A 144,179-nucleotide genomic window follows, 5' to 3' on the forward strand; every position below is an offset into this window, starting at 1 on the left:
TTGCAAAAAAATCTGAAAAAGAGTTTTTGCTTTTTCATTATGGGATATTGTGTGCAGATTGTTGAGGATAAAAAAAAATACATTTTAGAATAAGGCTGTAACGTAACAAAATGTGGAAAAAGTCAAGGGGTATCAATACCTACCGAAGGCACCCCATACCCTGTTAAATAGACCAACTGATTTTCTGTATTCACCTACTCAACCGTTAGAGACTTATTATGGACAGAGCACCATGTCATCTACAGGGGACTGATAGTCAGTGCCAGCACAGTTAATACATATTGATCCCTCCAAATCATTACATATTAATCTTAAAATAATAGACATTTAATAAGTGTGAAGTAACAAAGTGAATGGTAATTGGCTTTCAGATAGCACTCTAATAATGCAATGTCTTAGTAATTTGAATACGTAAATGTTTCAATACAAGGTCTTGTTAAAGTTGCGTCAATTTAATCTGGTATCGGAACAAAATAGTCAGCACATAGTAACTTCTGATTTCTTTGTACTTTAATTAATGCAAACCCTTGAAGGGTAAATAGCTGGTTCGTATATACGGGCTCCCTGTAACACCTCGCAGGGCAAAACAGAGAACTGAAATGACATCATAAGTTCTTCCTTAAATACTTCTTGACAGACGTAGTTCCCTCTCCCTGAGGGCCTGTCATAGTAGAGGCTTGGGTGTGGTTTAGACTTACTCCAGCCTATCGTTGGCGTGCAGGCTGGTCCCAGCCTCTAGACGCATCTTTGTTGCCAGGCATAGTTGTCTTCTAGCTTATCTTCGTGTGTGTACCCGAGAGTCAGACACCCAAGGACAGTGCCTGTTTTTATGCTACAGCTATCTTCCATTCTACCAGCCCCTCCCGTACACCTGTCCTTGAGCGGCCCCACAACCAGGCATTGTGTGTGTGTGTCACAAGTCTACTCAGCCTACACTCCTACTAGCCAGCAACCCTCCAGTTAGTCATGTCTATTATATGTTGCTCAATCTATGTTAATACAATATAAACCTCTTAGTGCATTACAATCCGTTCATACTTAGGCCTACATCTACTGTAAATGGTAATGCATCACATCTAATAAGTGAAATAAAACCCAACAATCCCCCTTTTCACACCTGATAGGTGTGAATACATAAGTTCTTAAAATTTCAGGGAAATTTTGAGATTCCCCCTTTTGACACCCCCTAGGGTGTCACTCAACACAATTGTAAATTACCAATTTAAGGATTAAATGATTAGTTAAAAACCCTCACGTCCTTCCGACTACACCTAACCTGTACTAGGTTGACTACCAGTCACCCAGGAACTTCAAACCTTCACATAAGGAAAGACAAATAGTACACAGGATAAATTCAGAACATATTATTTAAAAAACGTATAAAAAGAAGACCTTTTTGCGACAGTGGCTACACCTAACATGTATGGGACAGACTTTTTGTCCCAATACTTAAAACCTTCACATCCACCTGCCACTACATTACATATGAGTACATTTTAGACAAACTTTATTCGACCACTTCCTCAACAGTAAACCAAGGATCGTCCTCAGACAGACCCGTCTTTTGCCCAGAGGTTGATTCAGTATCCACTGGGGTCACTTCCATCAGACATCATTCCGGTTGCTCTGACAACTTCTGTAAGATATTTTCTCAAGCAAGGGATTATACAGGCAACACAACACAACAATAATAAGAACACAAGCACTAGGGTCAGGAATCCAGTAACCACCATAGATGTGTACTTACCAAAAATGATGGTTAGCCAATTCCCCTCGTCTACCCCCGCTACACCCTTCATTTCAGCAGATAGCTTGTCAAGTCCCAGTAGGGCTTTGGTAATGCTACCATCAGGGCTAGTGTTATTAGGGATAAAAGTACAGCATTGTTCACCAAACGTTTTATACACCCACCATTATTAGCCAATATCATATCCAACTCCTATCTATTTTGTCTAGCGGTTCTAGTGGTAGCCTCTAGTTGCTCAGCCATACCTGTCAGTGCAGTGCGAGTATAGTTAACAAATCTCTGTTACACACACATCAGTAAAGAACTCAACCCAGCTTTAGGCGGCTGTATTTTTCCCACAGTACACATACATTCCTTATCAACCTTGCCTCCTGTCTTCTATCTCCTGCCCACTAGCCGTTCCCAGGCCGTTGTTACTCTCCCTAACTTAGGGAGGCTTCTTCTCCTGTTCCCTTCCCAAGGTCGTCTTATCAACTCTGCCCTGCTCATTCTGGTAACAGTGTCTTACTCACACAGTATTGGAATATAGTTTTTAACCCATTATTATAGCCTTATTTTGAATACATTTCAACAGGTTATAAGGTTTCTGAGTGAAATCTTTTAGTCAAACCTTTCATTACATCCACCCGATTGGCTAAATATTTCACATACATTATAACACATCTATTTTTATTGGATTCAGCAATTTCACACAAAATCAAACTAATTCAGGAAACTCTAAAGATGGTCTCATCTAACATGGGCTCCTCATAATTGAATGAATCCTCCACCAGGCTCGGCAGTAGGTATTTGTCGTCCCACTGATCTGAACTTTGACTCCGTCCGTATCTCACCATCTGCTGCGTCATCGATCTCTCGAGAGTCCTGGTGATTAAACCTCTCACACATGGGACGAGACAACATCCACACAATACAAACACACTCATACAGGTGAAAGCAGCCCATAATACAGTTCTTGCAACACTTTTCCATTTCCCAAACATGAGCTGTGTTATCAGGAATGTACGTACAGCAATGAACCTAATCATTCTACCTACACCATCCTCTTTTGCCAGTAACATATCGTGAGTCAGTCTATTTTACCAGGTCATGAGGGAGGTGGCGGATAATTGGTCAGAGAACCTCTTTACTGCATCCCCGGTTTCATTCATGAATCTCTGTTGATTATAAAAGATGTCATTAATCCAATCCACATTTTCATTTATTGTCAACTACCAAAATAATGTAGTGTTAAAGCCTTCACATATTTGATTCATAGCTTTGTATTCATCTGGAACTTCCCTGAGGATGCCAATAGCATCCTCAGGGATGCTATTGCCACTCCCATCCTGATCAAAACTCCTCCTGTGCCTACTTTAGCCTCCTATAACTGGCCTCTGATGACTAACTCGACTTGGTTGGACCTATAACCCCAGGGCGCAAGTTCCTAACCACCCTTTGTGGTCATTTCTGTCGTATGCGTCCTTTGCTGGTACTAGCCCACCCTTCATCAGTTATAGGTTCTGTGAGGTTAAACATTTTCTATTCATCTTTCAAACCTAAGTCAGTCACATTAACGATTACGTTCAGCCATTAAAATCATCTTAGTTCTCGGTGCCATTCTTGTATCTATAACACTGGTGCTCATCAGGAATTTAGGTGAACCGAGGTGGGTTGGCTGAGTACTTCAATCTGGCCAACCCCAATTCCTGTACAGTTGTCTGCTTCCCCAGGAAATTGTTTAATGTTTACCTTAAATTCTACATCTCGATCTTCTTTGGTTCCTTATTCTGTATGTCACTCATCAGTGTATTATATAGTTTATCCTCTACTTCTTCTCAATGACAACGGTATCCTATGATTAGTACCGGAAGGTGGTGGATCTGAATGTTTCAGAAAGATTAGACTATGATGCAGCTCAGAGTCTCTACTCTTCCCAAAAACCGCCAACCCGCTCCTGCCCTTAGTCGATCTGCTAGGTACCACCCCATACTCACACCTCTAGGAGCACACACAGTGATGAACGGTCGGGATAGGAAATCTTCGTAAAGGAGGTAACCCCCGGACCCTGTTGGTACTCGGTTCTTCTCCTAACTCTGTGTGTGATCAGCAGTGGATATGTGTACATACCTTCTTGCAGTGGATAACGTGGACCCAAGTTACTCTCTCAGCTTTTCTAATGGCAAAGGCAATGGTTTAACAGAACCTGCTATGGGCCCTCCCAACAGGACTGCTTCCAGTTTTTTCTCCTCAGGGACTGGATCCACACCCAGTCTCCTGGTTGGATTGAGTGAATCACCTTCTCCTGTAATTCACCTGTTGGACACAAAATCTTGGACATACGGGTTTGGTTAACAGTCTTCTCATGTGCTCTGCTAGTATTTCTTCAACTTCTATGTCTACCTGTTCTGGTATCTCTATTCTCCCTAACTCTGGCATTCTATAGGCTCTACCTGATTAGCTAAAATGTCATCCATCATTTAAAGAGATAGATCCCAGTAAATCAACACTAGGGATAATATCTTGACCTGTCACGTTGACTTGGACTGGAGGATAGGTGGAATCAAGTGCAGGAGACAGAGGTGCTGGAGGTGAGTGTTTTTTAATGATCCTACTCACACACACGCCGAAAAGCACAGGGTGCTATACAAAGTTCCAGTAATTGGTTAACTGCGCCCGTACAGCACAAACAAAATACACTTTCTAAGGCAAGGAGCGCAGCCCGGTAAATCCTTCCACAAAAAAACAAACTATCGATCACACAACGTGAACAATAAACAATCCCGCACAAAATCCCAACTGAAAACACACATTAAATAAGTCCCCACTAATGACATACACAAAACAGGTGCGGAACAGACAGACAAAACTAAACGACACCGATCGGTGGCAGCTAATAGGCCGGCGACGACGACCGCCGAGCGCCGCCCGACCGAGGAGGGGCGCCACTTTCGTTGGATCCTGTGACATGACCTCATTTTTTAGTTACCATAATCATGTCCACCAAGTAAGTTGGGAACGCTTCTACCCATTTGCTATACTTATCTGTTATTGTTAAACACCCCTTCTTCCCCTCAATTTGGAATAGTTCAATAAGTCCATTTCCAAATGTTGGAATGGATATTCTACAACAAACAATTTGTTTAAGTAATTATCCTAACCTGTTCTATCGCCTGCTCTACCATACTCCCCCTATTTATAACATGGATCAAGCCATGTATCAGTTTTGCTGCATATCTAGACAGTGTCTTTGGTAAGGTTAGTAAATTATCCTTATGTCAGCCCTTTTCTTGTAGGATTGCCCCCTTTCATTTTCCACATGTCCAATTCTCCCTGGGGCATTCATCCTTAGCTATTCTGTAATAATTCTCTGTCAAGTGTTTTATCTTCTTTAAGATTTATCTGTGCTGTTTTGTATGGTTTTAAATGTCTATGTGCTTGTCTGTGTAAATAGTAACTTTTCTCTCCTTTCTTATTTCACCGGTTCTAGTCAATGCTACTATTTCGGCCTACTGTGCAGAATAGTGTCTGGGCAATGGTTCAGTGTCTAACACCTGAAACCAACTAAGCTTTCATTGTCCTTTTAGTTAGGGTAACAATTACTTTCAACAAAATGATCATATCTCCTCCTAGCGAATTTACCAAAAATAAACTTAAAATCAAAACTAAAATACATGCCTGCCAACGGAGCTGATAGTCTCTCCATGAATTAATATCCTAGAGCTAAGTGAACCAAATTCTCTGTCTATCTACTCCTGCTGGCCCCCCTCCTTTCTTCCTGCTACTCCCCAACCCTCAAGGTTTCAGCAGTGCAGGAGAGGATCTCTCCGTCTGCTGTCTTATTCCATAGCTACTTAAATTTATCTCGATACCCACAATGATTCTAGATTACCTACAGATGTCATATATTCCTGTCCTGTTGGCTTAGAATATATCCTAATGCTTGACATAAGTCTACCATTATTAAACTTACTCACAACAAAATATAATACTATTATATCAATTCCACAGCCTTGTTGTGTTAAATCTCTTACACTGCTTTCAACCACAGCTGACTTCCTAAGGGAAAATAAACGTATCTAGATCATGTAAAAAATAAAAAAATACCCTAATTATCAAACGATATTCACCTACCATAATCAGATCATAATGATTCATCTGAACTTCTCCACAAAGAAAAATTATTGTACCCTTATCGTCATTCTATCTTCTCATTGGTTCAAATTATCAATTGTGTCTAAGAACTTTAACTCCATCATAATTATCAGTTCTACAAATTTCCTTAAAGTCAGTATCACAAATGATCTTAAATTCACCATTCAAATGGCTTTTCATTGCGGCTGATCAGACCACAAAAGGAAAAGTCACCAGAGGGGTCAAAAGTCATACCACCCTTTCAGAACCGTGTTTCTTACTACTTTAGATAAATGAAGGCTAAGAACTTTATCCACATTTTTGTATCTCAAGTTCCCAGAACATTCCCTATCAAAAGAATTTCACGTGTTTAATTAAAACTCAGAAAACAAAACTTCAACGATTCCATGGGTGTATAACTTCTAAGATTCCATATGTGTGTATACCCCTTTAAGATATCCTGTCCCTAGGAATTTGAAATGCTCCTCTTTCCAGAAAATACAACCACTTGGTCAGCATTTCATCCTACTACACCGATTCAAAAACCCAAATGTTGACTACAAACAAAACCTAATAATAACTCCCCTGTACTTCCTCAAATCATTAATCATTCGTTTTAAACTTCCTCGATGGTTCTGTGTACTTTAATTGAACATACACTACCTTTGGATAAAATATTTTACTTCCAATCTATGAAACCCCATATTTTAACGTACTGTTTGACTAATTTGACCCAAGATTGCTTAAAACCTTAAAACCCCTTCAGTCTGTCTGCAAACCGGCCCATTCTGTTTGCTAGGAATACCCTGCCGTTATACACAACTATGTTTAATGTGCATTGTCCCTGTAAAAATAAAATTAACTCCACCTGTAATTTACTTTAATAACTTAATATTTTTCCATGCAATGTTCAATTCACTGGTATTACTAAACAATCAATACCACGAATCAATAACCAGAATTTATCACATCACAAAATGCTTCCTTCCAGCCAAACATAGCCCAGCGCTCACACCCCACTCTCCTCTTTTCACCCGTAGGGAAAAACATTACCTCTTTTCAAACAGCGTTTTGCCTTACCTCTATCGCAAGATTAAAACCAATGTTACAACTGTATCTCTCTTTCGGCTTCACACTTATGAAATGTCTATGACCTTAAATGTAACATGTAAATCGCCAAATTTATAAAATACTTAATACAACTCCCTTCAAACCTATCCGCACATTATAATTCATTAGATTTCGGTAACTGTCTCTTCAATTTAAACTAAACAAGCAATCAAAACGTTCGGTTTATATCTTAAACAACCACTAACAACCGTATGGTTCCAGTCAAAACATAACAATAATTAAATTTTAGTCCCATGGTGCATGGGCTGGGATCCGAACTCAGGCCTCCCGCATGGCAGGCGAGAATTCTACCACTGAACCACAATGTTATGGAACTGATTGATACTCCTCGCAAATAACCCTATTTATCAATGTCTGTAGTCGTAAAATTAGGCACGTACTATCGATACAATTTCCAGAATATAGCCCTAATGTAAATGTCTAAGCCTTTCTCCTGCGACCGTTGACTCTGCCTCTCTCTCCTTCTACGCTTGCCTTCTGCGGGCTCCAGACAGCCACACCCTGGCTATGTCTAACCCTCGACATGCTGTTTCCCTGTCTTGTCCCCACATACCTTATGCATCATTCTTACCATTAGTCCCAACTTTTCCACATCCAAACTTCCATCAAATTCATACTTCCTTCTCCACATTGGACCGAAATAAATATTTATTTTATAACATTTAACTCCATGTATCGCTCATCTCCCGTTAGTCCTGCACCTCCTTTAAGGTGTTTGTTTGTTACATTACTATCGTAGTTATTCTGCTCCTTTTCCCACTCTAGAATTTTTAGAAGCAGTATTCGTATGAATCTTAAATTATATTTTATTCTGTGTTTTTTTTTATTATTTTTTTTTAAAACTCTGATCCAATTACAATCTGTGTGTACTTGCTATTGATCTCTATGTGTGTGCTGTATTTTCCTTTGTCCATGTCCTACTGGTAATTTCCTCTAGGATCCCAGAATAATTTCTTTCATGATTTTTGATAGATCCATTAGGTCTCACATGTATATGGCTTTTGACCCTCTTATCCATCTCACACACAATTATCCTCTTACCCCTGTGGAAACTTCCCAATGTGTCTGTGTTGCAATATCATTTATTCTACACCTAATTTGGACATAATTTTATCTTCAAACTTCTATTATACTATCATTCTCTTGCCTTTACATTCCTAATTTACTATTCCTCTTTTATCTCGCCTACAACCTCACCTCCTTTCCTAAGAATTACTCCGCCGAACCTAGTCGTACCCTCGTAGTCACGAACCTCGTCGGTCATCCAGTATTCTTATCTAAAATTTTCCGATCCTAGTCGAACCCTCGTAGTTACGGACCTCGCCGGTGTAATTCTTCGAACCTAGCCGTACCCTCGTAGTTACGGACCTCGCCGATAGCAATTACTAATTCAATTATTCCCTATATCCTCGAACCTAGCCGTACCCTCGTAGTTACGGACCTCGCCGAGAGATTTCTGTATTTTCCCTGAACCTAACCGCACCTTTATATTTACGGATCTCGCCAGTGGACCAATACTCAAAGTTACAAGGTAATAACAACACATTCACCATGGGTTTGCATGTCACAATAATGACTCTATAATATTTCTTATCTACTCATAATAATTCATAATTTGGTTCACTTACATCGAACAGGTGCTTCACAAAATTAATTTGGATAAAGCCAATATGAAGAACTTTAGTTATTATAACAATAGGTGTCTGCTTACCTGTTTTTAGTTGTCCGGACTCTTTGTGAAACACACAGTTTTCCGAGAGCGAAGTCCAATTGGCTGATCAATACTCAGCGAAGTCGTCCCTCTACCAGAACATCGGGGTTACCATGTTAAAGTTGCGTCAATTTAATCTGGTATCGGAACAAAATAGTCAGCACATAGTAACTTCTGATTTCTTTGTACTTTAATTAATGCAAACCCTTGAAGGGTAAATAGGTGGTTCGTATATACGGGCTCCCTGTAACACCTCGCAGGGCAAAACAGAGAACTGAAATGACATCATAAGTTCTTCCTTAAATACTTCTTGACAGACGTAGTTCCCTCTCCCTGAGGGCCTGTCATAGTAGAGGCTTGGGTGTGGTTTAGACTTACTTCAGCCTATCGTTGGCGTGCAGGCTGGTCCCAGCCTCTAGACGCATCTTTGTTGCCAGGCATAGTTGTCTTCTAGCTTATCTTCGTGTGTGTACCTGAGAGTCAGACACCCAAGGACAGTGCCTGTTTTTATGCTACAGCTATCTTCCATTCTACCAGCCCCTCCCGTACACCTGTCCTTGAGCGGCCCCACAACCAGGCATTGTGTGTGTGTGTCACGAGTCTACTCAGCCTACACTCCTACTAGCCAGCAACCCTCCAGTTAGTCATGTCTATTATATGTTGCTCAATCTATGTTACTACAATATAAACCTCTTAGTGCATTACAATCCGTTCATACTTAGGCCTACATCTACTGTAAATAGTAATGCATCACATCTAATAAGTGAAATAAAACCCAACAGTCTCATGACGAACACAGGGATTGAGCATTGGGACTGATATTAAATGAGGCCGCCATCTTGTGTTTGGGTCAGTGATAAGCTTCCTATGGAACAACAGATGGATGGGACAACACACTGAACTCAAACAGGCTGTGGGGAAATTTGGGACAAAGGTATGAATTATTAATAAGACACGTTTTTGACAATGTATTACTCAATTCTACGGTTTGGGTAGCACCAGTGATTTAAGTAAGAATGCAATGTCATCTAAAACAATCTGTTTCCATTACATTGAACTGTGTCCAGTTGTTTGTTTTTAATCCTACGATTTTTACCACACACATGCCAGCACCCACACAAAACCCACCTGTTAATGAATATTTGTTAGTGGTTAATACTCTGATTTATTGTGTGAGGTCTTTTTATTTTAGTTTTAATGGGTTTTTCACAGGTCAGAAAGGATGCAACTTAAAGGGTACACAAATTACATTTTCTGAAGTTTCTATTGTCAGAGTTTTGGTTGCACACATGTAAATTCTCTTGATAAGAAATGTAATGAAAAATCCAATGTAAACCTGATACACAAAATGTTTGAAATATCATTAAATAATGTCTGACGTACAGGGAAATAAACAAACTCACTTAATAGGGCTGACTGACTTCTGACCTCTGTTCTGACTTTCTGGTGAGGCCTGATCACCCTCACTAGAAAGACTAGAGACATTTGGTGAGATTTAAATGGGCTATGTAAACACTAATAATTAGAAGTTTATAAGTTATCAATAGTGCTATGTGTGATTCGGACCACGAGAAGGACAGAGAGAGAGCGCTGCCCCTGAATGAGGGACACCTGTCTCTAGTTTATTTTACCATTACCTTATGGGATACAATTAAGTTAAGGTGGAGTCGTCAAGGGCTGTAATTCTAATTTTATTTGTTATTTTGATTTAACCTCTTACATCTAGACGTTCCGCTAGCGGAACACCTGCTCCAATATCCAATGATGGGCGTGGCGCGAAATACAAATTCCTCTAAAATCCGAAAACTTCCATTTTTCAAACATATGACTATTTTACAGCATTTTAAAGACAAGACTTTCATTAATCTAACCACACTGTCCGATTTCAAAAAGGCTTTACAACGAAAGCAAAACATTAGATTATGTCAGCAGAGTACCCAGCCAGAAATAATCAGACACCCATTTTTCAAGCTAGCATATAATGTCACAAAAAACAAAACCACAGCTAAATGCAGCACTAACCTTTGATGATCTTCATCAGATGACAACCCTAGGACATTATGTTATACAATGCATGCATGTTTTGTTCAATCAAGTTCATATTTATATCAAAAACCAGCTTTTTTACATTAGCATGTGACGTTCAGAACTAGCATACCCCCCGCAAACATCCGGTGAATTTACTAAATTACTCACGATAAACGTTCACAAAAAACATAACAATTATTTTAAGAATTATAGATACAGAACTCCTCTATGCACTCGATATGTCCGATTTTAAAATAGCTTTTCGGTGAAAGCACATTTTGCAATATTCTCAGTAGATAGCCCAGCCATCACGGCTAGCCATTTAGACACCGACCAAGTTTAGCCCTGATCAAACTCCGATTTACTATTACAAAAGTTTCATTACCTTTGTTGTCTTCGTCAGAATGCACTCCCAGGACTGCTACTTCAATAACAAATGTTGGTTTGGTCCAAAATAATCCATCGTTATATCCAAATTGCGCCGTTTTGTTCGTGCGTTCCAAGACACTATCCGAAATGGTAAATCAGCGAGCATGGCGCAATTCGTGACAAAAGATTTCTAAATATTCCATTACCGTACTTCGAAGCATGTCAACCGCTGTTTAAAATCCATTTTTATGCAATTTTTCTCGTAAAAAAGCGATAATATTCCGACCGGGAATCTCTGTTTAGCTAAACAGAGGAAAGAAAACAAAGCTTTCGGTCGACGCGGGCACGTGCCTGAGTCTCACAGTACTGTAACCAGCCACTACCCAAACGTGCTACTTTGTTTCAGCCAGAGCCTGCAAAGCCACGATTCAGCATTTTGCCGCCTTCTGAGAGTCCATGTGAGCCGTAGAAAGTGTCACGTAAGAGCAGAGATCCCCTGTAATAGATAGAGATAATCAACAAGGCCAAGAAATGGTCAGACGGGTACTTCCTGTACAGAATCTTCTCAGGTTTTGGCCTGCCAAATGAGTTCTGTTATACTCACAGACACCATTCAAACAGTTTTAGAAACTTTGGAGTGTTTTCTATCCAAAGCTAATAATTATATGCATATTCTAGTTTCTGGGCAGGAGTACTAATCAGATTAAATCGGGTACGTTTTTTATCCGTCCATTGAAAATACTGTCCCCTAGCCATAACAGGTTAACAGGCAGTGATGTTTTTTTGCATGCATGAATCTCAATGTGAGTCATGTGTCCAAAGGGGAATTACCAGTCCCTGGGGCCCTTTGGTAAATATGCAAATTGATTTTGTTCACATGCCTGCCTATAAAAGGAATACATGTGTTGGTAGTGGTTGACAGTTACTCCAAATGGATTGAAGTTTTCCCCACCTCAAGTGATATATGTGTATTGCTGTTGTTTTGTTTGCTTTGTTTTTGTCTCGCTTCAATAACAAATCTCACCAGATTGGGTCTGCTGGATGGCTGGGATTTCTCCCTAAGGATTAGCCCTCTAACTCCCTGACCCCGTAACTCTGCAGTGAGATCGTCAAGATGATAGGGGAGTATAAGCCAATATGGAGAAGGGGGGGAAAAATGGTTTCAACTGTGTGTTGTTATTGACATTTGTTCTGGAAATCTGTATTAAGAATATTGGTAGTAGCAATAATTTGTCATACAGTGAATAATTTGTATGGATTTCCTGAATCAGAAATGCCCTAAACTAAACTGTTGTTCTGGTCTGTCCTCTCTCGAGGTTATGGCGAAGGTGACCACAGATGGTATCTAGATGCATGGAAGGGATCATTTGGCCGAGAACAGTGTGAACCTCACCCCCTCTAACCGGCTGAAGTAATGACGTTCACTATGGTCCTTCACCACTTCTACCGTGAGACCTGAGTCCGAGCCAACAACCTGTACACAGCATCCAGTCAAAGCTATCAACTGCCTTTTCTCTCATGAGTGCGACATGAGTCCACGTGGAGTGAGCATGGAGAGAGATCCCGTCCAAACTTCTCTCATGCTGCTGGTGTACTGGTAGGACATAATGGTTTGTAAAGGACATTATCAAGGGCCATCCACTTTGAACATGTTGAACATTGAACATTGGGAGGACGAACCGAAACACTCTCTGAAGAAGAACATGAAGAAACACCAGAAGAATGAGGGCCGGGAGGGAGGGGGATGGTCAACCGTGCCCGTAATTAATAGGCTTATCCAAAATTGTTTATTTGGGGTATGAGGTTGATTGTGGAGGTCTGCACACTGCAAAATGTATAGTACTTTAGACTAGAAATGCATTGAGATACCGATCTGTCATTAACATGCCACTCCCGACAAAAGCTCCAGCTGAAATGTCATTGCCAGAATCCATAAATGAAATGTGTAATGAAACATGTGTAACTGTGAAGCAAAGGTCTTAACATTTTACTGCAATGGTTTTACAAGTATAACCCAGAATAATTGTACAACCCCGCCATGTTTTATATTTCAAGTTTACCCTCATTGATCGAGACAGGTGGGTGTCCACCCCAAAGTGTCGCATGTCATGATGACAGACCTGTCTAGATCAATGAGAGAAGACTTGAAAAAGACAAGATGGTGGCATACATATTGTTGTATTACTTCATGGAGCAGAAAAAGTATTCATTTTTAATAATTGAGTATTTTCTCAATTCAAACTGACCCCCTGCAACTGGACAGACATTTTATGAGACTCCTGTTTCCACAAATCAAGGACGAAGACAGCATCGCTAAGGTTGGTTGAAGATTCTCTTTGCTACACCAAACAGTACCTGTCCTGTAAGTCCCAGTAATGGTTAAATCACATTATCTGGTTTAACAATCTGTAGCTAAGAGAACTGGTGATCAGCAGATGATGGGAGAGGTAGTCATGTTGAAATTGTCATTCCCAAAGAAACATACAGTATGATCAGTGAAGTAAAGTTCAGAGAATTATTTATTTAACTAGGCAAGTCAGTTAAGAACAAATTCTTATTTACAATGATGGCCTGACACAGCCTACGCGCCGCCCTATGGGACTCCCAATCGTGGCCGGATGTGATGCAGCCTGGATTCTAACCAGGTAGTGCAGTGACGCCTCTTGCACTGAGATGAAGTGTCTTAGACCACTGCGTCACTTGGGAGCCATACTTGTACAGCTGTGGGAGGCGTGTTGTCATGATCAAACTGCCATTCAGCTCCTCTTGAGTCATCTTCTGCTTGAAATCCAGCATAATGTCCAATCCATCGAGAGGGATACAGCTCTGCTACAATGACACACACTGGCAAAGGAATTCTGTTTCTCTCCATCTAGAATCCACTCCAGGAAGAAGCCCAGGCACCACTCGAATTGTCTATAAGTAAAAAACAAATAAATTATACTCTATTGTACAGTGTGAACAACATTTAAACTATGCCAGCATAACATCAACATTAGGGTAGACTAGTTGAACATGCATACATCTGCACAGAGATTACATTTAGAACTGTATCTAGCCTAATATAAATAAATATGGCATAACCCTCAACCTTTGCACAATGACCAGACCGTGCAAATGTACCCAGGTAGGTAGGCAGACTGTATCTAGCTACAGCCATGTCTATCAGACATACTTAGGCAAATATTTTTTATAGTAAAACCAGCTTATCGGTTTGAGATTTACAACAGTAAATGGTTGCATTATTGTTTTTCCTCACTGTTAGCTAGTAAACTTAACTAGCCAATAATTATTTACATCTGTTTGGAATCCTATCTTGCAACATGCCTATCATTTTGTGAGATTGGTTAGGATTATGACCGTGGATGCTTTACAATGTCAACCCTTGTCAATAATGTTACATGGCTAGCTAGTAAAATTATTTACATTGGTGATGTTACATGTTTGCTAACAAGTTACAAATGCGAGGCATGGCGCATAACAAGTAGGCAGGCGCTAGACTAACTTGCAAGCCAACTCCTGTCATGACGTGCTAATGTTTTCTGGTAAAACTAGCTTTCGGTGGCTGGTTGTAACGCTGTAGCTTTCTGTTAAGTAGCCATATCTACGACTAAAAAGAGAAGAGGTTTAACAGTCAAGATAAAATAGATATCCGATTGTAAAACATATATTTTGTCATAAATATGGCTATATGTAGTTGTTTAGCTAGCTAGACTAGCTAATTTAGCTAACTACCTACCTAAATTAGCATACAGAAAAAGCATTTCATTCCCCCCCATCCATCTTAACACAGTAGTATGTTAGCCAGCAATACAAAATTGGGTTTCAGTAGATAAACTAAAGTTAGCTAGCTGGATTGCAGGAAAAATAACTTACTTAGCTAGACACCATGTTTGTCTTCTGCCCTCTTCGTACTGGCATCGGCTGTAACTGAGCTTCTAGCTAAATCCAACTCTTTGTTTCGAATCCTCTTTGCTAGAGCCTGTTGAAACATGTATGGTTGAATGTCACCATGTAGCTAATAGAACATTAAAAAATGCTCCATTAGCGAATTTGTGTTGATGAGAGGAATCACTTAAAGCCATCCCAGTCTGGTTAGTTCTTTCAGTTTTCCCCAAAGGATTGTGTTAGTGTCCACCTCCCTTTCAAAAAAGCCTGCCTTGGGGAGGGATGGGGCCAGAGCACGAAGTACTGCCACACACGAGTTGTAGTCTTTCAGAGACTGGAAAAAAATTCTCAGTTTGTAAATTTAGCAATTCATCCGCATAGGGTGTATCTCCTGGGCAATTATGTCATCTCACTGACTTAGAAATGCCTCAGACATGATGAAAACAAGCCCAGATTCCCCCAGGATGAATTTCTCCTTTTAAATCTCAGCCAGTCACACTTCATATTCGATGTAGGCGATCAGATGGTAGCTTGCTAACTGCACAGAGGCAATGCACACAACACTAAATACTTCATCTAAGCTAGCTAACCTGTAGCTAGTATAAACATAATGAAATCACAATGGATTTGTTTCTATTAAACAACTACCTGTGTAGTGTTCTTAGCAGGCTAGCTATGTTGTGCTAACGTTAACTAGCTAGATAAACATTTGGCTATGGGCTGGCACTGGTAGTATGGGGTTATGGAGAGTGAATTCAATTGTTTCTTCGTCATCTTGCTACTGTTGGGTTGTGTCAATTCGAATCTGGTATTGGAATAAAATAGTCAGTACAGAGTAACTACTAATTTCTTTGTACTTTAATTAATGCAAACTCTTGAATGGTAAATATGATGTTCGTATATACGGGCTCACTGAAACACCACGCAGGGCAGACAGAGAACTAACTATTCAACCACAAATTTCAACCACAAGTTTCAACCACATAGTTCCGCTCCTTGCTGGGCCTGTCAGAGTAGAGGCTGGGTGTGGTTTAAACTTACTCCAGCCTATCGTTGGCGTGCAGGCTGGTCCCAGCCTCCTGGCTCATCACATGTTGCCAGGCGTTGGATCTTATCTTCTTAGTGTATACTCAAGAGTCAGCAACCACTCAATTTCCAGTGATTGACTTATTCAGTTGTTTCTCCACTCTATCTGTTCTTCACATGCTCCCCTTGTGATGGGTTTCACAACCTCCTATCACTAAGTCAGCTGCTTACACCTTGATACACAATGTTCTCTTTGTCTACCCATTATGCTGTCCTGTTTAAGTTCTGATATATTATAACCATAATTATAGTTGCACATTCAATATCTGCAGAAGCATAAAACCGAAAAATAACCCCACACTACTTAGCAAAAAATAAAAGCAACATGTAAAGTCTTGGTCCCATGTTTAATGAGCTGAAATAAAAGATCCCTGAAATGTTCCATACTCACAAAAAGCTTATTTCTCTCACATTTATTTACATCCTTGTCAGTGAGTGTTTCTCCTTTGTCAAGATAATCCATCCACCTGACAGGTGTGGCATATCAACAAGCTGATTAAACAGCATGATCATTACACAGGTTCACCTTGTCCTGGGGACAACATTCCAAAGCCCACAATCAACACCCTGATCAACTCAATGCGAAAGGAGATGCCGCGCTGCATGAGACAAATGGTGGTCGCACCAGATACTGACTGGTTTTCTGATCCACACCCCTACTTTTCTTTTAAGGCATCTTTAACCAACAGATGCATCTCTGTTTTCCCAGTCAAGTGAAATCCATAGATTAGGGCCTAATTTATTTATTTAAATTGACTGATTTCCTTTTATGAACTATAACTCAGTAAAATCTTTGAAATTGTTGCATATTGCGTTTATATTTTCGTTCAGTAACGGATTTCCTTATATAAACTAACTCAGTAAAATCTGTAATTTTTTCGTTTATATTTTTGTTCAGTGTAGTTTTCACCCCATCCAGTAGGGGGGAGCAATACACAATTGTTGCATGTACTCCGCCGCAAAATCCCTCCGAAGAAGAAGTTCCGACATTTTTTTTATCACGCTTCTGTTAGACAGCTAACTGCTATTTGAATAATTGGCGTAAATGTAATGTACATCTGCATGGGAATGAACCACCGGGTGTCGAGTATTGTGACTTAGTTGGTAAACTGCTTGTCCGCGGTAGAGTGTAGCAACTGCAACGAACGTCGTCAGCTAGCGTAAGAGCCATATTAACCGTTTCGAAACTTGTCTTTGGCCATGACATATTTACAGCTGGCTAACTTAGTTAGCTACTGTATGCATGTTGCTCTCGTACGTTGCTGGCTATGCTAAATTGAATAGTATTTGTGATTCTTGGATAACTACTAGTTAGCTTGCGTACGGTACGGTTTTGGAAGCATAAGGACCTTATTTCATATCAGTGAGAAATAATGTTCATAAACAAAGTTAAATTGATACACATGTTTTATAGGTTAGGGTTCCCACACGGCCATATTTTCATGTTACAGCGCTTGTTTACCCAGACGGAGTACATATTTTGATGCGATATGAAAGTATTGCGGTGTATGTTTCTAGAACCGTACCACAATTGAGAATCGTTTCACGTTTAGCTGGAGTATTTGGCGCAGGGATGGTCAATTCCAGTCCTCGAGGGCCTGATTAGTGTCACACTTTTGGCCCAGCCCCAGCTAACACATTTGACTCCAATAATCAACATATGATTTTCAGTTTAGAATGCAATTTGTTTAATCGGCTGTGTTTACTAGGGGGAAAGGTGTGACGCCACTCCAGCCCCAGAGGACTGGAGTTGCACATCCCTGATTTGGCTGTTTTGGCATCCAGAGCCATCTCACCTTTATTTAAACAACATGTCTGGTCCTTGGACTATATGGAGTAATGCTAGGCTCCTTTCGTCCGTTATTGGTCTAGCTACTACTGTAGCAAGCTATTATGCCATGTTTTTCTTCTGTTACAGGATGTTGTTCATACTAGCTAATCAGGCTGAATTCTGATGCCAATATCTGAAAATGGATAGAGATTTACTGAGGCAGACTTTGTCTCACCATGGACAAAGCCTGTTTACCCATCTCAAATGTGAACAAAGTGAAAATCCAGATTTCAAAGCTATTGAACTGGACTTGTCTAAGGCCAGCTATCAAAGGTAATTTTAAATGAACAGTACAGTGATTTAGCTAATGGAACACCCAAGTTGGCAACACTGTTAATGGCAAATTTCCAGAAAATGTGCACATGATCATTAATATACATGTTTTACAGAAAATATGGAGGGGAGGACAATGCTTTAGTGGAGCAGTTCATTGCTAGAAAAGCAGACATCCTATTTGCACCATCATGGAAATCCAGTGCAACAGTGGAGGATGTGTTGGAGGAAGGAGAAGGTAGTTGTTACTGTCAAATTCAGAGGTAAATTAACATTTTGTACTGAGTTTGGCCTAATATCCTTTTCCTAGAGCCCTACGCCATCATGCCCCCTCTGGAGCAGTTCATGGTGGTGTCATTTGAGGAGCGGAGGAATCTGTTGTACAGGGACATGGAGCGAGGGGACATTGTGATAGGCAGGATCAACTCCATCAGGGATTTTGGCTTCTTTGTAACACTCATCTGCATGGCAGGTGGACTAGAGAGAGACATAGAGGATCTGGAGCTCACGGTAAGGCTTGTGGCTTTGGCCTGGTGGTCAGTGTTTTTTTTTATTGAAGAAATAGGAGCACATGGTAACCTCGTTCTCTGCTTTCTTTCTCTCCTCAGGCCCTGTGTCCCCTTAGAGATGTACCTTCCAATGGCAATCATGACGATCCGCTATCGTACTATCAGATTAACGATTTAATAAGAGGTGAATGCACACTGCACTAGCGAACTGTGTTGTAAATGTAAACATGCTCACAATGCAGTTTTGTGATAAGTCAACACACTGACCCATATACCATGTGCTGTGCCCTAGCTGGAGTGAAGGATATTGACCGATACCATGAGAAGATAACCATTTCACTTCAGCCCTCCTCCCGCGCCCCAAACCTGATGAGCCTAAAGCTCGGAGTGTTTAGTAGAGATGATCTTCCACTTCAATACAGGTAAGACGGACATATTCTAGTTGGCAGAAAACATATGGTAAAAAATAGTTTCGCTTGAACTTAGGCTGTCTTTGCTCATTGTACTGTTTTACCCAGTCGCAGTGTGAGGGTTGCCAACGACAACACTGAAACCTATGAGAGGGTTTTAGAGGATACTATTGGATACTCCAACCCATCTAATGTGGAGTATCTCCTGGGGAAGATTGGGATCAGTGACACACAGCCTCCCTCACTCATGAGAGGGCTACAGAGGTGAGAAGACAAACTTGTTGTTTTGTCACTCTTCAGCAGACACGCTTGCCAGAAAATGATATGCCTAGCCCCCTTTTATCAGCACTTGACTGTATTTTGGGACTCTCCTTTACAGCAAACATTTCCTTGAGGAGGACTTTGCAACAATTATCCGAAAGAAGCAGTCTGCGTCCTGGGCTCTTAAATGGTATGGCTGACATTTTAACTCCCATTGCATATTGGAGAAAAACTGAGTAGCCGGTGACTAGATCTGTGCTAACCTATTTACAGAATGCATGAACTGCTCCTGATCGTGCTTTGTTTTTGTCAATATACGTTATGTCTGGGTTACAGTGTGAGGGTTGGTGTGGACCACTTCAAGTCTGGTCGCCACGTCGAAGCAATGAATGAATATAATAAGGCCTTAAATATTGACACTAACAATGTGGAAGCCCTTGTGGCACGTGGTGCACTGTGAGTATCCATCTAATTTTATTGATAATGTTGTCCATTTAACAGCGTAGTAGTCGGCACACCCAGCCTACACTCTGCTTGTTATTTCTGTTTAAACACAGGTTTTTAAAATGTTTTTCATTCTAACATAAAATGTAGTTGTCTTACATGCAGTTAATATAAACCTGCCAGTTGACTTCTCCCAGGTATGCCAACAAAGGGAGTTTGCTGAAGGCAATAACAGACTTTGAGCTGGCATTGGAAAGCTGCCCAACCCACAGAAATGCTAAGAAATACCTATGCCAGACCCTGGTGGAGCGAGGTGGCCAGTAAGTAGGAATGTTTTCCCTCTTCCTTTATTATCCTGTGTTTCTAAGTGACAACCACTTCTCTAAAATACTTGTTTCCTTCTGTTAGACTGGAGGAGGAAGAGAAGTTAGTTACAGCTGAGGGCCTCTACAGAAAAGCTCTGGCCTTAGAAGACTCCTTCCCGGATGCCAAGGAAGCATTGAGGAAAATAGAGCTACTTATCCAGGTGAGCTGGTACATTCCATGGGTTATGCCAACTATTCCACTTCTCTCCCATTTAAGAAGCTATGCTTCGATTGGAAAGTCTGTTTCTGACTGTTTTAACACCCTCATATAACTGATACTTTATCTGTTTACTTGACATATTCGAACATGAACATTTGAAAAGGGGCCAGTTAAAAGTTCAGTCATTTTTGTGTGTTTGGCGTAACACACAAGGAGCCTTGTAATACTGATGAAGTGTTTTGTTGTGTGTGTGTGTCTGCAATCTGGGACCCTTCCCTTTGACTCTACCCGACTGCCTTGATTGTCGCTTGTCTATTGGTGGAACAAACAACCTTACAACTGGAATGAAAATGGTTGGTACGCTGGACCTGGTCTCAATGCGGTAAATGTAAACTTTTTTTGTTCACCTGGAAAAATTGCCATTTGTTCTCTACCTGTAATTATGATTTCTGGATCATGCCATGGTAAACTTGTCTGTATGTGCCGTTTTTCACATTCCTGGTTTCCTCCCATGTTTGAATTCTTGAAATATGGTGCAATTTTACTATGAAAACTGACTGCTTTAAAGAAATCCCTCAAACTGAGAGAAGAGGCAGCAGCAAAGGAAGCAGAAAAAGCTAAGAATGTGGAGACGAGTGCAGAAAAATTGCGTAAGATCTTAAAAGAAGAAAAAAGGTAAATCCATACCATCCAACGTCAGGAAGGTAAACTGTCAGCTCATCGGTTGCCTTGTAAAACAAAATGCATACACGTAATTTAATTTGGCAAAATATCAATCATCGTTTAAGTTGGTCACCAATATCACCTAGTTTTGATTGTGTAGCTACATAGTTTCTTTGCTATAACTCCCTCTAGAATGAAAAAGAAACGGAAGATATCTTCCTCTTCATCAACGTCATTGTCTTCCACCTCTTCGTCCGACCACTCCTCCTCCTCATGGCGCAGGACGTCAAAGAAAAAGAAGAGCAAACACAGACGGTCATCTCGAGGGGAGAAACGCAAGCGGAGGGTTTCATCCAGGGACAACAGAAGTGTGTCTGAGGAATGGTACCCTGCCCCACCCAACACCACCACCACCTCCTTCCTGGATCAGAAATGTAGCTTGGTCAGGCTGTTTGAGGGGCCAGAGAGGACGGAAGAGCATAGTCAGCCCCACAGCAAAGGCAGGCACCGCTCACATCACTCTTTATCATTAGTGTCCACAGATGCTCCGGACAACAGCAGAGGTAGGTTTGAAGATGACCCTGTTGACGGCTCTCCTCAGCAAGCTGAGAGCAGCAAGGGGAAAGGTGTCTGTGATGACAAGACCAGTGATGAGGAGGTGAATGAGAGGGAAGCCTACAGGGGGCATTGGAAGAGCCAGGGCCAGGAGGATCAAAGTATCCCACAAGAAGTTCTCAGCTCATTGGAGAAAGCCAAACTCAGAAGAATGTCCTCATCTGCCAGCTCAGAGCATTCCTGCAAATCTGACCGGTACGCCAACGACCTCACGTCACAGTCCCACATATTCAGTCACAGACGATCATATAGTGGTAGGTATGGTAGCACAGAACAAGGAGATGAGAAAAATAAGGCCACCCGAAGGTCTGATGGCAGGGATAACAGTGCAAAATTGACTGATGCCTCTCTGAATGGTAAGGGATCTGCAGGAGGAAATAAAGCGCTGTCAACTAATCTCCTAGATATCTTCAGCCAAATAGCTCAGTTTGAGAAGGAGAAATGCTTCAAGCCGAAAAAGTGAATTCAGCTTTTCCGAGATGCTTTAACCATCTTATTTCATAACTATGAACAAATTAACTATTGCTATTGTAGTGTTGGGCAAATTTCTATTGTCCAATGCTGTCAATTTTGCATTGGTGATATCAAAAAATGTGCTCTGAAATGTTTACTGTTTTTGTGATAAGTACACTGCCTTAATATCATATCAGATTGTATTTTCTGTGAAAGGACATGTTTTTTTACATGCCCGAAAGCAAATGAAAGTCCTGTTAATATATCTGCTGTCGGCATGCAGTTTGGAAATGATTTTGCTTCAGTTAAAGGTAGACTCAGTGAAATTACGTTGTTAGGCGCAGCACCGCAGATATTGCGATAGTCTACATTTTAACTAATTTTCCTCCTAAGTACAATAAACTCTAAGTATCAGGAAACTCATAAATTAGATATATTGAGCATTTTTTTAATTCTATTTGCTGGTAGTAGATTGGAAGATGTCATTCAATGACTGAAATATCAAATTTCAATATGAATCTTTTTCAATAAATCGGCTGTGAACTTTGCCCAAAATGTCCAAGCCTGATTTGTTTGGTTTAAGCATTAATGTGGTTATTTTGTGTAAATCCAACTTCGAACCAGATATTTGCTTATAAGAATGTGTGCTAATGCTGTTCTATAGACCCTTTTTCAGTACATGACACACTGACGTAATGCACAGATGTGCGCAACTCTTGGTGGCAGTAAGAAAGCCATCACTGTCTGTGCCCATTCAACAGCCTAGATTTATGTTTTTATTACTTCTAAACAAAATAACTTTTGGGTTCTCATACCCTTACTGTGTTTTTATTCTTGCTTAAACAGTGGCTATGATTATATTTGGTTGTGATCTTTGCAAAATCATTTTGGATGCAGCAGTTTGTTAGCTAGAATGCTAACACTCATTGATTCCAGTTGTAGCAAAAGCTAGCCAAAGAGCCATTTTACTGGTTAAAGTGCTTTTTTTAAAGTAAAATGCAGTTGATTTGCGAGGACACAAACATATTAAGCAGGACGTTCACATGAACCTTAATCCAATGATAATACAAAAGTTGTGTGAAATGCACTCATAAAATACATGTAAATAGAGATTTGTTTTTGCTGACGTTCTCCCTTGGTCTTCCACCAACTTGTGTGCATCGCACTTGTGCGGCATGTTTGCAAATGCAGAAAGGGATCTATAGCTTTGTATGGATCTTACTGTTACATTTCTTGTATCTCACTTCAGTGTTGAGACACTAACTTAAACCCAATGGCATATTGGTACTCTAATTTATGTAAAATTGAATGATTTAATAACTGGACACAGCATCCTTGCAAAGAGCACAACTTTCATGTCAACAGCCAAAGTGGCTTATTTACAGCTTAACTTCAACGTCTTCAATCACTATACTGCACATCAGTTAGACATGTTTTTAGTTCATCTTGTTACAAGGGATTACTCACTAATTCACAGGCACAGCTATTTAGTCCGTCAAATCTAGCGCTCTTAAATGTACTAATGTCTTAATAAACTGATCCCTTTTAACTCTAATCATGTTATGCACTGTTTACTCTGTGGTGGTCATGTCTTTCCATTTTTATTTTGCCTTAAGTGCACTCCTTTACTGGAATCACATATGTATGCAGTGTGCTATTAATCCTACATTTAAAACCTTTCATCTCACATGACCATTTGCATGTTTTTACCTGATGATTTTATGAAATACAGATGTATACTGAACAAAAATATAAATGCAACATGTGGAGTGTTGGTCTTGTTTCATGAGCTGAAATAAAAGATCCCAGAAATGTTCCATATGCACAAAAAGCTTATTTCTCTCAAATGTATTGTTTGCATCCCTGTTAGTGAGCATTTCTCCTTTTCCAAGATAATCCATCCACCTGACAGGTGTGGCATATCATGAAGCTGATTTAACAGCATAATCATTACAAAGGTGCATCTTGTCCTGGGAACAATAAAAGGCCCCTCTAAAATGTGCAGTTTTGTCACACAACACAATGCAACAGATGTCTCAAGTTTTGAGGGAGCGTGCAATTGTTATGCTGACTGCAGGAATGTCCACCAGAGCTTTTGCAAGATGATTGAATGTTAATTTCTCTACCATAAACCGACTTCAACGTTGTTTTGGGGAATTTGGCGGTACATACAACCGGCCTCACAACCGCAGACCACATGTTACCATGCTAGCCCAGGACCTCCACGTCTGACTTCTTCACCTACGGTATCGTCTGAGACCAGCCACCCGGACAGCTGATGAAATTGTGGGTTTTCACAACCAAAGAATTTCTGCACAAACTGTCAGAAACCGTCTCGGGGAAGCTCATCTGCGTGCTCGTCGTCCTCACCAGGGTCTTGACCTGACTGCAGTTTGGCGTCGTAACCAACATCACTGAGCAAATGCTCACCTTCGATGGCCCCTGGCAAGCTGGAGAAGTGTGCTCTTCATGGATGAATCCTGGTTTCAACTGTACCGGGCGTGTATCGTGTCATGTGGGCGAGCGGTTTGCTGATGTAAATGTTGTCAACAGAGTGCCTCGTGGTGGGGTTATGAAATGGTCAGGCACACGCTACGGATAAAGAACACAATTGCATTTTATTGATGGCAATTTGAATACAAAGAGAGACCTTCATAAGATCCTGAGGCCCATTGTGCCATTCATTTGCCGCCATCACTTCATGTTTCTGCATGATAATGCATGGCCCCATGTCGCAAGGGTCTGTACACAATTCCTGGAAGCTGAAAATGTCCCAGTTCTTCCATGACCTGCATTCTCACCAGACATGTCACCCATTGAGCATGTTTGGAATGCTCTGGATCGACGTGTATGACCCCGTGTTCAAGTTCCCGCCAATATCCAGCAACTTTGCTCATTGAAGAGGAGTGGGACAACATTCCACAGGCCACAATCAACAGCCTGATCAACTCTATATGAAGTAGATTTCTCTCGCTGCATGATGCAAATGATGGTCACACCAGATACTGACTGGTTTTCTGATCCACACCCCTACTTTTTTTAAAGGTATTTTTATTTTACCTTTTTATTAAACTAGGCAAGTCAGTTAAGACGGCCTACCCCGGCCAGACCCTAACACGGACGACGCTGGGCCAATTGTGCACCGCCCTATGGGACTCCCAATCATGGCCAGTTGTGATACAGCCTGGAATTGAACCAGGTTCTGTAGTGACACCTCTTGCACTGAGATGCAGTGCCTTAGATTGCTGCACCACTCCGGAGCCCCAACAGATGCGTATCTGTAGTCCCAGTCATGTGAAATCCATAGATTAGGACCTAATAAATTAATTTCAATTGACTGATTTCCTTATATGAACTGTAACACAGTAAAATCTTTGAAATTGTTGCATGTTGTTTATATTTTTGTTCAGTGTAATATGACCCAGTGGCGAACTCAACTGAAAACATGCACTTTTGATACTTTCCACTGGAGGGCAGTACAACACTAACTCTGCACACAGTTTTTTTAAGTACTGTGTGGCCAATTATAAATATAGTGAAAAAACGATGTAGTCTGCCCGATTTTATTTTTGCATAAATTTCCCTCTGTCCTCCACAGTTATGACATTTATATTTACTTCACGCTACACTTGTCTAACCTTAATAGCAAAAATAGATTGAAAATTAGATTTTATGAGAGTATGTGTCTTCTAGTGATGACAAAGGTAAGCTTTTCTCCATCTCAATTCATCAGAGAACGTAATATTTTAACCACTTAATTCACTTAACAAATGTTATCTGAAAACACAGTCACATCGGGGTCTTATAAAGTCATAATAATCATTAACCTTTTGACAGCAGTAGCCTTGATTGTACACTGTCAACTCATTCTCTGGGTCCCACAATGGCAATATTGCATTCTAAGCAAAGAGATTGAGGTAGGGGAAGACATCATAGTGTGAGGAGTGGGCATTGTGCCAATCAATGGGCTATGTTGAAATTAAAATGAAATTCCACCTAGCACTCCATTGTTCCAGTCTCAGTGGGGGTTAGGTAAAAGCATGTCTCTCTAGCGGCATTTAAGATGCTAGAGATGTGCATGCACAGCCTATTTCATAGACTAGACGTAACATAGTAAGTGTAAATCCGGGACACTCAAATTAGTATGATATGTTACGTTTGGTATGGCTACATAAGACCAGGTTTCTTAAGGCAAAAACGAAAGGAGGTTGGATGGGTGGGCGTCAGTGGGAAGGTAAAAGCATATCTCTCTAGCGGCTGGTGCAGTTTATGAAGAGGGAGGACGATTTTTTTTCATGTGCATGGCCTTATTTCTATTACAGCATATTGGATGACTGTCATTCATATTCCATTTACCCTATTCAACGTAACATCGATAGGTTTAGGCTACTACATGATACTTGAATTTTCCCTATGTCTATGAATGAAAATTTACAACGTAGTAGGTTTGCACACTCTTGCCTTCATCTAGCTGATCTAGTGTGTAATCATTAGTCCAACAGTTGCAAACAAGGTTCTATTGGCCAAATTCAGGTATGTTTATCCCCGTTTCGTTCCGTTTGCTTCCGTTTTAAGAAATGTTTTTCAAAGAATCGGCTAAATGAATACACCCCTGGGCACGTGTAAACAGTTCACTTTCATAGAAGCCAAGTTGTATTCCTTCATTTGTGGACTTCCTTCGTTTGTGGACCTTTCCAAGCCAAACCATATCATAACCGCCACACACAGCCTACTATGTTGTCACCATATTAGCTAAAGTTACGTCATAGTCAACATAGCTAATAGAACTAACGTGTTAGTAAACCCGCTACAATCATGCAGTAACGTTATGGTGTATAGTCAGTAAGCAGTTTAGCAGTTACACCGGCAGGCCCCGGTGGCAATAAATTAGTCAAACCAAAAGCTTACCTCGACTTGGAAGAGTACCACTGTTGTGTTGGATATAGTCAGCTAGCTAACATAGCATTCCTCTGTTTGAGCAGGGTGTTTGAGTAGGCAAAATTAGCTAGCTGCATTTGCTAGATAAGTGAAACTGAAACGGGGAAAAAATTACTCTCTCTCTCTTGCTTTTCCTTCATTTTTGATTCAATGAATTTGTTCAAAACTGTTCAACCATTGTCTTTCTCTCTCTTTGAATCAACTACTCAGCACATTTTATGCACTGCAGTGCTAGCTAGCTGTAGCTTGTGCTTTCAGTACTAGATTAATTCTCTGATCCTTTGATTGGGTGGACAACATGTCAGTTCATGCTGCAAAAGCTCTGACAGGTTGGAGGACGTCCTTCGGAAGTTGTTATAATTACTGTGTAAGTCTATGAAAGGGGGTGAGAACCATGAGCTTCCTAGGTTTTGTATTGAAGTCAATGTACCCAGAGGAGGATGAAGCTAGCTGTCCTCTGGCAACACCATGGTGCTACCGTACAGAGTGCTGTTGAGGCTACTGTAAATCTTCATTGCAAAACAGTGTTTTAATCAATTATTTGGTGACATGCAAATATATGTAGTATAGTTTTAATCTAAAAAGGATGATTTTTACTGAAGAGGATGGTCCTCCCCTTCCTCTTCTGAGGAGCCTCCACTGGTGGGTTTATAATGCGAACGTCGAGCAACCGAAAGGTTGCGTTTTTCCAATCTCATCACGGACAACTTTAACATTCTAGCTAATTAGCGACTTTGCAACTACTTACTACTTTTTAGCTACTTTGTAACTACTTAGCATATTAGCTAACCATATTAGCATATTAGCTAACCTTACCCTTTAAACTAACTCCTAACCTTAATACTAGCCTAGCTAACGTTAGCCACAACAAATTTGAAATTCGTAACATCATACGTTTTGCAAATTCGTAATGTGTCATACGAAATGGTTGATGGACATCCACAAATTAATACATACAATACGAAACAATCTCATACTAAATGGAGTGCACGGCTGGGCCGCTCATTAGGCAGGATTAGGCGGCCGCCTATGGCACCAGATTGACGAGAGCAGCATTTTCTGATTTTAAACTGACCAAGACCACCAACAACAACACATAAAACCTCACATAATTATGCCCAAAACAATGACAATTTCTCTCAACCAGTGGCATATGGGCTTTTTAGTTGAGCGCTGATGCCGCCCTTCGATAAGAAGTGCCCACTTTGTCAAAGGCTGGTGCGCAAAATATTTAGCGTGTCCATTCCCAGCACACCTCTCCAGGGTGCTGTTGGAGAGACGCATCTCTGCAGTGCTCCACCAACGTTGCGTCAAAAAAAATAACATAAATCATGTCGCAGATATAGGATATGGTAGAAAGAGTATGTGGCCTTTTCTGTAGCCTACAGGCTGGAAATAAAAGGTATGACAATGTAATGAGACTGACACTTTTTACATCATGCAGGTTTCTCAGATCAAATAGCCTAACCTAAATGGCGCTCAATAAAATAAAAATGCTCTGTCATGTTAACAAACAACATATCCAAAGAATATATGGAATGGACAATAACAATATGGAATCGATAATAACAACTGTTGTCCAGGAGTTTCACCCCACTGTCATGATCAGTGGTTTCAAGTTTGTATCCTCAATTTTTGACAGGCTGATCATAGTGAAAAAGAAAATACTTCTGCATTTCCCACTGTGTAAACACATTGCAAATAGGCTTGCGATAACTCCTGGTAAAGTTGGGTAGCTGATATTCAGAGCTTAAATAGCCACATTGATTATTCACAGGAATCAGGACTATTAAATCCAATGCAATGGTCTTTTTTTCACAAATGGTGGGTCTACCACATGTATGCGCATTCATAAAATGTCATTGCAGGCCGACGTGGTAGGCTACACCCCAGTAAGCACGAGCCAACGTCTTTTTTTTTTGTGTTTTACAAACAGTGGGCTACCACATAAATGGGCATTCATAAAATTCAATTTCAGGCAACACTGTAGGTTACACCTCAGTAAGCATGGACTGATGCCGACGCCTTTTGGACGTCTTTTTTTGGTGCAGTTCCGGACCAGCCTTGATTTTTGATCCGGTCTGGAACTGTGTTTGGTTCAGATCATGTCCGGTCTGGACCAGCCTTGATTTGGGCCAAACATAGACATCTATAAATTACTTATTTTCAACTTTCATTCAGAGCCTGATTTCAACATCTGTAAAAAACATAAATAAAAATTAAACGTCTGTAAAATATGTATTTTCATTATCCGGAAATAAGTATTTTCAACTTTCATTCAGAACCGAAAAGAACCTGATTTAAAAAAAAAAAAATAAAAATTCAACGTCTGGAAAATACGTATTTTCTCCGGAATTTTGCTTAATGAGAGTATTCTAGTTTTGCAGAGGGCGGCATTTTCTGGTCTTGCCTATTGCGGCAGAACGGCAAGGACTGGCCCTGATGGAGTGTCTTGGATTTACATTCAGAATAATACAAAACGCTCTGAGACCGGTTTGCAGTATATGCATGACAATGAACTCTGGTTCATCACCCCACAGAAACTCACAAAGACCTTTTCATTGCATCACGTTAGTGAACACATTCATAGGCTCTCTGCTAATGTAGTGCCACGGTCCATGGCGGTAATGCATTGCCCCCACCGCTCTCCAAATGTGTACTGTTCTGCACAGCCGAAGAGTAAAGGCCCATCTTGTCTTGCATCAACTGACAAAAACTAGCAAAGGTTTTTGGGCTAATTAGTTTGATACAGTCAGCTGACGTTTCTTCATTGGGTTTGCATTTACATTTACATTTCAGTCATTTAGCAGACGCTCTTATCCAGAGCGACTTACAGTAGTGAATGCATACATTTCATACATGTTTTTTTTTTTTTTTTTTTTTTTTTCTGTGCTGGCCCCCCGTGGGAATCGAACCCACAACCCTGGTGTTGCAAACACCATGCTCTACCAACTGAGCTACAGGGAAGGCCGAGGTTTGGGCATGCTTATATTTTGCATTTATTCATCGTTCCTCTCAGGTCATTTGATTTACTAAACATTTTTCTCTGTTTCCCTTGGGAATAAACAGGTTAAGCCTTTTTGTCTGAAGGACCTTAAGTCCTTGGATGAGTCTAAGGCCTTTTCTCATTTGGGTAAAAGTCCGCCCTTATGAAAAAAGTGCCGTATAACCGCATTACACTGCAGTTAGAGTGCAATATAACTGCGGTATGCTGCAAATACTGCGTCCAAAAACCACTTTTTGTATAACTGAATAACTGCAGTATAACTGAAGTTCAACTGCAGTTATTCTGCAATTACTGCATTCAAAATACCACAGTCGACTGCAAACTTTTTTTGTAAGGGCGTTCGCCACCCTCTCTAAGCTGTGACCCGGAAACTAATAAGGTGTCGAGATGTCAATTCATTAATAGGCAAACGGAAGAGTGTCCACCCCTTGTTAACTATCCTCGATGAAAGGTGGCTATGTGTCTCCTACCTGAGTCCTTTGCCGAAGAGTTTTGTATAACACTTCATTTCACGGGCTCCTTATTACAGTGTAATTACATATGTAATTATGCTGTAATATGTATTGAAATTCATTGTAAAAATACATATATATATATATATGTGTGTGTATATGTGTGTGTAACTAACAACATGTAACTGGTGGCAGTCTGTAATTGCAGAAGTGTGACAATGAATGCTTTTTACCATGTGTGTTACAAATGTTTAAGTTTCCAATAGCATCCCAAACATACTTTAGGTCACGTAGTGTATGTGGACACCTGCTTGTCGACGATCTCATTCTAAAATCATGGGCATTACTATGGCGTTGGTCCCCCCTTTGTTGCTGTTACAGCCTCTACTCTTCTGGGAAGGCTTTCCACTATATGTTGGAACATTGCTGCAGGGACTTGCTTCCATTCAACCACGAGCATTAGTGAGGTCGGGCACTGATGTTGTGCGATTAGGCCTGGCTCACAGATTATCTGGTCTGATGAAACCACGATTGAACTCTGGCCCGAATGACAAGCGTCACGACTGGAGGAAACCTGGCACCATCCCTATGGTGAAGACTCGAGGCTGTATTGGCTGCCAAAGGTGCTTCAACAAATTACTGATTAAATGGTCTGAATACTTTTGTAAATATATATATATTTTTTAAATACTTTTGCAAAATTTGAAAAACCTGTTTTTGCTGTATCATGGGGTATTGTGTGTAGATTGATGAGGGAAAAATGTAATCAATTTTAGAATAAGGCTGTAACGCAACAAAATGTGGAAAAGTGAAGGGGTCTGAATACTTTCCGAATGCACTGTATGGTGTAGCATTAAGATTTCCCTTCACTGGAACTAAGGGGCCTAGCCTGAACCATGAAAAACAGCCCCAGACCGCTATTCCTCCTCCACCAATCTTTACAGTTGGCACTATGCATTCGGGCAGATAGTGTTCTCCTGGCATCTGCAAAACCCAGATTCATCCGTCGAACTGCCAGATGGTGAAGTGTGGTTCATCACTCCAGAGAACGCGTTTCCATTGCTCCAGAGTCCAATGGCGGCGAGCTTTACATTGCGCATGGCGGTCGATGCTTGGCATTGCATGGTGGTCTTAGGCTTGTGTGCGGCTCCTCGGCCATGGAAACCCATTTCATGAGGCTTCCGACAAGCAGTTATGCTGCTGACATTGTTTCCAGAGGCATTTTGGAACTCGGTAGTGAGCGTTGCCACCGAGGATAGACTTTGTTTACACGTTACGCGCTTCAGCACTCGGTGGTCCTATTCTGTGAGCTTGTGTGGCCTATCACTTTGTAGCTGAGCCATTGTTGCTCCTAGACGTTTCCACTACACAATAACAGCTTGGAAAGGTGGCATCCTATGATGGTGCCACTTGAAAGTGACTGAGCTCTTCAGTAAGACCATTCTACTACCAATGTTTATTTATGGAGATTGCATGGCTGTGTGCTCGATTTTATACACCTGTCAGCAACGGGTGTGGCTGAAATTGCCAAATCCACTAATTTAAATGGGTGTCCACATACTTTTGTATATACTGTATATACACAGTGCATTCTGAAACTTTTTCCACATTTTGTTACATTACAGCCGTATTCAAAAATGTATTAAATCGTTATTTTACTGGGGTGTATGCATGGCTGGAGAGGCCTACAAGCCACAGTGTCTCGCACCCACTGTGAAATTTGGTGGGGGATCGGTGATGATCTAGGGGGGCTTCAGCAAGGCTGAAATCGGGCAGATTTGTCTTTGTGAGGGACGCATGAATCAAGCCACATACAAGGTTGTCCTGGAAGAAAACTTGCTTCCTTCTGCTCTGACAATGTTCCCTAACTCTGAGGATTGGTTTTCCCAGCAGGACGAAACTCCATGCCACACAGCCAGGTAAATCAATGTGTGGATGGAGGACCACCAGATCAAGACCCTGTCATGGCCAGCCCAATCTCCAGACCTGAACCCCATTGAAAACCTCTGGAATGTGATCAAGAGGAAGATGGATGGTCACAAGCCATCAAACAAAGCCGAGCAGCTTGAATTGTTGCGCCAGGAGTGGCATAAAGTCACCCAACATCAATATGAAAGACTGGTGGAGAGCATGCCAAGACGCATGAAAGCTGTGATTGAAAATCTGGGTTATTCCACCAAATATTGATTTCTGAACTCTTCCTAAGTTAAAACATTAGTATTGTGTTGTTTAAAAATGAAAATGAACTTTTTTATTTTCTTGCATTATTGACCAGTTTTCATTTTCTGCAAATAAATGCTCTAAATTACTATTTTTATTTGGAATTTGGGAGAAATGTTGTCAGTAGTTTATAGAATAAAACAAAAATGCTCATTTTACCCAAAGACATACCTATAAATAGTAAAACCAGAGAAACTGATCATTTTTCTGTGTACTACTGTGCACAGCAAAAGTGAACAGTTAAGAGGCGACCCCTGGATGCAAAGAAGTTGCAAAGAAAAATACATATTTCAGACTGGCCAATAAAAAGAAAAGATTAAGATGGGGTGAAGAACACAGACACTGGCCAGCATCCCGGAATCACCTCGTCACTGTTGACTATTTTTCCAACTTAATTGAGGAAAATAAGAACAATCCAAAATTTTTGATACTGTCGCAAAGCTAACTAAAAAGAAGCATTCCCCAAGAGAGGATGGCTTTCACTTCAGCAGTGATAAATTCATGAACTTCTTTGAGGAAAAGATCATGATCAATAGAAAGCAAATTATGGACTCCTCTTTAAATCTGCGTATTCATCCAAAGCTCAGTTGTCCTGAGTCAGCACAACTCTGATAGGACCTTTGATCAAGGGAGACACTCAAGTTTTTTAGTACTATATCTCTTGACACATTGATGAAAATAATCATGGCCTCTAAACCTTCAAGCTGCATACTGGACCCTATTCCAACTAAACTACTGAAAGAGCTGCTTCCTGTGCTTGGCCCTCCTATGTTGAACATAATAAATGGCTCTCTATCCAATCTTTGTGGGTTATACTTGGCCTTGTCTTAGGATAATAGGTTGGTGATTGAAGATATCCCTCTAGTGGTGTGGGGGCTGTGCTTTGGCAAAGTGGGTGGGGTTATATCCTGCCTGTTTGGCCCTGTCCGGGGGTATCGTCAGACGGGGCCACAGTGTCTCCCAACCCCTCCTGTCTCAGCCTCCAGTATTTATGCTGCAGTAGTTTGTGTCGGGTGGTCTAGGGTCAGTCTGTTATATCTGGAGTATTTCTCCTGTCTAATCCGGTGTCCTGTGTGAATTTAAGTATGCTCTCTAATTCTCTCTCTTTCTCTCTTTCCTTCTATCTTTCTCTCTCTTGGAGGACCTGAGCCCTAGGACCATGCCTCAGGACTACCTGGCCTGATGACTCCTTGCTGTCCCCAGTCCACCTGGCTGTGCTGCTGCTTCAGTTTCAACTGTTCTGCCTGCGGCTATGGAACCCTAACCTGTTCACAGGATGTACTACCTGTCCCAGACCTGCTGTTTTCAATTCTCTAGAGACAGCAGGAGCGGTAGAGATACTCTGAATGATCGGCTATGAAAAGCCAACTGACATTTACTCCTGAGGTGCTGACCTGTTGCACCCTCGACAAGCAGTGTGATTATTATTATTATTTGACCCTGCTGGTCATCGATGAACATTTGAACATCTTGGCCATGTTCTGTTATAATCAACACCCAGCACAGCCAGAAGAGTACTGGCCACCCCTCATAGCCTGGTTCCGCTCTAGGTTTCTTCCTAGGTTCTGGCCTTTCTAGGGAGTTTTTCCTAGCCACCGTGCTTCTACACCTGCATTGCTTGCTGTTTGTGGTTTTAGGCTGGGTTTCTGTACAGCACTTTGTGACATCAGCTGATGTAAGAAGGGCTTTATAAATACATTTGATTGATTGATTGATTGATTGACGTTGAGACTAGTGTTTTGCGGGTACTATTTAATGAAGCTGCTAGTTGAGGATTTGTGAGGTGTCTATCTCAAACTATACACTAATGTACTTGTCTTCTTGCTCAGTTGTGCACCGGGGCCACCCACTCATCTTTCTACTCTGGTTAGAGCCAGTTGGTGCTGTTCTGTGAAGGGAGTAGTACACAGCGTTGTACGAGATCGTCAGTTTCTTGGAAATTTCTCGCATGGAATAACCTTCATTTCTCAGAACAAGAATAGACTGACGAGTTTCAGAAGAAAGGGCTTTGTTTCTTGCCATTTTGAGCCTGTAATCGAACCCACAAATGCTGATGCTCCAGATGCTCAACTAGTCTGAAGAGGGCCAGTTTTACTGCTTCTTTAATCCGAACAACAGTTTTCAGCTGTGCTAACATATTTGAAAAGGTTTTTTAATGATCAATTAGCCTTTTAAAATAAACTTGGACTAGCTAACATAATGTGCCATTGGAACACAGTAGTGATGGTTGCTGATAATGGGCCTCTGTACGCCTATGTAGATATTACATAAAAAATCAGCCGTTTCCAGCTACAATAGTAATTTACAACATTAACAATGTATTGTATTTCTGATCAAGTTGATGTTATTTTAATGGACAAAAAATTTGCTTCTCTTTCAAAAACAAGGACATTTCTAAGTTACCCCAAACTTTTGAACGGTAGTGTATATATATATATATATATATTTTTTTTTATTATTAACCCATCCACCACCCCCCTTCTTCGGAGGACAGATATTTTCTTCTTTTTTTTACAGCTTTTCTGCTACATATACATACATTTTAAATATGCATTATACATATACATTTTACATACACATTTTACAGAGCGCAGATATTTGTCATGTGATCAGTCTGCCATTTTGAAAATATTTTGGAAAACATGGCATAGGTTTTTGAGCTGAAGTGAGAAAATCAACTCCCGTTTTGGAGTGAAATGTTGGCCATTCACGTCTGAAATGTTTCCGCACTACAGTATTTGATCATGATACGTTAACACATACATACTGTGCTCAATAACTGATGAAAATATCCACACTGGGGTGTAGGCTAATCAATTAACCCATGCTAATCGAAACCCATGCTAAATCAATGGGACAAACAAGCTAATTTGCTAGCTAGCCATGTACATTTTAACCTTTCATTTTTCGTTTTGGTATTTTATACTAGCTGGCTAGCTGAATGAATACCATTTACACTTTCTAGCTTAGAATTGTGAAGTAAAAAGTTTGCTAAATCTGATTATGTCTGCGTTGACTGGCAGTAGGTTGAGTGAATGCCCAGGGCAGGGGCAACACCTCATTGTTGCTTGTTTGCTGATAAATTCCAGTACAACAATCAACAGGCAACAACATTTATTTTATTCATTTAACTAGGCAAGTCAGTTAAAAACAAATTCTTATTTACAATGACGGCCTACCCCAGCCAAACCTAGACGACGCTGGGCCAAATGTTCGCCGCCCTATGGGACTCCCAATCACGGCCAGATATGATACAGTCTGGATTCGAACTAGGGACTGTAGTGACACCTCTTGCACTGAGATGCAGTGCCTTAGACCGCCACTCAGGAGCCCAACGTGCTGATTAAATAAATAGGGAAATTGAGTTTTAAGTTACTGTATTATGCCCTATTATTCATATCCATGTTACTCATTGCAGATCATTACCCCACTCCGTTGCCAGCAACATTGCTCGGCAATATTGCCTGACAAATTGCTAACCTTAACCTAATTGTCCTAACCTGTTATGTTAATTATCTTAACCTGCTGCGTAAATTCTTCTAACCTGCTTCGAAGTCACTTCTGACACTGGCGTCATTAAGTCAAACCATGACGTGTGAGTGGAGGAGTCTCATTCCATGCAAGCACATTTTCGTCCATGTTCCCTCTCCTCACTGCCTCTCCTCGATTACCTTTGACCTTTTTCAAAAGAAGGTTAGAGAGGGTGGAGGAGAGAAATCAGCAAATCCAATTAAGAAAAGGCCTCAGTGATGACACTAGGCTCTGGCTTAAGGGCAGACCTGACTGCTTTTGATGAAACTGCAGATTTTTGCTTTTGAGAATCAGTCATTCCTTTTCTTTGACTCATAGATCGAAAAACCAGAGGTCCTTTTCAAAACGGGGCTTCCATTTCTATGAAGTCATTTTTTCATGGGGCAATCAGACAGTTGAACATGCAGAGATGACACGTTTTAAATTAATGTCCAAAAAAAAGTATTTCAGTTTAAAATAAAAGTATTACATTGAATTCCTAGAGCATGACAATATGGATGGGGTTGAAAATGAAAAGTAAATGGAAGTGCCTTTAAGTTCTTGGATAATTATGAATTGAAAGCTTTTTAACCCCAGCATATCTACCCCCATGCAATTGTTCAATCAAACCCGCACTCCAACAGGCCTTCACTGCATAGGCCTTTAACTGTAAGGAAATGTACAGCTCGTACCACCCAATGTTAACTTGACCATAGAGGAGTTTTTCTAAAATAATCATATTTCAATGCAATGCTTGTAAAAGCACTCTGAATCTGACCCCATTCCAACACTTATTATTTTTCTAACAAGTTGTTGTTATCCTCTGCAGAGCTACAAGCGTTCCAGGTTCCATTTCAGATTGATATCGTTCAACCATTGAGCTTTTGCTATTGGCTCTTGCAACAACAGAGGACACTTTGTACAGCAAAAATAAGTTTGAGTCCAGCGACAAATACATTCTAATACACACATTGAAGAAGTCTGAAAATTCCATTACACTTGTGATCGTAAAACGATTTAGGTCAATTTAGTAAACACAGGGTCACAGCTCCTACAACAAAATAGAAATGCAGAGATGAGTGGAGGATTTTCAGGAGAGCAGAATTTCAGAGAGAAATGCTGACTGTGTTAGCTACAGCCCTGCCTTGGCTAAATCCAGTGGAGATAGGAAGACTTTCTAATTTGCTTTCCCTCTATTTTAATAATGGCTGTTCATAAGTAATTTATGAAAGGCCAACCAGGCACTGGGCAACAGAAAATTTAACTAATTTTATCTGAAAGCAGGTGGATGTCTATGTATTATTAACATGCATAGAATTTGCAGTGCATTATGCTATTTCTCCTAGTGATGGAACGTAACCAAATAATGTATGAGGGGTTTTTGCTTATGCTCAAATGAAATTCATAGATAAAAGTACTGGCCTTTTGCAATTTTCTGCAAACGTAAACTAATTCTGGGAAACTTATTATTACAGGTAGCCTAGTGGTTAGAGCGTTGGACTAGTAATCGAAAGGTTGCAAGATTGAATCCCCGAGCTGACAAGGTAAAAATCTGTTGTTCTGCCCCTGAACAAGGCATTTAACCCACTGTTCCTAGGCTGTCATTGTAAATACGAATTTCTGTACCACACATATACAATTATCTGTAAGGTCCCTCAATAGAGTAGTGAATGTCAAGCACAGATTCAACCACAAAGACCAGGGAGGTTTTTCAATGCCTAGCAAAGAGGGAAACAAAAGGTAGATCTGTAAAAAAAAAAAAAAAAAAAAAACAGATGCTGAATATCCTTTTGAGCATGGTGAAGTTATTAATTACACTTTGAATGGTGTATCAATACACCCAGTCACTACAAAGATACAGGCATCCTTCCTAACTCAGTTGGAGGAAGGAAACTGCTCAGGGATTTCACCATGAGGCCAATGGTGATTTTAAAACAGTTACAGAGTTTAATGTTTGTGATATGAGAACTGAGGATGGCTCAACAACATTGTATTTAATCCTCAAAGACTAACCTAAATGACGGCAGAGTGAAAGGATGGAAGCCTGAACAGATTAAAATATTCCAAAACATGCATCCTGTTTGCAACAACTCACTTAAGTAATACTGCAAAAAATGTGGTAAAGAAATAAACTTTTGATCCTGAATACAAAGCATTATGTTTGGGGCAAATCAACACAACACATTACTGAGTACCACGCTTGATATTTTCAAGCATGGCGGTGCTGCATCATGTTATGGGCATTTGTCATCGGCAAGGACTAGGGAGGGTTTTTTAAATAAAAAAACTGAATACAGCTATAAACATGCAAAATTCTAGAGGAATACCTGGTTCAGTCTGCTTTCCAACCGACACTGAGAGAAGAAATCTCCTTTCAGCCGGACAATAACCTAGAACACAAGGCCAAATCTACAATGGAGTTGCTTACCAAGACCACATTGAATGTTCCTGAGTGGCATAGTTACAGTTTTGACTTAAATCTATGGCAAGACTTGAAAATGCTTGAATACGTTTTGTTAAGAATAAAAGCTCTGAGATACCCAAAAAGACACAGCTGTAATCGTCGCCCAAGGGTGCTTCTACAAAGTATTGACTCTGCTGTGAATAGTTATGTGAATGAGATATTTCTGTATTTAATTATCAAGAAATGTGCAAAAATGTCTAGAAATATGTTTTCACTTTGTCATTATTAGTGTTGTGTGTAGTTAGGTCAGAAAATATAAATGTAATACATTTTTAATTCAGGCTGTAACACAACATAATGTGGAATAAGTCAAGGGGTATGAATACTTTCTGAAGGCATTGTATTTCATTGTATTTCATTTTAGTGATTGGATTAGTTATCAACTGTAGCAAAGAGAAGGTCAGTCAATATGGAAAACTCAAGAACTTTGAAAGTTTCTTCAAGTGTAGTCGCAAAAACCATCAAGCGCTGTGATGAAACTGGCTCTCATGAGGACCGCCACAGGAAAGGAAGACCTAGAGTTACCTCTGCTGCAGAGGATAAGTTCAATAGAGTTACCAGCCTCAGAAATTGCAGGCCAAATAAATGCTTCACTGAGTTCAAGTAACAGACACATCTCAACATCAACTGTTCAGAGGAGACTGTGTCAATCAGGCCTTCATGGTCAAATTGCTGCAAAGAATCCACTACTAAAGGACAACAATAAGAAGAAGAGACTTGCTTGTGCCAAGAAACACGAGCAATGGACATTAGATCGGTGGAAATGTGAGATTTTTGGTTCCAAACACTGTGTCTTTGTGAGACGCGGTGTGGGTGAACGGATGATCTCCGCATGTGTATTTCCCACCGCAAAGCATGGAGGAGGAGGTGTTATGGTGTGGGGGTGCTTTGCTGGTGACACTGTGATTTATTTAGAATTCAAGGCACATTTAACCAGCATGGCTACCACAGCATTCTGCAGCGAAACGCCATCCAATCTGGTTTGGGTTTAGTGAGACTATCGTTTGTTTTTCAACAGGACAATGACACAACACACCTCCAGGCGGTGTAAGTGCTATTTTACTAAGGAGAGTGATGGAGTGCTACATCAGATTACCTGGCCTCCACAATCCCTTGACCTCAACCACATTTAGATGGTTTGGGATGAGTCGGACCGCAGAGTGAAGGAAAAGCTTCAACAAGTGCTCAACATATGTGGGAACTCCTTCAAGACTGTTAGAAAAGCATTCCAGGTGAACCTGGTTGAGAGAATGCCAAGAGTGTGCAAAGCTGTCATCAAGACAAAGGGTGGCTATTTGAAGAATCTCAAATATAAAATATATTTTGTTTGTTTAACACTTCTTTGGTTACTAAATGATTCCATATGTGTAATTTCATAGTTTTGATGTCTTCACTATTCTGCAATGTAGAAATTAGTAAAAATAAAGAAATACCCTTGAATTAGTTGTTCTAAAACTTTTGACCTGTAGTGTAATATAAACACAGTCTTGGTGCTCCACAACACCAGAGTAATATTACTGTTGTTGCTTACTGAATCTTGTGTTATGACTGCTTGCACAAAACAATGCACTGAAAAATGCTGCTATTTACTCATTATAAATAAAAGTGCAACCATTACTCAGTCACTCTACCATCCAACCATTTCTAATAATAATAATAATAATATATGCCATTTAGCAGATGTTTTCATCCAAAGCAACTTATAGTCATGCATGCTTCTGTGTTCGGTCTGCTCTCTTAGAGGACATGGTAAGGTTACAGAAGATCATATGATGTGATCTCCTATTCACACCAGTCATTATTCAGATACTAAACCATGATGTTTTTTTCCGTTTGCCCCAGCAAACAGCATACCTAACCTTACCCATAAATATATTTTACATGCATTGTTTAGTCATGTGTTTCAGACTGTCTGCACTGATCCTTGGTAAGGTACTTATGAAACCATTGGTGTTTAAGTATGTTATTTTCTGGCTGGGCACCTCCACTATAGATTCTGGGGTTTCAAAGAGACCTTTGTCCCAGCAAATGGAATGCTAATCCCAATATGATATGTACTGTATGTGTCAACAAAGGAATCCTATAAAGCTGGTAACCCTTTCAAAGAATGACCTTGGTATTTTCTGATAGTATAACATATTAATTTCCTCGTGTCTAAAGTTGCCTTGAGAGACATCATTTGAATATTTTTCAAAGCTTGAATACTTTCCTGGTATGCAGCCACACAGTAGTAATGATGTTAACACTGCTCTATAGATATAAGGTATAAAAGAGGAACTTCCTCAATTGTTACAGTTGATTCATTAATTTCACTATGTGAAGAAAATTGTATGAAGAATATTTCTATGTTCTTGCAGAGTTTTTTGTTGTTGACCCAAACCATTTTCTTATATTAATAGTTAAGTGTCCATCTGTCACTTGGTCATGATTGTAGAACAGTTTTTTGGGGGGGTGGGGGAGAAAAAGCAATAATATAGAATGTATTTGAACCCTGGCCCAAAGTAGATTATAAACATTTATTATGGCTTGTTATCATAATATTCTGTGCAGCATATTGCAAACTTCTGTCAGACAGTTTTAAACATGCTGTTGAAGATCATAGTTAATTCTGCTGATTTATGGTAATGCAGCGGCCATATCACCCACTGCATCAGAAATACTAACAAGCTTAGTATAAGCTTTGGCTGAAATGTTATGAGGTTTGAATTTCTGGAACGACTACGGGCTGTGGAGCAAAATCTCACTTCAGCAGAAATAGAACGATTCCTGTGCTTAAAAATTAGTGCTACTGCATATATTTTTTGCAAGGAAAGGAGGTCTGGTCTTGTGAAAACGCATTGCATGTAGAAATGTTGGGGACCAAACATTTTTCAGAGTAATCAGTTGAGAACTTACTAAATGTATTGTGAAATACTAGGTTCATACTATAAGTAAAAGCTAAAGTTGAGATCATTATTGACTCATCTCTGATTGCAAGATGTTTAACTTTACAAATGCATACATGTTAATTTGATGTATACTCTGCACTTTAAGTCTCACAAAAATCGGGCATATCTGATATAAGCATGTTATGCTTACATCCTCATCATTTTTCTATGATGCATTACAGGCTGAGGAGGTGTGCTTCTCTTGAACATAATAAATCCTGTTTGTGTCCCTGGGTTGCTCTGGGGTCTTACATTAATCTGACAATCCTTGCCCCAATGGCATTTTCTTCATTTAGAAGAGCAAGCTAATGTGTAACATTTAAGACCACAGAGTGAGAGACGGTCTGAATTGGACAAACAGTAAAGGTGTACAGCCTTCACTATTGAACAGCTTTCATGTTATAAATATGTCATTTTTAGGAGTAGAGACTAGAGAGTTGAAGTAGTGGAAGACCAACTGATATCCCAGCTCCAAATGTCAGCTGACAACAAATCAGTGCAACTACACGCTCTTCTTCTCAATAAATAATTAGCATGTTTTTATAAAATAACAACAAAAATCCAGCAGCTGTAACCATTCTGTATTGGATTCCCATTTCATCCCCCAAATCACCCCCCCCCCCCCCCCCCCATTGAATAAGAATTCCGTCCCTCACAGATTTGGCACTTGTGGCAGGTAACTAGAAAAATGAATTTATGTAAACGCTGTGTTATCAAAATTATACATTTGGAGCTGTTAGCATGGCCTACAAAAAGAGACAAAAAGATGAGGACAGTCTCATCTCATTAAAGAAGCAGAAATAGTGGAATTAGCCTGAATCTAATTACAGGCCACACTATCTAATGTAAAAACATGCCTGTTTTTTCATTCTCATTCATTTTGACTAGTAATTCGTTTTGGCCCCAAAAATGCCACCCTTTAATCATTGAAAGGCAGATGTGATTTGCAGTGCAATTTAATCTTGCTTTAATGAAGAACTAATGGACGCATTGCAAATTACTTTTTTTGCTGTTGAACAGGGAGAAAATCTATTTCCTGCTTTTGAAAAGATCAAGAGTATATTTGATAATGGCGAGAGCGGCCCAGACTGTTCTCCTGCATCGAGCCAACAAGCTCTTTTACTCGACTCACAATTCAATAGAAGGGAGGCCACAATTAGCAACAAAGCAGTGAAAATGCATCACTACAGCATAATTGCTCTCCATGGCTCAACCCTCGAGCTACCAACGCCTTGTTAGAGCCAGGGCTAAAGTGTCAGCGTGGAACAATGAACCATGATAAATTACCCTCCCCAAAAAATATGTACTACTAATTTTCAATTATACCTATAATGCATCAAAGATTGGAAGAACATTGGACATGCATTGAGAACAAACCATAATAGATGTTAAGCCCTCTCTGTTTCTCTCACCTCCTGTTGATGATTATGTAACAGGAGAGGAACATCTCAAGAGAGAAAAAAAAAATGCTCATTTTGATCGATAAATGAGAGACTGATGATTTTATATTTATCTCATGGCTGGTGAATTAAGATTGGTGTCAAAATTATGTCTCTGAGTTTATGTTGAATATCTGAGTGGTTATTAATGACCCAAAACTCCTATTAAGATAGGTCACTAATTTATCAGTTGAAAACAAATCTTATATTTCATAGCATTACCAATTTTTCATTAGCCAGATATGGTTTTATACAATGTGGTTTCAAGGAAAGTAGCATGCAGCTATATAAACCACTTATAAGACAGCACTGTTTCAAACAACCATTACTGGAAGATAATATTTTACAAAATATTTTGACCAAATGATTCAAGCAAAAGGGATGTCAAAACTATGAATGGTCAGACATGGGGAACACACTTGTATCTCTATGTGCATGCATTTTACTAAAATGTGAGAGGTTAAAAGCCTAATGGAAGTTGGCTTAACTCCTGGAGACAGCCCTGCTGTATATCTGATTACTGGGCCAGTAATTTTCTTTCTTAAATAAGGAAAGATTTGATAGGATGAATGAAATTTGGCTGTCATATTGCAATGATGGTACGACCGGAGATTATGTATTTCATAATCATTCATCATTTCCACTAGTGTTCAGGCTTAGCATAATGGAATTCGTAAACTGGTTTAAATCTGAAAGTGAGGACAGACTATCAGCTGGGCCCTAAATGGTTATATGGTAATAGCTCTTGAGCCCAGTGGAATATTTTCACAAGCATATGTCTTATTGATTAGATTTTTTTTCTTCTTATAGGGACGGTGTCACAGGGACATATGTGCACCAACATAAATACTCAAATATGTCATAATTCATGTCTGTAACACTTATTTTGTTGGAAAGTTACATGTCTTTATACTATTATGTTCTTCTCACTGCATTTTATTGTGGAAACAAACAGAGGACTCAGAATAACTTGACAAACAAGGTTGTTTTCACAAATAGGATACTCATTGAGGGTTGTTTGCAAATTCTGCAATAATTACAGTGCCTATTCACACCCCTTGACTTTTTCCACATTGTTTTGTTACAGCTTGAATTTAAGATGGATTAAATTGAGATGATTGTGTCACTGGTCTACACACAATACCCCATAATGTCACAGTGGAATTATGTTTTCCAATTGTTTACAAATTAATTAAAAATGAAAAGCTGAATGAAAGTCAATAAGCATCCAACCCCTTTGTTATGGCAAGCCTATATCAGTTCAGGAGTAAAAATGTGCTTAACAAGTCACATAATAAGTTGCATGGACACATCTGTGTGCACTAATAGTGTTTAACATTTTTGAATGACTACCTCATCTCTGTACCCCACACATACAATTATCTGTAAGGTCCCTCAGTCGACCTTTGAATTTCAAACACAAGATTCAACAAAGACCAGGGAGGTTTTCAATGCCTCGCAAAGGGCACCTACTTGTAGATGGGTAAAGAAATATATATATTGTTTTTTCTTTTTCTAAAAGACGTTGAATACCCTTTTGAGCATGGGGAAGTTATTAATTACACTTTGGATGGTGTATCATTACACCCAGTCACTACAAAGTTACAGGCTTCCTTCCTAACTCAGTTGCCGGACAGGAAGGAAAACACTCTGGGATTTCTAAATGAGGCCAATGGTGACTTTAAAACAGTTACAGAGTTTAATGGCTGTGATAGGAGAAAACTGAAGATGGATCAACAACATTGTAGTTACTCCACAGTACTAAACTAATTGAGAGTGAAAAGAAGTAAGCCTGTAGGAAAACCTGGTTCAGTCTGCTTTCCACCAGACACTGGGAGATGAATTCACCTTTCAGCAGACCAATAACCTAAAACACAAGGCCAAATCTACATTGGAGTTGCTTTCCAAGAAGACAGTGAATGTTGAGTGGCTGAGTTACAGTTTTCTATGGCAAGACCTGAAAATTGTTGTTTAGCAATGATCAACCAATTTGACAGCGCTTGAAAAATTTTGAAAATAATAATGGGCAAATGTTGCCCAATCCAGATGTGGTAAGCTCTTGGAAAAAAGGTGCTTCTACAAAGTATTGACTTGGGGGGGTGTTACTACTTATGTAACAGAGATATTCTGTATTTCATTTTCAATCAATTAGAACATGTTTTAAATTTAGGTTGTAACACCGTAACACAACAAAATGTGGAATAAGTCAAGGGGTATGAGTACTTTCTGAAGGCACTGCAATTAAAACATGTCTGGCTATAACTGTAAATATCAAATCAAGTGTTTGTGTATCACTCAATATTTTCTAGGCACTGCAATTAAAACATGTCTGGCTATAACTGTAAATATCAAATCAAGTGTTTGTGTATCACTCAATATTTTCTACAGAATTTATTTTCAGAAAAATGCAGTATGCATTCTCCTGTATTATTTATTTCAGAAACAGTCTGTGTACAATTAGAAGCCAATCAAATACTGTCTGTGTGGAAGGACAATGATGTTCCTGGCGGGTATATGGGAGCAGACTGGTAATAAAAAATATTTTATATCGGCCACTAGATGTCACAAAATAGTTTTAAATAAAAGGATCAGATTCAATACATCCACACTGTGAAACATGCACGATGGAAAAGCACCTTGTTTATGCACTGGGAGGGAAACACTTTCATTCATATAAAGTAGAATAGGCCTATTTGCACAGCAAATTATTGGTGTTTGCATGCTTCAGTTTACTCCACAGATTGATTCACAACAGTCTCAGCCACAACATTGGCCCCAAGCCACGTTTGTATTTTTCTATTTTTTATTTAACCTTTATTTAGCTAGGCAAGTCAGTTCTTATTTACAATGACGGCCTACCAAAAGGCAAAAGGCCTCCTGCGGGGATGGGATTAAAAATATAAAATATATATATAGGACAAAATACACATCCCGACAAGAGAGACACCACAAGACTACATAAAGGGAGACCTAAGACAACAACATAGCATGGTAGCAACACAACATGACATCAACATGGCAGAAACACAACAGGGCAGCAGCACAACATGGTAGCAGCACAAAACATAGTACAAACATTATTGGGCAAGAAGGTAGAGACAACAATACATCACACGAAGCAGCCACAAATGTCAGTAAATGTCAGTAAGAGTGTCCATTTAATCCATGATTGAGTCTTTGAATGAAGAGATGGAGATAAAACTGTCCAGTTTCAGTGTTTTTTTCAGCTCGTTCCAGTTGCTAGCTGCAGTGAACTGAAAAGAGGAGCGACCCAGGGATGTGTGTGCTTTGGGGACCTTTAACAGAATGTGACTGGCAGAACGGGTGTCGTATGTGGAGAATGAGGGCTGCAGTAGGTATCTCAGATAGGGGGAAGTGAGGCCTAAGAGGGTTTTATAAATAAGCATCAACCAGTGGGTCTTGCGACGGGTATAGAGATGACCAGTTTACAGAGGAGTATAGAGTGCAGTGATGTGTCCTATAAGAAGCATTGGTGGCAAATCTGATGGCCGAATGGTAAAGCACATCTAGCCGCTCGAGAACACCCTTACCTGATGATCTATGAATTATGTCACCGTAATCTAGCATGGATAGGATGGTCATCTGAATCAGGCTTAGTTTGGCAGCTGGGGTTAAAGAGGAACGATTACGATACAAGAAACCAAGTCTAGATTTAATCTTAGCATGCAGCTTTGATATATGCTGAGAGAAGGACAGTGTACTGTCTAGCCATACTCCCAAGTACTTGTATGAGGTGACTACCTCAAGCTCTAAACCCTCAGATGTAGTAATCACACCGGTGGGGAGAGGGGCATTCTTCTTACCAAACCACATTTTGGAGGTGTTCAGAACAATGTTAACGGCAGAGAAAACTTGTTGGACACTAAGAAAGCTTTGTTGTAGCGAGTTTAATCCAAAATCCGGGGAGGGGTCAGCTGAGTTTAAAACTGTATCATCTGCATATAAATGGATGAGAGAGCTTCCTACTGCCTGAGTTATATTGTAAAGGTAAATTGAGAAGAGCGTGGGGCCTAGGATTGAGCCTTGGGGTACTCCCTTGGTGACAGGCAGTGGCTGAGACAGCAGATGTTTTAACTTTATACACTGCACTCTTTGAGAGAGATAGTTAGAAAACCAGCCAAAGACCCCTCAAAGACACCAATACTCATTAGCCGGCCCACAAGAATGGAATTGTCTACCGTATCAAAGGCTTTTGCCAAGTCAACAAAAATAGCAACACAACATTGCTTAGAACCAAAGGCAATAGAGACATCATTTAGGACCTTTAAGGTTGCAGTGACACATCCATAACCTGAGCGGAACCAGATTGCATACCAGAGAGAATACTATAGACATCAAGAAAGCCGGTGAGTTGATTACTGACAAATTTTTCCAACACTTTTGATAAACAGGGCAAAATAGAAATTAGCCTATAACAGTTAGGACCAGCTTGATCAACCCCTTTAAATAAAGGATGCACCGTGGCTGCCTTCCAAGCAATGGGAATCTCCCCAGAGAGGAGAGACAGGTTAGAAATGTCAGAGATAGGCTTGGCGACAATAGCGGCAGCAACCTCAAAGAAGAAAGGGTCTAAACCATCAGACTCAGATGTTTTTTGGGGGTCAAGTTTAAGGAGCTCCTTTAGCACTTCGGACTCAGTGACCGCCTGCAGGGAGAAACTTTGTAGCGGGGTAGGGGAAAAAGAGGGAGGAGCATCGGGGCTATTCGCATTAGGAGGGGTGGGAGATGAGGAAATGTTGGATGGGCAAGGAGGCATGGCTGAGTCAAATAGGAATCCTAACTTAATGAAGTGGTGATTAAAGAGCTCAGCCATGTGCTCCTTGTCAGTAACAACCACATCATCAACATTAAGTGACATGGGCAGCTGTAAGAAGGAGGGTTTCTTCTCCAGGTCTTTAAAAGTTTTCCAGAACTTCTTGGGGTTAGACCCACAGAGAGAGAGAACTACTCCTTAAAGTAACTAACTTTGGCCTTCCGGATAGCCTGAGTGCACTTATTTTTCATTTGCCTGAACGAGAGCCAGTTAGCCTGAGTATGCGTGTGCCGAGCCTTTCGCCAAATGGAATTCTTGAGCTGGAGTAACTCTGGCAGATCACGGTCGAACCAGGGGCTGAACCTGTTTTTAATTCTCATTTTCTTTATGGGGGAGTGTCTGTTAATAATACCACAGAAAATATAAAAAAAAGGTCCAAGCTGATTCTATACCAATTTACAGAGACCAAGACAAATACAGATTTAGTGTAAGGGGCCAGGAGAGAGCTTAGGGCAGTTAGGGTACAGGCCGGAGCTGATGGTGGACGTTAACAACCAGCAACAGAGCTATTTGAAAGTTTAATGCTTAAAACCAGCAAATCGATTTTCTTTGTCACCCAATACACACAATACCCCATAATGACAAAGTGAAAAGATGTTTTTAGAAATGTTGGCAAATTTGTTGAAAATGTAATACATAAATAGACTGTATCTCATTTACATACATATTCACACCCCTGAGTCAATACATGTTAGAATCACCTTAGGCAGCTATTACAGCTGTGAGTCATTCTGGGTAAATCTCTAAGAGCTTTGCACACCTGTATTGTACAATATTTGCACATTATTCTTTGGAAAATTCTTCAAGCTCTGTCAAGTTGGTTGTTGATCATTGTTATACAGCCATTTTCAAGTCTTTCCATAGATTTTCAAGCCAATTTAAGTCAAAACTGTAACTAGTCCACGAGGGAACATTCAATATTCTAAAAACATAATTCCATGTTGACATTATGGGGTATTGTGTGTAGGCTAGTGACAAAAATATCAATTTAATACATTGTAAATTCAGGCTGCAACACAACAAAATGTGGAAAAAGTCCAAGGGGTGTACTTTCTTAAGGCACTGTATCAGGAGAATGTGCTATGGCCCAGGAACAATGTTATCCTGCAGTGTGGTTTTGATTGAATTTTAGCACCATTACAACATTTACATCTGATTAAATTGACCATTTATGAGTGACACAAAAACATTTTCATTATTCATCTCGGATTTCTGATTCACAAGTTTAGCCTTTATTCCGGTCAATTGATTGACTACAATTGTCAGCACATCAGGCCATTTCAAAGTTTGGTCCTCATCTTGGTCCTCTGTCTAATGTCATGGATAGCAAAGCTGGTGGATGATACATGGCCATATTTCTAAAATGCACTGGCGCAGGTTATTTACAGTGTGCAAAAATCAATGATAGGCCTTGTTGATTTCCCCATTTTACAATGTAGCTAACCTAAATCATAGAATATATGTTGTGCAACACTGTGAAGTGTCACATTATTTACCCCATGTTTTCATTTAGCTAACTAAATCTGTTAAATGTAGGCCTATGTTATGGACAACAATGTTGTATTCCTGGAGTATGGATTATTTGCACATTGAATTTGGCCTATCAATTTGCAAGTACACTTCTAGACCTGTACCATTTGTAAACTTCTAGAACTCCTCCCCGGCATGCATTGCATGCCCAACATGGATGAACTGACGGTGGAGGTCCGTGGCTCCAACGGAGCATATTATAAGGTAAATCAATTCTTAACATTCATGTAAACTGACCATAATCATGTTTTATAAAACATGACTCACACATCTGTTCCCCAACTATTGTCAATAAACGTAAGCTAGCTACATACACGAAGCTAGATATGTGTTTTCAACATGTCTGACGTTGGTAGTTAGCTAGCTATTACGAAACGTTAGCTAGATACGCTATCTTCATGGCCAAATATTATAGCTATTTGGCCTCTTGTCCTTTTTTGTTGTTGCAACAACGTTTATTCACGTCCTGTTTGTCTTAACGTTACATGATTGCGATATTAGTTTTCTTGGACGAAAACGTTGAGGAATTTTTCTAACTTAATTAACAGCTAGTCAGGCGGGTTGTCTATTGTTAGCATCAACCAGCTAGTTAGGTACTAGCTAGTTAACTTGGCTAGCTGAATAAACGGGTTCGGTTGCTCTTTTGACTTTGCTCGTCTTGAATCAGAATTAGTCTAGTAGGTCATAAAGTTACCCAGATCATCTAAAAGTGTATATGCTAACCATATGTGATAATCATAAAACAATTTAAAAGTAAAACGTTTGTTAAATTCATATTTTAATCATAGCCAGGTCACTGTTTTCATTTGCCCCCCAGTGAAGTCTGAGTAAGGAAACTTACAGCTAGCTGAAATGTTGTGAATAGAGGGACTTGCCTGTTTAAGAACATACATTTGGTGAAAATGTTTGCACTCGTTGTGGATGTTGTTAGTTAGACTATTGCAGGCAGTTGGAAATGTGAACAACACATTATCCTGAAGTTATTCCATGAATGCCCAGTCTTAGGCCCACTGATCTATGTCGTGTCAGCTGCTCTCAGTCCTCAGCTCAGCTGTCGTCAGATTCAGCAGATACTTTAGGCACCAGGTCTATTTTTGTGTTCACTGAATCAAACATCCACATAGTGAAGGGATATCAATGTGCCCTGGTTGAGCTCATGAATTCATGAAACTGATTTGAGTTCTTGACTAGAATATAACCTAGGTAAGCCAACAAGCTACAGTGCTGTGAAAAAGTATTTGCCCCCTTTCTGATTTTTCGATTTTTGCATATCTTTATACTGTATGTAATCAGATCTTCAACCAAAACCTAATATTAGATAAAGGGAACCTGAGTTTACAAATAACACAAATTGATACTTATTTTATTTACTTAATTAACAAAGTTGTGCAACACCCAATTCCCCTGTGTGAAAAAGTAGTTGTCCCCTTACACTCAATAACAGGTTGTGCCACCTTTAGCTGCAATGAATGAAACCAAATGCTTCCTGTAGTTGTTGATCAGTCTCTCACATCGCTGTGGAGGAATTGTGGCCCACTCTTGCATGCGAAACTGCTTTAACTCAGTGACATTTGTGGGTTTTCAAGCATGTACTGCTTGTTTCAAATCCTGACACATCTCAATTGGGATTAGGTCTGAACTTTGACTAGGCCATTCCAATTTGTTGCTTTTTAGCCAATTTAATGTAGACTTGATTGTGTGTTTTGGATCATTGTGTTGTTGCATGACCCAGCTGCGCTTCAGCTCACAGATGGATGGCCTGACATTCTCCAGTAAAATTCTGATACAGAGCAGAATTCATGGTTCCTTTTATTAAGGCAAATCATCCAGGTCCTGAGGCAGTAAAGCATCCCCGAACCATCACACTATCACCACAATGCTTGACCATTGGTATGAGGTTCTTCCTGTGGAATACAGTGTTTGATTTTCACCAGGCATAATGGGACCCATCTCGTCCAAAGAATTTACTGAAGTTTGCCAAGAAGCACCTGGATTATCATCAAGACTCTTGGAAGAATGTTCTATGGACAGATGAGTCAAAAGTATAACTTTTTGGATGGCTGTTTTGGTTCTGAAAAGATCTGAAAACATTCAGTATCAAAATATGCAAAAGTAGATAGAATTAAGAAGGGGGCAAATACTTTTTTGCGGCACTGTATATATAATCTAGGGCTAGGGGAGCACTTTTGAATTTAAAGTACTGCTGTCCTTTCTCTAGGGATTTGTCAAAGATGTCCATGACGATTCACTCGCTATTGCCTTTGAAAACAAGTAAGTGTGGTATTCATCAGTTCTTGTGGGGTTGTAGTTTGTCATATCTATGTTGCAGTGATAGTGGTATTAGTTTGTGCATAACTTTGATACTGATCTAAATGCTTGTTGTTGTTAATGAAGTTGGCAACCAGAGAGACAAGTTCCCTTTAGTGATGTTCGGATGCCACCTCCAGCCGATGGTAAAAAGGACATTGGGGAGGGAGAAGAGGTGGAGGTGAGAACTGTCTCTCTATCTTCATAGAAATGTAACAGACACGGTTTCCTTAGGATGTCTTATTTTTAATTATCTCCCCTTGTTTCTCTCTGTACCAGATCTTCTCCCGGGCCAATGAGCAGGAGCCATGTGGCTGGTGGCTTGCCAAAGTGCGCATGATGAAGGGAGATGTGAGTAGTTAACTGTGGTTACAATTTCACTGGTCCCACAATGTAATTTGAGAGTTGTTTCATCAAGGTGATGTTTATTTCATGTTTGTCTTCTGGTTTCCTCATCCTGATATGTTATGTTTGTCAATTTCATGCAAGTCAATATGTAACCTGTGTTGTGTTTACTATGTAGTTCTATGTGATTGAGTATGCTGCCTGTGACGCCACATACAATGAAATAGTCACATTTGAACGTCTTCGGCCTGTAAATGTCAACAAGGCGGTGTCAAAGAGCTCCTTCTTCAAGTGCACCGTCCCAGTTCCTGACGACCTGAAAGCAGCGTATGTACCTTGTTTAAAAGTAGTTTCTGATTGGGATATAGACTGGTTATTTGTTGGATGTTATTGACATGCATTATAATTCAGAATCTGATTATAGTTCCTTCTACTTCAGGTGCGAAAGTGAACAAGCACATAAAGATTTCAAAAAGGCAGTGGGAGCTTGTCGGATTGTCTACTGTACAGAAACAAGTAGCTTAGTTGTACTGGTAAGTAAGTATGTATACATCTTTCTGACACTCTTTTTTTCAGTTCCAGCAGATTTGAGTATACCAATGAAATAGGGCTGGGAATTGCCAGGGACCTCACTTCATGATATTATCATGATACTTAGGTGCCGATACGATATGTATTGGGATTCTCACAATTCTATATGTATTTCGATACTGTGATTAAAAAAATATATATATTATTGCGATTTGATGCTCCAAACATATTGCTCACTATATAGTTGAAGTCGGAAGTTTACATACACCTTAGCCAAATACATTTCAACTCAGTTTTTCACAATTCCTGACATTTAATCCTAGTAAGAATTCCCTGTCTTGGGTAAGTTAGGATCACCACTTTATTTTAAGAATGTGAAATGTCAGAATAATAGTAGAGAGAATTAATTATTTCAGCTTTATGTCTTTCATCACATTCCCAGTGGGTCAGAAGTTTACATACACTCAACTAGTATTTGGTAGCATAGCCTTTAAATTGTTTAACTTGGGTCAAACGTTTCAGGTAGCCTTCCACAAGCTTCCCACAATAAGTTGGGTGAATTGTGGCCCATTCCTCCTGACAGAGGGTGTGTAACTGAGTCAGGTTTGTAGGCCTCCTTGCTCGCACAAGCTTTTTCAGTTCTGCCCACAAATTTTCTATAGGATTCTGGTCAGGGCTTTGTGATGGCCACTCCAATACCTTGACTTTGTTGTCCTTAAGCTATTTTGCCACAACTTTGGATGTATGTTTGGGTTCATTGTCCATTTGGAAGACCCATTTTTTTTTTCTTTTTTTTTCTCACATTTATTTAACCAGGTAGGCCAGTTGAGAACAAGTTCTCATTTACAACTGCGACCTGGCGAAGATAAAGCAAAGCTGTGCGACAAAAACAACACAGAGTTACACAAACAAACGTACAGTCAATAACAGAAAATAAAAATCTATGTACAGTGTGTGCAAATGTAGGGAGGTAGGCAATAAATAGGCCCTAGAAGCAAAAAATAATTACAATTTAGCATTAATACTGGAGTGATAGATGTGCAGATGATGATGTGCAAGTAGAGATACTGGGGTGCAGGAGGGTAAGTAATAATATGGGGAGGAGATAGTCGGGTGTGCTATTTACAGATTGGCTGTGTACAGGTACAGTGATCGGTAAGCTGCTCTGACAGCTGATGCTTAAAGTTAGAGAGGGAGATATAAGACTCTAGCTTCAGCGATTTTTGCAATTTGTTCCAGTCATTGGCAGCAGAGAACTGGAAGGAAAGGCGGCCAAAGTAAGTGTTGGCTTTGGGATGACCAGTGCAATATACCTGCTGGAGCGCGTGCTACGGGTGGGTGTTAATATGGTGACCAGTGAGCTAAGGCGGGGCTTTACCTAGCAAAGACTTATAGATGACCTGGAGCCAGTGGGTTTGGCGACGGATATGTAGTGAGGGCCAGCCAACGAGAGCATACAGGTCGCCGTGGTGGGCTGTATATGGGGCTTTGGTGATAAAACGGATGGCACTGTGATGAACTACATCCAGTTTGCTGAGTAGAGTGTTGGGGGCTATTTTGTAAATGACATCGCCGAAGTCAAGGATCAGTAGGATTGTCAGTTTTACGAGGGTATGTTTGGCGGCATGAGGGAAAGAGGATTTGTTGCAAAATAGGACGCCGATTCTAGATTAAAATTTGGATTGGAGATGCTGAATGTGAGTCTGGAAGGAGAGTTTACAGTTGTAACCCTCTCACCAGGCTCGAATTTGACTCTCACGATATTAACTTCCGTAGAGTATCTCAACAGCATGGGATGTTAGGTGAGAAGGACATCTCCAATAATAATTCCTTTTATAAACTGTCTAGGGTGATGACAGTAGGGTATTAACTTCAGATAAAATGATTATAGGTTTCTGTTATTGTATCAGTATAGACTATTCCATGCATTAAATTAAATTGAAACAGTAAATTACTCCACCAAGGCAACATACATAAGGTTCAATATGTGTATTATTACATTTTCATAGCACAACATCAAAATAAATAAAAATAATAAACCCCAATGAGTCGTGCACAACCCATGTCCAAATTATTTAAAGCTTGCTTAATAACCCGTTGGCGCGCGATGGAGCTCCAAGAAAAATGACGACACACATAAAGTCCAGAAGCACCTCACGTTGTGGTTACTCACTACTTGTAGATATTCCTTCAGCGAAGTATGGCAGTTCCTTGCAGGTTTCCTCACAAGATCCACAGCAAGCACCGCTATCAATGCAGACAGTACTCCTTAGCCGTAACCGATATCCCATGAGAACTTGTAGATATTCCTTCAGCGAAGTATGGCAGTTCCTTGCAGGTTTCCTCACAAGATCCACAGCAAGCACCGCTATCAATGCAGACAGTACTCCTTAGCCGTAACCGATATCCCATGAGAACATGAACTCGTTAAGCTTTCCCAAGCAATTCTCTCTGTGTTACACGATGCTAGGCTAACCTCAAGGCTGGCAAATACCTCCACGATGAGACGGTAGCTTCAGTCTTTACTAAGTCTTAACAAAATTATAACAAGTCTCTTATAAAATAAAATCGGTATTTCCCTTCATGTCGTAGTAGGTATGGGTTTTTGTTCTAGTTTTGTCGTCTTCTTTTATAATCTTAATGTAAAAGTCCATCCTTTTCTCAACATCTCTCTCCCTCTCTTTTTCCTTTCCCAGACCTCCCGTTAATCAGGTCAACTCCCATTGGCCACAGCTTAACAAGCGACCTTATTGGTCAAAAATTAAAAGTAAACCAACTTATTCACTTATACAGTAAATAAATATTTCTTCAAAAGAAATTCATTAACATTACAATTTAAGAGCAATTCAATCACCTTTTAAATATAATAGCAATTATAACAAATAAACTCAATACTTGGTTTTAATAAGAATAAACTCAATACCTAGTTCAAACAAGGGTATTACACAGTCTAACCAGACACCTAGGTATTTGTAGTTGTCCACATATTCTAGGTCAGAACTGTCCAGAGTAGTGATGCTAGTCGGGTGGGAGGGTGCGGGCAGCAGTCGGTTGAAGAGCATGTACTTAGTTTTACTAGCATTTAAAAGCAGTTGGAGGCCACGGAAGGAGTGTTGTATTGCATTGAAGCTCGTTTGGAGGTTTGTTAGCACAGTGTCCAAAGAATGGCCAGATGTATACAGAATGGTGTCGTCTGCGTAGAGGTGGATCAGAGAATCACCAGCAGCAAGAGCGACATCATTGATATATATACAGAGAAAAGAGTCGGCCTGAGAATTGAACCCTGTGGCACCCCCATAGAGACTGCCAGAGGTCCGGACAACAGGCCCTCCGATTTGACATACTGAAATCCGAGAAGTAGTTGGTGAACCAGGTGAGGCAGTCATTTGAAAAGCCAAGGCTATTGAGTCTGCCGATTTTAAGAATGCGGTGATTGACAGAGTTGAAAGCCTTGGCAAGGTCGATGAAGATGGCTGCACGGTACTGTCTTTTATCGATGGCGGTTATGATATCGTTTAGGACCTTGAGCGTGGCTGAGGTGCACCCATGACCAGCTTGGAAACCAGATTGCATAGTGGAGAAGGTACGGTGGGATTCGAAATGATCGGTGATCTGTTTGTTAACTTGGCTTTAGAAGATTTTAGAAAGGCAGGGCAGGATGGAAATAGGTCTATAAGAGTTTGGGTCTATAGTGTTTCCCCCTTTGAAGAGGGGGATGACCGCGGCAGCTTTCCAATCTTTGGGGATCTCAGACGATATGAAAGAGAGGTTGAATAGGCTAGTAATAGGGGTTGCAACAATTTCGGCGGATCATTTTAGAAAGAGAGGGTCCAGATTGTCTAGCCCAGCTGATTTGTAGGGATCCAGATTTTGCAGTTCTTTCAGAACATCGGCTGTCTGGATTTGGGTGAAGGAGACGCAGGGTTTGGGCAAGTTGATGCAGTTGGTGCTGAGATGTTGGCCAGGGTTGGGGTAGCCAGGTGGAAAGCATGGCCAGCTGTGGAAAAATGCTTATTGAAATTATCGATTATTATAGATTTATTGGTGGTGACAGTGTTTCCTATCCTCAGTGTAGTGGGCAGCTGGGAGGAGGTGCTCTTATTCTCCATGGACATTAGTGTCCCAAAACTTTTTGGTGGTAGTGCTACAAGAAGCAAATTTCTGTTTGAAAAAGCTAGTCTTATCTTTCCTAACTGACTGAGTATATTGGTTCCTGACTTCCCTGAAAAGTTGCAAATCGTGGGGGCTATTCGATGTTAATGCAGAACGCCACAGGATGTTTTTGAGCTGGTCATGGGCAGTCAAGTCTGGGGTGAACCAAGGGCTATATCTGTTCTTAGTTCTACATTTTTTGAATGGGTCATGTTTATTTAACCTCTCTAGGGGGTGTGGGACGCTACCGTCCCACCTGGCCAACATCCAGTGAAATTGTAGAGCGCCAAATTCAAAAACAAATACTCATTATAAAAATTCATGAAACATACAAGTGTTATACATCGGTTTAAAGATTAACTTCTTGTTAATCCAACCACTGTGTCAGATTTCAAAAATACTTTACGGCGAAAGCAAACCATGCAATTATCTGAGAACAGCGCCCAGCAGACAAATCATTACATACAGTAACCAGCCAACAAAAGTCAGAAATGGCGATAAAATTAATCACTTACCTTTGATGATCTTCATATGGTTACACTCACAAGACTCCCAGTTACCCAATAAATGTTTATTTTGTTCGATAAAGTCCCTCTTTATATCCTAAAACCTCAGTTTTGTTCAGTAATCCACTGTCTCAAACAACATCCGGTGAAATTGCAGAGTGTGAAACTCAACAAAACAGAAATTCTCATAATAAACATGCATAAAATAAACAAATGTTATACAGCAGTTTAAAGATACACTTCTTGTTAATCCAACCGCTGTGTCAGATTTCAAAAAGGCTTTACGGCGAAAGTAAACCATGCGATTATCTGAGAACAGCGCCCAGCAGACAATTCATTACAAACAGTAACCAGCCAAGAAGGGGAGTAACAAAAGTCAGAAATAGCGATAAAATGTATCACTTACCTTTGATCTTCATATGCTTGCACCATAGGAGGATTGATTATAAACATCGTTTGACATGTTTCTACTAACTTTTATGGTACTTTTTTGATTTTTCGTCTGCATGCTGTGACCGCGCTTTGTTCCAATGGATTACTGAACAAAACGTACAAACAAAACAGAGGTTTTTGGATATAAAGAGGGAATTTATCGAACAAAACAAACATTTGTGTAACATGGAGTCTAACCATATGAAGATCATCAAAGGTAAGTGATTCATTTTATGGCTATTTCGGACTTGTTACTCGTCTACTTGGCTGGTTACTGTTTGTAATGATTTGTCTGCTGGGCGCTGTTCTCAGGTAATCGCATGGTTTGCATTCGCCGTGAAGTCTTTTTGAAATCTGACACCATGGTTGGATTAACAAGAAGTTAATCTTTAAACCGATGTATAACACTTGTATGTTTCATGAATTCTTATGAGTATTTGTGTTTTTGAATTTGGAGCTCTGCAATTTCACTGAATGTTGGCCAGGTGGGACGGTAGCGTCCCACACCCCCTAGAGAGGTTAAGATGGGGAGGAAAGCACTTTTGAAGAGCAACCAGGCATCCTCTACTGACGGGATGAGGTCAGTATCCTTCCAGGATACCCGGGCCAGGTCGATTAGAAAGGCCTACTCGCTGAAGTGTTTTAGGGAGCGTTTGACAGTGATGAGGGGTGGTCGTTTGACCGCGGACCCTGTGCGCACGCAGGCAATGAGGCAGTGATCGCTGAGATCCTGGTTGAAGACAGCAGAGGTGTATTTAGAGGGCAAGTTGATCAGGATGATATCTGAGAGGGTGTCCATGGTTATGGATTTAGGGCTGTACTTGGTAGGTTCCTTGATGATTTGTGTGAGATTGAGGGCATCTAGCTTAGATTGTAGGACGGCCTGGGTGTTAAGCATGTCCCAGTTTAGGTCACCTAAAAGTACAAACTCTGAAGATAGATGGGGGGGCGATCAATTCCCATATGGTGTCCAGGGCACATCTGGGGGCCGAGGGGGGTCTATAACAAGCGGCAACGGGGACTGACTTGTTTCTGGAAAGGTGGATTTTTAAAAGTAGAAGCTCGAATTGTTTGGGCACAGACCTGGATAGTATGACAGAACTCTACAGGCTATCTCTGCAGAAGATTGCAGCTCCACCCCCTTTGCAGTTCTGTCTTGTCGGAAAATGTTATTGTTAGGGATGGAAACTTCAGGAATTTTGGTGGCCTTCCTAAGCCAAGATTCAGACACGGCTAGGACATCCGGGTTGGCGGAGTGTGCTAAAGCAGTGAATGAAACAAACTTAGGGAGGAGGCTTCTAATGTTAACATGCATGAAACCAATGCTTTTACGGTTACAGAAGTCAACAAATGAGATCGCATGGGGAATGGGAGTGATGCTGGGGGGCTGCAGGGCCTGGGTTAACCTCTACATCACCAGAGGTGCAAAGGAGGAGTAGGATAAGAGTACGGCTAAAGGCTAAAAGAACTGGTTGTCTAGTGCGTTCGGAACAGAGAGTAAAAGGAGCAGGTTTCTGGGCTCAGAAGAATAGATTCAAGGCATGATGTACAGACAAGGGTATGGTAGGATGTGAGTACAGTGGAGGTAAGCCTAGGCATTGAGTGACAATGAGAGAGGTTTTGTCTCTAGAGGCACCATTTAAGCCAGGTGCGGTCACCGCATGTGTGGGGTGGAACATAAGGGCTAGCTAAGGCATATTGAGCAGGGCTGGAGGCTCTACAGTGAAATAAGACAAATTACTAACCAAAACAGCAATAGACAAGGCATATTGACATTAGGGAGATGCATGTGTAGCCGAGTGATCATAGGGTCCAGTGAGTAGCATTTTCCTCCCTCATGATGCCATCTATTTTGTGAAGTGCACCAGTCCCTCCTGCAGCAAAGCACCCCTACAACATGATGCTGCCACCCCCGTGCTTCACGGTTGGGATGGTGTTCTTCGGCTTGCAAGCCTCCCCCTTTTTCCTCCAAACATAACGATGGTCATTATGGCCAAACAGTTCTATTTTTGTTTCATCGGACCAGAGGACATTTCTCCAAAAAGTACGATCTTTGTTCCCATGTGCAGTTGCAAAGCGTAGTCTGGCTTTTTTATGGCTGTTTTGGAGCAGTGGCTTCTTCCTTGCTGAGCGATATATCGATATTGGACTCGTTTTACTGTGGATATAGATACTTTTGTACCTGTTTCCTCCAGCATCTTCACAAGGTCCTTTGCTGTTGTTCTGGGATTGAGTTGCACTTTTCGCAGCAAAGTACGTTCATCTCTAGGAGACAGAACGTCTCCTTCATGAGCGGTATGACGTCTGCGTGGTCCGATGGTGCTTATACTTGCGTACTATTGTTTGTACAGATTAACGTGGTACCTTCAGGTGTTTGGAAATTGCTCCCAAGGATGAACCAGACTTGTGGAGGTCTGCAATTGTTTTTCTGAGGTCTTGGCTATTTCTTTTGATTTTCCCATGATGTCAAGAAAAGAGGCACTGAGTTTGAAGCCTTGAAATACATCCACAGGTACACCTCCAATTGACTCAGGCTAATAGACATCATTTATCAGAAGCTTCTAAAGCCATGACATCATTTTCGGGAATTTTCCAAGCTGTTTAAAGGCACAGTCAACTTAGTGTATGTAAAAGAGTGAACTAATCTGTTTGTAAACAATTATTGGATAAATTACTTGTCATGCACAAGGTAGATGTCGTAACCGACTTGCCAAAACTATAGTTTGTTAACAAGAAATTTGTGGAGTGGTTGAAAACGAGTTTTAATAACTCCAGCCTAAGTGTATGTAAACTTCCGACTTCAACTGTATGTCTGCTGCAGAGGGACAAGAGAGAGACATGAGGAACTAGTTTGGATCAGTTATGGAAATACGTCCTGAAAATAAATTGGGTTCCTACTTAAAAAGAAGATGGAGAACAAGCTATGAAAGAAAAATACTGGAGTTTTGGTGCAGGCACAGCCAACTAGCACAAAAATAATATTGTGATATTGTCAAAACGATACGATATATTGTCCAAAATAATATCCCGATATATAACTATACATTTTTTTCCCTTCCAATTAATGTGCTTTGACCATTTATTTACATTTATATTCTTGTTTCCTTGCAGTCCATAAATGAAGCCACAGTTAAGCGAGTGTCTTTGCTCAGTGACATGCACCTGAGGAGCATTCGTACTAAGCTCATGCTCATGTCCCGAAATGAGGAGGCCACTAAACATCTGGAGGTAAGGGCGATTTTCATTATTGCATCCTGGCATAAAACACATGAATTCATGCGCATGACAGAATTAAATTAGATAAAAGTAAAATGAATGGCATCTGTGAATGTAAGATGTTTCACTCAAAACGATCTCCTCTCAAGAGTACAAAGCAACTGGCGTCTGGTGTCCAAGAGGAGTTTACAGTCAGGGTGGACCTCATGGGCCTTGCCATTGGAAGCCATGGAAGCAACATTCAACAAGCCAGAAAAGTGCCTGGAGTCACTGCTATTGAGCTGGATGAGGGGAGCGGGACGTTCAGAATTTACGGAGAGGTGTGCTAATGCTTTTGCTGCTTCAAGACCTTATGAGTGAACTATAGACATGTACACTACCGTTCAAACGTTTGGAGTCGCTTAGAAATGTCCTTGTTTTTGAAAGAAAAGCAATAATTTTTTGCCCATTTAAAATAACATCAATTTGATGAAAAATAGTGTTGACATTGTTAATGTCGTAAATGACTATTGTAGGTGGAAACAGATTTTTAGACGTGTGTGTGTGTGTGTGTGTGAACTGCTGTCGTGTGTGTGTGTGTGTGTGAACTACAGACGGTGTGTGTGTGTGTGTGTGTGTGTGTGTGAACTACAGACGGTGTGTGTGTGTGTGTGTGTGTGTGTGAACTACAGACGTGTGTGTGTGTGTGTGTGTGTGTGAACTACAGACGTGTGTGTGTGTGAACTACAGACGTGTGTGTGTGTGTGTGAACTACAGACGTGTGTGTGTGTGTGAACTACAGACGTGTGTGTGTGTGAACTACAGACGTGTGTGTGTGTGAACTACAGACGTGTGTGTGTGTGTGAACTACAGACGTGGTGTGTGTGTGAACTACAGACGTGTGTGTGTGGTGAACTACAGACGTGTGTGTGTGTGAACTACAGACGTGTGTGTGTGAACTACAGACGTGTGTGTGTGAACTACAGACGTGTGTGTGTGTGAACTACAGACGTGTGTGTGTGAACTACAGACGTGTGTGTGTGAACTACAGACGTGTGTGTGTGAACTACAGACGTGTGTGTGTGAACTACAGACGTGTGTGTGAGAACTACAGACGTGTGTGTGAGAACTACAGACGTGTGTGTGAACTACAGACGTGTGTGTGAACTACAGACGTGTGTGTGTGAACTACAGACGTGTGTGTGTGAACTACAGACGTGTGTGTGTGTGAACTACAGACGTGTGTGTGTGTGAACTACAGACGTGTGTGTGTGTGTGAACTACAGACGTGTGTGTGTGTGTGTGAACTACAGACGTGTGTGTGAGAACTACAGACGTGTGTGTGAACTACAGACGTGTGTGTGAACTACAGACGTGTGTGTGAACTACAGACGTGTGTGTGAACTACAGACGTGTGTGTGTGAACTACAGACGTGTGTGTGTGTGAACTACAGACGTGTGTGTGTGTGAACTACAGACGTGTGTGTGTGTGAACTACAGACGTGTGTGTGTGTGAACTACAGACGTGTGTGTGTGTGAACTACAGACGTGTGTGTGTGTGAACTACAGACGTGTGTGTGTGTGAACTACAGACGTGTGTGTGTGTGAACTACAGACGTGTGTGTGTGTGAACTACAGACGTGTGTGTGTGTGAACTACAGACGTGTGTGTGTGTGTGTGAACTACAGACGTGTGTGTGAGAACTACAGACGTGTGTGTGAACTACAGACGTGTGTGTGAACTACAGACGTGTGTGTGAACTACAGACGTGTGTGTGAACTACAGACGTGTGTGTGTGAACTACAGACGTGTGTGTGTGTGAACTACAGACGTGTGTGTGTGTGAACTACAGACGTGTGTGTGTGTGAACTACAGACGTGTGTGTGTGTGAACTACAGACGTGTGTGTGTGTGAACTACAGACGTGTGTGTGTGTGAACTACAGACGTGTGTGTGTGTGAACTACAGACGTGTGTGTGTGTGAACTACAGACGTGTGTGTGTGTGAACTACAGACGTGTGTGTGTGTGTGTGTGTGTGTGAACTACAGACGTGTGTGTGTGTGAACTACAGACGTGTGTGTGTGTGTGTGTGTGTGTGAACTACAGACGTGTGTGTGTGTGTGTGTGTGAACTACAGACGTGTGTGAACTACAGACGTGTGTGAACTACAGACGTGTGTGAACTACAGACGTGTGTGTGTGTGAGAACTACAGACGTGTGTGAACTACAGACGTGTGTGTGTGTGTGAACTACAGACGTGTGTGAACTACAGACGTGTGTGTGAACTACTGACGTGTGTGAACTACAGACGTGTGAGTGTGTGTGTGAACTACAGACGTGTGTGTGTGTGTGTGTGTGAACTACAGACGTGTGTGAACTACAGACGTGTGTGTGTGTGTGTGTGTGAACTACAGACGTGTGTGTGTGTGTGTGTGTGAACTACAGACGTGTGTGTGTGTGTGTGTGAACTACAGACGTGTGTGTGTGTGTGTGTGAACTACAGACGTGTGTGTGTGTGTGTGAACTACAGACGGTGTGTGTGTGTGTGTGTGAACTACAGACGTGTGTGTGTGTGGTGTGTGTGAACTACAGACGTGTGTGTGTGTGTGTGAACTACAGACGTGTGTGAACTACAGACGTGTGTGAACTACAGACGTGTGTGTGTGTGAGAACTACAGACGTGTGTGAACTACAGACGTGTGTGTGTGTGTGTGTGAACTACAGACGTGTGTGTGAACTACTGACGTGTGTGAACTACAGACGTGTGAGTGTGTGTGTGAACTACAGACGTGTGTGTGTGTGTGTGTGTGAACTACAGACGTGTGTGTGTGTGTGAACTACAGACGTGTGTGTGTGTGAACTACAGACGTGTGTGTGTGTGAACTACAGACGTGTGTGTGTGTGAACTACAGACGTGTGTGTGTGTGAACTACAGGCGTGTGTGTGTGTGAACTACAGGCGTGTGTGTGTGTGAACTACAGGCGTGTGTGTGTGTGAACTACAGACGTGTGTGTGTGTGAACTACAGACGTGTGTGTGTGTGTGAACTACAGACGTGTGTGTGTGTGTGAACTACAGACGTGTGTGTGTGTGTGAACTACAGACGTGTGTGTGTGTGTGTGAACTACAGACGTGTGTGTGTGTGTGAACTACAGACGTGTGAGTGTGTGTGTGAACTACAGACGTGTGTGAACTACAGACGTGTGTGTGTGTGTGTGAACTACAGACGTGTGTGAACTACAGACGTGTGAGTGTGTGTGTGAACTACAGACGTGTGAGTGTGTGTGTGAACTACAGACGTGTGAGTGAACTGTGGACGCGCGCGCGAGGGAGGGAGTGAACTGTGGACGCGCGCGCGAGGGAGGGAGTGAACTGTGGACGCGCGCGCGGGAGGGAGTGAACTGTGGACGCGCGCGCGGGAGGGAGTGAACTGTGGACGCGCGCGCGGGAGGGAGTGAACTGTGGACGCGCGCGCGGGAGGGAGTGAACTGTGGACGCGCGCGCGGGAGGGAGTGAACTGTGGACGCGCGCGCGGGAGGGAGTGAACTGTGGACGCGCGCGCGCGCGCGAGGGAGGGAGTGAACTGTGGACGCGCGCGCGTGCGAGGGAGGGAGTGAACTGTGGACGCGCGCGCGCGCGCGAGGGAGGGAGTGAACTGTGGACGCGCGCGCGCGCGAGGGAGGGAGTGAACTGTGGACGCGCGCGCGAGGGAGGGAGTGAACTGTGGACGCGCGCGCGAGGGAGGGAGTGAACTGTGGACGCGCGCGCGAGGGAGGGAGTGAACTGTGGACGCGCGCGCGAGGGAGGGAGTGAACTGTGGACGCGCGCGCGAGGGAGGGAGTGAACGCGCGCGCGCGAGGGAGGGAGGGAGTGAACTGTGGACGCGTGTGAGTGAACTGTGGACGCGTGTGAGTGAACTGTGGACGCGAGTGAGTGAGTGAGTGAGTGAGTGAGTGAGTGAACTGAACTGTGGACGCGCGTGTGAGAGTGAACTGTGGACGCGCGTGTGAGAGTGAACTGTGGACGCGCGTGAGTGAACTGTGGACGCGCGTGAGTGAACTGTGGACGCGCGCGCGTGTGTGAGTGAACTGTGGACGCGCGCGCGTGTTAGTGAACTGCGCGCGCGCGTGTGTGAGTGAACTGCGCGCGCGTGTGTGTGTGTGAGTGAACTGTGGACGCGCGCGCGCGTGTGTGTGAGTGAGTGAACTGTGGACGTGTGAGTGAACTGTGGACGCGTGTGTGAGTGACTGAACTGTGGACGCGTTTGTGAGTGAGTGAACTGTGGACGCGTGTGTGAGTGAGTGAGCTGTGGACGCGTTTGTGAGTGAGTGAGCTGTGGACGCGTGTGTGAGTGAGTGAGCTGTGGACGCGTGTGTGAGTGAGTGAGCTGTGGACGCGTGTGTGAGTGAGTGAACTGTGGACGCGTGTGTACTGTGGAGGCGTGTGTGTACTGTGGATGCGTGTGTGTGTGTACTGTGGACGTGTGAGTGAGTGAACTATGGACGCGTGTGTGAGTGAACTGTGGACGCGTGTGTGAGTGAGTGAACTGTGGACGCGTGTGTGAGTGAGTGAACTGTGGACGCGTGTGTGAGTGAGTGAACTGTGGACGCGTGTGTGAGTGAGTGAACTGTGGACGCGTGTGTGAGTGAGTGAACTGTGGACGCGTGTGTGTGTGGTGTGAGAGTGAGTGAGTGAACTGGACGTGTGTGAGTGAGTGAACTGTGGACGTGTGTGTGTGTGTGTGTGTGTGTGTGTGTGAACTACAGACGTGTGTGTGAACTACAGAAGAGTGTGTGTGAACTACAGACGTGTGTGTGTGTGAACTACAGACGTGTGTGTGTGAACTACAGACGTGTGTGTGTGAACTACAGATGTGTGTGTGTGTGTGTGTGTGTGTGTGTGTGAACTACAGACGTGTGTGTGTGTGTGTGTGTGAACTACAGACGTGTGTGTGTGTGTTTGAACTACAGACGTGTGTGTGTGTGTGTGTGAACTACAGACGTGTGTGTGTGTGTTTGAACTACAGACGTGTGTGTGTGTGTGTGAACTACAGACGTGTGTGTGTGTGTGAACTACAGACGTGTGTGTGTGTGTGTGTGTGTGTGTGTGTGAACTACAGACGTGTGTGTGTGTGTGTGTGTGTGTGTGAACTACAGACGTGTGTGTGTGTGAACTACAGACGTGTGTGTGTGTGAACTACAGACGTGTGTGTGTGTGTGTGTGAGTGAGTGAACTGGACGTGTGTGTGGTGTGTGTGTGTGTGTGTGTGTGTGTGTGTGTGTGTGTGTGTGTGTGTGTGAGTGAGTGAACTGGAAGTGTGTGTGTGAGTGAGTGAACTGTGGATGCGTGTGTGAGTGATTGAGTGAACTGTGGATGCGTGTGTGAGTGATTGAGTGAACTGTGGACGCGCGTGCGAGGGAGTGAACTGTGGACGCGCGTGCGAGGGAGTGAACTGTGGACGCGCGTGCGAGGGAGTGAACTGTGGACGCGCGTGCGAGGGAGTGAACTGTGGACGCGCGTGCGAGGGAGTGAACTGTGGACGCGCGTGTGAGTGAACTGTGGACGCGCGTGTGAGTGAGTGAACTGTGGACGCGCGTGTGAGTGAGTGAACTGTGGACGCGCGTGTGAGTGAGTGAACTGTGGACGCGTGTGTGAGTGAGTGAACTGTGGACGCGTGTGTGAGTGAGTGAACTGTGGACGCGTGTGTGAGTGAGTGAACTGTGGAGGCGTGTGTGAGTGAGTGAACTGTTGACGCGTGTGTGTGTGAGTGAGTGAACTGTGGACGCGTGTGTGAGTGAGTGAACTGTGGACGCGTGTGTGAGTGAGTGAACTGTGGACGCGTGTGTGTGTGAGTGAGCTGTGGACGCGTGTGTGAGTGAGTGAGCTGTGGACGCGTGTGTGAGTGAGTGAGCTGTGGACGCGTGTGTGAGTGAGTGAGCTGTGGACGCGTGTGTGAGTGAGTGAGTGAACTGTGGACAGGTGTGTACTGTGGACGCGTGTGTGTGTACTGTGGATGCGTGTGTGAGTGAACTGTGGACGCGTGTGTGAGTGAGTGAACTGTGGACGCGTGTGTGAGTGAGTGAACTGTGGACGCGTGTGTGAGTGAGTGAACTGTGGACGCGTGTGTGAGTGAGTGAACTGTGGACGCGTGTGTGAGTGAGTGAACTTTGGACGCGTGTGTGAGTGAGTGAACTGTGGACGCGTGTGTGTGTGGTGTGAGAGTGAGTGAGTGAACGTGTGTGTGAACTACAGACGTGTGTGTGAACTACAGAAGAGTGTGTGTGAACTACAGTGGTGTGTGTGTGTGAACTACAGACGTGTGTGTGTGTGTGTGTGAACTACAGACGTGTGTGTGTGTGTGTTTGAACTACAGACGTGTGTGTGTGTGTGTGAACTACAGACGTGTGTGAACTACAGACGTGTGTGAACTACAGACGTGTGTGTGTGTGAGAACTACAGACGTGTGTGAACTACAGACGTGTGTGTGTGTGTGTGTGAACTACAGACGTGTGTGAACTACAGACGTGTGTGTGAACTACTGACGTGTGTGAACTACAGACGTGTGAGTGTGTGTGTGAACTACAGACGTGTGTGTGTGTGTGTGTGTGAACTACAGACGTGTGTGTGTGTGTGAACTACAGACGTGTGTGTGTGTGAACTACAGACGTGTGTGTGTGTGAACTACAGACGTGTGTGTGTGTGAACTACAGACGTGTGTGTGTGTGAACTACAGGCGTGTGTGTGTGTGAACTACAGGCGTGTGTGTGTGTGAACTACAGGCGTGTGTGTGTGTGAACTACAGACGTGTGTGTGTGTGAACTACAGACGTGTGTGTGTGTGTGAACTACAGACGTGTGTGTGTGTGTGAACTACAGACGTGTGTGTGTGTGTGAACTACAGACGTGTGTGTGTGTGTGTGAACTACAGACGTGTGTGTGTGTGTGAACTACAGACGTGTGAGTGTGTGTGTGAACTACAGACGTGTGTGAACTACAGACGTGTGTGTGTGTGTGTGAACTACAGACGTGTGTGAACTACAGACGTGTGAGTGTGTGTGTGAACTACAGACGTGTGAGTGTGTGTGTGAACTACAGACGTGTGAGTGAACTGTGGACGCGCGCGCGAGGGAGGGAGTGAACTGTGGACGCGCGCGCGAGGGAGGGAGTGAACTGTGGACGCGCGCGCGGGAGGGAGTGAACTGTGGACGCGCGCGCGGGAGGGAGTGAACTGTGGACGCGCGCGCGGGAGGGAGTGAACTGTGGACGCGCGCGCGGGAGGGAGTGAACTGTGGACGCGCGCGCGGGAGGGAGTGAACTGTGGACGCGCGCGCGGGAGGGAGTGAACTGTGGACGCGCGCGCGCGCGCGAGGGAGGGAGTGAACTGTGGACGCGCGCGCGTGCGAGGGAGGGAGTGAACTGTGGACGCGCGCGCGCGCGCGAGGGAGGGAGTGAACTGTGGACGCGCGCGCGCGCGCGAGGGAGGGAGTGAACTGTGGACGCGCGCGCGCGCGAGGGAGGGAGTGAACTGTGGACGCGCGCGCGAGGGAGGGAGTGAACTGTGGACGCGCGCGCGAGGGAGGGAGTGAACTGTGGACGCGCGCGCGAGGGAGGGAGTGAACTGTGGACGCGCGCGCGAGGGAGGGAGTGAACTGTGGACGCGCGCGCGAGGGAGGGAGTGAACGCGCGCGCGCGAGGGAGGGAGGGAGTGAACTGTGGACGCGTGTGAGTGAACTGTGGACGCGTGTGAGTGAACTGTGGACGCGAGTGAGTGAGTGAGTGAGTGAGTGAGTGAGTGAACTGAACTGTGGACGCGCGTGTGAGAGTGAACTGTGGACGCGCGTGAGTGAACTGTGGACGCGCGTGAGTGAACTGTGGACGCGCGCGCGTGTGTGAGTGAACTGTGGACGCGCGCGCGTGTTAGTGAACTGCGCGCGCGCGTGTGTGAGTGAACTGCGCGCGCGCTCGTGTGTGTGTGAGTGAACTGTGGACGCGCGCGCGCGTGTGTGTGAGTGAGTGAACTGTGGACGTGTGAGTGAACTGTGGACGCGTGTGTGAGTGACTGAACTGTGGACGCGTTTGTGAGTGAGTGAACTGTGGACGCGTGTGTGAGTGAGTGAGCTGTGGACGCGTTTGTGAGTGAGTGAGCTGTGGACGCGTGTGTGAGTGAGTGAGCTGTGGACGCGTGTGTGAGTGAGTGAGCTGTGGACGCGTGTGTGAGTGAGTGAACTGTGGACGCGTGTGTACTGTGGAGGCGTGTGTGTACTGTGGATGCGTGTGTGTGTGTACTGTGGACGTGTGAGTGAGTGAACTATGGACGCGTGTGTGAGTGAACTGTGGACGCGTGTGTGAGTGAGTGAACTGTGGACGCGTGTGTGAGTGAGTGAACTGTGGACGCGTGTGTGAGTGAGTGAACTGTGGACGCGTGTGTGAGTGAGTGAACTGTGGACGCGTGTGTGAGTGAGTGAACTGTGGACGCGTGTGTGTGTGGTGTGAGAGTGAGTGAGTGAACTGGACGTGTGTGAGTGAGTGAACTGTGGACGTGTGTGTGTGTGTGTGTGTGTGTGTGTGTGTGTGTGTGTGAACTACAGACGTGTGTGTGAACTACAGAAGAGTGTGTGTGAACTACAGACGTGTGTGTGTGTGAACTACAGACGTGTGTGTGTGAACTACAGACGTGTGTGTGTGAACTACAGATGTGTGTGTGTGTGTGTGTGTGTGTGTGTGTGAACTACAGACGTGTGTGTGTGTGTGTGTGTGAACTACAGACGTGTGTGTGTGTGTTTGAACTACAGACGTGTGTGTGTGTGTGTGTGAACTACAGACGTGTGTGTGTGTGTTTGAACTACAGACGTGTGTGTGTGTGTGTGAACTACAGACGTGTGTGTGTGTGTGAACTACAGACGTGTGTGTGTGTGTGTGTGTGTGTGTGTGTGTGTGTGAACTACAGACGTGTGTGTGTGTGTGTGTGTGTGTGTGAACTACAGACGTGTGTGTGTGTGAACTACAGACGTGTGTGTGTGTGAACTACAGACGTGTGTGTGTGTGTGTGAGTGAGTGAACTGGACGTGTGTGTGGTGTGTGTGTGTGTGTGTGTGTGTGTGTGTGTGTGTGTGTGTGTGTGTGTGAGTGAGTGAACTGGAAGTGTGTGTGTGAGTGAGTGAACTGTGGATGCGTGTGTGAGTGATTGAGTGAACTGTGGATGCGTGTGTGAGTGATTGAGTGAACTGTGGACGCGCGTGCGAGGGAGTGAACTGTGGACGCGCGTGCGAGGGAGTGAACTGTGGACGCGCGTGCGAGGGAGTGAACTGTGGACGCGCGTGCGAGGGAGTGAACTGTGGACGCGCGTGCGAGGGAGTGAACTGTGGACGCGCGTGTGAGTGAACTGTGGACGCGCGTGTGAGTGAGTGAACTGTGGACGCGCGTGTGAGTGAGTGAACTGTGGACGCGCGTGTGAGTGAGTGAACTGTGGACGCGTGTGTGAGTGAGTGAACTGTGGACGCGTGTGTGAGTGAGTGAACTGTGGACGCGTGTGTGAGTGAGTGAACTGTGGAGGCGTGTGTGAGTGAGTGAACTGTTGACGCGTGTGTGTGTGAGTGAGTGAACTGTGGACGCGTGTGTGAGTGAGTGAACTGTGGACGCGTGTGTGAGTGAGTGAACTGTGGACGCGTGTGTGTGTGAGTGAGCTGTGGACGCGTGTGTGAGTGAGTGAGCTGTGGACGCGTGTGTGAGTGAGTGAGCTGTGGACGCGTGTGTGAGTGAGTGAGCTGTGGACGCGTGTGTGAGTGAGTGAGTGAACTGTGGACGCGTGTGTACTGTGGACGCGTGTGTGTGTACTGTGGATGCGTGTGTGAGTGAACTGTGGACGCGTATGTGAGTGAGTGAACTGTGGACGCGTGTGTGAGTGAGTGAACTGTGGACGCGTGTGTGAGTGAGTGAACTGTGGACGCGTGTGTGAGTGAGTGAACTGTGGACGCGTGTGTGAGTGAGTGAACTTTGGACGCGTGTGTGAGTGAGTGAACTGTGGACGCGTGTGTGTGTGGTGTGAGAGTGAGTGAGTGAACGTGTGTGTGAACTACAGACGTGTGTGTGAACTACAGAAGAGTGTGTGTGAACTACAGTGGTGTGTGTGTGTGAACTACAGACGTGTGTGTGTGTGTGTGTGAACTACAGACGTGTGTGTGTGTGTGTTTGAACTACAGACGTGTGTGTGTGTGTGTGAACTACAGACGTGTGTGTGTGTGAACTACAGACGTGTGTGTGTGTGTGTGTGTGAACTACAGACGTGTGTGTGAACTACAGACGTGTGTGTGTGTGTGTGAACTACAGACGTGTGTGTGTGTGAGTGAGTGAGCTGGACGTGTGTGTGGTGTGTGTGTGTGTGTGTGTGTGTGTGTGTGTGTGTGTGTGTGTGTGTGTGTGTGTGTGTGTGTGTGTGAGTGAGTGAACTGGAAGTGTGTGTGTGAGTGAGTGAACTGGACGTGTGTGTGTGAGTGAACTGTGGATGCGCGTGCGAGGGAGTGAACTGTGGACGCGCGTGCGAGGGAGTGAACTGTGGACGCGCGTGCGAGGGAGTGAACTGTGGACGCGCGTGCGAGGGAGTGAACTGTGGACGCGCGCGCGCGCGTGTGTGTGTGTGTGTGTGTGTGTGTGTGTGTGTGTGTGTGTGTGTGTGTGTGTGTGTGTGAGTGAGTGAACTGTGGACGCGCGCGTGTGTGTGTGAGTGAACTGTGGACGTGTGTGTGTGTGTGTGTGTGTGTGTGTGTGTGTGAGTGAGTGAACTGTGGACGCGTGAGTGAACTGTGGACGTGTGTGTGTGTGGTGTGTGTGTGTGAGAGTGAGTTGGACGCGTGTGTGAGTGGTGTGAGTGAACTGTGGATGCGTGTGTGAGTGAGTGAACTGTGGACGCGTGTGTGAGTGAGTGAACTGTGGACGCGTGTGTGAGTGACTGAACTGTGGACGCGTGTGTGAGTGAGTGAACTGTTGACGCGTGTGTGAGTGAGTGAACTGTGGACGCGTGTGTGAGTGAGTGAACTGTGGACGCGTGTGTGAGTGAGTGAACTGTGGACGCGCGTGTGAGTGAGTGAACTGTGGACGCGCGTGTGAGTGAGTGAGCTGTGGACGCGCGTGTGAGTGAGTGAACTGTGGACGCGCGTGTGAGTGAGTGAGTGAACTGTGGACGCGCGTGTGAGTGAGTGAACTGTGGACGCGCGTGTGTGAGTGAACTGTGGACGCGCGTGTGTGTGAGTGAACTGGACGCGTGTGTGTGAGTGAGTGAACTGGACGTGTGTGTGAGTGAGTGAGTGAACTGGACGTGTGTGTGTGAGTGAACTGTGGACGCGTGAGTGAGTGAGTGAACTGTGGACGCGTGTGTGAGTGAGTGAACTGTGGATCCGTGTGAGTGAGTGAACTGTGGATGCGTGTGAACTGTGGACGCGTGTGTGAGTGAGTGAACTGGACGCGTGTGTGTGAGTGAACTGGACGTGTGAGTGAGTGAGTGAACTGTGGACGTGTGAGTGAACTGTGGACACGTGTGTGAGTGAGCTGTGGACGCGCGTGTGAGTGAGTGAACTGTGGACGCGCGTGTGAGTGAGTGAGTGAACTGTGGACGCGCGTGTGAGTGAGTGAACTGTGGACGCGCGTGTGTGTGAGTGAACTGTGGACGCGCGTGTGTGTGAGTGAACTGTACGCGTGTGTGTGAGTGAGTGAACTGGACGTGTGTGTGTGAGTGAGTGAGTGAACTGGACGTGTGTGTGTGAGTGAACTGTGGACGCGTGAGTGAACTGTGGACGCGTGAGTGAGTGAGTGAACTGTGGACGCGTGTGTGAGTGAGTGAACTGTGGACGCGTGTGTGAGTGAGTGAACTGTGGACGCGTGTGTGAGTGAGTGAACTGTGGATCCGTGTGAGTGAGTGAACTGTGGATGCGTGTGAGTGAGTGAACTGTGGACGCGTGAGTGAGTGAGTGAACTGTGGACGCGTGAGTGAGTGAGTGAGTGAACTGTGGACGCGTGTGTGAGTGAGTGAACTGTGGACGCGTGTGTGAGTGAGTGAACTGTGGACGCGCGTGTGAGTGAGTGAACTGTGGACGCGCGTGTGTGTGAGTGAACTGGACGCGTGTGTGTGAGTGAGTGAACTGGACGTGTGTGTGTGAGTGAACTGTGGACGCGTGAGTGAGTGAGTGAACTGTGGACGCGCGTGTGTGTGAGTGAACTGGACGCGTGTGTGTGAGTGAACTGTGGACGCGTGTGTGTGAGTGAACTGTGGACGCGTGAGTGAGTGAGTGAACTGTGGACGCGTGAGTGAGTGAGTGAACTGTGGACGCGTGTGTGAGTGAGTGAACTGTGGACGCGTGTGTGAGTGAGTGAACTGTGGACGCGTGTGTGAGTGAGTGAACTGTGGATCCGTGTGAGTGAGTGAACTGTGGACGCGTGTGAACTGTGGACGCGTGTGTGAGTGAGTGAACTGGACGCGTGTGTGTGAGTGAACTGGACGTGTGAGTGAGTGAGTGAACTGTGGACGTGTGAGTGAACTGTGGACATGTGTGTGAGTGTGAACTGTGGACGCGTTTGTGAGTGAGTGAACTGTGGACGCGTGTGTGAGTGAGTGAGCTGTGGACGCGTGTGTGAGTGAGTGAGCTGTGGACGCGTGTGTGAGTGAGTGAACTTTGGACGCGTGTGTGAGTGAGTGTACTATGGACGCGTGTGTGTGTACTGTGGACGCGTGTGTGTGTACTGTGGACGCGTGTGTGAGTGAGTGAACTGTGGACGCGCGTGTGAGTGAGTGAACTGTGGATGCGTGTGTGAGTGAGTGAACTGTGGACGCGTGTGTGAGTGAGTGAACTGTGGACGCGTGTGTGAGTGACTGAACTGTGGACGCGTGTGTGAGTGAGTGAACTGTTGACGCGTGTGTGAGTGAGTGAACTGTGGACGCGTGTGTGAGTGAGTGAACTGTGGACGCGTGTGTGAGTGAGTGAACTGTGGACGCGCGTGTGAGTGAGTGAACTGTGGACGCGCGTGTGAGTGAGTGAGCTGTGGACGCGCGTGTGAGTGAGTGAACTGTGGACGCGCGTGTGAGTGAGTGAGTGAACTGTGGACGCGCGTGTGAGTGAGTGAACTGTGGACGCGCGTGTGTGAGTGAACTGTGGACGCGCGTGTGTGTGAGTGAACTGGACGCGTGTGTGTGAGTGAGTGAACTGGACGTGTGTGTGAGTGAGTGAGTGAACTGGACGTGTGTGAGTGAACTGTGGACGCGTGAGTGAGTGAGTGAACTGTGGACGCGTGTGTGAGTGAGTGAACTGTGGATCCGTGTGAGTGAGTGAACTGTGGATGCGTGTGAGTGAACTGTGGACGCGTGTGAACTGTGGACGCGTGTGTGAGTGAGTGAACTGGACGCGTGTGTGTGAGTGAACTGGACGTGTGAGTGAGTGAGTGAACTGTGGACGTGTGAGTGAACTGTGGACACGTGTGTGAGTGAGCTGTGGACGCGCGTGTGAGTGAGTGAACTGTGGACGCGCGTGTGAGTGAGTGAACTGTGGACGTGTGAGTGAGTGAGTGAACTGTGGACGCGCGTGTGAGTGAGTGAACTGTGGACGCGCGTGTGTGTGAGTGAACTGTGGACGCGCGTGTGTGTGAGTGAACTGTACGCGTGTGTGTGAGTGAGTGAACTGGACGGGTGTGTGTGTGAGTGAGTGAGTGAACTGGACGTGTGTGTGTGAGTGAACTGTGGACGCGTGAGTGAACTGTGGACGCGTGAGTGAGTGAGTGAACTGTGGACGCGTGTGTGAGTGAGTGAACTGTGGACGCGTGTGTGAGTGAGTGAACTGTGGACGCGTGTGTGAGTGAGTGAACTGTGGATCCGTGTGAGTGAGTGAACTGTGGATGCGTGTGAGTGAGTGAACTGTGGACGCGTGAGTGAGTGAGTGAACTGTGGACGCGTGTGTGAGTGAGTGAACTGTGGACGCGTGTGTGAGTGAGTGAACTGTGGACGCGTGTGTGAGTGAGTGAACTGTGGACGCGTGTGTGTGTGAGTGAACTGGACGCGTGTGTGTGAGTGAGTGAACTGGACGTGTGTGTGTGAGTGAGTGAGTGAACTGGACGTGTGTGTGTGAGTGAACTGTGGACGCGTGAGTGAGTGAGTGAACTGTGGACGCGTGAGTGAGTGAGTGAACTGTGGACGCGTGTGTGAGTGAGTGAACTGTGGACGCGTGTGTGAGTGAGTGAACTGTGGACGCGTGAGTGAGTGAGTGAACTGTGGACGCGTGTGTGAGTGAGTGAACTGTGGACGCGTGTGTGAGTGAGTGAACTGTGGACGCGCGTGTGAGTGAGTGAACTGTGGACGCGCGTGTGTGTGAGTGAACTGGACGCGTGTGTGTGAGTGAGTGAACTGGACGTGTGTGTGTGAGTGAACTGTGGACGCGTGAGTGAGTGAGTGAACTGTGGACGCGCGTGTGTGTGAGTGAACTGGACGCGTGTGTGTGTGTGAGTGAGTGAACTGGACGTGTGTGTGTGAGTGAGTGAGTGAACTGGACGTGTGTGTGTGAGTGAACTGTGGACGCGTGTGTGTGAGTGAACTGTGGACGCGTGAGTGAGTGAGTGAACTGTGGACGCGTGAGTGAGTGAGTGAACTGTGGACGCGTGTGTGAGTGAGTGAACTGTGGACGCGTGTGTGAGTGAGTGAACTGTGGACGCGTGTGTGAGTGAGTGAACTGTGGATCCGTGTGAGTGAGTGAACTGTGGACGCGTGTGAACTGTGGACGCGTGTGTGAGTGAGTGAACTGGACGCGTGTGTGTGAGTGAACTGGACGTGTGAGTGAGTGAGTGAACTGTGGACGTGTGAGTGAACTGTGGACATGTGTGTGAGTGTGAACTGTGGACGCGTTTGTGAGTGAGTGAACTGTGGACGCGTGTGTGAGTGAGTGAGCTGTGGACGCGTGTGTGAGTGAGTGAGCTGTGGACGCGTGTGTGAGTGAGTGAACTTTGGACGCGTGTGTGAGTGAGTGTACTATGGACGCGTGTGTGTGTACTGTGGACGCGTGTGTGTGTACTGTGGACGCGTGTGTGAGTGAGTGAACTGTGGACGCGCGTGTGAGTGAGAACTGTGGACGCGCGTGTGAGTGAGTGAACTGTGGACGCGCGTGTGAGTGAGTGAACTGTGGACGCGCGTGTGAGTGAGTGAACTGTGGACGCGCGTGTGAGTGAACTGTGGACGCGCGTGTGAGTGAGTGAACTGTGGACGCGCGTGTGAGTGAGTGAACTGTGGACGCGCGTGTGAGTGAGTGAACTGTGGACGCGTGTGTGAGTGAGTGAACTGTGGACGCGTGTGTGAGTGAGTGAACTGTGGACGCGTGTGTGAGTGAGTGAACTGTGGAGGCGTGTGTGAGTGAGTGAACTGTTGACGCGTGTGTGTGTGAGTGAGTGAACTGTGGACGCGTGTGTGAGTGAGTGAACTGTGGACGCGTGTGTGAGTGAGTGAACTGTGGACGCGTGTGTGTGTGAGTGAGCTGTGGACGCGTGTGTGAGTGAGTGAGCTGTGGACGCGTGTGTGAGTGAGTGAGCTGTGGACGCGTGTGTGAGTGAGTGAGCTGTGGACGCGTGTGTGAGTGAGTGAGTGAACTGTGGACGCGTGTGTACTGTGGACGCGTGTGTGTGTACTGTGGATGCGTGTGTGAGTGAACTGTGGACGCGTATGTGAGTGAGTGAACTGTGGACGCGTGTGTGAGTGAGTGAACTGTGGACGCGTGTGTGAGTGAGTGAACTGTGGACGCGTGTGTGAGTGAGTGAACTGTGGACGCGTGTGTGAGTGAGTGAACTTTGGACGCGTGTGTGAGTGAGTGAACTGTGGACGCGTGTGTGTGTGGTGTGAGAGTGAGTGAGTGAACGTGTGTGTGAACTACAGACGTGTGTGTGAACTACAGAAGAGTGTGTGTGAACTACAGTGGTGTGTGTGTGTGAACTACAGACGTGTGTGTGTGTGTGTGTGAACTACAGACGTGTGTGTGTGTGTGTTTGAACTACAGACGTGTGTGTGTGTGTGTGAACTACAGACGGGTGTGTGTGTGTGAACTACAGACGTGTGTGTGTGTGTGTGTGTGAACTACAGACGTGTGTGTGAACTACAGACGTGTGTGTGTGTGTGTGAACTACAGACGTGTGTGTGTGTGAGTGAGTGAGCTGGACGTGTGTGTGGTGTGTGTGTGTGTGTGTGTGTGTGTGGTGTGTGTGTGTGTGTGTGTGTGTGTGTGTGTGTGTGTGTGAGTGAGTGAACTGGAAGTGTGTGTGTGAGTGAGTGAACTGGACGTGTGTGTGTGAGTGAACTGTGGATGCGCGTGCGAGGGAGTGAACTGTGGACGCGCGTGCGAGGGAGTGAACTGTGGACGCGCGTGCGAGGGAGTGAACTGTGGACGCGCGTGCGAGGGAGTGAACTGTGGACGCGCGCGCGCGTGTGTGTGTGTGTGTGTGTGTGTGTGTGTGTGTGTGTGTGTGTGTGTGTGTGTGTGTGTGAGTGAGTGAACTGTGGACGCGCGCGTGTGTGTGTGAGTGAACTGTGGACGTGTGTGTGTGTGTGTGTGTGTGTGTGTGTGTGTGTGAGTGAGTGAACTGTGGACGCGTGAGTGAACTGTGGACGTGTGTGTGTGTGGTGTGTGTGTGTGAGAGTGAGTTGGACGCGTGTGTGAGTGGTGTGAGTGAACTGTGGATGCGTGTGTGAGTGAGTGAACTGTGGACGCGTGTGTGAGTGAGTGAACTGTGGACGCGTGTGTGAGTGACTGAACTGTGGACGCGTGTGTGAGTGAGTGAACTGTTGACGCGTGTGTGAGTGAGTGAACTGTGGACGCGTGTGTGAGTGAGTGAACTGTGGACGCGTGTGTGAGTGAGTGAACTGTGGACGCGCGTGTGAGTGAGTGAACTGTGGACGCGCGTGTGAGTGAGTGAGCTGTGGACGCGCGTGTGAGTGAGTGAACTGTGGACGCGCGTGTGAGTGAGTGAGTGAACTGTGGACGCGCGTGTGAGTGAGTGAACTGTGGACGCGCGTGTGTGAGTGAACTGTGGACGCGCGTGTGTGTGAGTGAACTGGACGCGTGTGTGTGAGTGAGTGAACTGGACGTGTGTGTGAGTGAGTGAGTGAACTGGACGTGTGTGTGTGAGTGAACTGTGGACGCGTGAGTGAGTGAGTGAACTGTGGACGCGTGTGTGAGTGAGTGAACTGTGGATCCGTGTGAGTGAGTGAACTGTGGATGCGTGTGAACTGTGGACGCGTGTGTGAGTGAGTGAACTGGACGCGTGTGTGTGAGTGAACTGGACGTGTGAGTGAGTGAGTGAACTGTGGACGTGTGAGTGAACTGTGGACACGTGTGTGAGTGAGCTGTGGACGCGCGTGTGAGTGAGTGAACTGTGGACGCGCGTGTGAGTGAGTGAGTGAACTGTGGACGCGCGTGTGAGTGAGTGAACTGTGGACGCGCGTGTGTGTGAGTGAACTGTGGACGCGCGTGTGTGTGAGTGAACTGTACGCGTGTGTGTGAGTGAGTGAACTGGACGTGTGTGTGTGAGTGAGTGAGTGAACTGGACGTGTGTGTGTGAGTGAACTGTGGACGCGTGAGTGAACTGTGGACGCGTGAGTGAGTGAGTGAACTGTGGACGCGTGTGTGAGTGAGTGAACTGTGGACGCGTGTGTGAGTGAGTGAACTGTGGACGCGTGTGTGAGTGAGTGAACTGTGGATCCGTGTGAGTGAGTGAACTGTGGATGCGTGTGAGTGAGTGAACTGTGGACGCGTGAGTGAGTGAGTGAACTGTGGACGCGTGAGTGAGTGAGTGAGTGAACTGTGGACGCGTGTGTGAGTGAGTGAACTGTGGACGCGTGTGTGAGTGAGTGAACTGTGGACGCGTGTGTGAGTGAGTGAACTGTGGACGCGTGTGTGTGTGAGTGAACTGGACGCGTGTGTGTGAGTGAGTGAACTGGACGTGTGTGTGTGAGTGAGTGAGTGAACTGGACGTGTGTGTGTGAGTGAACTGTGGACGCGTGAGTGAGTGAGTGAACTGTGGACGCGTGAGTGAGTGAGTGAACTGTGGACGCGTGTGTGAGTGAGTGAACTGTGGACGCGTGTGTGAGTGAGTGAACTGTGGACGCGTGAGTGAGTGAGTGAACTGTGGACGCGTGTGTGAGTGAGTGAACTGTGGACGCGTGTGTGAGTGAGTGAACTGTGGACGCGCGTGTGAGTGAGTGAACTGTGGACGCGCGTGTGTGTGAGTGAACTGGACGCGTGTGTGTGAGTGAGTGAACTGGACGTGTGTGTGTGAGTGAACTGTGGACGCGTGAGTGAGTGAGTGAACTGTGGACGCGCGTGTGTGTGAGTGAACTGGACGCGTGTGTGTGTGTGAGTGAGTGAACTGGACGTGTGTGTGTGAGTGAGTGAGTGAACTGGACGTGTGTGTGTGAGTGAACTGTGGACGCGTGTGTGTGAGTGAACTGTGGACGCGTGAGTGAGTGAGTGAACTGTGGACGCGTGAGTGAGTGAGTGAACTGTGGACGCGTGTGTGAGTGAGTGAACTGTGGACGCGTGTGTGAGTGAGTGAACTGTGGACGCGTGTGTGAGTGAGTGAACTGTGGATCCGTGTGAGTGAGTGAACTGTGGACGCGTGTGAACTGTGGACGCGTGTGTGAGTGAGTGAACTGGACGCGTGTGTGTGAGTGAACTGGACGTGTGAGTGAGTGAGTGAACTGTGGACGTGTGAGTGAACTGTGGACATGTGTGTGAGTGTGAACTGTGGACGCGTTTGTGAGTGAGTGAACTGTGGACGCGTGTGTGAGTGAGTGAGCTGTGGACGCGTGTGTGAGTGAGTGAGCTGTGGACGCGTGTGTGAGTGAGTGAACTTTGGACGCGTGTGTGAGTGAGTGTACTATGGACGCGTGTGTGTGTACTGTGGACGCGTGTGTGTGTACTGTGGACGCGTGTGTGAGTGAGTGAACTGTGGACGCGCGTGTGAGTGAGTGAACTGTGGATGCGTGTGTGAGTGAGTGAACTGTGGACGCGTGTGTGAGTGAGTGAACTGTGGACGCGTGTGTGAGTGACTGAACTGTGGACGCGTGTGTGAGTGAGTGAACTGTTGACGCGTGTGTGAGTGAGTGAACTGTGGACGCGTGTGTGAGTGAGTGAACTGTGGACGCGTGTGTGAGTGAGTGAACTGTGGACGCGCGTGTGAGTGAGTGAACTGTGGACGCGCGTGTGAGTGAGTGAGCTGTGGACGCGCGTGTGAGTGAGTGAACTGTGGACGCGCGTGTGAGTGAGTGAGTGAACTGTGGACGCGCGTGTGAGTGAGTGAACTGTGGACGCGCGTGTGTGAGTGAACTGTGGACGCGCGTGTGTGTGAGTGAACTGGACGCGTGTGTGTGAGTGAGTGAACTGGACGTGTGTGTGAGTGAGTGAGTGAACTGGACGTGTGTGAGTGAACTGTGGACGCGTGAGTGAGTGAGTGAACTGTGGACGCGTGTGTGAGTGAGTGAACTGTGGATCCGTGTGAGTGAGTGAACTGTGGATGCGTGTGAGTGAACTGTGGACGCGTGTGAACTGTGGACGCGTGTGTGAGTGAGTGAACTGGACGCGTGTGTGTGAGTGAACTGGACGTGTGAGTGAGTGAGTGAACTGTGGACGTGTGAGTGAACTGTGGACACGTGTGTGAGTGAGCTGTGGACGCGCGTGTGAGTGAGTGAACTGTGGACGCGCGTGTGAGTGAGTGAACTGTGGACGTGTGAGTGAGTGAGTGAACTGTGGACGCGCGTGTGAGTGAGTGAACTGTGGACGCGCGTGTGTGTGAGTGAACTGTGGACGCGCGTGTGTGTGAGTGAACTGTACGCGTGTGTGTGAGTGAGTGAACTGGACGTGTGTGTGTGAGTGAGTGAGTGAACTGGACGTGTGTGTGTGAGTGAACTGTGGACGCGTGAGTGAACTGTGGACGCGTGAGTGAGTGAGTGAACTGTGGACGCGTGTGTGAGTGAGTGAACTGTGGACGCGTGTGTGAGTGAGTGAACTGTGGACGCGTGTGTGAGTGAGTGAACTGTGGATCCGTGTGAGTGAGTGAACTGTGGATGCGTGTGAGTGAGTGAACTGTGGACGCGTGAGTGAGTGAGTGAACTGTGGACGCGTGTGTGAGTGAGTGAACTGTGGACGCGTGTGTGAGTGAGTGAACTGTGGACGCGTGTGTGAGTGAGTGAACTGTGGACGCGTGTGTGTGTGAGTGAACTGGACGCGTGTGTGTGAGTGAGTGAACTGGACGTGTGTGTGTGAGTGAGTGAGTGAACTGGACGTGTGTGTGTGAGTGAACTGTGGACGCGTGAGTGAGTGAGTGAACTGTGGACGCGTGAGTGAGTGAGTGAACTGTGGACGCGTGTGTGAGTGAGTGAACTGTGGACGCGTGTGTGAGTGAGTGAACTGTGGACGCGTGAGTGAGTGAGTGAACTGTGGACTCGTGTGTGAGTGAGTGAACTGTGGACGCGTGTGTGAGTGAGTGAACTGTGGACGCGCGTGTGAGTGAGTGAACTGTGGACGCGCGTGTGTGTGAGTGAACTGGACGCGTGTGTGTGAGTGAGTGAACTGTGGACGCGCGTGTGAGTGAGTGAACTGTGGACGCGTGAGTGAGTGAGTGAGTGAACTGTGGACGCGTGTGTGAGTGAGTGAACTGTGGACGCGTGTGTGAGTGAGTGAACTGTGGACGCGTGTGTGAGTGAGTGAACTGTGGACGCGTGTGTGTGTGAGTGAACTGGACGCGTGTGTGTGAGTGAGTGAACTGGACGTGTGTGTGTGAGTGAGTGAGTGAACTGGACGTGTGTGTGTGAGTGAACTGTGGACGCGTGAGTGAGTGAGTGAACTGTGGACGCGTGAGTGAGTGAGTGAACTGTGGACGCGTGTGTGAGTGAGTGAACTGTGGACGCGTGTGTGAGTGAGTGAACTGTGGACGCGTGAGTGAGTGAGTGAACTGTGGACGCGTGTGTGAGTGAGTGAACTGTGGACGCGTGTGTGAGTGAGTGAACTGTGGACGCGCGTGTGAGTGAGTGAACTGTGGACGCGCGTGTGTGTGAGTGAACTGGACGCGTGTGTGTGAGTGAGTGAACTGGACGTGTGTGTGTGAGTGAACTGTGGACGCGTGAGTGAGTGAGTGAACTGTGGACGCGCGTGTGTGTGAGTGAACTGGACGCGTGTGTGTGTGTGAGTGAGTGAACTGGACGTGTGTGTGTGAGTGAGTGAGTGAACTGGACGTGTGTGTGTGAGTGAACTGTGGACGCGTGTGTGTGAGTGAACTGTGGACGCGTGAGTGAGTGAGTGAACTGTGGACGCGTGAGTGAGTGAGTGAACTGTGGACGCGTGTGTGAGTGAGTGAACTGTGGACGCGTGTGTGAGTGAGTGAACTGTGGACGCGTGTGTGAGTGAGTGAACTGTGGATCCGTGTGAGTGAGTGAACTGTGGACGCGTGTGAACTGTGGACGCGTGTGTGAGTGAGTGAACTGGACGCGTGTGTGTGAGTGAACTGGACGTGTGAGTGAGTGAGTGAACTGTGGACGTGTGAGTGAACTGTGGACATGTGTGTGAGTGTGAACTGTGGACGCGTTTGTGAGTGAGTGAACTGTGGACGCGTGTGTGAGTGAGTGAGCTGTGGACGCGTGTGTGAGTGAGTGAGCTGTGGACGCGTGTGTGAGTGAGTGAACTTTGGACGCGTGTGTGAGTGAGTGTACTATGGACGCGTGTGTGTGTACTGTGGACGCGTGTGTGTGTACTGTGGACGCGTGTGTGAGTGAGTGAACTGTGGACGCGCGTGTGAGTGAGTGAACTGTGGATGCGTGTGTGAGTGAGTGAACTGTGGACGCGTGTGTGAGTGAGTGAACTGTGGACGCGTGTGTGAGTGACTGAACTGTGGACGCGTGTGTGAGTGAGTGAACTGTTGACGCGTGTGTGAGTGAGTGAACTGTGGACGCGTGTGTGAGTGAGTGAACTGTGGACGCGTGTGTGAGTGAGTGAACTGTGGACGCGCGTGTGAGTGAGTGAACTGTGGACGCGCGTGTGAGTGAGTGAGCTGTGGACGCGCGTGTGAGTGAGTGAACTGTGGACGCGCGTGTGAGTGAGTGAGTGAACTGTGGACGCGCGTGTGAGTGAGTGAACTGTGGACGCGCGTGTGTGAGTGAACTGTGGACGCGCGTGTGTGTGAGTGAACTGGACGCGTGTGTGTGAGTGAGTGAACTGGACGTGTGTGTGAGTGAGTGAGTGAACTGGACGTGTGTGAGTGAACTGTGGACGCGTGAGTGAGTGAGTGAACTGTGGACGCGTGTGTGAGTGAGTGAACTGTGGATCCGTGTGAGTGAGTGAACTGTGGATGCGTGTGAGTGAACTGTGGACGCGTGTGAACTGTGGACGCGTGTGTGAGTGAGTGAACTGGACGCGTGTGTGTGAGTGAACTGGACGTGTGAGTGAGTGAGTGAACTGTGGACGTGTGAGTGAACTGTGGACACGTGTGTGAGTGAGCTGTGGACGCGCGTGTGAGTGAGTGAACTGTGGACGCGCGTGTGAGTGAGTGAACTGTGGACGTGTGAGTGAGTGAGTGAACTGTGGACGCGCGTGTGAGTGAGTGAACTGTGGACGCGCGTGTGTGTGAGTGAACTGTGGACGCGCGTGTGTGTGAGTGAACTGTACGCGTGTGTGTGAGTGAGTGAACTGGACGTGTGTGTGTGAGTGAGTGAGTGAACTGGACGTGTGTGTGTGAGTGAACTGTGGACGCGTGAGTGAACTGTGGACGCGTGAGTGAGTGAGTGAACTGTGGACGCGTGTGTGAGTGAGTGAACTGTGGACGCGTGTGTGAGTGAGTGAACTGTGGACGCGTGTGTGAGTGAGTGAACTGTGGATCCGTGTGAGTGAGTGAACTGTGGATGCGTGTGAGTGAGTGAACTGTGGACGCGTGAGTGAGTGAGTGAACTGTGGACGCGTGTGTGAGTGAGTGAACTGTGGACGCGTGTGTGAGTGAGTGAACTGTGGACGCGTGTGTGAGTGAGTGAACTGTGGACGCGTGTGTGTGTGAGTGAACTGGACGCGTGTGTGTGAGTGAGTGAACTGGACGTGTGTGTGTGAGTGAGTGAGTGAACTGGACGTGTGTGTGTGAGTGAACTGTGGACGCGTGAGTGAGTGAGTGAACTGTGGACGCGTGAGTGAGTGAGTGAACTGTGGACGCGTGTGTGAGTGAGTGAACTGTGGACGCGTGTGTGAGTGAGTGAACTGTGGACGCGTGAGTGAGTGAGTGAACTGTGGACGCGTGTGTGAGTGAGTGAACTGTGGACGCGTGTGTGAGTGAGTGAACTGTGGACGCGCGTGTGAGTGAGTGAACTGTGGACGCGCGTGTGTGTGAGTGAACTGGACGCGTGTGTGTGAGTGAGTGAACTGGACGTGTGTGTGTGAGTGAACTGTGGACGCGTGAGTGAGTGAGTGAACTGTGGACGCGCGTGTGTGTGAGTGAACTGGACGCGTGTGTGTGTGTGAGTGAGTGAACTGGACGTGTGTGTGTGAGTGAGTGAGTGAACTGGACGTGTGTGTGTGAGTGAACTGTGGACGCGTGTGTGTGAGTGAACTGTGGACGCGTGAGTGAGTGAGTGAACTGTGGACGCGTGAGTGAGTGAGTGAACTGTGGACGCGTGTGTGAGTGAGTGAACTGTGGACGCGTGTGTGAGTGAGTGAACTGTGGACGCGTGTGTGAGTGAGTGAACTGTGGATCCGTGTGAGTGAGTGAACTGTGGACGCGTGTGAACTGTGGACGCGTGTGTGAGTGAGTGAACTGGACGCGTGTGTGTGAGTGAACTGGACGTGTGAGTGAACTGTGGACGTGTGAGTGAACTGTGGACATGTGTGTGAGTGTGAACTGTGGACGCGTTTGTGAGTGAGTGAACTGTGGACGCGTGTGTGAGTGAGTGAGCTGTGGACGCGTGTGTGAGTGAGTGAGCTGTGGACGCGTGTGTGAGTGAGTGAACTTTGGACGCGTGTGTGAGTGAGTGTACTATGGACGCGTGTGTGTGTACTGTGGACGCGTGTGTGTGTACTGTGGACGCGTGTGTGAGTGAGTGAACTGTGGACGCGCGTGTGAGTGAGAACTGTGGACGCGCGTGTGAGTGAGTGAACTGTGGACGCGCGTGTGAGTGAGTGAACTGTGGACGCGCGTGTGAGTGAGTGAACTGTGGACGCGCGTGTGAGTGAACTGTGGACGCGCGTGTGAGTGAGTGAACTGTGGACGCGCGCGCGCGTGTGTGTGTGTGTGTGTGAGTGAGTGAACTGTGGACGCGCGAGGGAGGGAGGGAGTGAACTGTGGACGCGCGCGCGAGGGAGGGAGTGAACTGTGGACGCGCGTGCGCGTGTGTGTGAGTGAGTGAACTGTGGACGCGTGTGTGTGAGTGAACTGTGGACGCGCGTGTGAGTGAGTGAGTGAACTGGACGCGCGTGTGAGTGAGTGAGTGAGTGAACTGGACGCGCGAGTGAGTGAGTGAGTGAACTGTGGACGCGCGTGTGAGTGAGTGAACTGTGGACGCGCGTGTGAGTGAGTGAACTGTGGACGCGCGTGTGAGTGAGTGAACTGTGGACGCGCATGTGAGTGAGTGAACTGTGGACGCGCGTGTGAGTGAGTGAACTGTGGACGCGCGTGTGAGTGAGTGAACTGTGGACGCGCGTGTGAGTGAGTGAACTGTGGACGCGTGTGAGTGAACTGTGGACGCGCGCGCGTTTGAGTGAGTGAGTGAACGAACTGTTGACGCGCGCGTGAGTGAGTGAGTGAGCTGTGGACGCGCGCGTGAGTGAACTGTGGACGCGCGTGTGTGAACTGTGGACGCGCGTGAGTGAGTGAACTGTGGACGCGCGCGTGTGTGTGTGTGTGAGTGAACTGTGGACGCATGAGTGAGTGAGTGAACTGTGGACGCGTGTGTGAGTGAGTGAACTGTGGATGCGTGTGAGTGAACTGTGGATGCGTGTGAGTGAACTGTGGACGCGTGTGAGTGAGTGAACTGTGGACGCGTGTGTGAGTGAGTGAACTGGACGCGTGTGTGTGTGAGTGAGTGAGTGAACTGGACGCGTGCGTGTGTGAGTGAGTGAGTGAACTGTGGACGTGTGAGTGAACTGTGGACGTGTTAGTGAGTGAACTGTGGACGCGTGTGAGTGAGTGAACTGTGGACTCGTGTGTGAGTGAGTGAACTGTGGACGCGTTTGTGAGTGAGTGAACTGTGGACGCGTGTGTGTGTGAGTGAGCTGTGGACGCGTGTGTGAGTGAGTGAGCTGTGGACGCGTGTGTGAGTGAGTGAGTGAACTGTGGACGCGTGTGTACTGTGGACGCGTGTGTGTGTACTGTGGACGCGTGTGTGTGTACTGTGGATGCGTGTGTGTGTACTGTGGACGTGTGAGTGAGTGAACTATGGACGCGTGTGTGTGTACTGTGGACGCGTGTGTGAGTGAACTGTGGACGCGTATGTGAGTGAGTGAACTGTGGACGCGTGTGTGAGTGAGTGAACTGTGGACGCGTGTGTGAGTGAGTGAACTGTGGACGCGTGTGTGAGTGAGTGAACTTTGGACGCGTGTGTGAGTGAGTGAACTGTGGACGCGCGTGTGTGTGGTGTGAGAGTGAGTGAGTGAACGTGTGTGTGAACTACAGACGTGTGTGTGAACTACAGAAGAGTGTGTGTGAACTACAGTGGTGTGTGTGTGTGAACTACAGACGTGTGTGTGTGTGAACTACAGAAGAGTGTGTGTGAACTACAGAGAGTGTGTGTGAACTACAGTGGTGTGTGTGTGTGAACTACAGACGTGTGTGTGTGTGTGTGAACTACAGACGTGTGTGTGTGTGTGTTTGAACTACAGACGTGTGTGTGTGTGAGTGTGAACTACAGACGTGTGTGTGTGTGTGTGAACTACAGACGTGTGTGTGTGTGTGTGAACTACAGACGTGTGTGTGAACTACAGACGTGTGTGTGTGTGTGTGAACTACAGACGTGTGTGTGTGTGAGTGAGTGAACTGGACGTGTGTGTGGTGTGTGTGTGTGTGTGTGTGTGTGTGAGTGAGTGAACTGGAAGTGTGTGTGTGAGTGAGTGAACTGGACGTGTGTGTGTGAGTGAACTGTGGATGCGTGTGATTGAGTGAACTGTGGACGCGCGTGCGAGGGAGTGAACTGTGGACGCGCGTGCGAGGGAGTGAACTGTGGACGCGCGTGCGAGGGAGTGAACTGTGGACGCGCGTGCGAGGGAGTGAACTGTGGACGCGTGAGTGAACTGTGGACGCGTGTGTGTGTGGGTGTGTGTGTGTGAGAGTGAGTTGGACGCGTGTGTGAGTGGTGTGAGTGAACTGTGGACGCGTGTGTGAGTGAGTGAACTGTGGACGCGTGTGTGAGTGAGTGAACTGTGGACGCGTGTGTGAGTGAGTGAACTGTGGACGCGCGTGTGAGTGAGTGAACTGTGGACGCGTGTGTGAGTGAGTGAACTGTGGACGCGTGTGTGAGTGAGTGAACTGTGGACGCGTGTGTGAGTGAGTGAACTGTTGACGCGTGTGTGAGTGAGTGAACTGTGGACGCGTGTGTGAGTGAGTGAGCTGTGGACGCGCGTGTGAGTGAGTGAGCTGTGGACGCGCGTGTGAGTGAGTGAACTGTGGACGCGCGTGTGAGTGAGTGAGTGAACTGTGGACGCGCGTGTGAGTGAGTGAACTGTGGACGCGCGTGTGTGAGTGAACTGTGGACGCGCGTGTGTGAGTGAACTGGACGCGTGTGTGTGAGTGAGTGAACTGGACGTGTGTGTGTGAGTGAGTGAGTGAACTGGACGTGTGTGTGTGAGTGAACTGTGGACGCGTGAGTGAGTGAGTGAACTGTGGACGCGTGTGTGAGTGAGTGAACTGTGGACGCGTGTGTGAGTGAGTGAACTGTGGACGCGTGTGTGAGTGAGTGAACTGTGGATGCGTGTGAGTGAGTGAACTGTGGATGCGTGTGAGTGAACTGTGGACGCGTGTGAACTGTGGACGCGTGTGTGAGTGAGTGAACTGGACGCGTGTGTGTGAGTGAACTGGACGTGTGAGTGAGTGAGTGAACTGTGGACGTGTGAGTGAACTGTGGACACGTGTGTGAGTGAGCTGTGGACGCGCGTGTGAGTGAGTGAACTGTGGACGCGCGTGTGAGTGAGTGAGTGAACTGTGGACGCGCGTGTGAGTGAGTGAACTGTGGACGCGCGTGTGTGTGAGTGAACTATGGACGCGCGTGTGTGTGAGTGAGTGAACTGGACGCGTGTGTGTGAGTGAGTGAACTGGACGTGTGTGTGTGAGTGAGTGAGTGAACTGTGGACGTGTGTGTGTGAGTGAACTGTGGACGCGTGTGTGAGTGAGTGAACTGTGGACGCGTGTGTGAGTGAGTGAACTGTGGACGCGTGTGTGAGTGAGTGAACTGTGGATCCGTGTGAGTGAGTGAACTGTGGATGCGTGTGAGTGAACTGTGGACGCGTGTGAACTGTGGACGCGTGTGTGAGTGAACTGGACGTGTGAGTGAGTGAGTGAACTGTGGACGTGTGAGTGAACTGTGGACACGTGTGTGAGTGTGAACTGTGGACGCGTTTGTGAGTGAGTGAACTGTGGACGCGTGTGTGTGTGAGTGAGCTGTGGACGCGTGTGTGAGTGAGTGAACTGTGGACGCGCGTGTGTGTGAGTGAACTGTGGACGCGTGTGTGTGAGTGAGTGAGGAGCTGTGGGACGCGCGTGTGTGTGTGACCTGTGGAGTGAGTGAGTGAGTGAGTGAACTGTGGACGCGCGTGTGAGTGAGTGAACTGTGGACGCGTCGTGAGTGAGTGAGTGAACTGTGGACGCGCGTGTGAGTGAGAACGCGCGTGTGAGTGAACTGTGGACGCGCGTGTGAGTGAGTGAACTGTGGACGCGCGTGTGTGTGTGAGTGAGTGAACTGTGGACGCGCGCGCGCGTGTGTGTGGTGTGTGTGTGTGTGTGTGTGTGTGTGTGAACTGTGGACGCGTGAGTGAGTGAGTGAACTGTGGACGCGTGTGTGTGTGTGAGAGTGAGTGAGTGAACTGGACGTGAGTGAGTGAACTGTGGACGTGTGTGTGTGTGTGTGTGTGTGTGTGTGTACTACAGAAGTGTGTGTGTGAACTACAGACGTGTGTGTGTGTGAACTACAGACGTGTGTGTGTGTGAACTACAGACGTGTGTGTGTGTGAACTACAGACGTGTGTGTGTGTGAACTACAGACGTGTGTGTGTGTGAACTACAGACGTGTGTGTGTGTGTGTGTGAACTACAGACGTGTGTGTGTGTGTGTGTGAACTACAGACGTGTGTGTGTGTGAACTACAGACGTGTGTGTGTGTGTGTGTGTGTGAGAACTACAGACGTGTGTGTGTGAACTACAGACGTGTGTGTGAACTACAGACGTGTGTGTGTGTGTGTGTGTGTGTGTGAACTACAGACGTGTGTGAGTGTGTGAGTGAGTGAGTGAACTGGACGTGTGTGTGTGAGTGAGTGAACTGGACGTGTGTGTGTGCGTGAACTGTGGATGCGTGCGATTGAGTGAACTGTGGACGCGCGTGCGATTGAGTGAACTGTGGACGCGCGCGCGAGGGAGGGAACTGTGGACGTGCGCGCAAGGGAGGGAGTGAACTGTGGACGCGCGCGCGAGGGAGGGAGTGAACTGTGGACGCGCGCGCGTGTGTGTGTGAGTGAGTGAACTGTGGACGCGTGTGTGTGAGTGAGTGAACTGTGGACGCGTGTGTGTGTGTGAGTGAACTGTGGACGCGCGTGTGAGTGAGTGAACGTGGACGCGCGTGTGAGTGAGTGAGTGAACTGTGGACGCGCGTGTGAGTGAGTGAACTGTGGACGCGCGTGTGAGTGAGTGAACTGTGGACGCGCGTGTGAGTGAGTGAACTGTGGACGCGCGTGAGTGAACTGTGGACGCGCGTGTGAGTGAACTGTGGACGCGCGCGTGAGTGAGTGAACTGTGGACGCGCGCGTGAGTGAGTGAACTGTGGACGCGTGTGAGTGAACTGTGGACGCGCGTGTGAGTGAACTGTGGACGTGAGTGAGTGAGTGAGTGAGTGAGTGAACGAACTGTTGACGCGCGCGTGAATTAGTGAGCTGTGGACGCGCGCGTGAGTGAACTGTGGACGCGCGTGTGAGTGAGTGAACTGTGGACGCGCGTGTGTGTGTGTGAGTGAGTGAACTGTGGACGCGCGCGTGTGTGTGTGTGTGTGAGTGAACTGTGGACGCATGAGTGAGTGAGTGAACTGTGGACGCGTGTGTGAGTGAGTGAACTGTGGATGCGTGTGAGTGAACTGTGGATGCGTGTGAGTGAACTGTGGACGCGTGTGAGTGAGTGAACTGTGGACGCGTGTGTGAGTGAGTGAACTGGACGCGTGTGTGTGTGAGTGAGTGAGTGAACTGGACGCGTGCGTGTGTGAGTGAGTGAGTGAACTGTGGACGTGTGAGTGAACTGTGGACGTGTTAGTGAGTGAACTGTGGACGCGTGTGAGTGAGTGAACTGTGGACGCGTGTGTGAGTGAGTGAACTGTGGACGCGTGTGTGAGTGAGTGAACTGTGGACGCGTGTGTGTGTGAGTGAGCTGTGGACGCGTGTGTGAGTGAGTGAGCTGTGGACGCGTGTGTGAGTGAGTGAGCTGTGGACGCGTGTGTGAGTGAGTGAGTGAACTGTGGACGCGTGTGTACTGTGGACGCGTGTGTGTGTACTGTGGATGCGTGTGTGTGTACTGTGGACGCGTGTGTGAGTGAACTGGACGCGTATGTGAGTGAGTGAACTGTGGACGCGTGTGTGAGTGAGTGAACTGTGGACGCGTGTGTGAGTGAGTGAACTGTGGACGCGTGTGTGAGTGAGTGAACTTGGACGCGTGTGTGAGTGAGTGAACTGTGGACGCGTGTGTGAGTGAGTGAGCTGTGGACGCGCGTGTGAGTGAGTGAGCTGTGGACGCGCGTGTGAGTGAGTGAACTGTGGACGCGCGTGTGAGTGAGTGAGTGAACTGTGGACGCGCGTGTGAGTGAGTGAACTGTGGACGCGCGTGTGAGTGAGTGAACTGTGGACGCGCGTGTGAGTGAACTGTGGACGCGCGTGTGTGAGTGAACTGGACGCGTGTGTGTGAGTGAGTGAACTGGACGTGTGTGTGTGAGTGAGTGAGTGAACTGGACGTGTGTGTGTGAGTGAACTGTGGACGCGTGAGTGAGTGAGTGAACTGTGGACGCGTGTGTGAGTGAGTGAACTGTGGATGCGTGTGAGTGAACTGTGGACGCGTGTGAGTGAGTGAACTGTGGACGCGTGTGTGAGTGAGTGAACTGTGGACGCGTGTGTGTGTGAGTGAGTGAGTGAACTGGACGCGTGTGTGTGTGTGTGAGTGAGTGAGTGAACTGTGGACGTGTGAGTGAGTGAACTGTGGACGCGTGTGAGTGAGTGAACTGTGGACGCGTGTGTGAGTGAGTGAACTGTGGACGCGTTTGTGAGTGAGTGAACTGTGGACGCGTGTGTGTGTGAGTGAGCTGTGGACGCGTGTGTGAGTGAGTGAGCTGTGGACGCGTGTGTGAGTGAGTGAGCTGTGGACGCGTGTGTGAGTGAGTGAGCTGTGGACGCGTGTGTGAGTGAGTGAACTGTGGACGCGTGTGTACTGTGGACGCGTGTGTGTGTACTGTGGACGCGTGTGTGTGTACTGTGGATGCGTGTGTGTGTACTGTGGACGTGTGAGTGAGTGAACTATGGACGCGTGTGTGTGTACTGTGGACGCGTGTGTGAGTGAACTGTGGACGCGTATGTGAGTGAGTGAACTGTGGACGCGTGTGTGAGTGAGTGAACTGTGGACGCGTGTGTGAGTGAGTGAACTTTGGACGCGGTGTGTGAGTGAGTGAACTGTGGACGCGTGTGTGTGTGGTGTGAGAGTGAGTGAGTGAACGTGTGTGTGAACTACAGACGTGTGTGTGAACTACAGAAGTGTGTGTGTGAACTACAGTGGTGTGTGTGTGTGAACTACAGACGTGTGTGTGTGTGAACTACAGAAGCGTGTGTGTGAACTACAGGGTGTGTTTGAACTACAGACGTGTGTGTGTGTGTAGTGTGAACTACAGACGTGTGTGTGTGTGTGTTTGAACTACAGACGTGTGTGTGTGTGAGTGTGAACTACAGACGTGTGTGTGTGTGTGTGAACTACAGACGTGTGTGTGTGTGTGTGAACTACAGACGTGTGTGTGAACTACAGACGTGTGTGTGTGTGTGTGAACTACAGACGTGTGTGTGTGTGAGTGAGTGAACTGGACGTGTGTGTGGGGTGTGTGTGTGTGTGTGTGTGTGTGTGAGTGAGTGAACTGGAAGTGTGTGTGTGAGTGAGTGAACTGGACGTGTGTGTGTGAGTGAACTGTGGACGCGCGTGCGAGTGAGTGAACTGTGGACGCGCGTGCGAGGGAGTGAACTGTGGACGCGCGTGCGAGGGAGTGAACTGTGGACGCGCGTGCGAGGGAGTGAACTGTGGACGCGCGTGCGAGGGAGTGAACTGTGGACGCGCGTGCGAGGGAGTGAACTGTGGACGCGCGTGCGAGTGAGTGAACTGTGGACGCGCGTGTGAGTGAACTGTGGTCGCGGGTGTGAGTGAGTGAACTGTGGACGCGCGTGTGAGTGGTGTGAGTGAGTGAACTGTGGACGCGCGCGTGTGTGAGTGAGTGAACTGTGGACGCGTGTGTGAGTGAGTGAACTGTGTACGCGTGTGTGAGTGAGTGAACTGTGGACGCGTGAGTGAGTGAGCTGTGGACGCGTGTGTGAGTGAGTGAACTGTGGACGCGTGTGTACTGTGGACGCGTGTGTGGTACTGTGGATGCGTGTGTGTGTACTGTGGACGTGTGAGTGAGTGAACTATGGACGCGTGTGTGTGTACTGTGGACGCGTGTGTGAGTGAACTGTGGACGCGTATGTGAGTGAGTGAACTGTGGACGCGTGTGTGAGTGAGTGAACTGTGGACGCGTGTGTGAGTGAGTGAACTGTGGACGCGTGTGTGAGTGAGTGAACTGTGGACGCGTGTGTGAGTGAGTGAACTGTGGACGCGTGTGTGAGTGAGTGAACTGTGGACGCGCGTGCGAGGGAGTGAACTGTGGACGCGCGTGCGAGTGAGTGAACTGTGGACGCGCGTGTGAGTGAGTGAACTGTGGACGCGCGTGTGAGTGAGTGAACTGTGGACGCGCGTGCTGAGTGAGTGAACTGTGGACGCGCGTGTGTGAGTGAACTGTGGACGCGCGTGTGTGTGAGTGAACTGGACGCGTGTGTGTGAGTGAGTGAACGTGGACGCGCGTGTGGTGGAGTGAGTGAGTGAACTGTGGACGCGTGTGTGAGTGAGTGAACTGTGGACGCGTGTGTGAGTGAGTGAACTGTGGACGCGTGTGTGAGTGAGTGAACTGTGGATCGCGGTGTGAGTGAGTGAACTGTGGATGCGTGGTGAGTGAACTGTGGACGCGGGGTGTGAACTGTGGACGCGTGTGTGAGTGAGTGAACTGGACGCGTGTGTGTGAGTGAACTGGACGTGTGAGTGAGTGAGTGAACTGTGGACGTGTGAGTGAACTGTGGACACGTGTGTGAGTGAGCTGTGGACGCGCGTGTGAGTGAGTGAACTGTGGACGCGCGTGTGAGTGAGTGAACTGTGGACGCGCGTGTGAGTGAGTGAACTGTGGACGCGCGTGTGTGTGAGTGAACTATGGACGCGCGTGTGTGTGAGTGAACGTGGACGCGTGTGTGAGTGAGTGAGTGAACTGGACGTGTGTGTGTGAGTGAGTGAGTGAGTGAACTGGACGTGTGTGTGTGTGAGTGAACTGTGGACGCGTGAGTGAGTGAGTGAACTGTGGACGCGGTGTGTGTGAGTGAGTGAACTGGACGTGTGTGTGTGAGTGAACTGTGGACGCGTGAGTGAGTGAGTGAACTGTGGACGCGCGTGCGAGGGAGTGAACTGTGGACGCGTGTGTGAGTGAGTGAACTGTGGACGCGCGTGCGAGGGAGTGAACTGTGGACGCGCGTGCGAGGGAGTGAACTGTGGACGCGCGTGCGAGGGAGTGAACTGTGGACGCGCGTGCGAGGGAGTGAACTGTGGACGCGCGTGCGAGGGAGTGAACTGTGGACGCGCGTGCGAGGGAGTGAACTGTGGACGCGCGTGCGAGGGAGTGAACTGTGGACGCGCGTGCGATGGAGTGAACTGTGGACGCGCGTGCGAGGGAGTGAACTGTGGACGCGTGTGAGTGAACTGTGGACGCGCGCGTGAGTGAGTGAGTGAACTGTTGATGCGCGCGTGAGTGAGCGAGCTGTGGACGCGCGCGTGAGTGAGCGAGCTGTGGACGCGCGCGTGAGTGAGTGAGCTGTGGACGCGCGCGTGAGTGAGTGAGCGAGCTGTGGACGCGCGTGAGTGAGTGAGCTGTGGACGCGCGCGCGTGTGTGTGAGTTAACTGTGGACGCGTGAGTGAGTGAGTGAACTGTGGACGCGTGTGTGAGTGAGTGAACTGTGGATGCGTGTGAGTGAACTGTGGACGCGTGTGAGTGAGTGAACTGTGGACGCGTGTGTGAGTGAGTGAACTGGACGCGTGTGTGTGTGAGTGAGTGAGTGAACTGTGGACGCGTGTGTGAGTGAGTGAACTGTGGATGCGTGTGAGTGAACTGTGGACGTGTGAGTGAGTGAACTGTGGACGCGTGTGAGTGAGTGAACTGTGGACGCGTGTGTGAGTGAGTGAACTGTGGACGCGTTTGTGAGTGAGTGAACTGTGGACGCGTGTGTGTGTGAGTGAGCTGTGGACGCGTGTGTGAGTGAGTGAGCTGTGGACGCGTGTGTGAGTGAGTGAGCTGTGGACGCGTGTGTGAGTGAGTGAACTGTGGACGCGTGTGTACTGTGGACGCGTGTGTGTGTACTGTGGACGCGTGTGTGTGTACTGTGGATGCGTGTGTGTGTACTGTGGACGTGTGAGTGAGTGAACTATGGACGCGTGTGTGTGTACTGTGGACGCGTGTGTGAGTGAACTGTGGACGCGTATGTGAGTGAGTGAACTGTGGACGCGTGTGTGAGTGAGTGAACTGTGGACGCGTGTGTGAGTGAGTGAACTTTGGACGCGTGTGTGAGTGAGTGAACTGTGGACGCGTGTGTGTGTGGTGTGAGAGTGAGTGAGTGAACGTGTGTGTGAACTACAGACGTGTGTGTGAACTACAGAAGAGTGTGTGTGAACTACAGTGGTGTGTGTGTGTGAACTACAGACGTGTGTGTGTGTGAACTACAGACGTGTGTGTGTGTGTGTTTGAACTACAGACGTGTGTGTGTGTGAGTGTGAACTACAGACGTGTGTGTGTGTGTGAACTACAGACGTGTGTGTGTGTGTGTGTGGTGTGTGTGTGTGTGTGTGTGAACTACAGACGTGTGTGTGTGTGTGTGTGAACTACAGACGTGTGTGAACTACAGACGTGTGTGTGTGTGAGTGAGTGAACTGGACGTGTGTGTGGTGTGTGTGTGTGTGGTGGTGCTGGAAGTGTGTGTGTGTGTGAGTGAGTGAACTGGACGTGTGTGTGTGAGTGAACTGTGGATGCGTGTGATTGAGTGAACTGTGGACGCGCGTGCGAGGGAGTTAACTGTGGACGCGCGTGCGAGGGAGTGAACTGTGGACGCGCGTGCGAGGGAGTGAACTGTGGACGCGCGTGCGAGGGAGTGAACTGTGGACGCGCGTGCGAGGGAGTGAAATGTGGACGCGCGTGCGAGGGAGTGAACTGTGGACGCGCGTGCGAGGGAGTGAACTGTGGACGCGCGTGCGAGGGAGTGAACTGTGGACGCGCGTGCGAGGGAGTGAAATGTGGACGCGCGTGCTAGTGAGTGAACTGTGGACGCGCGTGCTAGTGAGTGAACTGTGGACGTGCGCGTGTGAGTGAACTGTGGACGCGGGTGCGAGTGAACTGTGGACGCGGGTGTGAGTGAGTGAACTGTGGACGCGCGTGTGAGTGGTGTGAGTGAGTGAACTGTGGACGCGTGTGTGAGTGAGTGAACTGTGGACGCGTGTGTGAGTGAGTGAACTGTGGACGCGTGTGTGAGTGAGTGAACTGTGGACGCTTGTGTGAGTGAGTGAACTGTTGACGCGCGTGTGAGTGAGTGAGCTGTGGACGTGCGTGTGAGTGAGTGAACTGTGGACGCGCTTGTGAGTGAGTGAACTGTGGACGCGCTTGTGAGTGAGTGAACTGGACGCGCGTGTGAGTGAACTGTGGACGCGCGTGTGAGTGAGTGAACTGTGGACGCGTGTGAGTGAGTGAGCTGTGGACGCGTGTGTGAGTGAGTGAACTGTGGACGCGTGTGTGTGTACTGTGGACGCGAGTGTGTGTGTACTGTGGACGCGTGTGTGTGTGTACTGTGGACGCGTGTGTGTGTACTGTGGACGTGTGAGTGAGTGAACTATGGACGCGTGTGTGTGTACTGTGGACGCGTGTGTGAGTGAGTGAACTGTGGACGCGTGTGTGAGTGAGTGAACTGTGGACGCGTGTGAGAGTGAGTGAGTGAACTGGACTGTGGACGTGTGTGTGTGTGTGTGAACTACAGAAGAGTGTATGTGAACTACAGACGTGTGTGTGTGAACTACAGACGTGTGTGTGTGTGAACTACAGACGTGTGTGTGTGTGAACTACAGACGTGTGTGTGTGTGTGTGTGTGTGTGTGAACTACAGACGTGTGTGTGTGTGAGTGTGAACTACAGACGTGTGAGTGTGAACTACAGACGTGTGTACTACAGACGTGTGTACTACAGACGTGTGTGTGTGTGTGTGTGTGTGTGTGTGTGAACTACAGACGTGTGTGTGTGAACTACAGACGTGTGTGTGAACTACAGACGTGTGTGTGTGTGTGTGAGTGAGTGAACTGGACGTGTGTGTGGTGTGTGTGTGAGTGAGTGAACTGGAAGTGTGTGTGTGAGTGAGTGAACTGTGGACGCGTGTGTGAGTGAGTGAACTGTGGACGCGTGTGTGAGTGAGTGAACTGTGGACGCGTGTGTGAGTGAGTGAACTTTGGACGCGTGTGTGAGTGAGTGAACTGTGGACGCGTGTGTGTGTGGTGTGAGAGTGAGTGAGTGAACTGGACGTGTGTGTGAACTACAGACGAGTGTGTGTGAACTACAGAGATGAGTGTGTGTGAACTACAGACGTGTGTGTGTGTGTGAACTACAGACGTGTGTGTGTGTGAGTGTGAACTACAGACGTGTGTGTGTGTGTGTGTGAGTGTGTGTGTGTGTGTGTGTGTACTACAGACGTGTGTGTGTGTGAGTGTGAACTACAGACGTGTGTGAACTACAGACGTGTGAGTGTGTGAACTACAGACGTGTGTGTGTGTGTGAACTACAGACGTGTGTGTGTGTGTGTGTGTGTGTGAACTACAGACGTGTGTGTGTGTGTGTGTGTGAACTACAGACGTGTGTGTGTGTGAACTACAGACGTGTGTGTGTGTGTGAGAACTACAGACGTGTGTGTGTGTGTGTGAACTACAGACGTGTGTGTGAACTACAGACGTGTGTGTGTGTGTGAGTGAGTGAACTGGACGTGTGTGTGGACTGCAGACGTGTGTGAGTGTGTGTGTGAGTGAGTGAACTGGAAGTGTGTGTGTGTGTGAGTGAGTGAACTGGACGTGTGTGTGTGAGTGAACTGTGGATGCGTGCGATTGAGTGAACTGTGGACGCGCGTGCGAGGGAGTGAACTGTGGACGCGCGCGCGAGGGAGTGAACTGTGGACGCGCGCGCAGGGAGGGAGTGAACTGTGGACGCGCGTGCGAGGGAGTGAACTGTGGACGCGCGTGCGAGGGAGTGAACTGTGGACGCGCGTGCGAGGGAGTGAACTGTGGACGCGCGTGCGAGGGAGTGAAATGTGGACGCGCGTGCTAGTGAGTGAACTGTGGACGCGCGTGTGAGTGAACTGTGGACGCGGGTGTGAGTGAGTGAACTGTGGACGCGCGTGTGAGTGGTGTGAGTGAGTGAACTGTGGACGCGTGTGTGAGTGAGTGAACTGTGGACGCGTGTGTGTGAGTGAGTGAACTGTGGACGCGCGTGTGTGTGTGAGTGAACTGTGGACGCGCGTGTGAGTGAGTGAACTGGACGCGCGTGTGAGTGAGTGAGTGAACTGTGGACGCGCGTGTGAGTGAGTGAACTGTGGACGCGCGTGTGAGTGAGTGAACTGTGGACGCGCGTGTGAGTGAGTGAACTGTGGACGCGCGTGTGAGTGAGTGAACTGTGGACGCGCGTGTGAGTGAGTGAACTGTGGACGCGCGTGTGAGTGAGTGAACTGTGGACGCGCGTGAGTGAACTGTGGACGCGCGTGTGAGTGAACTGTGGACGCGCGCGTGAGTGAGTGAACTGTGGACGCGCGCGTGAGTGAGTGAACTGTGGACGCGTGTGAGTGAACTGTGGACGCGCGTGTGAGTGAACTGTGGACGTGAGTGAGTGAGTGAGTGAGTGAGTGAACGAACTGTTGACGCGCGCGTGAGTTAGTGAGCTGTGGACGCGCGCGTGAGTGAACTGTGGACGCGCGTGTGAGTGAGTGAACTGTGGACGCGCGTGTGTGTGTGAGTGAGTGAACTGTGGACGCGCGCGTGTGTGTGTGTGTGTGTGTGAGTGAACTGTGGACGCATGAGTGAGTGAGTGAACTGTGGACGCGTGTGTGAGTGAGTGAACTGTGGATGCGTGTGAGTGAACTGTGGATGCGTGTGAGTGAACTGTGGACGCGTGTGAGTGAGTGAACTGTGGACGCGTGTGTGAGTGAGTGAACTGGACGCGTGTGTGTGTGAGTGAGTGAGTGAACTGGACGCGTGCGTGTGTGAGTGAGTGAGTGAACTGTGGACGTGTGAGTGAACTGTGGACGTGTTAGTGAGTGAACTGTGGACGCGTGTGAGTGAGTGAACTGTGGACGCGTGTGTGAGTGAGTGAACTGTGGACGCGTGTGTGAGTGAGTGAACTGTGGACGCGTGTGTGTGTGAGTGAGCTGTGGACGCGTGTGTGAGTGAGTGAGCTGTGGACGCGTGTGTGAGTGAGTGAGCTGTGGACGCGTGTGTGAGTGAGTGAGTGAACTGTGGACGCGTGTGTACTGTGGACGCGTGTGTGTGTACTGTGGACGCGTGTGTGTGTACTGTGGACGTGTGAGTGAGTGAACTATGGACGCGTGTGTGTGTGTACTGTGGACGCGTGTGTGAGTGAACTGGACGCGTATGTGAGTGAGTGAACTGTGGACGCGTGTGTGAGTGAGTGAACTGTGGACGCGTGTGTGAGTGAGTGAACTGTGGACGCGTGTGTGAGTGAGTGAACTTTGGACGCGTGTGTGAGTGAGTGAACTGTGGACGCGTGTGTGTGTGGTGTGAGAGTGAGTGAGTGAACTGGACGTGTGTGTGAACTACAGACGTGTGTGTGAACTACAGTGGTGTGTGTGTGTGAACTACAGACGTGTGTGTGTGTGAACTACAGACGTGTGTGTGTGTGTGTGTTTGAACTACAGACGTGTGTGTGTGTGAGTGTGAACTACAGACGTGTGTGTGTGTGTGAACTACAGACGTGTGTGTGTGTGTGTGTGTGTGTGTGTGTGTGTGAACTACAGACGTGTGTGTGTGTGAACTACAGACGTGTGTGTGTGTGTGTGAACTACAGACGTGTGTGTGAACTACAGACGTGTGTGTGTGTGTGTGTGTGTGTGTGAACTACAGACGTGTGTGTGTGTGAGTGAGTGAACTGGACGTGTGTGTGGTGTGTGTGTGTGTGTGTGTGTGTGAGTGAGTGAACTGGAAGTGTGTGTGTGAGTGAGTGAACTGGACGTGTGTGTGTGAGTGAACTGTGGATGCGTGTGATTGAGTGAACTGTGGACGCGCGTGCGAGGGAGTGAACTGTGGACGCGCGTGCGAGGGAGTGAACTGTGGACGCGCGTGCGAGGGAGTGAACTGTGGACGCGCGTGCGAGGGAGTGAACTGTGGACGCGCGTGCGAGGGAGTGAACTGTGGACGCGCGTGCGAGGGAGTGAACTGTGGACGCGCGTGCGAGGGAGTGAACTGTGGACGCGCGTGCGAGGGAGTGAACTGTGGACGCGCGTGCGAGGGAGTGAACTGTGGACGCGCGTGCGAGTGAGTGAACTGTGGACGCGTGTGAGTGAACTGTGGACGCGCGTGAACTGTGGAAGCGCACGTTAGTGCGTGAGTGAACTGTTGACGCGCGCGTGAGTGAGCGAGCTGTGGACGCGCGCGTGAGTGAGCGAGCTGTGGACGCGCGCGTGAGTGAGTGAGCTGTGGACGCGTGAGTGAGCTGTGGACGCGCGCGCGTGTGTGTGAGTTAACTGTGGACGCGTGAGTGAGTGAGTGAACTGTGGACGCGTGTGTGAGTGAGTGAACTGTGGATGCGTTTGAGTTTACTGTGGACGCGTGTGAGTGAGTGAGTGAACTGTGGACGCGTGTGTGAGTGAGTGAACTGTGGACGCGTGTGTGTGTGAGTGAGTGAGTGAACTGGACGCGTGTGTGTGTGTGTGTGTGAGTGAGTGAGTGAACTGTGGACGTGTGAGTGAACTGTGGACGTGTGAGTGAGTGAACTGTGGACGCGTGTGAGTGAGTGAACTGTGGACGCGTGTGTGAGTGAGTGAACTGTGGACGCGTTTGTGAGTGAGTGAACTGTGGACGCGTGTGTGTGTGAGTGAGCTGTGGACGCGTGTGTGAGTGAGTGAGCTGTGGACGCGTGTGTGAGTGAGTGAGCTGTGGACGCGTGTGTGAGTGAGTGAACTGTGGACGCGTGTGTACTGTGGACGCGTGTGTGTGTACTGTGGACGCGTGTGTGTGTACTGTGGATGCGTGTGTGTGTACTGTGGACGTGTGAGTGAGTGAACTATGGACGCGTGTGTGTGTACTGTGGACGCGTGTGTGAGTGAACTGTGGACGCGTATGTGAGTGAGTGAACTGTGGACGCGTGTGTGAGTGAGTGAACTGTGGACGCGTGTGTGAGTGAGTGAACTGTGGACGCGTGTGTGAGTGAGTGAACTGTGGACGCGTGTGTGTGTGGTGTGAGAGTGAGTGAGTGAACGTGTGTGTGAACTACAGACGTGTGTGTGAACTACAGAAGAGTGTGTGTGAACTACAGACGTGTGTGTGTGTGAACTACAGACGTGTGTGTGTGTGTGTTTGAACTACAGACGTGTGTGTGTGTGTGAGTGTGAACTACAGACGTGTGTGTGTGGGTGTGAACTACAGACGTGTGTGTGTGTGTGTGTGTGTGTGTGTGTGTGAACTACAGACGTGTGTGTGTGTGTGTGAACTACAGACGTGTGTGTGTGAACTACAGACGTGTGTGTGAACTACAGACGTGTGTGAACTACAGACGTGTGTGTGTGTGAGTGAGTGAACTGGACGTGTGTGTGGTGTGTGTGTGTGTGTGTGTGAGTGAGTGAACTGGAAGTGTGTGTGTGAGTGAGTGAACTGGACGTGTGTGTGTGAGTGAACTGTGGACGCGCGTGCGAGGGAGTGAACTGTGGACGCGCGTGCGAGGGAGTGAACTGTGGACGCGCGTGCGAGGGAGTGAACTGTGGACGCGCGTGCGAGGGAGTGAACTGTGGACGCGCGTGCGAGTGAGTGAACTGTGGACGCGCGTGTGAGTGAACTGTGGCGCGGTGTGAGTGAGTGAACTGTGGACGCGTGTGTGAGTGAGTGAACTGTGACGCGTGTGTGAGTGAGTGAACTGTGGACGCGTGGTGAGTGAGCTGTGACGCGTGTGTGAGTGAGTGAACTGTGGACGCGTGTGTACTGTGGACGCGTGTGTGTGTACTGTGGATGCGTGTGTGTGTACTGTGGACGTGTGAGTGAGTGAACTATGGACGCGTGTGTGTGTACTGTGGACGCGTGTGTGAGTGAACTGTGGACGCGTATGTGAGTGAGTGAACTGTGGACGCGTGTGTGAGTGAGTGAACTGTGGACGCGTGTGTGAGTGAGTGAACTGTGGACGCGTGTGTGAGTGAGTGAACTTTGGACGCGTGTGTGAGTGAGTGAACTGTGGACGCGTGTGTGTGTGGTGTGAGAGTGAGTGAGTGAACTGGACGTGTGTGTGAACTACAGACGTGTGTGTGAACTACAGAAGAGTGTGTGTGAACTACAGTGGTGTGTGTGTGTGAACTACAGACGTGTGTGTGTGTGAGTGTGAACTACAGACGTGTGTGTGTGTGAGTGTGAACTACAGACGTGTGTGTGTGTGTGAACTACAGACGTGTGTGTGTGTGTGTGTGTGTGTGTGTGTGTGTGTGTGTGAACTACAGACGTGTGTGTGTGTGTGTGTGAACTACAGACGTGTGTGAACTACAGACGTGTGTGTGTGTGTGAGTGAGTGAACTGGACGTGTGTGTGGTGTGTGTGTGTGTGTGTGTGTGAGTGAGTGAACTGGAAGTGTGTGTGTGTGTGAGTGAGTGAACTGGACGTGTGTGTGTGAGTGAACTGTGGATGCGTGTGATTGAGTGAACTGTGGACGCGCGTGCGAGGGAGTTAACTGTGGACGCGCGTGCGAGGGAGTGAACTGTGGACGCGCGTGCGAGGGAGTGAACTGTGGACGCGCGTGCGAGGGAGTGAACTGTGGACGCGCGTGCGAGGGAGTGAAATGTGGACGCGCGTGCGAGGGAGTGAACTGTGGACGCGCGTGCGAGGGAGTGAACTGTGGACGCGCGTGCGAGGGAGTGAACTGTGGACGCGCGTGCGAGGGAGTGAAATGTGGACGCGCGTGCTAGTGAGTGAACTGTGGACGCGCGTGTGAGTGAACTGTGGACGCGGGTGTGAGTGAACTGTGGACGCGGGTGTGAGTGAGTGAACTGTGGACGCGCGTGTGAGTGGTGTGAGTGAGTGAACTGTGGACGCGTGTGTGAGTGAGTGAACTGTGGACGCGTGTGTGAGTGAGTGAACTGTGGACGCGTGTGTGAGTGAGTGAACTGTGGACGCTTGTGTGAGTGAGTGAACTGTTGACGCGCGTGTGAGTGAGTGAACTGTTGACGCGCGTGTGAGTGAGTGAGCTGTGGACGCGCGTGTGAGTGAGTGAACTGTGGACGCGCTTGTGAGTGAGTGAACTGTGGACGCGCTTGTGAGTGAGTGAACTGGACGCGCGTGTGAGTGAACTGTGGACGCGCGTGTGAGTGAGTGAACTGTGGACGCGTGTGAGTGAGTGAACTGTGGACGCGTGTGTGAGTGAGTGAACTGTGGACGCGTGTGTGTGTACTGTGGACGCGTGTGTGTGTGTACTGTGGACGCGTGTGTGTGTGTACTGTGGACGCGTGTGTGTGTACTGTGGACGGTGGTGAGGCTGGACGCGGGGTGACGGGACGCGGGGGGGTGACGTGGACGCGTGTGTGAGTGAGTGAACTGTGGACGCGTGTGTGAGTGAGTGAACTGTGGACGCGTGTGTGAGTGAGTGAACTGTGGACGCGTGTGAGAGTGAGTGAGTGAACTGGACTGTGGACGTGTGTGTGTGTGTGTGAACTACAGACGTGTGTGTGTGAACTACAGACGTGTGTGTGTGTGAACTACAGACGTGTGTGTGTGTGAACTACAGACGTGTGTGTGTGTGTGTGTGTGTGTGTGAACTACAGACGTGTGTGTGTGTGAGTGTGAACTACAGACGTGTGAGTGTGAACTACAGACGTGTGTACTACAGACGTGTGTACTACAGACGTGTGTGTGTGTGTGTGTGTGTGTGTGTGTGTGTGTGTGTGTGTGTGAACTACAGACGTGTGTGTGTGAACTACAGACGTGTGTGTGAACTACAGACGTGTGTGTGTGTGTGTGAGTGAGTGAACTGGACGTGTGTGTGGTGTGTGTGTGAGTGAGTGAACTGGAAGTGTGTGTGTGAGTGAGTGAACTGTGGACGCGTGTGTGAGTGAGTGAACTGTGGACGCGTGTGTGAGTGAGTGAACTGTGGACGCGTGTGTGAGTGAGTGAACTTTGGACGCGTGTGTGAGTGAGTGAACTGTGGACGCGTGTGTGTGTGGTGTGAGAGTGAGTGAGTGAACTGGACGTGTGTGTGAACTACAGACGTGTGTGTGAACTACAGAAGAGTGTGTGTGAACTACAGTGGTGTGTGTGTGTGAACTACAGACGTGTGTGTGTGTGAACTACAGACGTGTGTGTGTGTGTTTGAACTACAGACGTGTGTGTGTGTGAGTGTGAACTACAGACGTGTGTGTGTGTGAGTGTGAACTACAGACGTGTGTGTGTGTGTGAACTACAGACGTGTGTGTGTGTGTGTGTGTGTGTGTGTGTGTGTGTGTGTGAACTACAGACGTGTGTGTGTGTGAACTACAGACGTGTGTGTGTGTGTGTGAACTACAGACGTGTGTGTGTGTGTGTGAACTACAGACGTGTGTGAACTACAGACGTGTGTGTGTGTGTGAGTGAGTGAACTGGACGTGTGTGTGGTGTGTGTGTGTGTGTGTGTGTGTGAGTGAGTGAACTGGAAGTGTGTGTGTGTGTGAGTGAGTGAACTGGACGTGTGTGTGTGAGTGAACTGTGGATGCGTGTGATTGAGTGAACTGTGGACGCGCGTGCGAGGGAGTGAACTGTGGACGCGCGTGCGAGGGAGTGAACTGTGGACGCGCGTGCGAGGGAGTGAACTGTGGACGCGCGTGCGAGGGAGTGAACTGTGGACGCGCGTGCGAGGGAGTGAACTGTGGACGCGCGTGCGAGGGAGTGAACTGTGGACGCGCGTGCGAGGGAGTGAACTGTGGACGCGCGTGCGAGGGAGTGAACTGTGGACGCGCGTGCGAGGGAGTGAACTGTGGACGCGGGTGTGAGGGAGTGAACTGTGGACGCGCGTGTGAGTGGTGTGAGTGAGTGAACTGTGGACGCGTGTGTGAGTGAGTGAACTGTGGACGCGTGTGTGAGTGAGTGAACTGTGGACGCGTGTGTGAGTGAGTGAACTGTGGACGCTTGTGTGAGTGAGTGAACTGTTGACGCGCGTGTGAGTGAGTGAGCTGTGGACGCGCGTGTGAGTGAGTGAACTGTGGACGCGCTTGTGAGTGAGTGAACTGTGGACGCGCTTGTGAGTGAGTGAACTGTGGACGCGCTTGTGAGTGAGTGAACTGTGGACGCGCGTGTGAGTGAGTGAGTGAACTGTGGACGTGTGAGTGAACTGTGGACGCGTGTGAGTGAGTGAACTGTGGACGCGTGTGTGAGTGAGTGAACTGTGGACGCGTGTGTGTGTACTGTGGACGCGTGTGTGTGTGTACTGTGGACGCGTGTGTGTGTACTGTGGACGTGTGAGTGAGTGAACTATGGACGCGTGTGTGTGTACTGTGGACGCGTGTGTGAGTGAGTGAACTGTGGACGCGTGTGTGAGTGAGTGAACTGTGGACGCGTGTGTGAGTGAGTGAGTGAACTGGACTGTGGACGTGTGTGTGTGTGTGTGAACTACAGACGTGTGTGTGAACTACAGAAGAGTGTATGTGAACTACAGACGTGTGTGTGTGAACTACAGACGTGTGTGTGTGTGAACTACAGACGTGTGTGTGTGTGAACTACAGACGTGTGTGTGTGTGAGTGTGAACTACAGACGTGTGAGTGTGAACTACAGACGTGTGTACTACAGACGTGTGTGTGTGTGTGTGTGTGTGTGTGTGTGTGTGTGTGTGTGTGTGTGTGTGTGTGTGTGTGTGTGTGTGTGTGTGTGTGTGAACTACAGACGTGTGTGTGTGAACTACAGACGTGTGTGTGAACTACAGACGTGTGTGTGTGTGTGTGAGTGAGTGAACTGGACGTGTGTGTGGTGTGTGTGTGAGTGAGTGAACTGGAAGTGTGTGTGTGAGTGAGTGAACTGTGGATGCGTGTGTGAGTGATTGAGTGAACTGTGGATGCGTGTGTGAGTGATTGAGTGAACTGTGGATGCGTGTGTGAGTGATTGAGTGAACTGTGGACGCGCGTGCGAGGGAGTGAACTGTGGACGCGCGTGCGAGGGAGTGAACTGTGGACGCGCGTGCGAGGGAGTGAACTGTGGACGCGCGTGCGAGGGAGTGAACTGTGGACACGCGTGTGAGTGAGTGAGTGAACTGGACGTGTGTGTGTGAGTGAACTGTGGACGCGTGAGTGAGTGAGTGAACTGTGGACGCGTGTGTGAACTGTGGACGCGTGTGTGAGTGAGTGAACTGTGGATCCGTGTGAGTGAGTGAACTGTGGATGCGTGTGAGTGAACTGTGGACGCGTGTGAGTGAGTGAACTGTGGACGTGTGTGTGAGTGAGTGAACTGGACGCGTGTGTGAGTGAGTGAGTGAACTGGACGTGTGTGTGTGTGAGTGAGTGAGTGAGTGAACTGTGGACATATAATTGAGTGAGTGAGTGAACTGTGGACGTGTGAGTGAACTGTGGACGCGTGTGTGAGTGAGTGAACTGTGGACGCGTTTGAGTGAGCTGTGGACGCGTGTGTGAGTGAGTGAGCTGTGGACGCGTGTGTGAGTGAGTGAACTGTGGACGCGTGTGTGAGTGAGTGTACTATGGACGCGTGTGTGTGTACTGTGGACGCGTGTGTGTGTACTGTGGACGCGTGTGTGTGTACTGTGGACGCGTGTGTGAGTGAGTGTACTGTGGACGCGTGTGTGTGTACTGTGGACGCGTGTGTGTGTACTGTGGACGCGTGTGTGTGTACTGTGGATGCGTGTGTGTGTACTGTGGACGCGTGTGTGAGTGAGTGTACTATGGACGCGTGTGTGTGTACTGTGGACGCGTGTGTGTGTACTGTGGACGCGTGTGTGTGTACTGTGGATGCGTGTGTGTGTACTGTGGACGTGTGAGTGAGTGAACTATGGACGCGTGTGTGAGTGAACTGTGGAGGGCGTGTGTGAGTGAGTGAACTGTGGACGCGTGTGTGAACTGTTGACGCGTGTGTGTGTACTATGGACGCGTGTGTGTGTACTATGGACGTGTGTGTGTGTGTACTATGGACGTGTGTGTGTGTGTGTGTGTGTGTGTACTATGGACGTGTGTGTGTGTGTATTTGTGTGAGTGAACTGTAGACTTTTGTGTGTGTGTCAGTGAACTATAGACGTGCGTGTGTGAACTATAGACATGTATTTACCACCAGGACCTTTTTAAGAAAAACAACCTTTTGTATTCTTCAAGAATGAGGAGGCAGTTAAGAAGGCAAGGAATTATCTGGAGTTTCTTGAAGATTCTGTTCAGATCCCCAGGAACTTGGTCGGTATGTATGGAGATGGATTTGATCATTATAAAATTCAAGACATCTGTGATGGTGTGTTCTTTGTGTTAGTTCACACAAGTTCTTTTTGGCTTTTTCAGGCAAGGTAATTGGCAAGAATGGGAAAGTCATTCAGGAGATCGTTGACAAGTCTGGAGTGGTGAGAGTTAGGATTGAAGGGGACAAGGATGGCACACAGCCACGTCAAGAAGTAAGCCCTTACTTTTGTGCTACTTTCTAGCTCACTTAGTAGACGAAGAGATCAATATTGTCATAAACGCTCTTCACCCATAATAACATCATTTATTTGTGATGCGCTGACACAGGGAATGGTCCCGTTTACATTTGTCGGCACTAAGGAGAATATTGGGAATGTCCAGGTACTTCTGGAGTACCACATTGCCTACCTGAACGTAAGCAGTGATCTACAGTAACAAACTCCTAATGGTTTGAGTCAGAGCTGTAGGAGTTTTTTGTTGTTGTGACGTTTGCCTGTCGTCGACTGCAGGAAGTCGAGCAGCTGCGTATGGAGAGACTGCAAATAGACGAGCAGTTGAGGCAGATTGGGATGGGCCACAGGCCTTCATCTGGCCGCCCAGCAGACAAGGGCTACACCACAGACGACAGTGTGGCTGCTACCGCCGTGCACACCAGCCGCTCCTACACCGGCAGAGGCCGCGGACGCAGGGGCCCCAACTACACCTCCGGCTATGGTGAGTGTCATGTTTACAATGATACTGAAGACATTTTGTAGATTCTCCCATTACAAGCCAGTCTTCCACACCTATCAGGTGGTCAATCGAAAGTTTCAAGACACAGTCTAGAGGGGAATATTGATATTGGGATAGCTATAGCTCAACAGAATGTGATAGAAAAGTCATCAGCCATGTGGTATTAAAAAGCTATGTTTGACTTTCAGGCACAAACTCTGAGCAATCCAATGCCTCTGAGACTGACTCTGAGCGGAAGGATGAGCTGAGTGACTGGTCCCTGGCGGGAGAGGAACCGGAGAGGGGGACTCGGCCACAGAGAGACAGCAGGAGGAGAGCTGGTCCAGGGAGGGGTAGAGGGCCCAGGGGCCGTGGAGCAGGGAGAGGAGCCCCCAACACTGGTACAGCTGCAGACACAATCGATGGGTCATACACATGCTGATGACATCAGACAATCATTTATCCCTTATGTTTATCATGAATGATCTTGTGAAGGTTTGAATTGTTCCTCAAACTATAGGTATTAAATATTAAGGATGTTGCTTACTCTATAGCTCTGAAGGATCCTTATGGCAACCCCTACAGTGTGCTTGACAACACAGAGACAGACCAGACGGCCGACACTGATGCTAGCGACTCCAACCTCAACACAAACCGCCGCCGCCGCTCGCGCCGCCGCCGGACTGACGAGGACACAACAGTCATTGATGGCATGAGTGAATCGGATAACGCTTCCCTCAGTGAGAATGGCCTTGGTAAGTCCCTTCTGGATAAAGGTGTCTGAGTAAAATAAACAAGCCCTGGGAGCCAATGGGATTCAACAACAAACACTCTCATAAGCATTAGAAAATACAATAATTTCACGTTACAGAAGATGGGAGGCAATTACCTCTGTGACAGACCAAAAAAGGTTAGAATCACACAAATTGACACCAATCCCAAGTCAATCCTTATGCAATACTCTCACTGAGGGCTCTGCACAAATTCTCCCCCACATAGATGACTCAAAAGCTAAACCACAACGGCGTAACCGTAGCAGCAGACGCAGTGTCCGCCCACCAGAGGAAAGGCAACCAGGTAACCGGTGGTGAACGGCCTGTTTGTTTGTTTACCAAAGCCAGCATGACTGAGTGTGCTTAACACTTTCCCTCGCTAGCAGTAAAGTGATTCAACCTGTAACCATCGACTTGCTCTGGGAAGCCTCTTCAATTTCTCTTTCTGGAGCTGAGGAGAAACTTAGGAGAGGCATGCCATCAAGAAGTCCCATTGTTTTTAATGTTAGCACTCCAATTCACTAACATGTCCGTTACTGGTTGACAACCGTTTTAAGGTTGTGAAAGTTCATTGAGTTTTCCTTGCTGTAATACTAGTTGCCTGTATTTCTCACTTGCACTCCTAAGACTACCTTTTTAGTTATTTTTAACTGCATTCAGTCTGTTTTAATTAATTAGCTATGATGACATCCGATTTAAGTTCTAGTTCAATGAATTACCAATGTAAGTGGTTCTAACATTTTGTTTTGCAGTTACAGTGGCAGATTACATATCCCGTGCTGAATCACAAAGCAGACAGACTAACCAAAAGGAACTGAAAAATAACAAAAAAGAACTGGTGAGTCTGGAAAACAATGCTACAAATCAGACTTCAGGGCCTGTATGTATCAAGCGTCTCAGAATAGGAGTGCGGATCTAGGATCAGACCCCCCCCCGGTTCTTACTTGGGGCTCCCGAGTGGCGCAAAGCACTGCTTCTCAGTGCTATAGATGTCATTACAGACCCTGGTTCGATTCCAGGCTGTATCACAACCGACTAACTGTGAGTCCAATAGGGCAGCGCACAATTGGCCCAGCGTCGTTAGGGTTTGACCGGGGTAGGCAATTATGAATTTGTTCTCGACTTGCCTGGTTAAATAAAATAAATAAATTACTCATTGTGATTTAAAGGTTAAACTGATCCTAAATCAGCACTACTACTATGAGATACTTGTTACATACAGGTCGGTCCCAGGCCAGAGAAAGAGCCATGGTAATGTACGGAACCCTGCCAATGAGTTCAGAGACCAGGCTGGTTTTCAATTCCCAGAATTGTATGTCTTTGGTCAAGCTTCTGTAACTGTTTCTACCTGTGTGTCTTGTAGGAGCAGGTTGAGTGTATTCCGGAGCACAGCCTATCTGCAGAAGCAAATACGAGCAACGGCCCCAGCAATGGAAGAGGTGACGAACCAGGCAGGGCTTCCACAGAACGGGTTGCCAAAGTCGCTTACCAAGGGAATGGTGACCAGCAGCCTGTCCTGAACGGGGTTTCCTAATCTACGAATCCACTCAAACTCATTAATTGTACTACATTTTTACAATAGTTATTGTACAAGCTTGCCAAAGATAGTCATGGACTTCCAGATTCTCTACTGCACTTTTCTGTTCCCTCAACATGGAACACAGAGAGAGATTTAGCACTGAACCGAGACATAAGAGTATGTTTCAAGTACATGATCTGATGTTGTGCCTTGAGAATAGATTCAACATAGTTAGTTGCCTGGCTGTAGTAAACGTTTTGTCAGTGATGGCAAAGATAGGAAGAATCCAGTTATCCTCCAGTTATCCTAATATTTGTTGAGTTAGCTGCTTTTTGTTACATTTTAATATGCAACCACTTCTTCATATGAGGAAATGCAGTCTGGAAGAGAAAGTTTTGCACTGAATTGTAATTTATTTTCCATAAGAATAACATTAGTCTGGAAACTGGTCTGTTAATGTTCTTGTCAATTTTTTTTTAATCCTGAATGACACTCCACATAGTAGTGAATCTGTATGCTGGAATGATGGTGGCAGTAACTGGTCTCATGAAGGAGCTTTATTTGGTTTAAGTGTACAGTATTTAAAAAGCTGTTATTCCTAACACTGGCTGAAGACCGTATTTTCATGCAGGTGACAATTTGGACTACTGAAAGAAGTTTCCAGATGTTGGTTCGGTAAACTACAATTCTGTTTTTTTATGCTCATTCTGGTTTGATGTGCAATATGTTTTGTATGCCGGTAGTTCTTAAATAAAACCCGATCTTCCATTTAGATCCAAAACCACCTTTGTCCTGAGAACATGAGTATCGTAGAGAAGAAGACAGTTTGATCTCTTACATTATTTATTTATTAATAAGAAAAACCAAGTGCAATGTGATTATCTGATCTATTTCTTTAGTTGTCCATCAAGTAAATCCTTTGCTTCATTTATTTTAGCTGCAAGATATGGTGATCCACCTGCAATATAACAAAATGTGCATTTTTAGAGTACAGTGTGATCCAATTAATTTTTACAAGCTCCTTGGCTCTAAATAAAAGCAAATATGTATTTGGAAAGAAATGTCATGACCACACATTGTACAAGTTCCTCAAACCTCTATCGGGGTGATTTAGAATCATCAGTTTTCTGTGGGCTTCTCTGATCTTGGTCTTGTTAGCTGTGGGACTGGGGACAACAATATGATACATTAGTGCAATAAAGTCAAGCATTTGCTTATCACACACAGTGAAATTTAGTACCTGACTCCTAGAACGAGCGAAGCCTCTCTCTTGTTCATTTTGGGATCAAATCCACCTCTGTAGTATCCACCACCAAAAGCCTGCAACAAGACAGTTACACCACTGCATCTGTAAGTAGTTTTTGTTGGCTCTTATTTTTGACAACTTTCAATTTACTACATTCCTAAAGAACTGTACTTTTTACTCCATATTTTCTCTGACGCCCAAAAGTACTCGTTACATTTTGAATGCTTAGCAGGACAGAAATGGTCCAATTCCCAAACTTATCAAGAGAACCACCCTGGTCATCCCTTCTGCCTCTGATCTGGCGGACTCACTAAACACAAATGCTTTATTTGTAAATGATGTCAGTGTTGGAGATAGCCCCTGGCTATCCGTAAATTTAAAAAAAGAAAATGGTCCCATATGGGTTGCTTAATAAGGAATTTAACTGATTTATAGTTTTACTTTTGATACTTAAGTACATTTCAAACCTAATGTTTTATTAGGTGACTTTTACTTGAGTCATTTTCTATTAAGGTATCTTTACTTTTACTCAACTATGACAATTAGGTACTTGTTCCACCACAGCACCAATGTGAGTTCAGACTAATGCCATTCATTGTGTCTTGTAGAGGCCAACACGTGTTTAAGCCCATACAATCTTACCGATTTGGGAAAACTCTGCATAGCTTGCTTCATTTGGGGTTCCATGTGTTTCATGGCCTGCATGGCATAGCGACCTGAATCAAGGAGGATCGGCATTTTAGTGTCATAAAATCCATCAAAATGTTTCTTCAACTCTGCATATTCTGTACCTTAATAAAGATAAACTGACCTGCAAATCCAGCTGCTGCTAGGGTGAGCCCCACTGCCACCATGGAACTGGCCTGTGAATCGATTATGGATGTTCATTAGAGGAAGATATCTCAACCTTTTCATACAAAGCCTACAAGACATGTTCAGAATCAAAGTCAGCTAGTGCAGTGGTCACATCTCAGATATGTGGTCAAATCCTGTGTGATCTGTAGGTCATGTACCTTACTGGTTTCCACATGATGGCGCTGCAGCAGTCATGCTGCTATTTGTTTCTAGCTGTAACGTTAACCATTTATGCTTCAGAGGTCTAGGGTGAGTAATGTTAGCTAGCCACCAACTGTATGGCTGTTAGTCGTAGCTACACACACTCTATCAGCTTGCTCACTTTCACTAGTATGCTGTTACAGCTAGCTACAGTCGCTAGTTAGCTAACTGGCTGGCTAGCCAGCTTTACTAACGAAATGCTAACGCTTCTGCTCTTGTCTAAACACTTCAATGCAGTAAGCTATCCTTTCACGGTAGCATCGATATAATCAATTCTAACTCACCATGTTTTATTGCTAAGATCCGCCTCTATCAAAGACTTGCAACATAACTTTTTATACACTTGTCTACGATAAACAAAGTCACAGATGACCCCTCATGTTTTGATCCGTGACTTCTCTGTTGTATATTTCTGGCCTGACAGAAATGAAAGGCACATGTCGTAACGACTAAAGTCAATTGCTCAGTACTGTCGCAAAATGTTAGGATCCCAATTCTATAGAAATGTATGCCTAGTCCCTAGGTACTTCTTGCCTAGTAATTTAGTGTCCTATAAAATATGTTGCCTATCTGGTCCAGCATCTCTGGACCTGAAAATGTGCAAATACAGTGTTTTTCAGAACACATTATTAAGGTAATGTATAAACTACAGTAAACTGATATAAAATACTTATAAATCAGCCTTTTTACCTATTCCCCAGATATGTATCTATTGTTTAGATACTTTTTGTCCAGAGACTATTTTGAGAAAGTATGCTTATTTCTACTCTGCTTTGATATGTTTGTCTAAGCTTTTCACCTAAATATATATATATATATATATATATATATATATATATGTACAAACAAGCAGTATTGTACAGCAGTGGGAATGTAATGCCAAATAGTCACACGTTAGTCACTCAAATTACAACAGGCACTCATTCATACACTATACAGTACATTCGGAAAGTATTCAGACCCTTTCCCTTTATCTACATTGTGTTATGTTACAGCCTTATTCTAAAATGGATTACATTAAAAATGTTCCTCATCAATCTACACACAATACCCCATAATGACAAAGCAAAAACAGGTTTTAAGAAATCTTTGCAAATTTATTGCAAATTAAAAACAGAAATACCTTTTTAACATAAGTATTCAGACCCTTGGCTATGAGACTCGAAATTGAGCTCAGGCGCATCCTGTTTCCATTGATCATCCTTGAGATGTTTCTACAACTTTATTGGAGTCCACCTGTGGTAAATTCAATTGATTGGACATGATTTGGAAATGCACACACCTGTCTATATAAGGTCCCACAGTTGAAAGTGAACGTCAGAGCAAAACCCAAGCAATCAGGTCGAAGGAATTGTTCATAGAGCTCCGAGACAGAAATGTGTTGAGGCACAGATCTGCGGAAGGGTACCAAAAAATGTCTGCAGCATTGAAGGTTCACAAGAATACAGTGCCCTCCATCATTCTTAAATGGAAGAAGTTTGGAACCCCCAAAACTCTTACTAGAGCTGGCCGCCAGGCCAAACTGAGCAATCGGGGGAGAAGGGCCCTGGTCAGGGAGGTGACCAAGCACCCGATGGTCACTCTGGCAGAGCTCCAGAGTTCCTCTGTGGAGATCGGAGAATCATCCAGAAGGACAATCGTCTCTGCAACACTCCACCAACCAGGCCTTTATGGTAGAATGTCCAGACGGAAGCCACTCCTCAGTAAAAGGCACATGACAGCCCGCTTGGAGTTTGCCAAGAGGCACCTAAAGGACTCTCAGACCATGTGAAACAAGATTCTCTAGCCTGATGAAACCAAGATGGAACTCTTTGGCCTGAATGCCAAGTGTCACGTCTGGGGGAAACCTGGCACCATCTGTACGGTGAAGCATGGTGGTGGCAGCATCATGCAGTGGGGATGTTTTCAGCGGCAGGTACTGGGAGACTAGTCAGGATCAAGGGAAAGATGAACGGGGCAAAGTACAGAGACATCCTTGAAAACCTGCTCCAGAGCGCTCAGGACCTGAGACTGGGGCAAAGGTTCACCTTCCAGCAGGACAACAACCCTAAGCAAGCCAAGACAACACCGGGGTGGCTTCGGGACAAGTCTCTGAATATCCTTGAGTGGCCCAGCCAGAGCCCGGACTTGAACCTGATCAAACATATCTTGAGAGACCTGAAAATAGCTGTGCAGCGATGCTCCCCATCCAACCTGACAGAGCTTGCGAGGATTTACAGAGAAGAATGGGAGAAAGTCCCGAAATACAGGTGTGCCAAGCTTGTAGTGTCATACCTAAGAAGACTCGAGGCTGTAATCGCTGGCAAAGGTGCTTCAACAAAGTACTGAGTAAAGGGTCTGATTACTTATGTAAATGTGATATTTCAGTTTTTTATTTTTAATACATTTGCAAAAAATTGTAGAAACCTGTTTTTGCTTTGTCATTATGGGGTATTGTATGTAGAATGATGAGGAGGAAAAACTATGTAATACATTTTTGAATAAGGCTGTAGCGCAACAAAATGTGGAAAAATTCTAGGGATCTGAATACTTTCCGAATGCACTGTATATACAAAAGTATGTGGACAACCCATCAACTTAGTGGATTCAGCTATTTCAGCCACACCCGATGCTGACAGGTGTATAAAATTGAGCACACAGCCATGCAATCTTCAAACACAAACATTGGCAGTAGAATGGCCTTACTAAAAAGCCGCCCCCTTTCCAACAAGTCAGTTCCTTAAATTTCTGCCCTGCTAGAGCTGCCCCAGTCAACTTTAAGTGCTGTTATTGTGAAGTGGAAACATCTAGGAGCAACAATGGCTCAGCTGCAAAGTGGTAAGCCACACAAGCTCATAGAATAGGACCGCCGAATGCTAAAGTGCATAGCGTGTAAAAATCTTCTGTCCGCAGTTGCAACACTCACTACCGAGTACCAAAATGCCTCTGGAAGCAACATCAGCACAATAACTATTTGTCGGGAGCTTAATGAAATGGGTTTCCATGGCCGAGCAGCCTAAGATCACCATGTGCAATGCCAAGCTTCGGTTAGAGTGGTGTTAAGCTCGCGGTCATTGGACTCTGGAGCAGTGGAAATGCATTCCCTGGAGTGATGAATCATGCTTCACCATCTGGCAGTCCGGCGGACGAATCTGGGTTTGGCAGATGCCAGGAGAAAGCTACCTGCCCCAATGCATAGTGCCAACTGTACAGTTTGGTGAAGGAGGAATAATGATCTGGGGCTGTTTTTCATGGTTCGGGCTAGGCCCCTTAGTTCCAGTGAAGGGAAATCTTAACACTACAGTTTGGGTAAGGGCCTTTCCTGTTTTAGCATGACAATGCCCCCGTGTACAAAGTGAGGTCCATACAGAAATGGTTTGTCGATATTGGTGTGGAAGAACTTTACTGGCCTGCACAAAGCCCTGATCTCAACCCCATCGAACACCTTTGGGATAAGTTGGAACACCGACTGCGAGCCGGGCCTATTCGCCCAACATCAGTGCCCGACCTCACTAATGCTCTTGTGGCTGAATGGAAGCAAGTCCCCTCAGTAATGTTCCAACATCTAGTGGAAAGCCTTTCCAGAAGAGTGGAGGCTGTTATAGCTGCGAAGGGGGGAGACTCCATATTAATGCCCATGATTTTGAAATGAGTTGTTCGACGAGCAGGTGTCCACATACTTTTGGTCATGTAGTGTAACTAGAAAGAACATAATTGATCTTACCTTACATGGTCAGTTCCCAAGGATTGCTATAATATAGGACTGAACAGAACTTTAACCGAACATCTGCTCTGAGCAATTTAAAATAGAATAGAACATGGTTATCTCTCTTCCCATTGGAATGAAGCACACTGGAGCAACACAATGAGATGTTGAAGGTCCTAATTATTGCCCCTATCATTTGCATAATTACAATGTTTTCCAAGGCAAGGGCAGTATAGAAATTTCAAACTGTAGTGGACCTGCAGCAGTCAGTGAAAGTCAGGTTTAATGATGAATCTGTCCTCCATCAGGCAGGCACACTGGCTGGAGGGCTGGAGTTTCAATAGGATTTAAAAAGCCAACTGTGTGGATAAATTAGAGTTTTGCCCCAAAATCATATGGAATTACAATGCTGGGTGCATGTGGTGAGCCTGCACACAAAAAGCCCAGAGGAAGCAGCTATTTCTGTTGGTTTTATTAAACCAACCAAGCAATTTAATTCTTTTGTTCAGGGGAGTTCTACTTCATTGATTAACAAAAGCAGGGATATAATTTTTTCAGCCTTTTTGAAAAGCCTGAAATGTCAAGCCTTTTAAAGCAGATTATTCTGCCTCTGTGCGGTGAATGCTGCCAGAGTAACCTTTTGTCTACAATTAAATATTCCAGCATAAATATAAAAGAAAATCAGAGATGGGGAAGATTGACTCACGAGAGATTGGAGAGGTAGATCCTCACACTGATAGTGCAAACAGCTTGCTTCTAATTAAATATGCCACAGAGTCTCAAAGCATTTGCTTTCAGCCGCAGAGAGAGGAGGCTGCCTAAGAATGAGGGGAGAAATATATCACATCATCTGTCTGTCCACAGCCTTCCTCTGGGCATCTGAAAGGTATTTCATTTTTTTGTTTTTGTAATTATTTGTTTCCCTTTTTTGTAGGAAGTATCTAAAGGCAACACCTTCAGGGATATGCATAAATAGAAAAACACAATAAAAGTTCTCAGATTGTTTATGATTCAGACTCAGATGATTAAGCATGACAATGTGGCACTTCAGGGACATGGGGCATTTATTTTACATTTATGGAATTGGGTGCATTCTCCCCATGTCTGTGATGCAGAGAGGGGGTATATTCAAAGCCGTTATACTATGCAACATTTAATTTAGTAGTGTTCAGTTTAAGTTGTAGACTTTATGTAGTGGTTCATTTAATTGATGTGTGATTGCATCTAAAGGAAAGAGGTTAGAAAGAATATGTGGTATTGTATATTGTATAACTAGGGGTCAATCCTTATACCTTTAACAGACATATTACTACATTTGTTGGTGAAATAATGTATAGATAGTCTGGAGTAAAGATAGATGTTTAGTGGTTTGTTTATTGTCAGGTTGACATAGAGGTGACCACTAATAGACGTGATGTAGATTCTTGTTACTTACTCCTAAGAGAGTATTGATACTGTAACTTTGATCTGATAACAGCAGTGTTGAAAATATTGAACTCTGCTTTACATGTTAATATGATGTTTTCTCATGCAGATATTTAGCCAAGTTTAGGAAACAGTACTTTGTGAATTTTAGAATGGTTTACTAGAATTGGATCCTATCAACTTTATCAAGTCATCAAGTGTTTTGAAGAGGCAAACACATAGCAAATTCTGTCATAGCAAAAATGTGTGAGCACATATTAAATAATAGCTTCTAAATAAGTCAAAGATAGAATGATTATTGGGAATAAACTTTTTTCTTGTTGAGCAGAGCATAGCTATTTTGATAAATTGCTAATGTCAGCTTATTAAAAGTGTGTAATCCTAATAGTATGTTGTTGGTAATGATTTCATTACATTACAGGTTCATAACAGTTATGTTGATCATCATACATCACACATATATCTTCATGGAGGATGTCAGTTTACACATTTGAATGTTTGCTTGCTGCAAAAAAATATGACAAAGTATTTTCCTTTAAGTATGCTATGTGTATAGGAGAACGAACTCCCAGATAATGGGGGAATATATGGTCCCCTAAGATGTTTTTAGTGGGTGACTGAAGGATTTCAATTAATGCAGATTACTTCAACTGTTGGCTTTGTTGTCTATCAGATCTCACTACCTGTATATATTAAATAAGTAGTAGAGAGGGCTGTGGACTGATAATGTTTTGCATGAGAAATGGGGCACTTTTTAAAAAAGTGATTCATTCAATGCATTTGAATGTGTCTGAAGCATCCAGACAAAACAGAGGCCCCAACATATGCCCCCTCACCATGACCCCATCCCACTTACCCCATACCTGCAATAAGGTCTTAGCAGAAAATTGGGCAAGTCAAGAGTCTGTTGATTAACCCTGACAGACCTAATGATTGTGGGTCAGAGTTTCAGCTTGTGAGATAAAAAAACAACTACTAGAGTCAAATAATAGATGCACTGACAGGCAAATTGTGCTCTGTCATTTGCGTTTTAGGACGATAATGGATTCGGAACTGACCAGCTCTGACTGGTAATGGCGTTGGCTGCAGCTTTTTCCCACGTCTGAAGTGAACGGATATGGCATGAGGGACGAACCTCATCGCTTTCCCAGACCACAAGTAAATCTTGCATTATGCTGAATTTTAGCTTCCAAAAGGATTGCAAGGTTTGCAAAAAGGAAACCAGAATTATTCAATCAAATTGGCACCTCCACATCCAGATTCGACTAGTGCTGCATAATGCAATCCAGTAATCCCTTTATCAAAAACTCAGATGAAATGGTCTTATTGGAAAAGGAGTTAAATATATTTAAGGTCATTCTATCACTAGTTTATTTTTCAAAATTGCCCACTCTCTTTTTATCTACAGAGACAATAATTACTTCTAGTTCAACACATTATGGCTGATGAATGTTCAGAGAATCCACAGGAAGAAATCTTTGCAATAATCAGCAGTACAGTTTTCTCTCCCTTTTAACATTTCTATAAATTTGAACATACATGGCTGTCTGAGGATATGCAATGTTAATGTCTAGGTGATGATGGCAATATGTCAGCAAAATATGGTAACCTACTTGAACTGTAATTGTTGCCGCATAAGCATCTTACATATCTTAGGCTACAGTGCGTTGTGGGCTTAGCTATAATGCAGTTTTTCCAATACATTTTGGGAAGGCATTTCTTTCCTCCTTTTACATTTTTTTACTTTCAGTAATCATCATTGTTCATGTCATTTTTCTAGGTCATAATAGGAAGAATGCTGGGTGAATACTAAACAGAGCCTATATACTGTAAATGTAGGCATCCTTTGCTGACTGTTCACATTGCCCACTGCTCATCAGCAGCTGACTGATGCCAAATATCAGCATTCAATTTATCAATAACCCACTAGGCCTAATGGTTTATAAGTCTATTAGTCCGTATAAATCACAGTGTTTCTGCTACATGTACAGTGCTTTCAGAAAGGACTCATACCCCTTGACTTATTCCACATTTCGTTGTGTTACTACTTAAATTCTAAATAGATTAAATATAACTTTTTTCACACCCATTTACACACAATACTCCATAACGATGAAGGAGAAACATGTTTTTAGACATGAAATACAGAAATATCTTATTTAAATCAGTATTCACACCCGTGAGTCAATACTTTGTAGAAGCACATTTGGCAGTGATTACAGCTGTAAGTCTTTCTGGGTCTCTAAGAGCTTTCCACAACTAGATTGTGCAACATTTGCCTATTATTAATTTCAAAATTCTACAAGCTGTCACGATTTCCGCCGAAGTTGTTCCCTCTCCTTGTTCGGGTGGTGTTCGGCGGTCGAAGTCGCCGACCTTCTAGCCATCGCTGATCCTCTTTTAATTTTCCTTTGGTTTTGTCATGTCTTGTATCGCACCTGGTTCCAATCCCATTCATTACATGTTGTGTATTTAACCCTCTGTTCCCCCTCATTGTCCTTGTCGGTGATTGTTTGTTTGTAAGTTATGTGCATGATATATTCTGGTGTGCGACAGGTTTTCTACCCAGTTGTATTTTTTAGTATATTTTGGTTTTCGGAGTTTTTGAGCACTTATTAAACTGTTCTGTTTTATACCAAGTTCTCCTGCGCCTGACTTCCCTGCCACCAGCACGCACCCTTACAGAATCACCGACCCAGTATGGAGTCAGCAGGAGCAGATACCCCGGTTATAGGGGTGGAGGAGCGCGTCCGGGAGCACGCAGCAATGCTCCACCATCTTGGCATCGCCATGGACCGCGTTGTCCAGACTATGGACCGCTGGGAGAGACAGGAAGTTCTTCCAGCGCCTCCACCAGCACAACCGGGGTCTTCTTTGAGCGCCCCTTTTCCAACTGGTTCCAGTGGGATTCGTCTCTCCCTGCCCCAGGAGTACGACGGAGAGGCTGCGAACTGCCAAGGGTTCAACTGGAGCTATACCTGGCCACCGTCCACCCGGCTCCATCGGGCAGTGAGAGGGTGTCCGCCCTCGTCTCGTACCTCACCGGGAAAGCCCTGGAGTGGGCCAACGCCGTGTGGAGAGAGGGAGATGCGGCGTTGGACCAGTTTGAGGAGTTCACCCGCCGTTTCCGGGTAGTCTTCGACCACCCGCCCGAGGGTAGAGCGGCGGGTGAGCGCCTCGTCTATCTGAGGCAGGAGATGAGGAGCGCCCAGGAGTTCGCCCTGGAGTTTAGGACCTTGGCTGCCGGCGCGGGATGGAGCGACAGGGCCCTGATCGACCATTACCGCTGCAGTCTGCGCGAGGACGTCCGTCGGGAGTTGGCCTGCAGAGACACCACCCTCACGTTCAACCAGCTGGTGGACTTGTCCATCCGGCTGGACAACCTGCTGGCTATACGCGGATGTTCAGATCGGGGTCCGGTGCTTCCATCCTCCTGCACCCCCTCTCCGATACCCATGGAGCTAGGAGGGGCGGTGCGCAGGGAGACCGGAGGGGGTTTCCGCTCGTGCACCATCTGTGGCCGCAGAGGTCACACTGCTGGTCGGTGCCGGGTTGGTTCCTCTGGGGATCGAGGCAGCAGGCAGGGCGCTCTGGCGTCACCCCAGGTGAGCCGGCACCATTCTCACCCAGAGCCCTCTGTTGCACATATGTTTGTGTTTATCACTTTCCCTGAGTTTTTCCCGCATTCCCAGCATAAGGCGCTCGTCAATTCAGGCGCGGCTGGGAATTTTATTGACAGAGCTTTAGCCCATAGTTTAGGGATCCCCATTCCCGTGGATGTGCCTTTCCCCGTTCACGCCTTAGAAAGTCGACCATTAGGGTCAGGGTGGATTAGGGAGGTCACCGCTCTTTTCGGCATGGTGACGCAGGGGGCGTCATACGGAGAGAATTAGTCTCTTCCTTATTGACTCTCCTGCATTTCCCGTGGTGCTGGGCCTTCCCTGGTTAGCTTGTCATTACCCCACTGTTTCTTGGCCACAGAGGGCTCTCACGGGGTGGTCGCGAGAGCGCTCAGGTAGGTGTTTAGGGGGTTCCGTTGGTGCTTCTACGGGGGAGAGTCCAGACCAGGTCTAAACCGTGCGCATTCCCCCTGAATATGCCGATTTGGCTCTCGCCTTCTCCAAAAACAAGGCGACTCAATTACCACCTCATCGACAGGGCAATTACATTTACATTTACATTTAAGTCATTTAGCAGACGCTCTTATCCAGAGCGACTTACAAATTGGTGCATTCACCTTATGATATCCAGTGGAACAACCACTTTACAATAGTGCATCTAAATCTTTTAAGGGGGGGGGGGGGGGTTAGAAGGATTACTTTATCCTATCCTAGGTATTCCTTAAAGAGGTGGGGTTTCAGGTGTCTCCGGAAGGTGGTGACTGACTTCGCTGTCCTGGCGTCGTGAGGGAGCTTGTTCCACCATTGGGGTGCCAGAGCAGCGAACAGTTTTGACTGGGCTGAGCGGGAACTGTGCTTCCTCAGAGGTAGGGGGGCCAGCAGGCCAGAGGTGGATGAACGCAGTGCCCTTGTTTGGGTGTAGGGCCTGATCAGAGCCTGAAGGTATGGAGGTGCCGTTCCCTTCACAGCTCCGTATGCAATCACCATGGTCTTGTAGCGGATGCGAGCTTCAACTGGAAGCCAGTGGAGAAAGCGGAGGAGCGGGGTGACGTGAGAGAACTTGGGAAGGTTGAACATCAGACGGGCTGCGGCGTTCTGGATGAGTTGTAGGGGTTTAATGGCACAGGCAGGGAGCCCAGCCAACAGCGAGTTGCAGTAATCCAGACGGGAGATGACAAGTGCCTGGATTAGGACCTGCGCCGCTTCCTGTGTGAGGCAGGGTCGTACTCTGCGAATGTTGTAGAGCATGAACCTACAGGATCGGGTCACCGCCTTGATGTTAGTGGAGAATGACAGGGTGTTGTCCGGGATCACGCCAAGGTTCTTAGCACTCTGGGAGGAGGACACAAGGGAGTTGTCAACCGTGATGGCGAGATCATGGAACGGGCAGTCCTTCCCCGGGAGGAAGAGCAGCTCCGTCTTGCCGAGGTTTAGCTTGAGCTGGTGATCTGTCATCCACACTGATATGTCTGACAATTGTGCGATAGATCTCCTGGTAGACGCTGCACTTCCCAGGAGTCACATGTATCCCCTTTCACAGGCGGAGACGGAGGCTATGGAAACATATGTCTCCGAATCCATGCGTCAGGTGTACATTCGGTCCTCCACTTCACCTGCCTCCTCGAGTTTCTTTTTTGTGAAGAAGGAGGGAGGTCTGCGCCTGTGTATTGACTATCGGGGTCTGAATCAGATCACTGTGAGGTATAGTTACCCGCTACCACTCATAGCCACAGCGATAGAGTCAATGCACAGGGCACGTTTCTTCACCAAATTAGATCTCAGGAGCGCTTACAACCTGGTGCATATCCAAGAGGGAGACGAGTGGAAGATGGATTTCAGTACCACCTCTGGGCACTATGAGTACCTCTTCATGCCGTACGGGTTGATGAATGCGCCATCAGTCTTCCAAGCCATTGTAGACAAGATTTTCAGGGACCTGCAGGGTGTAGTGGTGTATATTGATGACATGTTGATATACTCCGCTACACGCGCTGAGCATGTGTCCCTGGTGCGCAGAGTGCTTGGTCGCCTGTTGGAGCATGACCTGTACGTCAAGGCTGAGAAATGCCTGTTCTTCCAACAGTCCGTCTCCATCCTAGGGTATCGCATTTCCACCTCAGGGGTGGAGATGGAGAGTGACCGCATTGCAGCCGTGCGTAATTGGAGGTGCAGCAGTTTTTAGGGTTTGCCAACTACTACCGGATGTTTATCCGGGGTATTTGTCAGGTAGCGGCTCCCATTACCTCATTGCTGAAGGGGGCCTGGCGCGCTTGCAGTGGACAGCTGAGGCGGACAGGGCTTTTAGTCACCTGAGGGCTCTGTTTACCTCGGCTCCCGTGCTGGCCCATCCGGATCCCTCTTTGGCGTTCATAGTGGAGGTGGACGCGTCCAAGGCTGGGATAGGAGCTGTGCTCTCTCAGCGCTCGGGTACGCCACCGAAGCTCCGTCCCTGTGCCTTCTTCTCGAAGAAGCTCAGCCCGGCGGAGTGAAACTATGACGTGGGGGACCGGGAGTTGTTGGCTCTCGTCAAGGCCTTGAAGGTGTGGAGACATTGGCTTGAGGGGGCTAGACACCCTTTTCTCATCTGGACTGACCACCGCAATCTGGAGTACATCCGGGCAGCGAGGAGACTGAACCCTCGCCAGGCAAGGTGGGCCATGTTTTTCACCCGTTTTGTGTTTACCCTTTCTTACAGACCAGCTCTGTCAAATTGGTTGTTGATTATTGCTAAACAACCATTTTTAGGTCTTGCCATAGATTTTCACGCAGATTGAAGTCAAACCTGTATTTCAGCCACTCAGGAACATTCACTGTCTTCTTGGTAAGCAGCTCCAGAGTATATTTGGCCTTACCTTTTAGGTTATTGTCCTGCTGAAAGGTGAATTAATCTCCCAGTGTCTAATGGAAAGCAAACCGAACCAGGTTTTCCTCTAGGATTTTGCATGTGCTTAGTGCTGTTCCATTTATTTTTTATCATGAAAAACTCCCCAGTCCTTAACAATTACAAGCAAACCCATAACATGATGCAGCCACCACTATGCTTGAAAACGTGGAGAGTGGTACTTAGTAATTGTCACACAATAAGTTGTACTCATCCTTAAAAATGTCGTACTGGAGAGAAGAGGACCAAAACGCAGCAGGTATGTGCAGGCTCATCTTGACTTTTATTCACTATCAAAATGAATGCCAAAATAACAAACCATGAGAATGAACGAACAACCAACAAACAGTCTGGCAAAGCATAGGCTCAACACAGAACAATTCCCCAACACCCCAAAGACAAACACACACACCTATATAGGACTTCCAATCAAAGGCAACTATACACACCTGCCTTCAATTGGAAGTCCCAATCATCCACCCAACATTTAACCAACACAAACATGCCACGTCCTGACCCCAAAACTAAAACACTAGCTCCATCTGCTGGTCAGGACGTGACAGTAATGTGTTGAAATGGATTTGCCCCAAACATAACGCTTTGTACTCAGGACAAAAAGTGAATTGCTTTGACAAACAGGATGCATGTTTTGGAATATTTGTATTCTGTACAGGCTTCCCTTTCACTCTGTCAATTAGGTTAGTATTGCAGAGTAACTACAATGTTGTTGATCCATCCTAAGTTTTCTCCTATCACATCCATTCAACTCTGTAACTCTTTTGAAGTCACCATTGGCCTCATGGTGAAATCCCTGAGCAGTTTCCTTCCTGAACACAAATGCTTCGTTTGTAAATGATGTCTGAGTGTTGGAATGTGCCCCTGGCTATCCGTAAATTCAAATAACAAGAAAATCATGCTGTCTAGTTTGTTTAATGTAAGGAATTTGAAATTATTTATACATTTACTTTTGATAGTTAAGTATATTTTAACAATTACATTTACTTTTGATACTGAAGTATATTTAAAACCAAACATTTTTAGACTTTTACTCAAGTAGTATTTTACTGGGTGACTATCACCTTTACTTGAGTCATTTTCTATCAAGTTATCTTTACTTACTCAAGTATGACAATTGGGTACTTTTTCCAGCACTATATATTTATTTATACTTTACAGGCTTCCTTCTTTTCACTCCGTCAATTAGGTTAGTATTGTGGAGTAACTACAATGTTGTTGATCCATCCTCAGTTTTCTCCTATAACAACCATTAAACTCTGTTACTGTTTTAAAATCCCATTAGCCTCAAGGTGAAATCCCTCTCCGGCAACTGAGTTTGGAAGGACACCTGTATCTTTGTAGTGACTGGATGTATTGATACACCATCCAAAGCCAAATAAATAACTTCACCATGCTCAAGGAGATATTCAGCATCTGCTTTTTCTAAATTTTACACATCTACTCGTAGGTGCCCTTCTTTGCGAGGCACTGAAAAACTTCCCTGGTCTTTGTGGTTGAGTCTGTGCTTGAAATTCACTACTTGATTGAGGGACCTTACAAATAATTGTATGTGAAGGGTACAGAGATGGGATAGTCATTCAAAAAACATGTTAACCACTATTATTGAACACAATGAGTCCATGAAACTTAATATGCAATTTGTTAAGAAATGTTTTACTCCTCAATTTATTTAGGCTTGGCATTAAACAAAGGTGTTGAATATTTATTGATCATTTTTTAATTAATTTTAAACATTTTCGAAAACAACATAACTCCACTTTGACATGATGGGGTTTTATGTGTAAGCCAGTGACAAAAAATAATCTAAATTGAATCATTTTTAAATTCAGTCTGCAACACAACAAAATGTGGAAATGTCAAGGGGTGTGAATCATTTCTGAAGGCACTGTAAAGTGATACTACACTGCTCAAAAAAATAAAGGGAACACTTAAACAACACAACGTAACTCCAAGTCAATCACACTTCTGTGAAATCAAACTGTCCACTTAGGAAGCAACACTGATTGACAATACATTTCACATGCTGTTGTGCAAATGGAATAGACAACAAGTGGAAATTATAGGCAATTAGCAAGACACCCCCAATAAAGGAGTGGTTCTGCAGGTGGGGACCACAGACCACTTCTCAGTTCCTATGCTTCCTGGCTGATGTTTTGGTCACTTTTGAATGCTGGCGGTGCTTTCACTCTAGTGGTAGCATGAGACGGAGTCTACAACCCACACAAGTGGCTCAGGTAGTGCAGCTCATCCAGGATGGCACATCAATGCGAGCTGTGGCAAGAAGGTTTGCTGTGTCTGTCAGCGTAGTGTCCAGAGCATGGAGGCGCTACCAGGAGACAGGCCAGTACATCAGGAGACGTGGAGGAGGCCGTAGGAGGGCAACAACCCAGCAGCAGGACCGCTACCTCCGCCTTTGTGCAAGGAGGAGCAGGAGAAACACTGCCAGAGCCCTGCAAAACGACCTCCAGCAGGCCACAAATGTGCATGTGTCTGCTCAAACGGTCAGAAACAGACTCCATGAGGGTGGTATGAGGGCCCGACGTCCACAGGTGGGGGTTGTGCTTACAGCCCAACACCGTGCAGGACGTTTGGCATTTGCCAGAGAACACCAAGATTGGCAAATTCGCCACTGGCGCCCTGTGCTCTTCACAGATGAAAGCAGGTTCACACTGAGTACGTGACAGACATGACAGAGTCTAGAGACGCCGTGGAGAACGTTCTGCTGCCTGCAACATCCTCCAGCATGACCGGTTTGGCGGTAGGTCAGTCATGGTGTGGGGTGGCATTTCTTTGGGGGGCCGCACAGCCCTCCATGTGCTCGCCAGAGGTAGCCTGACTGCCATTAGGTGCCGAGATGAGATCCTCAGACCCCTTGTGAGACCATATGCTGGTGCGGTTGGCCCTGGGTTCCTCCTAATGCAAGATAATGCTAGACCTCATGTGGCTGGAGTGTGTCAGCAGTTCCTGCAAGAGGAAGGCATTGATGCTATGGACTGGCCCGCCCGTTCCCCAGACCTGAATCCAATTGAGCACATCTGGGACATCATGTCTCGCTCCATCCACCAACGCCACGTTGCACCACAAACTGTCCAGGAGTTGGCGGATGCTTTAGTCCAGGTCTGGGAGGAGATCCCTCAGGAGACCATCCGCCACCTCATCAGGAGCATGCCCAGGTGTTGTAGGGAGGTCATACAGGCACGTGGAGGCCACACACACTACTGAGCCTCATTTTGACTTATTTTAAGGACATTACATCAAAGTTGGATCAGCCTGTAGTGTGGTTTTCCACTTTAATTTTGAGTGTGACTCCAAATCCAGACCTCCATGGGTTGATAAATTGGATTTCCATTGATTATTTTTGTGTGATTTTGTTGTTCGCACATTCAACTATGTAAAGAAAAAAGTATTTAATAAGATTATTTATTTAATTCAGATCTAGGATATGTTGTTTAAGTGTTCCCTTTATTTTTTGAGCAGTATATATAGTTATTCAGATTCATCAGGGAATAGAAGGTAATGCATGTGTAGCCTAGATGTATTGCAATGTTATCAATCATTAGCATTGATTAAAAACTAGCGAGCCCAGGTACTGCAAATACAATTAAACCTAGTGACTATTGACAGTGCTCACAAGACTTACGCAAAGGTATTTATTGATGGTACAAAAAAGTGATTCCTATGCACAGCATAGTAATGTTATGCACTTGAAACCAATCATGAATTGATCATACAACATTTTGCCTATACATTTCAGCAGTTTTTCAATGTAACAGAGTTGATCTTAAACACACTCTTGTGCTTCTGTCAGCTCCCTGGACACAACAACTCATGCAAGGGTTTTTCTTTATTATTACTATTTTCTACATCGTAGAATAATAGTGAAAACATCAAAACTGTGAAATAACACATATGGAATCATGTAGTAACCAAAAAAGTGTTAAACAAATCAAAATATATTTTATATTTGACATTCTTCAAAGTAGCCACCCTTTGCCTTGATGACAGCTGTGCACACTCTTGGCATTCTCTCAACCAGCTTCATGTGGAATAATATTCCAACAGTCTTGAAGTAGTTCCCACATATGCTGAGCAATTGGTGGCTGCTTTTCCTTCACTCTGCAGTCCAACTTATCCCAAACTATCTCAATTGGGTTGAGGTTGGGTGATTGTGCAGGCCAGGTCATCTGATGCAGCACTCCATCACTCTCTTTCTTGGTCAAATAGCCCTTAAACAGACTGGAGGTGTGTTTTGGGTCATTGTCCTGTTGAAAAACAAATGATAGTCCCACTAAGTGCATACCAGATGGGATGGCGTATTGCTGCAGAATGCTGTGGTAGCCATGCTGGTTAAGTGTGCCTTGGATTTAAAAAAAAATCACAGACAGTGTCACCAGCAAAGCACCCCCACACCATCACACCTCCTCCTCCATGCTTCACGGTGGGAACCACACATACGGAGATGATCCGTTCACCTACACCTACTCTTCGTCTTCACCTACTCTACGGTTGGAATCAAAAATCTCAAATTTGGACTTATCAGACCAAAGGACAGATTTCCACCGATATAATGTCCATTGCTCGTGTCTGTTGGCCCAAGCAAGTCTCTTCTTCTTATTGGTGTTCTTTAGTAGTGGTTTCTTTGCAGCATTTCAACCATGAAGGCCTGATTCACAAAGTCTACTATGAACAGTTGATGTTAAGATGTGTCTGTTACTTGAGCTCTGTGAAGCATTTATTTGGGCTGCAATCTGAGGTGCAGTTAACTCTAGTGAGCGTATCCTCTGCCTTTCCTGTGGTGGTCCTCATGATAGCCAGTTTCATCATAGCGCTTGATGGTTTTTGCAACTGCACTTGAAGAAACTTTCAAAGTTCTTGAAATGTTCCGTGTTGACTGACCTTCATGTCTTAAAGTAATGATGGACTGTTATTTCTCTTTGCTTATTTGAGCTGTTCTTGCCATAATATGGATTTGGTCTTTTATCAAATAGGGCTATCTTCTGTATACCAACCCTACCTGGTCACAACACAACTGATTGGCTCAAACGCATTAAGGAAAAAAATTCCACAAATTCCACAAATTAACTTTTAACAAGGCACACCTGTTAATTGAAATGCATTCTAGGTGACTACCTCATGAAGCTGGTTAAGAGAATGCCAAGAGTGTGCAAAGCTGTCATCAAGGCAAAGGGTGGCTACTTTGAAGAATGTCAAATATAAAATATTTGAATTAAACAAAACTGAAAAGTGGTGTGTGCATATGTATTCACCTCCTTTGCTATGAAGCCCCTAAATAAGATCTGGTGCAACCAATTACCTTCAGAAGTCACGTAATTAGTTAGATTGCACACAGGTGGACTTTATTTAAGTGTCACATGATCTGTCACATGATCTCAGTATATATACACCTGTTCTGAAAGGCCCCAGTGTCTGCAACACCACTAAGCAAGGGGCACCACCAAGCAAGCGGCACCATGAAGACCAAGGAGCTCTCCAAACAGGTCAGGGACAAAGTTGTGGAAAGGTACAGATCAGGGTTGGGTTATAAAAAAAGATCAGAAACTTTGCACATCCCAATGAGCACCATTAAATCCATTATTAAAAAATTGAAAGAATATTGCACCACAACAAACCTGCCAAGAGAGGGCCGCCCACCAAAACTCACGTACCAGGCAAGGAGGGTATTAATTAGAGAGGCAACAAAGAACACAAAGATAACCCTGAAGGAGCTGCAAAGCTCCACAGCGGAGATTGGAGTATCTGTCCATAGGACCACTTTAAGGCGTACACTCCACGGAGTTGGGCTTTACAGAAGAGTGGGGTGAAAAAAGCCATTGCTTAAAGAAAAAAAATAAACAAACACGTTTGGTGTTCGTCAAAAGGCATGTGGGAGACTCCCCAAACATATGGAAGAAGGTACTCTGGTTAGATGAGACTAAAATGTAGCTTTTTGGCCATCAAGGAAAACGCTATGTCTGGCACAAACCCAACACCTATCATCACCCCGAGACACCATCCCCACTGTGAAGCATGGTGGTGGCAGCATCATGCTGTGGGGATGTTTTTCATCGGCAGGGACTGGGAAACTGGTCAGAATTGAAGGAATGATGGATGGTGCTAAATACAGGGAAATTCTTGAGGGAAACCTGTTTCAGTCTTCAAGAGATTTGAGACTGGGACAGAGGTTCGCCTTCCAGCAGATCGATGACCCTAAGCATACTGCTAAGGCAACACTTGAGTGGTTTAAGGGGAAACATTTAAATGTCTTGGAATGGCCTAGTCAATGCCCAGATCTCTATCCAATTGAGAATCTGTGGTATGACTTAAATATTGCTGTACACCAGCAGAACCCATCCAACTTGAATGAGCTGGAGCAGTTTTGCCTTGAAGAATGGGCAAAAGTCCCAGTGGCTAGATGTGCCAATCTTATAGAGACATACCCCAAGAGACTTGCAGCTGTAATTGCTGCAAAAGGTGACTCTACAAAGTATTTACTTTGGGGGGTGAATAGTTATGCACGCTCAAGTTTTCAGTTTTTTTTGTCTTATTTTTGTTTGTTTCACCCCCAAAAATATTGTGCATCTTCAAAGTGGTAGGCATGTTGTGTAAATCAAATGATACAACCCCCCCCCAAAATCCATTTTAATTCCAGGTTGTAAGGCAGCAAAATAGGAATAATGCCAAGGGGGGTGAATACTTTCGCAAGCCACTGTACAATTAAAGACTTTTTGAACTTTTACTGTTGAAAAGCAATATCCTAAGTATAAATTCAGTAAAATACACACACTGAAGGGTAAAAAAATACTTTTTGAGCAAAATAGTTTTTTTTAGACACAACTGCAAACTTCAAGGAGTTGGTCTGATGAGAATCTGCGATGTCATCTGCTTTCCCTCTGCTTGAGCAATAGAGAACTTGTGCTATGTCATGACATACCTGGACCACCTATTAAGATGTGCCTTTTGTTAAGAAAATCAAGTGATAAATGAGATGAAAAGGAGAATAGGGTGCTACTTTAGGGGCGTGGCTACAAAAGCTTTCCCATCTGTTTCTTTCAGGGGATTCCCAACTTTGCCAAAATTAGATTATACTATATCTATCAGAACTCAGGATAAGATCCAGATGCAGACAGCTAGAATCACAAATGTTTATTGACCCAAACAGGGGGCAGGCAAAATACAGGTCAAGGGCAGGCAGAGGTCCGTAATCCAGGGCAGAGTCAATAAGGTACAGAACAATAGGCAGTCTCGGGTCAGGGCAGGCAGAGGTTCGTAATCGAGTCAGAGTCAGGCAGGTACAGAACGGCAGGCAGGCTCGGGGTCAGGGCAGTCAGAATGGTCAGAACCGGGGAAACTAGGAAACAGAAACTTGAGAAAGCAGGAAGACATGGAAAGCACGCTGGTAAGACCTGACAAGACACTAGGAGGTGGTACTCCTAGTGGCTGGGGACTTTAGTGCAGAGAATCTTAAATCAGTTTTACCTAATTTCTATCAGCATGTTAAATGTGCAACCAGAGGGAAAAAAACTCTAGACCACCTTCACTCCACACACAGAGAAGCGTACAAAGTTCTCCCTCGCGCTCCATTTGGCAAATCTGACCATACTTCTATCCTCCTGATTCCTGCTTACACAAAAAACTTTAATCAGAAAGCACCAGTGATTCGGTCTATAAAAAATTGGTCAGATGAAGCAGATCCTAAACTACAGGACTGTTTTGCTAGCACAGACTAGAATATGTTCTGGGATTCTTTGATTGACATTGAGGAGTACACCACATCAGTCACTGGCTTCATCAATAAGTGCATCGATGATGTCGTCCCCACAGTGACTGTACCCACATACCCCAACCAGAAGCCATGGCTGACAGGCAACATTCGGACTGAGCTAAAGGGTAGAGCTGCTGCTTTCAAGGAGCAGGACTCTAACCTGGAAGCTTATAAGAAATCCCGCTATGCCCTCAGAAAAACCATCAAACAGGCAAAGTGTCAATACAGGACTAAGATTGAACTGTACTACACCGGCTCTGACGCTGGTTGGATGTGGCAGGGCTTGCAAACTGTTACAGACTACAAAGGGTAGCACAGCCGAGAGCTGTCCAGTGACACGAGCCTACCAGACGAGCTAAATAACTTCTACGCTCACTTCGAGGAAAATAACACTGAGACATGCATGACAGCATCAGCTGTTCCAGACGACTGTGTGATCACGCTTTCCACAGCTGATGTGAGTAAGACCTTTAAACAGATCAACATTCACAAGGCCGCAGGGCCAGATGGATTACCAGGACGTGTACTCCAAGCATGAGCTGACCAACTGGCAAGTGTCTTCACTGACATTTTCAACCTTTCCCTGTCTGAGTCTGTAATACCAACATGTTTCAAGCAGACCACCATAGTCCCTGTGCCCAAGAACACTAAGGTAACCTGCCTAAGTGACTATTGACCCGTAGCACTCATGTCTGTTGCCATGAAATGCTTTGAAAGGCTGGTCATGGCTAACATCAACACCATTATCATAGAAACCCAAGACCCACTCCAATTTGTATACCGCCCCAACAGATCCACAGATGATGCTATCTCTATTGCACTCCACACTCACACCTGGACAAAAGGAACACCTATGTGAGAATGCTATTCATTGACTACAGCTCAGCGTTCAACACCATAGTGCCTTCAAAGCTCATCACTAAGCTAAGGACCCTGGGACTAAACACCTCCTTCTGCAACTGGATCCTGGACTTCCTGACGGGCCACTCCCAGGTGGTAAGGGTAGGTAACAACACATCCACCACGCTGATCCTCAACAAGGGGGCCCCTCAGGGGTGTGTACTCAGTCCCCTCCTGTACTCCCTGTTCACTCATGACTGCACGGCAAGGCACGACTCTGACAACATCATTAAGTTTGCCGATGACACAACAGTGGTAGGCCGGATCACCGACAACGATGAGACAGCCTATAGGGAGGAGGTCAGAGACCTGGCCGTGTGGTGCAACAACAACAACCTCTCCCTCAACATGATCAAGTCAAGGACAAGCAGATGATTGTGGACTACAGGAAAAGAGGACCGAGCACGCCCCCATTCTGATCAACGGGGCTGTAGTGGAGCAGGTTGAGAGCTTCAAGTTCCTTGGCGTCTACATCACCAACAAACTAACATGGTCCAAGCATACCAAGACAGTCATGAAGAGGGCACGACAAAACCTATTCCCCCTCAGAAGACTGAAAAGATTTGGCTTGGGTCCTCAGATCCTCAAAAGATTTACAGCTGCACCGTCGAGAGCATTCTGATGGGTTGCATCACTACCTGGTATGGCAACTGCTCGGCCTTCGACTTCAAGGCACTACAGAGGGTAGTGTGTACGCCCCAGTACATCACCGGGGGGCCAAGCTTCCTGCCATCCAGGACCTCTATAGCAGGAGGTGTCAGAGGAAGGCCCTAAAAATTGTCAAAGACTCCAGCCACCCAAGCCATAGACTGTTCTCTCTGCCACCGCACAGCAAGTGGTACCGGAGCGTCAAGTCTAGGTCCAAGAGGCTTCTAAACAGCTTCTACGCCCAAGCCATAAGACTCCTGAACATCTAATCAAATGGCTACCCAGACTATTTGCATTGCCCCCCTCTTCTACGCTGCTGCTACTCTCTGTTATTACCTATGCATAGTCACTTTAATAACTCTACCTACATACACATATTACCTCAATTACCTCGACACCGGTGCCCCCGCACATTGACTCTGTACCCCTTGTATATATCCCCGCTATTGTTATTTTACTGCTGCTCTTTAATTATTTGTTATTCTTATCTCTTACTTTTTTTTAGGTGTTGAATTTTCTTGAAACTGCATTGTTGGTTAAGGGCTTGTTCTATTCGGCGCATGTGACAAATACAATTTGATTTGATTTGAACTGGCAACAGACAAACAGAGAACACAGGTATACATACACAGGGGATAATGGGGAAGATAGGAGACACATGGAGGGGGTGGAGACAAGCACAAAGACAGGTGAAACTGATCTGGGTGTGACAATATCAGCGTCATCAAAAACTGATGGAGTTGATTAAAGGAGGGCTGAACTTGAAGTGTTTGAAGTGGGTGTGTTATGTTCGCTACCATTGTGTGTTCCTCTCATAGAGTTACATAGACATCACATCTAGTGTTGGGGAAGCTACTCTGAAAATATAGTTTACCAAGCTACCAATGATGGTTTGGGGATGCTTTGTTGCCTCAGGACCTGGACGACTTGCCTTAATAGAAGGAACCATGAATTCTGTTCTGTATCAGATAATTCTATAGGAGAATCATGTAGTGTCCTGTTGAAAAACAAATGATAGTCCCACTAAGCCCAAACCAGATTGGATGGTGTATCGCTGCAGAATGCTGTGGTAGCCATGCTGGTTAAGTGTGCCTTGAATTCTAAATAAATCACAGACAATGTCACCAGCAAAGCACCCCCACACCATAACACCTCCTCCTCACAGTCCCAAAATCCAGGACAAATTCAAGAAAATGTACAATATTATATAGAGCCACTATTGCACGGAAGTCCCTCCCATCTCATATTTCTAAAATGAACAGCAAACCTGGTTTAAAAAAAACGGATAAACCGACACCTCACAGCACAACTCCTCTCCCTATTTGACCTAGATATTTGTGTGTATGTATTGATATGTAGGCTATGTGTGCTGTTTTTAAATGTATGTAGTTCTGTCCTTGATCTGTTCTTGTGTATTAATGTTCTGTATTATGTCATGTTTCAAGTATTGTGTGGACCCCAGGCAGTGGTGAAAAAACTATCCAATTGTCATACTTGAGTAAAAGTAAAGATACCTTATTAGAAATGACTCAAATAAAAGTGAAAGTCACCCAGTAAAATACTACTTGATTAAAAGTAAAAAAGTATTTGGTTTTAAATATACTTAAATATCAAATGTAAATGTAATAGCTAAAAAATTGTTATGTATCAAAAGTAAAAGTATAAATCATTTCAAGTTCACTTTTAAGCAAATGAGACAGAACAATTCTCTTTTTTACATTTTTCGGATAGCCATGGGCACACTCCAACACTCAGACATCATTTACAAACTAAGCATTTATGTTGAGTCAGTCTGCCAGATCAGAGGCAGGGGATGACCAAGGATGTTCTCTTGATAAGTGCGTGAATTTAACCATTTTCCTGTGCTGCTAAGCATTCAAAATGTAACCACTAATCAGTGAAAATGTATGGAGTAAAAGTACATTATTTTCTTTAGGTATGTAGTGGAGTAAAAATAAAAGTTGTCAAAAATATAAATAGTGAAGTAAAGTACAGATACCCCAAAAAACAACTTAAGTAGTACTTTAAAGTATTATGGGTGAGTGTTTTTAGCACAAAATGGTTGCTGTGCATCCCCCAAGGGGTGGATAAGGTGAGTTTCCCCCTTACTTATGTAAAAAGGCAATTTGAGTGTGTAAGTAGAAAGGCACTATATAAATCCTATCAGTCAATGTAGGTAGGGTTTAGAGGGCAGCATATAAATGCATCTTCATTAGCCAACCAGCTTTGTTGTGATAATTCAGCTTTATGTTACAATAAGTGCCATGGGATTTTAAATGACCACAGGCCATCCAAGAAACCAGAGGGAAGGGTGCCCCCTACTGTCCCACCAATACTACTTCCAGGAGCATCTGGTCTCCCATCCAGGAACTGACCAGAACCAACACTGCCTAGCTTTAGAGACAAACCAGCAGTGGAATGCAGGTTGCTATGCTACTGGAATGAATACACCACAACTTACAAACTAAAGAAAACACCAGGGTAACGTAACAAAAGCTAGGAACATTTGCAGGCAAAGAGGGGGGCGTTTACTTAAATCGCGTTATCATATAAATACAAAAATTGGGGGGGGGGGCATCAATTTACAATACATTTACATTTAACATTTACATTTACATTTAAGTCATTTAGCAGACGCTCTTATCCAGAGCGACTTACAAATTGGTGCATTCACCTTATGATATCCAGTGGAACAACCACTTTACAATAGTGCATCTAAATCTTTTAAGGGGGGGGGGGGTTAGAAGGATTACTTTATCCTATCCTAGGTATTCCTTAAAGAGGTGGGGTTTCAGGTGTCTCCGGAAGGTGGTGATTGACTCCGCTGTCCTGGCGTCGTGAGGGAGCTTGTTCCACCATTGGGGTGCCAGAGCAGCGAACAGTTTTGACTGGGCTGAGCGGGAACTGTGCTTCCTCAGAGGTAGGGGGGCCAGAAGGCCAGAGGTGGATGAACGCAGTGCCCTTGTTTGGGTGTAGGGCCTGATCAGAGCCTGAAGGTATGGAGGTGCCGTTCCCTTCACAGCTCCGTAGACAATCACCATGGTCTTGTAGCGGATGCGAGCTTCAACTGGAAGCCAGTGGAGAGAGCGGAGGAGCGGGGTGACGTGAGAGAACTTGGGAAGGTTGAACACCAGACGGGCTGCGGCGTTCTGGATGAGTTGTAGGGGTTTAATGGCACAGGCAGGGAGCCCAGCCAACAGCGAGTTGCAGTAATCCAGACGGGAGATGACAAGTGCCTGGATTAGGACCTGCGCCGCTTCCTGTGTGAGGCAGGGTCGTACTCTGCGAATGTTGTAGAGCATGAACCTACAGGATCGGGTCACCACCTTGATGTTAGTGGAGAACGACAGGGTGTTGTCCAGGATCACGCCAAGGTTCTTAGCACTCTGGGAGGAGGACACAAGGGAGTTGTCAACCGTGATGGCGAGATCATGGAACGGGCAGTCCTTCCCCGGGAGGAAGAGCAGCTCCGTCTTGCCGAGGTTCAGCTTGAGCTGGTGATCCGTCATCCACACTGATATGTCTGACAGACATGCAGAGATGCGATTCGCCGCCTGGTTATCAGAAGGGGGAAAGGAGAAGATTAATTGTGTGTCGTCTGCATAGCAATGATAGGAGAGACCATGTGAGGATATGACAGAGCCAAGTGACTTGGTGTATAGCGAGAATAGGAGAGGGCCTAGAACAGAGCCCTGGGGGACACCAGTGGTGAGAGCGCATGGTGCGGAGACAGATTCTCGCCACGCCACCTGGTAGGAGCGACCTGTCAGGTAGGACGCAATCCAAGCGTGGGCCGCGCCGGAGATGCCCAACTCGGAGAGGGTGGAGAGGAGGATCTGATGGTTCACAGTATCAAAGGCAGCAGATAGGTCTAGAAGGATGAGAGCAGAGGAGAGAGAGTTAGCTTTAGCAGTGCGGAGAGCCTCCGTGACACAGAGAAGAGCAGTCTCAGTTGAATGCCCAGTCTTGAAACCTGACTGATTAGGATCAAGAAGGTCATTCTGAGAGAGATAGCAGGAGAGCTGGCCAAGGACGGCACGTTCAAGAGTTTTGGAGAGAAAAGAAAGAAGGGATACTGGTCTGTAGTTGTTGACATCGGAGGGTTCGAGTGTAGGTTTTTTCAGAAGGGGTGCAACTCTCGCTCTCTTGAAGACGGAAGGGACGTAGCCAGCGGTCAAGGATGAGTTGATGAGCGAGGTGAGGAAGGGGAGAAGGTCTCCGGAAATGGTCTGGAGAAGAGAGGAGGGGATAGGGTCAAGTGGGCAGGTTGTTGGGTGGCCGGCCGTCACAAGACGCGAGATTTCATCTGGAGAGAGAGGGGAGAAAGAGGTCAAAGCACAGGGTAGGGCAGTGTGAGCAGGACCAGCGGTGTCGTTTGACTTAGCAAACGAGGATCGGATATCGTCAACCTTCTTTTCAAAATGGTTGACGAAGTCATCCGCAGAGAGGGAGGAGGGGGCAGGCGGGAGGAGAAAGTAGCAAAGAGCTTACTAGGGTTAGAGGCAGATGCTTGGAATTTAGAGTGGTAGAAAGTGGCTTTAGCAGCAGAGACAGAAGAGGAGAATGTAGAGAGGAGGGAGTGAAAGGATGCCAGGTCCGCAGGGAGGCGAGTTTTCCTCCATTTCCACTCGGCTGCCCGGAGCCCTGTTCTGTGAGCTCGTAGTGAGTCGTCGAGCCACGGAGCAGGAGGGGAGGACCGAGCCGGCCTGGAGGATAGGGGACAGAGAAAATCAAGGGATGCAGAAAGGGAGGAGAGGAGGGTTGAGGAGGCAGAATCAGGAGATAGGTTGGAGAAGGTTTGAGCAGAGGGAAGAGATGATAGGATGGAAGAGGAGAGAGTAGCGGGAGAGAGAGAGCGAAGGTTGGGACGGCGCAATACCATCCGAGTAGGGGCAGAGTGAGAAGTGTTGGATGAGAGCAAGAGGGAAAAGGATACAAGGTAGTGGTCGGAGATTTGGAGGGGAGTTGCAATGAGATTAGTGGAAGAACAGCATCTAGTAAAGATGAGGTCAAGCGTATTGCCTGCCTTGTGAGTAGGGGGGGAAGGTGAGAGGGTGAGGTCAAAAGAGGAGAGGAGTGGAAAGAAGGAGGCAGAGAGGAATGAGTCAAAGGTAGACGTGGGGAGGTTAAAGTCACCCAGAACTGTGAGAGGTGAGCCATCCTCAGGAAAGGAACTTATCAAGGCGTCAAGCTCATTGATGAACTCTCCAAGGGAACCTGGAGGGCGATAAATGATAAGGATGTTAAGCTTGAAAGGGCTGGTAACTGTGACAGCATGGAATTCAAATGAGGAGATAGACAGATGGGTCAGGGGAGAAAGAGAGAATGTCCACTTGGGAGAGATGAGGATTCCAGTGTCACCACCCCGCTAGGGGTATGCGAGAACACGTGGGCAGACAAAGAGAGAGCAGTAGGAGTAGCAGTGTTATCTGTGGTAATCCATGTTTCCGTCAGCGCCAGGAAGTCTAGGGACTGGAGGGTAGCATAGGCTGAGATGAACTCAGCCTTGTTGGCTGCAGACCGGCAGTTCCAGAGGCTGCCGGAGACCTGGAACTCCACATGGGTCGTGCGCGCTGGGACCACCAGGTTAGAGTGGCAGCGGCCACGCGGTGTGAAGCGTTTGTATGGCCTGTGCAGAGAGGAGAGAACAGGGATAGACAGACACATAGTTGACAAGCTACAGAAGTGTTGTTTCTTGTATTATTGTCTCTTGTGTCTTTAGAGAACTGTTTCACTTTGATATCCTTTTTCTTCTGTCCTGATTTTCTCTTTCTTTTCTTCTGTTAACTAGATATTCTTTGTTGTTCTTCGTTAGCTAGCTAGCTTCTTCCAAAAGAGTCCCTAGCAACTGCTTAGCAACTGGTAAACAATTCAGCTAGCTAAGATAACTACAATTTTATGAAAAATAGTTATTTTTCAAAAGCCTATCTTCTTTGTTTGTTGCTTGTTTTTTTCTCCTATTCAGTCTTGCAGTTTTCTTTTGCTTTTTTCCGATGTACTTCACTCTAAAAACCATGTAAATTTCCATATTTGTATTCTGTATTCATTTCATTTCATATTGTATTCATTTGTTCTGGCATTTCTAAATTACTTCCTTGCAATATTTTTGCTCTCAATTCTTTTGGGTTTATGTTTTGCTTTCAATATCATTATTTTGTTTGCAATACTAAGAATTTTGTTCTCACCTTCAAAAGTTTTACTTGATATTAATGGCACAAAAGGAACTCCATACAAACTCCAACACCCGGTGAACTGGACCAGTTTAATCTAATCCCCTAAATGTGTGGTGGAAGTGTGGTGCCAGGAAAATAACCTCTCACCCACGTCAACAAAACAAAGGAGTTGATAGTGGACTTCAGAAATCAACAGAGGGAGCACCCCCCCCCCCCCCCCCCCCCCATTGACAGGACAGCAGTGGAGAAGGTGGAAAGCTTCAAGTTCCTCGGTGTACATAACACTGACAAACTGAAATGGTCCACCCACACAGACAGTGTTGTGAAGAAGGCGCAACAGCTTCTCTTCAACCTCAGGAGGCTGAATAAATTTGGCTTGGCACCTAAAACCCTCACAAACTTTTACAGATGCACAATTGTCGGGCTGGATCCCCGCCTGGTACGACAACTGCCCCGCCCACAACAGCAGGGCTCTCCAGAGGGTGGTGCGGTCTGCCCAATGCATCACCGGGGGTAAACTACCTGCCCTCCAGGACTCCTACAGCACCCGATGTCACAGGAAGGCCAAAAAGATCATCAAGGACAACAACCACCCGAGCCACTGCCTGTTCACCCCACTATCATCCAGAAGGCAAGGTCAGTACAGGTACATCAAAGCTGGGACCGAGAGACTGAAAAACTGTTTTTATCTATAGGCCATCAGACTGTTAAAATATGTTAAATAGCCATCACTAGCACATTAGAGGCTGCTGACCTATATACATAGACTTGGAATCACTGGCCGCTTTATAAAGGACAGGCAAGCCCCATACTATTGTGGAGGACTTAATTCTTCCTGCTGCCGCGGATATGGGTGGATCAATGCTGGGGGAAAAGGCAAAAAAAAACACTGTTTCACGAAGCATCAGTGATATGGCAGGAGATGTTATGAAACATGTACTTTGCATACAAGCCAGTGAATTCTATGCGTTACAGCTGTATGAGTCAACAGACGTGGCGGGCCTGGCACAGCTCCTGGTATATGTCTGTTACGTTTATGGGGCGTCAATTAAGGAACACATTCTCTTCTGGAAACCAGGACAACAGGAGAGGATATTTTTTAAGTACTGTACAGCTTTGTGACATCAAATGGACTTTGTTGGTCAAGATGTGTTGGTATCTGTACTGATGGCTCAAAAGCCATGACAGGGAGACATCGTGGAGTGGTAACGTGCATGCAAGCAGTTACTCCCGATGCCACTTGGGTACACTGCAGCATCCACCGAGAGGCTCTTGCTGCCAAGGGAATGCCTGACAGCTTGAAAGACGTTTTGGACACTATAGTGAAAATTGTTACCTTTGTTAAAGCAAGGCCCCTGAATTGTTGTGTATATTCTGCACTATGCAATGATATGGGCAGAGACCATGTAACGCTTTTACAACATACAGAAGTGCGCTGGTTATCAAGGGGCAAAGTATTGACACATTTTTTTTTAATTGAGAGACGAGCTTAAAGTTTTCTTTACTGACCATAATTTTCACTTGTCTGACCGCTTGCATGACAACGAGTTTCTCACACAACTGGCCTATCTGGGTGATGTTTTTTCTCGCCTGAAGGATCTGAATCTAGGATTACAGGGACTCTCCGCAACTATATTCAATGTGAGGTACAAAATTGAGGCTATGGTTAAGAAGTTGGAGCTCTTCTCTGTCTGCATTAACAAGGATAACACACAGGTCTTTCCATCATTGTATGATTTTTTGAGTGCAAATTAACTAACTTAAGTAGCTTACGGACAATGTCAAATGTGATATAGTGAAGCACCTGTGTGAATTAGGTGCGCAATTACGCAGGTATTTTCCCGAAACGGATTACACAAACAACTGGATTTGTTATCCCTTTCATGCCCTGCCTCCAGTCCACTTACCGATATCTGAACAAGAGAGCCTCATCGAAATTGCAACAAGTGGTTCTGTAAAAATGTAATTTAATCAGAAGCCACTGCCAGATTTCTGGATTGGGCTGCACTCAGAGTATCCTGCACTGGCAAATCGCGCTAAGACACTGATGCCCTTTGCAACCACGTACCTATGTGAGAGTGGATTCTCGGCCCTCACTAGCATGAAAACTAAATACAGACACAGACTGTGTGTGGAAAATGATTTAAGACTCTCTCCAATACAACCCAACAATGCAGAGTTATGGGCATCCTTTCAAGCACACCCTTCTCATTAACCTGTGGTGAGTTATTCACAATATTCGATGAACAAATAAGGTTTTATATGTAAGATGGTTAAATAAAAGCAAAATTATTGATATTATTATATCATTATTAAAGAGCTATAAGAGCTCTTTGTCACTTCCCACGAGCCGGGTTGTGACAGAAACTCACATTCATTCTTATGTTTAGTAAATGTGTGGCAGGCTTACAATAATGGCAAAAAAAACATTTGAGAGTGCGCTGACCCTGGTGCTAGAGGGGGTTCGCAGCTGGAGGTTGAATGTTTGAAGGGATACAGGACTATAAAAAGTGTGGGAACCACTGCCGTAGAGGTTAATAATGGAACACTAGTCACTTTAATAATGTTTACATAATTTGCATTACTCATCTCATATGTACATACTGTATTCTATTCTACTGTATCTTAGTCTATGCCGCTCTGACATTGCTCGCCCAATATTTATATATTCTTAATTCCATTCCTTTACTTTAGATTTGTATGTATTGTTGTGAAATTGTTAGATATTACTGTTGGATATTACTGCACTGTTAGAGATAGAAACACAAACATCTGCTAAACATGTGTATGTGATAAAGTACATTTCATTTGATTTGATTTGACACTTTCCACCAGCGCGATCTGGCTCTGCTTTCCACCTGTTGCTCTGAACTGGCATGTGAAAGGCTAGCCTACTGGAACAGGTAGGCCCTGAGACTCAAGAGCAGGTCAACTAATATGACAAATCATAAAGCATGCATTGATATATTGGTTTAAAACACATTTGCAACATTAATATTAATCAATGCAATATTCAATTCCACCTAAATGGGTAATTGTGGGCTATCTATCATAACGATAGACAAATGGCTATGCTTGCGGGTGGTGTCTCATCATGGCCCCCAGTGGTCATCATTGAAGAAGTGAAGAAGCGACTCCGGGATGATGGCCTTCTAGGCAGAGCTCCTCTGTCCAGTGTTATTTTGCCCATCTTAATCTTTTATTTTTATTGGCCAGTCTGAGATATGGCTTTTTCTTTGCAACTCTGCCTAGAAGGCCAGCATCCCGGAGTCGCCTCTTCACTCTTGACGTTGAGACTGGTGTTTTGCAGGTACAATTTAATGAAGCTCCCAGTTGAGGACTTGTGAGGTGTCTGTTTCTCAAACTAGACACTCTAATGTACTTGTCCTCTTACTCAGTTGTGCACCGGGGCCTCCCACTTCTCTTTCTATTCTGGTTAGAGCCAGTTTGCACTGTTCTGTGACGGGAGTAGTACACAGCGTTGTACGAGAATTTCTTGGCAATTTCTCGCATGGAATAGCCTTCATTTCTCAGAATAAGAATAGACTGACGACTTTCAGAAGAAAGTTCTTTGTTTCTGGACATTTTGAGCCTGTAATCGAACCCACACATGCTGATGCTCCGGATACTCAACTAGTCTAAAGAAGGCCAGTTTTATTTCTTCTTTAATCAGAACAACATTTTTCAGCTGTGCTAACATAATTGCAAAAGGGTTTTCTAATGATCAATTAGCCTTTTAAAATGATAAACTTGGATTAGCTAACACAACATGCCATTGGAACACAGGAGTGATGGTTGCTGATAATGGTACTTTGTACGCCTATGTAGATATTCCATTAAAAATCAGCCGTTTCCAGCTACAATAGTCATTTACAACATTAACAATGTCTACACTGTATTTATGATCAATTTTATGTTATTTTAATGGACAAAAAATGTGTGTTTCTTTCAAAAACAAGGACATTTCTAAGTGACCCCAAACTTTTGAACAGTAGTGTATGTAGCCTATTGATTCCTTGTTGATGAATAAATAAAGCAAAAATGTTTTGTTGTTTCTCTGTAATACTAGCCACCTAGCAATTTTATGAAGTTGGCTTTATCTAGCCAGCTAGACAGGTTCCCATTCTCCCAACCCCTGCCAATTTGCTGTTGTTGAAATTTGTTAAATACATGTGAAATATTAAAAAAATTACAAATAATATATTTGCATTCAAATGTATGTATTCCAAATACATTTTCAAATGTATGTCATGCATTAAAATTAATTTCAAAATGTATAAAAAAATACATTATTTGGCCAATTTTTTTCTATTTCACATGTATACAAAAATGAATCCACAAATATATATTTTATATGTATATTTTGATATAGCTACCAAGACATTTCATGCTATCATTCAAGTTAAAGTAGCTTGTCTACGTATCTTAGCTGGCGTGCCTGCTGACTAGGTTGCTAGACTTTAGAAAATACTAGAATTGCTTTAATTCTTGGGTTGTGCATATATTACTACTGTATATACCAGTGTGGCAGTTGTACTAAACTCCTAAGTCATACAAGTTCTTAAAGAATCAATGCGCATCATTAATTAAAATGACAATTGAACAGGTAAAGAGGTATGCTTAGATAACCTATGCAGAGAAATATACATATTTTTAACATAAAATTAGGCATAATGATTATGGCCCAGGATTTCAGTAAAAAAGCAGTTTCAGGTGTTTGAAAAATGCAGCCCTCCTCAAGACCAC

At 45.9% G+C, this 144,179-nt stretch overlaps 3 protein-coding genes and 1 long non-coding RNA gene across 7 annotated transcripts; 2 read left to right on the plus strand and 2 right to left on the minus strand.

Annotated features, from left to right (window-relative positions):
- Positions 1-13,600: 13,600 nt before the first annotated feature.
- On the minus strand, positions 13,601-15,205 carry LOC106613875 (uncharacterized). Its single transcript, XR_001330571.3, has 2 exons — positions 14,976-15,205; positions 13,601-14,015 (listed from the first exon to the last, which is right to left on the minus strand). It is a non-coding gene; the product is annotated as an uncharacterized LOC106613875 (long non-coding RNA).
- Positions 15,206-17,046: 1,841 nt separating this feature from the next.
- Positions 17,047-23,874, plus strand: LOC106613876 (tetratricopeptide repeat protein 14). Of its 2 annotated transcripts, XM_014216578.3 has the most exons (13): positions 17,047-17,233; positions 17,992-18,177; positions 18,294-18,415; positions 18,488-18,687; positions 18,786-18,870; positions 18,979-19,108; positions 19,205-19,360; positions 19,476-19,547; positions 19,694-19,813; positions 19,999-20,121; positions 20,210-20,327; positions 20,895-21,001; positions 21,182-23,874. In XM_014216578.3, the coding sequence occupies exons 2-13, from the start codon at positions 18,044-18,046 to the stop codon at positions 22,065-22,067; spliced, it is 2,253 nt and encodes a 750-aa protein (XP_014072053.1). In that variant the 5' UTR covers positions 17,047-17,233; positions 17,992-18,043; the 3' UTR covers positions 22,068-23,874. The 2 variants fall into 2 exon arrangements, 1 of the variants encoding a protein (XP_014072053.1); XR_006756925.2 differs by lacking the exon at positions 21,182-23,874 and having other exon boundaries at positions 20,210-20,708.
- A 25,571-nt stretch (positions 23,875-49,445) lies between these two features.
- fxr1 (FMR1 autosomal homolog 1) lies at positions 49,446-110,803 on the plus strand. Of its 3 annotated transcripts, none has more exons than XM_014216579.2 (17): positions 49,446-49,582; positions 51,597-51,649; positions 51,773-51,866; positions 51,965-52,036; positions 52,209-52,357; positions 52,470-52,563; positions 60,763-60,879; positions 61,017-61,187; positions 106,942-107,020; positions 107,119-107,228; positions 107,338-107,430; positions 107,526-107,730; positions 107,937-108,128; positions 108,282-108,482; positions 108,727-108,804; positions 109,253-109,338; positions 109,864-110,803. In XM_014216579.2, the coding sequence occupies exons 1-17, from the start codon at positions 49,514-49,516 to the stop codon at positions 110,032-110,034; spliced, it is 2,034 nt and encodes a 677-aa protein (XP_014072054.1). In that variant the 5' UTR covers positions 49,446-49,513; the 3' UTR covers positions 110,035-110,803. The 3 variants fall into 3 exon arrangements, with proteins under 3 accessions (XP_014072054.1, XP_014072056.1, XP_014072057.1); XM_014216581.2 differs by having other exon boundaries at positions 107,344-107,430; XM_014216582.2 differs by lacking the exon at positions 108,727-108,804 and having other exon boundaries at positions 107,344-107,430.
- A 41-nt stretch (positions 110,804-110,844) lies between these two features.
- On the minus strand, positions 110,845-112,768 carry dnajc19 (DnaJ (Hsp40) homolog, subfamily C, member 19). Its single transcript, XM_014216583.3, has 6 exons — positions 112,606-112,768; positions 112,077-112,128; positions 111,908-111,981; positions 111,260-111,339; positions 111,115-111,185; positions 110,845-110,977 (listed from the first exon to the last, which is right to left on the minus strand). The coding sequence occupies exons 1-6, from the start codon at positions 112,606-112,608 to the stop codon at positions 110,907-110,909; spliced, it is 351 nt and encodes a 116-aa protein (XP_014072058.1). The 5' UTR covers positions 112,609-112,768; the 3' UTR covers positions 110,845-110,906.
- Positions 112,769-144,179: the final 31,411 nt, after the last annotated feature.

The sequence above is a fragment of the Salmo salar genome, chromosome 10 (genome assembly GCF_965601325.2).
Source record: "Salmo salar chromosome 10, fSalSal1, whole genome shotgun sequence".
NCBI lineage: Eukaryota > Metazoa > Chordata > Actinopteri > Salmoniformes > Salmonidae > Salmo > Salmo salar.

Coding starts and splice junctions, on each gene's coding strand:
- LOC106613876 (XM_014216578.3), top strand. CDS start 18,044: ATGGATAGAGATTTACTGAGGCAGACTTTGTCTCACCATGGACAAAGC. Junction 18,416..18,487: donor TGTGTTGGAGGAAGGAGAAG/GTAGTTGTTACT, acceptor TCCTTTTCCTAG/AGCCCTACGCCATCATGCCC. Junction 21,002..21,181: donor ATCTTAAAAGAAGAAAAAAG/GTAAATCCATAC, acceptor AACTCCCTCTAG/AATGAAAAAGAAACGGAAGA.
- fxr1 (XM_014216579.2), top strand. CDS start 49,514: ATGCATTGCATGCCCAACATGGATGAACTGACGGTGGAGGTCCGTGGC. Junction 60,880..61,016: donor AGGCCACTAAACATCTGGAG/GTAAGGGCGATT, acceptor TCTCCTCTCAAG/AGTACAAAGCAACTGGCGTC. Junction 107,021..107,118: donor GATCCCCAGGAACTTGGTCG/GTATGTATGGAG, acceptor TGGCTTTTTCAG/GCAAGGTAATTGGCAAGAAT.
- dnajc19 (XM_014216583.3), bottom strand. Junction 111,340..111,907: donor TGCAGAGTTTTCCCAAATCG/GTAAGATTGTAT, acceptor GTCTTGTTGCAG/GCTTTTGGTGGTGGATACTA. Junction 110,978..111,114: donor TCTAAATCACCCCGATAGAG/GTTTGAGGAACT, acceptor GTTATATTGCAG/GTGGATCACCATATCTTGCA.